At 39.1% G+C, this 144,179-nt stretch overlaps 2 protein-coding genes across 8 annotated transcripts in view; one reads left to right on the forward strand and one right to left on the reverse strand.

Annotated features, from left to right (window-relative positions):
- Nucleotides 1-32,392: 32,392 nt before the first annotated feature.
- Nucleotides 32,393-105,412, reverse strand: col11a1a (collagen, type XI, alpha 1a). 5 transcript variants are annotated; one of them, XM_030756262.1, is made up of 67 exons: nucleotides 105,040-105,412; nucleotides 100,165-100,329; nucleotides 99,521-99,734; nucleotides 95,910-96,072; nucleotides 85,736-85,861; nucleotides 82,586-82,753; nucleotides 82,268-82,366; nucleotides 80,551-80,835; nucleotides 79,307-79,372; nucleotides 78,991-79,032; nucleotides 78,845-78,907; nucleotides 77,939-78,013; nucleotides 77,723-77,806; nucleotides 77,023-77,079; nucleotides 76,100-76,153; nucleotides 75,942-75,995; nucleotides 74,917-74,970; nucleotides 74,720-74,773; nucleotides 73,767-73,820; nucleotides 73,301-73,345; nucleotides 73,035-73,088; nucleotides 72,896-72,940; nucleotides 72,431-72,484; nucleotides 70,452-70,496; nucleotides 70,236-70,289; nucleotides 68,738-68,782; nucleotides 68,476-68,529; nucleotides 68,299-68,343; nucleotides 66,830-66,883; nucleotides 66,624-66,731; nucleotides 66,483-66,536; nucleotides 65,679-65,732; nucleotides 64,330-64,374; nucleotides 64,074-64,127; nucleotides 63,783-63,827; nucleotides 61,895-61,948; nucleotides 61,278-61,331; nucleotides 58,218-58,271; nucleotides 57,813-57,920; nucleotides 55,782-55,871; nucleotides 54,717-54,770; nucleotides 53,095-53,202; nucleotides 52,889-52,996; nucleotides 51,941-51,994; nucleotides 51,762-51,815; nucleotides 51,546-51,653; nucleotides 49,133-49,186; nucleotides 48,991-49,044; nucleotides 48,764-48,817; nucleotides 48,356-48,409; nucleotides 46,946-47,053; nucleotides 46,503-46,556; nucleotides 46,295-46,348; nucleotides 45,206-45,259; nucleotides 42,488-42,541; nucleotides 40,895-41,002; nucleotides 40,512-40,565; nucleotides 39,967-40,020; nucleotides 39,053-39,160; nucleotides 38,053-38,106; nucleotides 37,923-37,958; nucleotides 37,773-37,826; nucleotides 37,416-37,656; nucleotides 36,617-36,729; nucleotides 36,108-36,176; nucleotides 34,287-34,520; nucleotides 32,393-33,917 (listed from the first exon to the last, which is right to left on the reverse strand). In XM_030756262.1, exons 1-67 carry the CDS (start codon nucleotides 105,152-105,154, stop codon nucleotides 33,771-33,773), a joined length of 5,505 nt encoding a protein of 1,834 aa, XP_030612122.1. In that variant the 5' UTR covers nucleotides 105,155-105,412; the 3' UTR covers nucleotides 32,393-33,770. The 5 variants fall into 5 exon arrangements, with proteins under 5 accessions (XP_030612122.1, XP_030612118.1, XP_030612119.1 ...); XM_030756258.1 differs by lacking the exon at nucleotides 82,586-82,753 and adding an exon at nucleotides 83,447-83,539; XM_030756259.1 differs by lacking the exon at nucleotides 82,586-82,753 and adding an exon at nucleotides 83,447-83,539 and having other exon boundaries at nucleotides 33,771-33,917; nucleotides 100,165-100,326; nucleotides 105,040-105,154.
- A 29,121-nt stretch (nucleotides 105,413-134,533) lies between these two features.
- rnpc3 (RNA-binding region (RNP1, RRM) containing 3) overlaps nucleotides 134,534-144,179 on the forward strand; it is a 20,694-nt gene continuing 11,048 nt past the window's right edge. Inside the window, exons 1-10 of one of the 3 annotated variants that reach the window (XM_030756780.1) lie at nucleotides 134,534-134,650; nucleotides 135,349-135,499; nucleotides 135,598-135,645; nucleotides 135,732-135,841; nucleotides 135,992-136,081; nucleotides 139,483-139,594; nucleotides 140,240-140,308; nucleotides 142,416-142,558; nucleotides 143,632-143,757; nucleotides 144,144-144,179. The exon at nucleotides 144,144-144,179 is cut by the window's right edge and continues 110 nt beyond it. In XM_030756780.1, the coding sequence (XP_030612640.1) occupies nucleotides 135,353-135,499; nucleotides 135,598-135,645; nucleotides 135,732-135,841; nucleotides 135,992-136,081; nucleotides 139,483-139,594; nucleotides 140,240-140,308; nucleotides 142,416-142,558; nucleotides 143,632-143,757; nucleotides 144,144-144,179 (881 nt within the window). In that variant the 5' untranslated portion in view covers nucleotides 134,534-134,650; nucleotides 135,349-135,352. Of the gene's footprint in view, nucleotides 134,728-135,348; nucleotides 135,500-135,597; nucleotides 135,646-135,731; nucleotides 135,842-135,991; nucleotides 136,082-139,482; nucleotides 139,595-140,239; nucleotides 140,309-142,415; nucleotides 142,559-143,631; nucleotides 143,758-144,143 lie in introns of all 3 variants that reach the window. The other 2 variants (XM_030756781.1, XM_030756783.1) reach the window with 2 other exon arrangements.

Genomic DNA, 144,179 nt, shown 5'->3' on the forward strand with positions numbered 1-144,179 from the left:
ACTGACACTGAAAAGGAGAGGAGCTTGCATTTGGTGTTTGCATCTTAATTAATTGTGACCTCTAGTTTTTTTTTTTTCATGAAACAATTAAAAGAATTAAATCTATAGTGGAGTAGAAAGGAAATACTAGAAGTGATGCAACGCCTATTCCCACCAGGATAATGGAGTCTTAATGGAGCAAGAACAGAGCTGGTTCAGACGGATAAGTTAAAGTAATTAAAATTAAACAGACCTGCTGCTGTTAGGAGACCAATGGACTTATTTCTATATTCTTTAAGAAGATTGTGTTCAGGAACTCCAGGCTCTGCTGTTTGTCATGTGTAAAGCTGTTAACACATATCTATCCATAATACATTTGCATCATTCATCACTCCATTTCATGGATAGAGCTATTTGTTTTGCTAATTCAAAGCTTCCATCTCATCGCGGCTCTTTTTACATCTTAGAACAGTTCAGCCTCTTTCTCTCTTTGCTTCTCATCTCCCTGTTTTCTTCAGTCCTGTTTTGAACTTATCAAAGGTCATCAGTAAAATATAGAAGTACAGATGTCCATAATGTATCAGCTGGTGGAAGAGACACCATTAGTGTCATTTCACATTAGCTGAAATGTTTGCACATATGTCTGTGTACTTACCAGATGTAAGCTGAGGTTAAAGGTTAATGCATCAGTGAGGGATAAATGCTTGTGTATGTGTGTGCATGTTCATCTGCATTAGATTTCTCCATAGGGCATTTAATAAGCAGTCTGGGGAGAGGAATGTGTCATGAGTTGGCCAGTCAGAGTGGTAAACAGGATTCACCAACAGCCACAGTGTTGTCTTCCAGTGGTTTTGTTCCAAACTGAACTCTTCAGCTACAGCTCAGCATGGAGGGCTAACTTTTAAAACTTAGCTTATCATGTGGATGTAAGAACACACAGAGTCAAATGGAAGTGTGAGCAGTTTGCTCCTGGGGTAGTAGGTATCTGTAAAGCCTCCAGAGATTTTGAGGTAGCGGGATGGCTGATAAATACTGATGTGGACTGTGCTTTTAACAGTTTTTGTAAGTACTTGCCTTGTTCAACCTGAAACTACCAACCTCACTTTTACGTAGTAGACACGCCAAGGAGGGCACAGCAGTATGATCTGGAGCATCAATATAATGGTACACAAACAATAAGAGACTGATTTTAATATATTCTTTGTTTCTGATATTTCACAGCAAAACTGCAGCAGCACCAGACCCTCTAGTGACTGTTAAACACTGCAGTGGAAGTAATATCTGAGATATTTCTGAGATGGGTTAGCAGGTTTCATTACACGTTATACAGAAAGTCATAAAAAAGCACTAGGGGTGATGTGCACATTCAATGCGAATATAACCAACAGTTGAAACATTTAGCTGAAATCTACAGATTACATGAAGCTCATGGTGAAGCCAAAGAAAAAGTCAGCACATCAGTTAAGCATGTAAGATTCATCACCTGCAAACCATGAATGTTTGTACACGATTTCATGGAATTCAAAAGTCACCAAAGAGAGATTAAATTGAATTGTCATGCCTAAATATTTTTTCTCATGTGTCATTACAGAATAAATATGCATGTTTTACAGTTTCCAAATCCTGAACACAGAACACATACAAAAAATAAATAAAAAATAGAATCATGACTCATGGCATATTTAATTATTAGACTAAATGCTGTATAATACTATAAAGCCTAATAATGTGCTACATGCAAATGAGTTATAGAGTACTACTGTGCAATACAACATTTAACTTATTCTCAGCAAGAGTAAGAGCAATAGTATGGTAGCAGTGGAATAATATTTGAAAAATATGTATTGCATCCAACTTATAACATAAAAACAACTTGACTCCAGGGATTTCTCCAATCCAATTTAGCAATCATGGACAGTTTATTTATGACAGATGGCTGTCATAGACAGTCTGAAAACTGCCATAAGAACCCAAAGAAAAACTACCTTTGAGATACATTTTGACAGCCAAAAATTGTTAAATGAAGTATAATTAAAAAAGACTAGCAACAAACAGTGGTGTGCGCAGTGTATATAAGGGCTTGGGCAAAAATAGAAAAGGGGCCCCACATGTATTGGAATGGTATGAATATATGCAGGTATGCATACATAAAAAGAGAGAAATACACACTAGATATAGATGTGCATATCTTAATGTCAAAAATTCAAAAAGAATAAAAGAAAAAGCCTTTGTTCCCATGATATTAAGAAAACATAAAAATGTATTGAGATTTCTTGAAGAATGCTTTCTCATTAAGCAACTTGACACTGACCTATGAATCATTCAAGCATAAAAAAGGCACTTAACTCATAAACTAATGTTGTGTTTATATATAGCTGACAACTTAGCAAAGAACCTATTTTCAATTGTATCTTTAGTTATTTTGTTTCTAGTAGCCTGATGCAAAAACACACCATTTGTTCTCATTTCTTTAGTTGACTCTATAAAAAAATACCAGCGATAACAGAGTTTAACATAAAATAGTGTTTCTTCACCAGGAAGGTGATACCCAAAGAGCTATTAGCCAAAAACATTATTGAAGCAGTGTGGGATCATCTTAAAAGAGAACAGAACAAAAGGCAACAAACATTCAAAGAATGTCCTTCGGGAAGCCTGGAGAACTATTCCTGAAGACTCCTTAAAGAAATGACAAGAAACCTGCCAAAATACAATTCTGGCTGTGTTGAAGAATAAAGATGACTTTCAAGCTTGTTAGGATTGTACAAACTCTATAATAAAAGGAAAAGAGTGGTGGCTCAAGACCTTTGCACATTACTGTGTGTGTTGCAGTTGATACTTTATATCCTATTACTATTTGTAATATCTGAGAAAAGCATCATTAGTTAAAATGCTCCTTACATCCACTTCAGTTTCTCAAAACTCCCTTCTTCTTTTTTTTTTTTTTTTTTTTACCAAAACATCATGCTGGCAGAGTGTACCATCCATAGCTCAGAAAACTACAAACAGTGAGTGCGTATGTGAGCCATGTTTTTCATGCCAAAGCTTAATAGACCAATATCCAATTTTTATCAAAATTGTTATTTTACTCCTTCCTCTATTTCCCCTTTCTTCTATTCTCACCCTAGCTTTTTGCAGGAATTGCATTTCTGTCCTTTGCTGTGCTCATCTAAAAACCTTATATGCTATTGCTTTGCTATCCCTTTACTGTCATTCCCTCTGCTGTGTTATTCGTTTTTCATTCACTTGCTTCCTCTTTTCTGGCATTTGTTGCTCAGCAACATCAAGTGATATTTGTTGGTACAGAAAAAATAGTGAGGCAGAAACAGCAGATTCATTGTGAGGGGTCTTTTGTCATTCTGTAGAGCTGCAGGGTCTAAAAAGCAAAGAACTTTGACTGGAGCTATACTGAGGCTGTCATTCAGTGATTTTGCTAGTTATTATTTCAAAATTTTAAAAAAGAAACAAACAACTAATTAATGGGAACCTGTGGAGTTATGAACTATGTGTGGTGCACTGCAGCTCATATTTGATGGGCGGTTCAAAGCATAACCTTTATTCTAATGTTCAATGAGTGACAAGCACACTGAAATATAGGAGTGCATATTTTTACCAGTTTGTGGCACTAATCCACTGTACAAGTACAAGATTATACACCACCACTGACACTGGGATTTCTGGGATGAAGCCAAAAACAAATTTTTGGTGAGACAATAACTGTGCTGTTGATGTGATGTGTGCTGAATATGTGTATACATATACATATGCATATATAGCACATGCACTCCATGGTGCTGGGCAGTGAGCACAGGGCCCATTAGAGGATGTTGGGCCCTCAGGCCACACTCATGTCAGCTTCTGGTTGATTGCTCAGAGACATTCACACCGGTGGCCTGCTGGAAGTCATTTTGTAGCTCATCCTGTGCTCATCCTGTTCCTCCTTACAGCAAATACCGGTCCTGCTGATGGATTAAGGACCTGCCCAGCTCTCCTAGAGTAACTGCCTGTCTCCTGGAACCTTCTCCATGCATGTGAGAATGTGATGGGAGACACAGCAAACCTTCTAGCAGTAGCATGTAATGATGTGCCATCCTGGAGAAGTTGGACTACCTGTGCAGCCTCTGTAGGGTCCAGGTATCGCCTCATGCTACCAGCAGTGACACTGACCCTATGCAAATGCAAAACTAGCTAGAAAGCAGTCAGAAAAGATGAGGAGGGAGAATGTCAGTGGCCCCCACCTGTGAAACCATTCCTGTTTTGGGGGTTGTCTCATTGTTACCCCTCTAGTGCACCTGTTGTTAATTAACACCAAAGCAGATGAAACTGATTAACAACCCCCTCTGCTGCTTAACTGACCAGATAAATAACCCAGAAGTTTAACTGACTTGATGCTATACTCTGATTAAAAAGTGTCTTTTTCTTTTAGCAGTATACAGTACATACATTATGGTAGAGCTCATATGACTCTGCTCTGCTGTGGTGTTACATGAGTGTAGATGTGATTATTGTAATAAATAGAGCTGACACAATGTCTAAATTACCCCAAGGATATTTTCTGCATTGTGTTCCTATTGGTGCACATTAAAAACTTACATGATGATAATAGTGGTTGATCATGAAAGATTGTGAAGCATCATTAATGATGAGCAGAAAATGAAGGATATGAATAGGCTTTGTATAAATTGGTGTATGTAGCCACTGTGACATCCCAGAATGCTTTGTGGACTGCCATTTTAAAGCCTCAACTGCAGCCCTGGTGGGCAATCCACTGTTCCAACACATTAAAACGAAAAATAAACAAATATGTGAGAACAAACTGCAAATTCTGGCACTTGTACTCGATATACAACACCTGTTGCAGTATTTTAATCACTAAAAACAGCAACATCCCTGCCAGATTTCCACTTTGGCAATGTTTACACATGGCTTATCTTTTAGACCTAAAACATAAGCCAGGGGAGGGATTTTCTAAAATTTAGAGAATCCCTCCCCTCTGTCATCTAAGTGTGCAACAGTATAAACAGTTATATGTATTTTCCTTTGCAGTGCCTTAATAAAGCAATTGGGCAAAACAAAAACAAAATTGCCTTGTCTGTTACTTAATGTTTCTTGTATACAGTTGCCTTCATTTCGTTGAGTAGATATGCTGCATCTGTGTGTCAGTTATATTAAAAGCTGAAATGTGAAAGAGTGGAGACAGATTAAGTCATGATTCTGTGTTGATTGTGTTGATTTAATGCAGCGACCTGCAGGTGATGCCGGCAATCATCTACCAACAAACCCTGCAGTGACTGCAAACCAGACTGTTGGATTTTGGATTGGAATAAAGTAGTGTTTTAACTATTTTTCTTTTTATTGATATTATGCTCCGTTTTGTCAGGGAACATAACCAAAAATGTCTTCTCAGAGAGATAAGATGGTAGCATCTAAAGAGGGATTCAAACTAGCAACCTTTGGATTATTAGCCAGCTGCTCTAATCTCTGGGCTTCTTCCTGGTCTCATTGCCTTGGCAACATGCATTAACAGTTTGCTTATGATTCCATGTTGTCTTAGAATCATCAGTTTGCTTAAGATTCCATGTTGTCTTAGAATCCTCACTTTGCTTAAGATTCCATGTTACATAAAAAGAATTCTGTAAGATCAAAATAAAAAGATTCTGTAAGATCAAAGGATTTTGAGCAGACCCTATAAATAGACCCAAGAATCTGTGTATCTGCATTTAGCACTCAGCAATCAGTCAGCAGACAACAGCAGTGAAGCTAAAGTGACAACACAAATCTTTCTTTGTGGAGACAACTGGAAGAGCCTTCAAAAGAGTCAGTAACAGAGAAATAGGAATTGTTACCCTGACCAAGGATCATTCTGAAAAGAAAGACCTGAGAATGAAAGGCCAAAAGGAGGTCCAGAAAGCAGTTGAGTCCTGCAATGTGACACAGGACACAGGTGACGCAGTCACACTGGAAGTGGGTGAGATGATTTCCTTCACACTTCTGGATTCAGTCTTCCCTCCACTCCAGCAAGAGATGTTGGAAAACAAGAGTCAGAAGAAAGACATGACCCCTGGACCAAAGGTACCCTTAAAATCAAAAGACATGTCAGTCCACCACTTTGATTTTGGGGTACCTATGATGTTCTTCCAGCCAGCTGTGAATAACAGCTCCCAGCCTGCAGCAACTCCTGGGAAGCCTGTTACTGTGCTGAGACCACCAGGTGTGACGTCCAAGTTAAAAAAGGAGACTCAGAAGAAAGACATGACCCCTGGACCAAAGGTACCCATAAAATCAAAAGACAAGTCAGTCCACCACTTTGATTTTGGGGTACCTATGATGTTCTTCCAGCCGGCTGTGACTCCTGAGAAGCCTGTTACTGTGCCCAGACCACCAGTTGTAATGCCCAAGCTGAAAAGTCCTCCCAAAGTGAATCAACTCAAGGCTGCTGCAGGTCCCAGACCCCAGCCTGTCTTGACTACAAAACCACTGCCATCTGCATCCTCTGTTGCTGGGATGTCTGAGTTAGGGACAGAGTGCGCACAGCTAGAAGCACAGAAGGCTGTCTTGTTCCAAGAAAAAGAGAAGTTGAAAGTCATGCTTGAAACTGTGAACAACCAGGTGGAAGAGGCACTACTTTATAAAGTGGCTGACAAAAAAGAAAAGATCAACACAGCTGGTTCACTTAAAATTGAACAGCTAGAAGCAGCTGTCAACGAAGAAAAACAACAAAAAATTCAAACTGAGAAGCTCTTAGCAGAACAGGTTGCTGAAACTAAGAGACTTAAGGAAGAGCTGGCCCAGGCACAAAGGAAACTTGTGGAGGAAAAACTCCACAGGGAGGAGGAGATGTCACATCTTCAGAATGAGCACAGCAAAACAACATCAATAATGAAAGTGGCAGCAATGAAAGCCCAGGAAGACCTGGAAAATGAAAGATCCCAGTGGCTCCAGGAAAGGTCCTCCATCCAGGCAGCTCTAAAAACACTGAAGGAGTCCATTGATGAGACTGTGGAAGAAAGAGATAAATTTATATCTGACATAATGAGCCAAATCCATCATTTAGAGCAGGCTCAGAAAAAATCAAAGAAGAGATCTCTGTGGAAGAGATTTATTCAGCTGTTCAAAAGATCCTGAAGGATCCCTGCTGTAATCTCAGACCTCAATCCCAGAAATTTCTCTTCCACCAAAGAACAACAAGCCAACAACTAGCCCCAACCGGTCGCGGCAGATGACCGCCCCTCCCTGAGCCTGGTTCTGCCGGAGGTTTCTTCCTGTAAAAAGGAAGTTTTTCCTTCCCACAGTCGCCAAGTGCTTGCTCATAGGGGGTTGTTTTGACTGCTTGGCTTTCTGTGTAATTATTGTAGGGTCTCACAATATAAAGCACCTTGAGGCAACTCACCTCAAGGTGCTTTATATTGTAAGGTAAAGACCCTACAACAATTACACAGAAAACCAGCCAGCAGTCAAAACAATAATATTCACATCAATAACACATAATTCTTGATGTGATTTGGGGCTAAATAAATAAAATTGAATTGGACCAAGAAACAGCAATCAAAAAACAAAGACCAAGAAATTAGGCGCATAAGATTTTAAATTCAAACATTAATAAAGCAATTGGGCAAAACAAAAACAAAACTGCCTTGTCTTGTCTTGTTTTTTTTTATGTCCTGTTACATTTCCTGTTTGGGTGCAACGGCTGAATTATTTGTACCAACTGCTTCTTCGAGGGGGGTGTTTACTCACCGTCAGAGGCCACGAGAAGATCATTTGTGACCTTCACTAATGCTGTTTCTGAATTCTAAATCCTGACTGATCAGTTTCAGGGATTTGTGAGAGAAAAGCAAGGTTGAAGATTGGCCTATAATTAGCTAAGACAGCTGGGTCAAGTGATGACTTTTTAAGTAATGGTTTAATCACTGCCACCTTAAAAGCCTGTGGTACATAGCCAATAGACATGTTGATGGTTTGGAGAAAGTAACTCACTACTAAATATTCCACAGCAATTGGGAACGTCAGTGTCTCAGCCATGAAGCAGTTGGCCACATGAAATGACAGAGTGAGGTCAGTGGATGCTGAGGCGCATAGTACGCAGAGGTCACCAAATTTTTGCAGTCAATCACAACAGACCTCCAAACTTCCTGTGGGCTTTAGATTATATATATATATATATATATATTTATATTTATATACACACAAGTGCTGGTCATGAAATTAGAATAGCATGAAAAAGTTGATATATTGCAGTAATTCCATTCAAAAACTGAAACTTGTATTTTATTAATCTATTACACACAGACTGAAATATTTCTTTTAATGTTGATCATTATAACTGACAACTAATGAAAACCCCAAATTCAGTATCTCAGAAAATGAGAATATAGTGAAAAGGTTCAATACTGAAGACACCTGGTGATCGTAGTGCTAATGGCGGCGACTGCTAGCGAGCTGTGGTGATGGCGATTTTTAGCGATATTTAGAATTTATTGACCTAATTCTAATCAATAGACTTAGTAATGCAGAACATACTTAAATATATATCATTGACATAAAGAATGAAATGTTTTCTATAAGTACTATATACAAATTTATAGTTTCTATTTTTCATGTTGTGTTTCTCTTTGGGGTTTAATTAATTCCTTTTTGTTTTCTGTTCGAATCTGTTACTTAATGTTTCTATAAGTAATATGCTGCTTCTGTGTGTCAGTTATATTGAAAGCTGAAACGTGAAAGAGTGGAGACAGATTAAGTCATGATTCTGTGTTGATTGTGTTGATTTAAGGCGATGTAAAACCTACACAGGTTTTTATGTTTTTATTATCTGTGTTGAGCACATGGAGCTTACACATAATGAAATGTACTGTATAAATAAAATTCACTTTGCCCCTTTGATCAGGACGGGTCAGTAATGATGTTGTTTAGGAGGCTGAGGAAATTCTTCATAGTCAAAGCAAAGGTACCAAATAATTATCCAATTGGAGCTAATCAACAGTTCAAGATTATCACACACAATTCTGGGACAGCAGTGACAAAGCATTAATATTATGTAAAGCTGGTCAAAACATAAATGAATGATAAACTAAGATTTGGCCACAGCATTTGCACAACAGCATTAGAAGTGTGTTCACATCCACAGCCTTCCCCTATGCTTTCCTAGCAGTTGTGAAGAGACAGAGTGACTAGTTGTTAGTGCATCTGATTTAACAACTGTCCAACATTTTGGCTAAACAATGCTGATGGAAAAAAAAAAGCTGGCAAGCACAGAGGAGTCCTTGTTTTGCCTTCCAGCTGCATTCTCCTTTAATGATGTGAAGCCATATGAAAACTACAGTATGAATCCATTGCAGTCTTGGTTTATAGGAGCCAGAGGTGATGATACTTCGACAAGAGTGCTAAGTCATCAACAAATGCTGCCTAGATGGGATATGAAGGTGTATCCTGTAGGCTGTATGGACAGAAAACAGAGTCCGCTGTCTCTGTTAAAACTCTTTCTCTGGAAAGAGAACACTAAATGCAGTCAAACCGTGTGTGTGCATTCAGTCCTGAAATGAGGTCAGACAATACAATCAAGATGTGTGGCTTTGCTCTGGCTGTGCATGTCTGTTAATAGTAAATGCAGGTGGAGTTTTTAAATAAAACTTTGCTTTCAGTTTAATGTCGGGCTGGAAAAAAGTCAATTTGCAGAAATAACTGCTAATTACATTTAACTGCACAACATTTAAGGTTGTATTAATGTATCTTTTGACTGTGAGTCATTCATTTTACTTAGGATGATGTCATTAATGGGAAGTATTTGTCACAACCTTTTTTTTTTTACTGTGCAGATTTCTTCCCCCACCGTATGAGAATAAAGTTTACATGATACTTCTGGTGCATGTCTTATTTTACCTCTTCTCCATTCTGATTAGCAGGCTTGGCTTTAGAAAAGGAAGCTGTCACTTATTATCACTGTGAGAAATAAAATAGACTCCTTGAAATGGTATTTTCTCTTCAAACAAAGCTCGAGAACTTGCAATAACAATACACTGATCCTAGTGTGCATAGCTAATTACAATGTACAGAGTCCCAATTAGCTTATACTGATATAATTGGCTCTTGAATGCTGGAAGCTGAGTGGCCTCTAGAGCATGACTCCTCTTTTGTTTGAGACAAATATAGATCTCTTCATTACCCACCATAATAAAATAGGCTTTTGCTTATTAATCAGATTTGATGTTTAAGATCAGACTTAAGAGTGTAATGCATCCTGCCTTTGTATCTGGCATTAACAGGATTATGCTAATTTAGCCAAAGAATTAATGCAATTAACTGAAAACCAATTTAAAAGGAATTTATAGTTCTCCTTTCTACTTAAAGCTAAATTGACCAATAGCTGTGAAATGCACAATCCTCCCTTTGAATTTCCTACAAATAAAGATCTGTACTGTGAAATAATGTACATAAGCTGTTATCACATTATAGGGAGTGTGAAAAGGTATACGGTGTAGTAATTATACAGTAATAATGTACACTTAAAATTAGAGTTAGGACTTGTTATGAAAGCAAGAGTGAGTTATTCAGTTTTGCTTCGTGCTGTGAAAAACACAGGACTGTGCAAAAGCCTCTAGCCTCAGTTCTTTATATGTTGCTGGGACAACAGGAAATAGGTGCAGTGATTTGTTCAGATGGATGTGCAAACATAAAAGGCAAAAACATTGTCTTGCATTTCTAACAATCTTGAAAGTCAATATTTGGGATGACCACATGTTCCAGATGGTATTGCATGGTAGATCAAAATCGGATTTCTGGATTCACAATTCACGATTCGTGATCCCTCAGCCTTTTCTCTCCGTTCCCCTTCCTTATTGAAATTTATTTTAATTCCCACATAGATCAGATTGATCGGGCACCACTCACAACAAGGAACATGTTTTAGATCTTGTTTTTATCCTGAGCCTGAACATTGACTCATTTTACTTTGAGGCTATTTTTTTTTCTGACCACATGTGTAATCTTTTAAATTTACCTTTTGGTCATCATGTAATTACCTCTCACACTTTAAATCATTTTTCTGCAGATACATTTTCTGCTGTTCTTAACCTCAATTATGCTTTTGTCCCTGAACAATTATGTGAATTTCATGGTGCGGTCATTTAATGATTACTGTTTATCTCTTTTAGACAATGTGGCTCCTTTTAAAATGAGAAATGCCCCCTCTGCGAAATCCTTGCCCTGAATGAATGACAGTATTTGCTTTTCAAGCGTAGCTGTTGGAGGGTGGAGTGTTTGTGGAAATCCACCCCAGGTTCATCTTATCATCTAAGAGAGTGCTTACATTCTTTTAATAAAAGATTTAAGGGCTATGTATTTTTCAAACTTAATTCATAACAGAGGGAGTCCAAAAGTTTTATCTTACACTATCAGAAACATTGTTACACCTCTATCTCCTGTTCCAACTATTCCCTCAAATGAAGAATGTGAAAACCCTCTTTTCTGCTTTGTTAATAAAATGCAACATATTAGATCAAACACCATCCCTTCTCCTTTCTCTCCAACACCATCCCATAACCAGGCACCGGCCTTACAGAGCTTTGCTCTGATAGCTCTGAATGCTCTCATCAGTATGGTTGATGAAATGAAATCCTCTTCTTGCCCACTTGACATTTTACCAATCTCACCGCTCAAAAAGGTCATTCACACCACTGGGCCATGTGTTCTTTGGATAATTAACTACTCTTTAACTTCTGGCTGTTTTCCTTCATATTTTACACAGGCTGTTATTCATCCTGTTTTAAAAGATGCCAATTCTGACCCTTACCTCCCTCAGAATTTTAGACCAATTTCAAAATTGCCTTCTACCTCCAAAATTTTGAAAAGGTGGTGGCTAACAGTTTACAGAGGTTTTAATAACATTTTAGAAAAATTTGAATCTGGTTACCATCAGATGCACTCTACTGAAACAGCACTTCTTAGAGTTTCAAATTTTAAACCATAGAGATGAATATGCAGTTCTTTTACTGATCTTTCTGTTGCCTTTGACACAATTGATCGTGGTATCTTGATTGAGAGACTTAGAACTTGGTCGGGTATCTCTAGATCAGCTCTGGATTGGTTCTCTTACACTCTCTCTCTCTCACAGGAGCTTTTCAGTTGCTTCTGCTAATTTTGTGCCCTCTTCTACCACTTTATCTTGTGGTGCGCCCCAAGGTTTGGTCCTGAGACTTATCTTGTTTGCCTTGTGTATGCTTCCACTTGGACACATCCTGAAAGATTTTGAAGGCAGTCATTCAAACCCTAGAATGTAGCCAAATTGTCTGTCTTTCAGGACTACAGTAATGTTATACAGAACTGGTGTCACACAAAAAAGTTCTCATTTCTGCCCCTGACAACTTTTTTCCTGTGGTAATAGGGACTCTTGGACCCATTTCATCTTCAGTTCTTGCAACTGTAAGAAATCTGGGTGTTTTGATCAGGAATTCAGTTTTTGTAAGCACGTTTGCTGTCTTGTACAAACTTGTTTTCATGTTCTTGCCCATCTTGAATATATTGTGTTTCAATGTGAAATGGGAGTGATTAGACATGGTTTCATTTAATCATGCATTGATTATGGTAATTCATTATTCCTTTGGCTGAGGAAATCAACCCAAATGGTCCAGAATGTTGCCTCAAGTCGTCTCACCAGGTCCTCTGAAATGTTTGTCCTCTTGACACTGGCTCCCCATGAAGTTTATGGTTCAGTTTAAGATTTGGTGATCGCTTTCAGAGCTCTTCATGGCCAGATGCCTCCCTATATTAGTGAACTAATACATCTATACATAACTACTAGGTCTCTGAGGTCAGCTGATCAATGCTTGCTGTTGGTACCTATGTCCAGGGTAAGGGCAGAAGGAGGCTATGCTTTTGAGACTGGGTTTCTCAAGTTGTGGAACTCACCTCAGTTGGACTTGAGATCTGTGGACACTGTTGATACCTTTAGAAAGAAGTTCAAGACCCATCTGCACAGACTTGCTTTTATTTAGTTTTATCTTCATCTCTATCTGGTTCAATCTTATTATATATTTTAAAACACTTTGTGATTTTATGTACTTGAAATGCACTAAATAAACATGATTTATTTACTTACTTAAGAATGGCTTCTTGTCAGCCACCCCTCCACTGAGACTATTTCTGATCAGCCTTCAGCAAACAACAGAAGGATCAACTGTAGTTTCAGATGCATCTCCCAGGTTCTGTGTCAGGTATTTGCTGGATTGTTACCTATTTCTTAAGGACATCACTTTCAGATACTGTTCATCTGCCATAGATAGTTTTTTATGTCTGCCACTTCTTCTTTTGTCCTCCACTTCTCCTGTTTTCTCAAAATCTTTAAAGTTTTGCACAGTAATGAATTATTTGTATTGTTACTGGATCTTAGCTGCCCACTTATACCACCAAAATTCTTGTTATGTCTAATAATTCAAGCTCAGTGAATAAGCAGAGTCTACATATTGGAGCTCTGTTGATTTAACCTTATTCACAGTGACCACACAAAGAAATTCAGCATAATACACATTTGATTAACCAACCTGGGCTCACCTCACCAATATGAGACCCATTAAAATGTAGAAGGTTTGGGTGGGTGCACTGCATCAGGGAGATGTTAATACTGGCATCAGGTAAACATTAACAAAAAAAACCCTGCTAATACAAGGCAACCTCACATTTAAAATACCAGAGTTGGATCTATGCCCATTACTTTTTTAAGAGAGCTGCCTCTGTGTTTGGAACAGTGAACAAGCCCTGAGACTTTAGGGAGGAAATAGAGATCATAGAGTGCTGCTAACAAACACTAAAATCTGTAGAGTCTATGAAATATTGGTGAAGACTTATATCTGGATATAAGAATGTGCTGTCCAATTTTTCACGCCAACAAGACTCTTAAGATTAATACCACACTTACAAAAAAAACATCCTGACTGCATCTGATGACATGGGTGAATTGTTCCATTGATGTATTCCCACTGTTGCTCACCAGATTCTGAATGATTCATAATGGTCTGAATCCTTGCAGCAAATATAATTGGCTTGTCTTTCTGTATTCTCTCCCCTCTTCAGTCCATTTAGTAGATTTCTCAGTGTGTTTTTTTCTTCCTTCTGTTTTGACATGGAATGCTATATGCTACTGAGGTGTGTGTGGACAAAGAATATCACTACTCTTGTTGCATGACTGGCAACTCTTGGGGAAATGTCAGCTTGCTCATGCTGAAACACTGCTGAATCAGTGTTTGTGCATACTAAAATTCAGCAAAATGTAAAAATGCACTGAAGCTACGTTTGGCCTTCACACAGGGTACACTGGCAGCAGTTAATAGTCGAATTTTGATCCCATTTGTCAGCAATGTTGGGTGTGCTGTGTTCCAAAGTAACATGTTACAGTGGATGTTAATCACATTACATTTTTCAGTAACACAGTAATATAATGTGCTACTGTTCTAAATTCATTAATCACATTACAGTTACAATTATGTTGTTTCTTGCGTTACATTGCGTTCTTCAGTTATCTGCATGCCAGATGGATAGAAAGGGAGAAAAAAACATCAGACAAACATGCTTTTTTTCAACCTGCATACTTGATTTCAGTTGGTGTGCAGGGGGAGGAAAATGGTGGAGTGGTGTAGAGGTTTTCACGAGTAGAGATATGGACATTACTTCTATTTTTTAATCACACAAAAGGACAAGAGCACAATGGTGAGCTGCAAACTGCATCCAGGACAGAAACAACTGCATTGTAGTGATAACACAACTTCAGTTCTTTGCAAGCATCTGCACAGACAGCATGCTAAGGCAAAGCTGGCCAAGAATGCAGAGTGATGTTAAAACTCAATGTATGCTGACCCCAGCCCAGCAGCCAGATCCTGCCCTTCAGCAGGTAACAAAAATAGTGATGAGCAGTCAGGGTTGAAGAACTGTTGTCTTCATTTCTTTTTTTCTTTTCTTTTTTTTTTTTAAGCCTGTTATGTCCGGTAGTTTCCGCAATCAGAATCATGATCCAAATGCATTGTTTTACCAAACATAGTTGCTTTCTATAAATTCTCTACAGACTACTCTTGTTAATGTTTGTCTTTTTCTTTTATTTCTTTTCTTTTATTTCTTTTGATTATTTTTCACAAAATATGACAGCTAGGACTGACAGGCAGGAAGGAAAGAGTAAGAGAAGAAGAGAGAGGGGAGAAAACAGAAGAAAATAAGGGGGCACAGCTAGATACACACACATAAATATATTCACACACACATACACACACACACACACACACGCACACACACACGCTAAAACACATTGGCCACATACTCATAAACACAAACACACATATATGCCAGTCATGCACTCTCTCTCTCTCTCACACACACACACACACACACACACACACACACACACACACACACACACACACACACACACACACACACACACACACACACACACACACACAGAGACCTTACATGGACATGAGGTGTGAGCACGCGGGTACCAGCACAGAGCTAGCGACAGCCTGGGGAAGCAGCCGACCCAGCCCCGAACCACTAGCCAGTCCCCACCACAGGTAGGGTGCAGGACATTGGGGTGTGAGAAGACCTGCCCATCCCCTCCTCCCACTCATTGTTGTATGTGAGTTTATGTAGTGGGGAGTGTGTACTGTATGACTGTGCGAAAGCTACAGCGCTATTAAAATTGGTGGGACAGATGTAACATTAGCCCTGACCAACAGTGCTCATCCACACTGCCCCCCCACCCCCCCAAGGCCCTCATTGTCTAAGATGTAAGTAAAATTGAGGAGCAGGCAACAGTGAGGAGACAAATGGGGCCACTTCAGCAGCTCCAGCCACTAACCACTGTGTGACACACCTGCCCCCCAAGGCCCTCTGCGTACTGTGACGTGTTGTGAGCTGTAATGGCTATGATGTAATTAAAAAAAAAAAGGCTTTCATTTCTACCTGTTCATGTTTATGAAGTAGAATCACTGTATCAATCGCTTTGAAATCTCTTTGAGCTGGCTTTCAACTTTGCTTTTTGTTGCTGTTTGTGTTGCTTTGTAAACACTAAAAGAAAAATCATATGTGTGTCCTCATTAGCATTGGGATATTGTGTTATCTCTTATGCGAAATGTTTGAGAGGATTATCAGAAACACCTGAATCCAGTGTATGATGTTTAGAGCACGTTTTGCTGCCTCTCACCTACAAAAATTTACTTGTGTTACAACTCCTGCACACCTTTTTCTTTTGACCAAAAGTTGGATTCAACAAGTTTAGGGGATTGTTGAAAGTCCATCTGGGAAAACAGAAGAAGCCACGATGCTCAAAGGAATTAAAGGTACACTTAGAAAAGACATCCAATCGCAATGGGGGGGGGGATCATGCTGGATATCGATACTGATATGGACTGGGTAATGTGTTAGGAATGAAAGGATGCCACATTGTTTGATAGAAATGAAAATTATCAACCTATAGAGGGCTGAATTAAAAAATTATGCAGCAGGCTAGTCCATTTTGCTGAAATTTCTTTGCAGCAACTCAAAATGGTACTCAGTAGTTTGTATGGCTCCCACGTGCTTATGCATGCCTGCTGATGTCGAGGCATGCTCCTAATGAGATGATGGATGATATCCTACAGGATCTCCTCCCAGATTTGGACCAGGGCATCTCTAAGCTCCTGAAGGTGCAATCTGGTGGCATTGGATGGACCAAAACATAATGGTCTACTGAATTTAGGTGGCATGGGGGCCAGTCAATGGTATCAGTTCCTTCATCCTCCAAGAACTGCTTGCATACTTCTTGCCACATGAAGCCAGGCATTGTTATGAACCAGGAGGAACCCAGGACCCACTGCACCTGTGTAGGGTCTAACAGTGGGTCCAAGGATTTAATCCCACTATCTAATGGCAGTCAAGGTGCCGTTGCCTAGATAAAATCTAATCTAATCTAATCTAATCTAATCTAATCTAATCTAATCTAATCTAATCTAATCTAATCAAACTGGGCATGCTGAGCAACATTACAGGCAGCATAATTTTCTCCACGGCTTCTCCATACGCTTTCATGTCTGTCACACTTGCTCAGGATGAACCTGCTCCACCGGTGGTGGACCTTCCAATTCTGGTATTCTATGGCAAATCTCCACAGTGCTGGGCAATGAGCACAGAGCCCACTAGAGGACATTGGGGCCTCAGGCCACCCTCGTGAAGTCTGTTTCTGATTGTTTGGTCAGAGACATTCACACCAGTGGCTGCTGGAGGTCATTTTGTAGCTCTGGCAGTGCTCATCCTGTTCCACCTTGCACATAGAAGCAGATGCCAGTCCTGCTGATGGGTTGAGGACCTTCTACGGCCCTGTCCAGCTCTCCTAGAGTAACTGCCTGTCTCCTGGAATCTTTTCCATGCTCTTGAGATTACGCTGGGAGACACAGCATACCTTCTGGCAATGGCACACATTGATGTGCCATCTTGGAGGAGCAGTGAGGTGTGCTACCTCACACCTCACAATTAGTAAAGTAGTCAAGGCTTTCAGTCAAGACCCAAGCATTTTAGGCATGGTTTTGACATTTACAGATTAATTAGAAGCCCCTTAAACTTCATATAACATTAGAACTGAGTCGAGTCAACAAAGTAAAGATTTTTCAAATTGTTATTAGGAGCTATCCATTTTGTTAATAACAACTGTCATCTTTTGAATATTCTTAATAGCTGTGACATTTGTTGTATTGTGACTTGACAGAATAGAGAAATGCAGACTAAGTGTAATTTTGTCTAACCTTGCATTCACACCAGCAAGAAATTATGAATTGGCTACCAGCTTCTTACATTTCATAAACTGTTAATTGTTTAAATTCTGTAAATTCTTAATTGTTTCTCTAACTAACTGCTTAAATTACCAGTTAAGTATTTAGTTCTACACTACAGTACAAGAATGCTGTTTCTTATGGAAACAGTATTCATTTCAATGTCTTCTACAAGGATCAGAATAAAATGCTTCATAGATGAAATTTTCAGATAAAATTTCTGGCTCCGTGTCAGCATGCCATATCTCAAAGCTTCCAGCACACAATTTTCTTCTATGTGTAAGTGTTTGTGAGATTAAGGGGAGGATCAGTTCATTCTCTCTGGCCCCCTGAGGAGAAAAATGCAGTGACACTTTTTTTGACCAAGCAACACAGATATGAAATTACTTTGGAAACGCGTCATTAAAATGTCATGGCAGATGGATTGCGGTCAAACGCTCAACGATCTCTAATTTGCAGGTGAAGCTTTCAATTCACCACCATTTCTGAGTGTTTTCATTTCCAGTCTCCCAAGTTTTTCAAATTTAAATGCAGAAATATTCTTTACTCCTGTCTGTGGTCTTCATCTGCTTTAATTTATTGTCAATAAATACAGTCATAGTGAGAGGCTAAAGCCTCTGCCTCTCTTTACAACCACTTTTAATCAACATCCGCTGAGGTGATGAGGCTGTTAAATGAAATTCACAGTGTGTGAAGAAGGTTGATGTCTGTATTTTTGAACTCTGGATGGGCATAAAATGAAATTCTTTCAGCATTTGGATGCAAGAAAAAATCTTTTTATCCGAGAATATTAATGTCGTCTACACTCCGGAGTCTTTTTTTTTTTTTTTTTTTTTTCTCCTCACACAAACTGTGCTGTATGTTTGGGAAAAATTGTTGGGTATGTGAAGAGTGAATGATGACAATCACATTCCATCATGTCACTGTGAACCTTTTGAAAATCAGAAAAACCTCTGTTAGTGTATGTTCACAGTTTAATACCACATAAGGGATAACAGGAGGTGCCTAACATAAGGTAGCAAGAACACAGTCTACATTGTGCTGCCTTGGAGGGCTATCTCCACTCAAAGGTTCAGACTGTTGATGGCAAACATCATTGATTTGGCTCAATTAAGGGATTTAATTCAAATAAATTTTCCATTGTAGGTCAAACCCAAGTCAGCGTTCTTTTCTGTGGATTTATAACTGAATTTTACTGAGTCCGAAGATTGTAGGTTATTTCAGAAGCTGTACCATTGATAGTTCTATTCAGAATTTAATTTGAAGGTTACCACCATTCTGCATATCAATGCCATTTCAATAACAATAAAAAAAAAACATGCACTAACCATTTACCACCGTATTGAAAAATAAAAAGGAGCTGGCTCTGAAAGGACGACAGCACCTCAATGGTATATAGTTTATTTCCAGATGAAAATGTCAATCTTTCAGGTAGACTATTTTGTGCGTCAGGACTTCAAGTGAGTCGTGAAGTGAATGAGGCTGTAGAGGAGGTGTGCACTAAATATCAAATCCATCAGTAGTGTGTGGATATGTGTGACCTTGGATAGAACATTCTTACCTGTGAAAAGTGAGGAGAATCTTTTACAGGAAGAAAGAGTGAATGAAACTCCGCTTAGATTTTTTTTATGGCTTTCTCATTGTTGAGCCATCTTGTGACTGAAGAACTATTTAGACCTTTTGTCTTTAATAAAGATACACATGTGACTTACAAACATAAAGATGTTTTATAGAAATATATAAATAATTATTCAAGTAGAAAGACAAGGATTGTCAGGAAAAATACTTTAAGTATACAAATTAAATTATGCATATGAAGTTACCCCTGATGTTTGATAAGCAGTTAAAGAAATGGATGGCTAGATGGAAACTAAAAATCATACATCAGTGAAAAACAGGCATTTTAATGCGGAATTTACTTTATACACTGTAGTGCAGTATTTTCTTCCCTATGGGTTAGCCTACTCCAGAGTGCCACTAGTTGAATATGAAGGGGAATGAAATGATTAGTTGGAAAGGAAACCAAAAAAATTAGCATTCTGGACCACAAATTTTAATGAGCTCTGTAAAGAGGACCCAATTGCAAAATGGTAAATGGACTAGTTCTTATATAGCACTTTTCTACTCATTCTGAGCACTCAAAGATGTGTGGCAGCCAGCAAGGTAGAATAAACAAAAAGTACTTGAATAAAGCTTGTTGGAGAAGGCAACAAAGGCTGGCAGTGAACTAACAAAAGGTGGCTGATGAATTCCTTAGAAACTCAGGCAAAAGTCCAGCTAAGGCAAAAATACAATGAGAAAGTCCAAAAAGCAACTGAATACAGAAAAGCCTCAGGGGACAATATGAAGACACAAAGAGACACTCAAAAAGGATACAGGATGCACAGGCAGGTAAGCAGAAGGATGCTTTTCATTAGGCTGACATGTCTCCACAATCCCTCCGCTCGACTCTTATCTCCACATTTTTAGCTCCTTTAGGCAAGGATGTGAGTGAGCGTTGCAAGGAAGGCATGAAAAGCCAAAGCTGCCAAATGAGAACACATTGGGCAAGATCTGCCAGTGCTCATGAGAAGCGGAGGTGCAGCATTTATACATCACATGGCACACCACTTGATAAGAAATCTCTGTTGTGTCCCCCATTCGCTAAGCTCCTCCAGAAGCTGCCTCTTTACTCGTCACCTTGAGCTGCAATTAACGCACTGAAAGTTTATTCATGATGACGGTGGAGGAAGGTGGAAGGTGGGAATGATTTCTAGGTCACAGTAGGAGAGAAGATGTGTAAGTTAGCATAATGAAAATCACCTGAACTGACAATAAAAACTCACATACACTAGGTAGGAAATCTGGAAGCAGGTGGAAACAACCGGGGATAGCAGGATGAAAAAAAGAATAATAAAAGCACAAAGAAAGGAAGCAAAAACACCAGAGACTTGCAAAGTAAGTAACTTCAAAATAAAACCCGTGACTGAAGGGAGGGAGATACAGATGGGACTAATGTAGTATGGCTTTAAACAGCCACAGTAAGTAAACTGGTCAAAATGTAAAGGCCCCTACACACACACACACATACACACAGCTTTTTCAGAAAATTAATAATTAATGTAGTCAATGGAGCACACAGAGACAGGCCATAGCCTTCACCTGAGATGCTTATAATACACTCACATTATGCAGGTGTTCGTTTATCAAATGACTATTATGAAATTCCCTCTCTGTCTTGCCCCTTCATCCTGCTCTACTTTTGTATTCTTACCCTTCCAAGTAAAGAAATTACTTTTGAAAAGTCTACCTGTTAAATGTTTTAACAGGTGCTGCCAAGATCCATTCTGCCTGCCCTGTCTTCCCCGCCCTGGGAGATTTGCTTCCCATGTCCTTGGCTGGTAAACACAATCTTCACGCTTGTCCCTTACCTGCTATTTAAGAGCGCATCGGCTCACTACTTCCCAGGAGATGTACTAAAATTTATTGGTAGGGAGGTCAGAGAGCCTGCTGTCCTGTTCGAGATTCATGGCCATGCACTGGCTGCAGTACTCTGTGCATAGGATGAGAGGGTGCAATGCAGAACTCATCTAAACTTATTCAAATGAGAGTGTGTCTTTGAAGCATTGCATGGGGTGAGCTTTGTTATGGTTCCCAGTGGATCTGCCGTTGACAGTCTCTCAGGTTTTCTAACGAGGGGAGCCTTGGCATTTGCCTTAGGGCTTATTCACAATCACTTCGTGTGCTTCTCTGATCACTCCCTCTGCTTCTTTATACCCTTCTTTTTAATTGTGACCTTGACGTCCACTAGAGGATTTTAAAAGGCAAACGTAGAACAAGAACAAATACACCAGCTACCGATTCAGGTCCTTTTATTCAATGAATCATTGATAACAGTGCAAGGTTTTTCTCCACGGATGTTCTGAGAGTGACTGATACCAGTCTGTCCACTCTGACTTCTACAGTTGATTCAGAAAATTCCTAAATGCCTCTCTCTCTGCAGTCATTATCTATTATATGATTAACACTGCAAACCTTGAGGCATTACTACCTGATGATGTTCAGCAGGAAGAAGTAATTCCACTGATTAACAATCAAGGAGCCAAAATGTTTACACGCAATAGGTGTGTCTGTGCTTTTCTTCTTAAAGAAATAGTTCAACATTTGGGACTTGTCAGCAGTCAAATAAAGAGACGAGTGGGTTTTTCCATCAGTCAAATCTGAAAAAAATAAAAATAAAATTCTGCTTGAGCCCTTCATAATCAGCTGATTTTTATTTGTATCATAATGTTAGCATATTTAGTGAATACATAAAAAGGTTTACCGTTACAATCCGTCCTACAATGGAGTGGATTGAAAATCAGCACTTTTTTAAAAGTCACTTAATTTTTTCCCAACATATTTGAGCCCTCATAACTTCAAAGCACACAAGATAGCCACATGAAATTTTTAGCAATCACAGTAGGTTTTCTGGCAACGAAAATACAACCATTGCCTAGATTGGCAATATTTATTCAATGGCACCAACATTGTTACAAGTTAACACTGATTAATATGTGGCCACCTTGCAATAGTTCTAGATTTTGAAAACATCTAGACTTTGTGAAGCTGAAAGGTCCTGCATGATCTGTCTTGAAGCATTCTCAGCAGTCCATGTAAGGAAATCCCAGAAAGTTAATTCAGATATATTTTCAGTTACAGAAATTGCTCATACTGTACAAGTGTTTTCTTCAGTCTTCACTGACTGCAGGTTTCCTCAGCCTTATAAACAATACAGCTGCCTAACAATCAAAACACTGTGCCGATCCCCTATGTGTTGTTGGAATAAGTTAAAAAGAATAAGTTAAAAAGAAAAAAGAAAGAAAAGAAAAAAAAAAAAAAAGCATCTTGAGGCTTCCAAACCCCAAAACACTCTAACCCAGAAATTGTTCCACCCTAAGGATCGGGTCCCCAGGGCAAACAGAGCAGTGTAGCATATGTGGTTAGAGGGTTTGCATGAAATATATGCTGGGGAATTCAAACAACCTTTGGTTAAGCGGATGGCACAACACAGAAAAGCTACGTCATCAGGCCATGACTCTGCTATTTTTATCTACAGGCAGTGGCCACTCTTTCAGTGATGAGGATGTATTTTTCCTAATTTGAGCAGAGAGTTGAGGAGGCCATTTATGTAAAAAAATTAACCACCATGACCTAAGAGTACATTTTCACCATCTTATAGTTCTGTGATTGCAAGGACTCTCTAGTCCTCAGTGAATAGTACACATGGCCATTGGTCAGTGGTCATGAAACTGATCTTCTGGCTCATTGTCATGCAGTGGCGCTGGTTTTGATTGTTTCCAATAAGGCTGGGTATACCTGCAATCAGCTGAGACCAAAGAAGTCACTTGAATGAGTGATGAAGCGTTTTTCCCACTGAACATATTGCATCCAAATGAACTGATGAACAGACGTCTCCTGGCCACAAAACTGTCCGTGTTAACTCCTTTGAATCAAAGCTGAAAGTCTGCACTTCAGCCACATGTTGATTGTTTGATTTAAAATCCACTGTGGTGGTGTACAGAGGAAAAAAATTACCAAAAAAAAAATGGCAGTGTACAAATCCTTAAGGACATAAACGCAAAGTCTTTTAAAATTGGAAGTTATTAGGAAAATAAACATTTACTTACCAAAAAAAAAAAAAAGGATACTGGACTCCCCTGGGTATCTATCAGTCCAAGTAGACAAAAAACAAAACAAAACAAAGAAAATGCGTTACTTGTTGACTTAATGACAGTCATTGTATCACAACTGAATCCAAGCAGTGAGCATGCAACACGAGTTTACCAGTGAGTGACCCTGATTGCTTAGTCCAATCAACTTGTCAAGCCAGTCAAGCCCCCAAAGATGCCAATTTACTTAATCGTGGAATTCTTTCCGGATTGTCCAGCTGTGCACAATGGGGCATCAAAATAGGGATGGGAGTCTGCTGCCATTAAGATTAATTTTTATTTTGTTGTTCTTTGTGGTAGATGTTTCCACCCTACCAAATGTCATGCTAAAATGCAATCATGTCTTCTAGCTGTGTCTTCATATGTGTAACTCCAGAGCCCAGCAATGGAATTCTTATGCACTAGACAAGAAACCAAATGAGCCTATTTTCTATAATGTCAAACTATTTCTTAAATAGTACCGCTTTGTACACAAAGAATGCATGCCCAAAGTAAAGATAATTAAATCAGTTTATAAATAACATATGGTAAAAATTATCCCAATGTATCTTAAAATGATGCCAATCTACCTAAAAATGCAGTGAATAACAATTAATTGCATTGCATTCCAACTGTAGAGGTAAACAAATGGTAAAAATTTGTCAAGACTCTGGGTCATGCAGTATTTTACATACAGGGTTTCAGGAGGAGATTGTATTTCATGAATTATAGAATTACAAGGCTTCTAATTCCATTTGAAACAGCCAGAGTAGACACAATGGAAAAACTATAAAAACAATTGCTTTGGAATTGAGGTGACAAATGAAAACTGGCAGATGTACAGGAATCTGTCGAGCCAATTCCCACAAATGACAGTCAGCAATGACAGTCAGCAACAATGTTTGCTGCATGTACATACAAACACTGTTTGCAATGAACAAATTAAACAAAATAAATCAAACTGGTTCCGCTTCCTTTTAGCAGAGTTATCTTTGCACTTTCCCTGGGCATACAGGTTCATTTATGTTTTGCCAAAGCTTGATGGTGTTTAATAGATGACATTTTTTTCATTCCATATAAAACAAAAGTTGACCCTATTACATATCCGGTATCTGATACACCGAGCACTACACTGTTTCATCAAAAATATGTATCCTCTTAAATCCCTTGAAAGACCCAAATACCGTTGTTGATGACAAACCTTTATCCACTGTTTTGTTGCTGATATCTCCAGAATATCACAGGATTATTTAGATGACAGTGTAGCATTTTTTTTTTTTGTCATTTTATTTCACATTTCTTTTTTTTAACTGAACTGAATTTTTTAAAAAACTTGTATGGAATCTTTTGTATGGAAAGTTTTATAATAATAGTGAATAAAGAACAGCGAGCTTTTCAGCTGATTATAGACAAGCTTGTGCATAACTCCGAACCGAAGGTCTTGGCAGATTTTAAAAAGCTGAAATTCTCTAAAGTCTCACAGAAGATACGTGACTTATAAACACGCAACTGCCAGTTGTTATCAAAGTAATTTTAGTTCTCTGGCTCCCTGCAGCAGCTGATCAGCCCCTTCATCTTCTTTAGAGAAAACAGTAACATTAGAGAATAAGGCTCCTAATTAACTGAATCACAAAAATAGCTTAGAGCACATTACATCCACGCAAAGTTGTCCAGGTTTGGATATGATAGTGATAGGCTGGAGTCAAAAAGTGAGATTATTCCCTCGAGCTTCCCAGCCAGTGTATTGTGTAGATTTCCTTTTCTGAGGATTGCACTGAGCAGAGATCCAGGGTGGTGTATTAAAATGATTGCCACTCAGTTCCTGTTTGTGCTGACTGAGCACTCTGCCTGCATATTTAATGCACTGCTTTTGGTTGTGGAGTCATATCGGAAGAGTAGAAATGAAGTGTACATGTGGCGATAACCCATCTGTCATGTAGCAATGACAGTTTAGAATTAGACGAAATCTGAAAGGGAGATAAATACTCCCTTTGGTGTGTGTGTGTGCGCGCGTGTGTGTGTGTGTTTGAGAAAATCAGTTATAGTTTGAGGGTTAGCCAACTTTTTTAAAACAGTTGAAATCTTTCTTTGAGCAAAGGCATTTATTGTATTTTGTTCAAATTCATTTTTTTTCCAAGGCATTTTCAGGCTCAGGTCAGGTTTGAAGTGAATAACATTGGTCCTGATTGCCACTAGAAAATTCACTTTGCATTACAGCTCCAGAGTCTCCACTTAGCTGGTTTACCTCATTTGAACCATGAAGCTTCTGTTGCTTTTGGCCAATCAGAGCCCACAATTGTCACACAGACTGTGCCCTGTCTTCCAGTTGTATTCAGTTAAAGCCATTTTAAGTAAATTGCATTTATTTGTGAAACTTCATGAAGAAATTATTCTTATTATACTTGAAAATAAAATTATGATAATTAAGTAATACAAAACACAATGTGACTCAGTAAGCCATCAGCTCCCAAGATTAAGCCTTTCAGGCTATGTATTTGCTGCTGACATTTAGGGTCTTTTCAGCTTCTCTTTATCGCTAATTGCAAAATGACAAAATTACCTCTTGCAAAGGTGACACTGAAATACCAAAATGGTAATAACATCTTTAAAAAATGCTGTTTTAGTTAGCAGGATGCAGTAGATGGGTGATTTTTAAGCAATCAGACAGTGATCTCACTCCAGCACAAGGCACAGTGGCATCAAAAATTTAAGTACAAGTACCTGGCAGAAGAATGTGAATTGGTGAGCCAATTTCACAGTCAAAAGCAGCCAAACCTGCTCAACAAAGAGCTCTGTAATAATGCCTAAAAAGCAAGATGCAGCGAGGTAAACACACTGCTAAACATTACCAGACTGACTTAAAACTGAATATCTGTGTGGCAAGATCTTGTGGCAGCTGCAAGAAAAAAAGGAGAACGAAATCAGTCTTTTATACCCTCACTGGTCCCATCATTGCATTAGACTTTTACTAAGAGGACAAATCAGTGCAAGGCAGGACTAATGGGTAAAGCGCCAGAGGGAGCAAAAATTTATTTGCGTGATCTACTGACAGTGTTCAAAGTTATGAGAACAGACTCACCTTGTTCATTTCAGTAACTGCCAGATATGTGTTTTGGAATCAAACTGGCCTTATGATGATGTGAGTGATCAACAAAAAAAAAAGGAAGTGATTTATGCATGTGTTCATCTTACAGACCAAGGACAAGAAGCAAAGGAAATGTTCTGTGTGGTAGAATAGGAGACGCTAGTGGAGGAATTTAACACATTCATTGAAAAAATGGCAATAATTAACACCATTGCAGAAAAAATACATAGAGCAGAGGAAAAGATTTATTCCACTGAGGAAATTTCCCCAAAGCTCATGTTATCTAGTTTAAACAGCTTCTATAGCAGTAACCAACAGCCTGTATTTATACTATCTCTATTTTCTGTAAACTTTAGTTTGTTTTTTTTTAGTCCAACATCATCCACCAACATCCAGAGGAAAACATTGTTTGCTGTCTGTGATCCTAAAACATGGAAAACAATGGGAAATTTCTGGGTTATCAAACTGAAGATTTGATGTGTACCTTAGGATGACATAAAGCCTTAACACACAGAGTTATTAGAGCCGTGCTTGACCTCTAGAAAAGGAGAGGCAAAAAAAAAAAAGGAGTTTTAAGAAGTTTGGGGGCAGATGGTATTACATAATTTTTTTTTTTTTTTTTTTTCAGTTTGGAGGTTCTGCATAATCTTCGATGTCCTCCAGAAAATTAAGAAAAATCTTTCTTGGCAACTGATAAGTGCTGGTAACCTAGCGTTAGATTTTTTCTACCGCCTACTCTCTGTCTCTCTCTGTCTCTCTCTCTCTCTCTCTCTCCATCCACATCAAGTAAAAATGGGTTGATATGCTGTTTTTAAGTGTACAATAATGTTATGATTAGCAGGAAATTGACTAAAGCAAACTTTAGTAAAACCTGTATGATTAATCTAAATACCTAAATTCAGCTGTCTGAAAGGGAAACTCCTAAAAGCACATGCAGTGAGCCCACGTCTTTCCAACACACACTTTTAATGACTTTGGTAAATCCTGAGAGTAGTTTTGTAATCCCCAGAGAAGGTTTGTTCTGGGGAAAACCTTCAGAGAATGTGGCTTTCAATCTTATTTCCACTTTTTTTACATATATCCTTTTGTTGTCAGTTGTATATGTTTTCTATTTTTAAGGCATGAGGCTCCTTTGTCCTATGAGAAACTGTCAGAATATGGACGCTAAATCTGCAGAGAATTAACTGATTTTGATCTGCATTCTCATGCTACAGTGTCTGGCACGTTTCAATCTGTATATTAGTTTGTTAAATCGACCCTGACCTGAGATGTTCATGATTAAAAAGGAGCTGCAGTTCAAGGTGATTTTCATTAAGAATCGCTGCTTTCTTGTCTCAGATGAGTATCTTAGCTACACTTAGAACTTGCTGTGACTGTGAAGTCCCAGTGTGATCCTTAGGGTGCTGTGTAATCTTTTCATATCCACTGATGCAGAGGAATAGAGCAGTCATTTGGATGGCCAAATGCTTTTTCTCCCTCTCTGCTGAAGCAACTGAAGACTTAATGTTCCCTGTGAATGGTGTCCTTGTAATTATTTACCCTCTGTATAATCTCAGCCCAAACAAACATTTGGTGTAATATAACTGGACTTGATTAGGCTTGATTAGGCTAGTTCAAGAGTTTGGGAACAAACCAGGCCTATCAACTGCATATAAAAGTACTGCAGTTTTGGGTTTTGGATGTCTTATTCCAAAGTGGCCGCTATGATCTGTACAGTATCCATTTAGGGATATGAAACAGATTTTTGGAAAGAAATTTTATGCTATTAAAAAGCTACTGGAAACACTAGATTGTGTTGGGGACAAACAAAATACTGAGTTTCTGTTCAAATCTTTGGGTTTTACCCACTTTCCCCACTTGACATTTGGCTTCTTTTTTTTTTTTTTTTTTTTTTAAATGTGCACACCTTAGTATATCTTTGTTTTGCTGCCAACAGGCTTTTGTTGTATTGTTTTTGAACCACTGATCTTACTAATCATCAATCACTCGTGCAGCGCAATTGTAGCTTGTTTTGCCCATTGATCTCCTGTTAATAAAGAATGATGTTCTGTCAGCGGGACTCTGAGATTTTGTTCCGTGAACAACTTACCCCACAGTGTACAACAGCAAAGGCAGCAAAAGTGACATTTATATGGTAATGTAGGAGATTATTATTACGACGATCTTTCATAACAACTCAAGGAAGTTTGATTGCTTCATTTGAATAAACTATGTGAATTGAATATTTAAAAAGACCTATTAAGCGTTCGAGTAATCTCCGGAGACAAACACGGTATTTGCTAAAGGACTATAAAGAAGGTTGAAAGTAGCATGGGTTGTGGAGCTGAATTCACTTCTGAACCCATGGGGAGCATTTCTTGATTGTTTTCCTTGTCTGCAGTTCCACATGAGTATTCTCTTTGGTTGCTTCTCTACAAAGGCCCACACTCCAAAGAAAAAAAAAGATAAAAGAAAATACAAAGTCCATTTCTTTTGCTGCTCAGCACAGACATGTCAGTTGTTATTATGTGGATTTCTTCTGCACCTTTCAAGGAGAAAATAAAAGGTTTAGCGGCGGTCAATCCTTTGAAGTGACACAGGCCATTGCTAACATTTGTTTCAAGAAGGCACAAGAGGACTGAATACTAATTAGGCCTGTTTTGCCCCTCGTAATTTCCAGGAGAGAAGACGAGCTGCAGGATTGCAGTGATTTGGCTGGAACAACCTACACAACTGTGATGGAATTACAATCAGAAAGACAATGCGCTTCCAGGACGAATTACGATAGATGCAATTAGTTTTACTTTTGAAATACATTTATTTGCTTTCTCAGCCATTAGATGAGGATATTTACCCAAGCAAAGATGCATACGAGTTCTAGTTCATTCTGTGTTTAAATCCACAGAGCACTGTTACAGTAAGAAACAAATCTACAGCCCATCACTTTTTGCAAAAGGAAAAAAAAAAAGACTTGTTTGGATCTTACAGCTTGGTCAGTATAATGAACTTCAGATGGCTCTGCACTGATGATCATTTGAGACTTTTATGTTGTTGTCAGACAAGCAGCACCAGAAACGGTCTTCAGCCTTTTGAGGTTTTTCATGAAGAGCCCCTGCCAAGTGCCTTCAACTGTAGCACAGATCTGTGGAGATCAGCTATATTCTAATGACTTAAAAGCTCAATTTAAACTCCTGCCTCCATTAAATGATACAACTATCCAAAGAAAAACTTTTCTTTTGTCAGTGGAACAAAAATGTCCTCACTTTAGGTAAACTTCATAAAATTTAATATTTACTGTTTTGTTTTGTTTTTTTATTGTACTTTAGATATGCTTATGATTTGATTTTGTTACCTGTGGACAGAGGCAGACCAGAGTAGCGATTCGTTAAGTTAACTGGTCATTACACTAACCAACAAAATATTTCTATCATTCTCTGACAACTCTGTTTCAGATCCTGCAACATCTCTTCTCCTCTTTGAATATAAAGAAAAAAATAATGATTATCCCTCCTGTGCCTCCATTAAAGCCCACTTCATACTCACCAAAACAAAAAGTGAAATGTAGCCATCAAGCAAAAACCTTAGTGTGCATTTGTGAGCTTTGTTATTTGTTTTTGTTCATTTTATTACTTGTTGACAAAGCCATTACAGTTGATTATGATTACATATTTTCAGTTTTTCTGCTAAGCAAAGCTAGCTAGCCTGCAGGCTCATATTAATTACACTAGAGAGTGGTATTGTATCTTTATGTTCTAAACACATTACAGACTGTAGCTCTCCAATTCTGTGCTTGGTGGAAGTCATGTTTTTGAAACATTTTTATTTATGAACTATTTCAGGAACCACAGAAAAGCCTATTAATTCATCCTATTTTATTATTTATTTCCCACTTTTAATTTTAAGTTCATAGAACAATTATGAATTTCAGTTAAACACTTTGGGACCTTAGACTTACCCATTGCATTCAAAATTTTCAATTCATTTAAAAACTGAATTAGAAATTTAATTGCAAAATATTGTCAGTCTAATCAAATATAGCAATACAAAAGGCTAAATACATACACTATATTGCCAAAAATATTCACTTGTCTGTCTTCACACACATATGAACTTGAGTGACATCCCATTCTTAATCCATAGGTTTAATAGAATGTCAGCTCGCCTTTTGCAGCTGTAACAGCTTCAACTCTTCTGGGAAGGATTTCCACAAGGTTTAGGAGTGTTTATGGGAATGTTTGACCATTCTTCCAGAAACTGATGTTGGACGAGAAGGCCTGGCTCAGAGTCTCCATGCTAATTCATCCGACAGATGTTCTGTCAGGTTGAGGTCAGGACTCTGTGCAGGTCAGTCAAGTGAAATTTACCTCAAGGTCAGATCCTGCAATGCTCAGAAAAAAGGCAAAAAATCCAAGAACTACATCTCAGACTCTGCAGGCCTCAGTTAGCATCATCTATGTTAAAGTTCATGATAGTACAATTAGAAAAAGACTGAACGAGTTTGGTTGCCGAGGGAAAGCCTCTTCTCTCTAAAAAGACCATGGCAGCACAGCTTAGCTTTGGGAAGCAATCACAAGACTCCTGGAACAATGTCCTTTGGACAGATGAAACCAAATGAAGATGTTTGTCACAGCACCACATGTGGCGAAAACCAACCACAGTGCATCAGCACAAAAACCTAATACCACCAGTTAAGCAAGGTGGGTGAGGGGTGATGATTTGGGCTTGTTTAGCAGCCATAGGACCTTGCAGTCAGAGTCGATCACAAACTCCAACGTATACCAAAGTGTGAGGCCATCTGCCTGACAGCTGAAGCCTGGCTAAAATTGGGTAATGAAACAGGACAATGACCCCAAACAAACCAGTAAATCTACAACAAGATTGCTGAAAAAGAGGAAAATCAATCAATGTTGCAATAGCCCAAAGTTCAGACCTCAACCAGACTGAAATGCTGTGGCAGGACCTTAAAAGAGCTTTGCATAAATAAATGTCTGTGAACCTTAATGAACTGATCTGTATGAACTGTATGACTGACAAAGTCATACAGACAATGAGCACTGAAAATTACTGTTGCTGAAGGTAGTTCTACTAGCTACTGTTTTTCACAGGATTGCACAAAGTGCTGTGAAATCTTTTTTTTTCACATCACTGTGTTCTTACTCATCAGATAAGAAAAACAAGAGAAAATGCTTTGATGGTGAAACGAGATTGTAACCTCATTCTCAGCAGTAATGTACAGTACCAGTCAAAAGTTTGGACACTCTCACCCATTCATATGAATGGGTGAGTGTCCAAAATAGGATGATCTACTGCTCTAAATCCTTTTCATTTAGCTAGCTGTAGTTTTCACTGAAATAATACATTTGGCAGGATACTGAAAAACCATGCATGGATATGGGTAGATTATGAAATATTTAGGCATATCTATTGTTAAAATGCCATTAATCACTTTGGGGAGGGGATAAATTCTTTCCCCTCCAGGGCTGCAAATAATTCAGGAGAGGCATGGATACATAGACCAGTGGGAGAGAATCCCCCCAAGCAAATTGCACTCAGCATCTATATGCAAAGAATAATAGTCTAAAATTCAGCCCCACTCACTGCAGTCTTTACATCAGTTTTTGTATAATAAGCCCAGATTTCTTTTCCCTCCAACTGAATGAAATAAAGTGCATTTCCCGGACTTAAAAGTGTTACTGTGTGTGTGTGTGTGTGTATGTGCTTCTCAAAGGCATTATTGTGAAATATAGCTTAAATTTCACACCCTGATCATAACCAGGGGTAAATAAGCAGCAGAGATTGACATATTTAAATATGAAGGCAGGTAAGTCTTTCTTTCATCCATCTTGTGGCAAATAAAAGACATTTTCGGTTTCCATTCAGATACTCCAAATGAAAGGAAATTACTGTAAGATGGTACTTTATTGGGTTCAAGAGATGGAATTGCACCAGCCCAGAGTCTTAGTTGAATGAACATATCCTTGATTTAAAGCATTTCACATATACAGTAGGTAGATCTTCTCCAAAATCATCTTACACAAACTATTGAGACATTCAGTTCACTGTTGTTTAGAATCCGGTTTTTAATATTTAAATGAACTATAAAAAGCACATTAAAACATTTTCTCATCTTAGTTACAAAAATGGGTGACTGAAAGGGATTCTCATTGCATTCACAGAAGGATTTGAACAGTGGATCTCTAACAGTTAATGTATTTCTCTCTTTAAAAAAAATCCCCACCCAAATATATATAAACTTAATTGCTTAACCAAGGTATATACAGGGCATAGCAACCTTGCATCTTAAAGGTTATCAAGAAAGTTTGAGGTATACAACCAAAATGAAAGCCTGTCAGAAAATTAAAAAAACAAAAAAAAAACAACTAACAGAAAAATAGAATTAAATAAAAGAAAATGAATGGCATGATTGCTTCCTACTAGCACAGGATCACAACATTAGTGGGAGATGTTGTCATATGAGTGCTGGTGCAATACTTCCAGTTGTTTCACCTATGGTCACAAGGGCAAAACAGTAAGTAACCTCAAGCTTTGGACTGTCAATATATACAAAGGGCATACAGTCTAATTTAGCAATAGAGAACTGTTTGAATGCTCACTTTTATTTTCTTCATGACATGTACACAGTATGTGTTGAACAAAAAAAAGACAGAATTATAAATTTACTTGATTTCATGATGTCTTTAACTTACTGTATGTCTTTAAACCAACATTGAAATTAAAGAGCCAAAAGCAAAAAATCTGATACACATGCAAGTTTTGAAAGTGGATTTAGAAATAAAAGTTTTGTACAAAATAATAATTACAGTATTTTATAATTAGCAAAATACACCTTCTTTCTTAGCACCTCTTTATACTTTTTTTTTTTGTGTGTGTGTTTTGAACAAGCACCATTGTTATTGTTGTTTTCATACAGCACCTGGAGAATCCAGAGAGGAGATGTGTGTCCCCTTATGTCGCCCGACCTCCTCCCTTGGTTACTCCGATTCACCCTCCTCTGCCACACCTTCGAATGTCCTTCACCTTTGCTCCGTAACGTGGTTAAGTCGTGTGGTTCAAGCCCCACAAGGGCAACAAGTATTTTCCTGGGTTACACATACATACGTGGAAAGACATGTTTGCTACACCATCTCTTATTCAAAACTTGCATGTGGCATGGAAAAGGGTGGGGGGCTAAAAATGGGGTTTGGTAGTACCCAGAATGTCTCAACGTGACTTTCTTTGCAGGCCCCATCAAGTCCTATTTTACTTTTTCATTTCTATTTAGCCAAGGAAGCAGACAGGCCCAACTTCAAACCCAAACTTCTGGTTAGGGTCCCCAAAGTCAGTCAACATGACATCAATAATTGGAACCTGATCAATTTTGGGAGTATTAATCTCCATCACAGTCTTTCCGTAGCCCTTCCTTGTCTGCAAGAAGAGAGAGAGGAACACGAGGAAGTGATCAGATGAGAAAAATATGAGAAAAATAAAGGGTGAATGACCTTCTCATGTGTGTTCATATTGTAAGCTGATTATAAAGCCATTTCATTTACATCTTACAGAACTGAGCTACTGGGAAAACTCTGCTAGTAGGAGGAATATTTTACCAGATTGCAATAGTAATAGTTCTGGTCAACAAGTGCAATTAGATAAAAAACAGATTATAGTAAGTCAAAGCAGGAATGTTCATTATCTTTCATTTAAAACATGAAAATCCTCAGTGTTCACCAGAAATGAACCTCAATCATTTTTTGACCTTATTTTTTACCTGGTTAGGTTAAAACTGACAGGGCTTACCTCGCATCCATCTGAGATGGCCTTGATGAAAGGGTTATTGTCGTAGGACATCTCCTCATCGTTGGCGCCCAAGAAACGCAGCGCCTTATCGTAGCTGTCGCTAGAGGCGTCATACCACGCCACAGACTGGTGGCAGCTGTAGGTGAAGTTTTGCCTGGCTGAGGCTGTCAGTAGTCTGAGGAAGGTCATTTGTACCATGTTTATTGAGTTCCCATCTGCATCGACATAGGAAAACTGTCGGGGAAAGAGAGAGAGAGAGCAGCAATTATGAGTATTTATTTCTAAAAAATAAAAAAAAAATCCATTCAAACTACTGTATGCAATAATTCCAAATCTTACTGGGGAATCTTTACCTAAATGCTTAGTTTAAAGAATTATGATTCATATGGAAGAAGTTTCTAATGTATTATTTCTATGAGAAGAGAGTATCTGTACACATGTACAAAATATATGCGTAAGTGAAGTATGATCTTTTGCTGAATTCATTTTGTTATCAAATCTAATCGATTAGAATATAACAAACTGGCTGCTCTAAAAGTTTTCCAGCAGCATACAGTCAGGGCATTTTGTATCAATGAAAAAATACTAGAAAATGGTTTTACAGTAGACACTTTATTGTCGTTTTGGAAAGCTTGTAGAGACACAAGGACTTTAGAAACGACACAGTTCTGACAGATACTTTGCGTAAATCTTGTCTGAACATGTGCATTAAAAGCACTCTCTGTCCGGTTCCAGGAGATTCACTGCACTTTTGATGCCTTGATGCTGTATTATGTTCTGTCACAGTCAGACTTTGAAATGTGCTGTTGTGGAACAAACAATGATGCCAGTTTGATGGAGCAGGGCAAACTTGTTTCTTTCATTTCTGAATACAATAAATAGCTGAAGTTTACAAAGAGATTTTAACTGTCCAAGGGCAGAGTGAAGATTGTTGGAATGCTATTATTCCAAAGAATTCTCCTTGGCTTCACGCTCATGTTTTAGTGATACTTTGTTGTGCATATGGCACGGTCTAGCTATAGAAATGTTTCAACAGTAACAATTTTATGGGTGGTGTTACTGTCTGAACAAGTGCTTACGAAAACTTCAATATCTGCACCCATAAAAAGCAGATCTGTGCCTGATCTAAATGTGGCTGCTATCGCTGTCAAGGTCCTCTTGTAAAGCCGTGCACTGCTTCCAGCACTTCTGTTACATTTACATTACTCCCCAAAAGTCCCATTCTGACTTCTTGGCTTCTTGCAGAGATCTGCAAATTTGGCAGAGATCAAACAACTTGTGTGTCAAACTGACCGAGACTTCATGTTGTTGTTCAGGCCTCCAAATCAGAAAGCGTTTCACGTTAGAAGCTTGACCAGTTTTTTTTTTTTTTTTTAATAATCACAAGGTTGTACACTGTAAATTTTTTCCTAAAGGGTCAAACTGGCAGCATGTTTTTGCATTTTTTTTGGTAAAATGTTTGCTAAACCAACACAATAATGCCTCTCCACCTGGAGTACTTGGCAGATTGTTTCACAGCCCTTGTTCTGACATACTGCAGGAGATCCAGCAAGCGTGATAAATGCACACTTGCAAGTGAAAATGGGCCTTTGATGGGGTGACAGAAACATAGCAGGAATGCTAGAGGCAGTATATCGCTGCCTAAAGAGACTACTTTGTAGTTTGTAGCCAAATTCAAACTAAGCACATTTTTTTGCTTTTTATAAGTCCAAAATCATGTTGCATAGGAGGGAAAATTAAGAAGAGAAAAACAACTGACTGAATAAGTTTCAGTTTCAGTTAGAGCTCGAGGAGATAGATGAAAGAAGACAAAGAACTTACTATTTTACCACGCTTAAATTCACTAAACCATGAACCTGGGACTTCTTTGGGCCATGAAGATATTCTGACCTTTGGAAAATAAAAATACAGAGTTTGTTAACATTCTACATTTCTACATTATCACAGGCATAATATTTTGTTTTGAATCATGCAGAGAGTGTGTCTGTTGTACACAGCAGAGCTTAAAGGGTAAGAATCAAAGGTTATGATCAAGGAGCAGAAGATAAAACTGGTATTTTTATATCTTTGAAAAAACATTTTCACAAACTCTGTAGAGTTGAATATTCGGTAGTATTTTGCCTTTCAGTGGTGTTTGGGTTGTTTGCACAAAATCAGATGTGTACAAGTTTATTCCTGCAGCAAATCGAATGGGTTGTTGTAAGAATGACAGCCTTGTGCTGTGCCTTCTGTTCCTGTCTTGGGTTAGCATGATGGCTTAATAGTCATTTCTAGTCAATCATGACTAGAAATGCTCGGTTAAAATAATAAATAAAGCCAAAGTTACTTACTCCATTGGACTTCTTATCTGGATAGATGCAGGTTTCACCTCCGGCAGTGAAGTTACAGTAGACTTTGAAGGAATCCCCTGAGCAGCCTTGGTTCGGGTCAATCCAGTACTCACCTGAAGAGAAACAAGAACAGTCAAATATCCTCTTCAACTGACATCCGCAGAAAATTGCATAAAGCTCCATTTCACAATTTAGCGTGCTTGATTTCTTTATTTAAGTAAATTTTGCTGCTTTTTTTTATGGCTTCCACACAGCTAGATATCCATACTTTTTATGCCTGAACCAGGGTACATTTTGCACCTCAAAGAAAGTAACACAGTAATAATAAACCTAAACCAGTGCTTCCTGCAATGACAGCTATGTCTATCAGCTTAAGTGGTCTACTTTACAAGCTGACAATCCCAAAATGTACTGAGAGAACTGAGAGCCCATAATTCATGCATTAATTATAAGGCAAAGAGAAGTACGACATTCCAAGAAAAAGAGGCATAAAAAAAAAATACCAAACATTAAAGTTTACTGATGAATTCAAATCTTTCTGGGCAGATCTGTTTTCAACAAGAATGTTAGTTTTACTTTTTCAATTCAGAGTCAGTTTGTTAAAATAATCCATGTTAGGACCAACATCAACTACTGAAAACATAAGGAGAGTCTCTGTGTCTGTTGCCTCCTCTGTGCTGATACATGGGCTGATGAAACACACCAATAACACAGGTGTGTTTTTATAGTAAACAGAAAGTTCTTGTAGCTTTTTTTTTTTTTTTTTTTAATGCTGAACTCTTGCTGGTCATAAACTTACCATCAGGAAATTCTGGGTGGCAGAGCTGGAGATCTTTACATGTCCTGGCGGGGTTGTTTTGTGTGCCCATGGGGTATTTCATTCGCTCAATGTCCTGCTTGAGGTTGTTGAGGGAGCCAAAAATGTCCTCCATACCCTCACCATAATCCATGGTGATACCATCTGACTGTATGTCACTGGAGCGCTTGGTCCTCTTTGGTGACTGAATTGGCAGGGGCTGGATAACTTCCCCTGGTGGGCCCTGTAAGGTGTTTTAGATTTCATGCAATATGTCTGACCTTAGATTTTGCACAATGCTAGTGTAACAATTTGAAGGTAGTGGAAACAAAGACAACAGCAGGGGTTTAAAATACTCACAGGAGGACCAGGAGGACCAATTGCACCAGTGTCTCCTTTTGGACCAGCGGGCCCCTTTAAGAAATACAAACATGTTATCCAAGCTGCTTTTCAAGTAGTCAGTTATTGTTGCAGTGCCAATGCATCTTTAGAAACATGGCTTTTACTCACAGATGAACCCTTGGCTCCTTTGGGACCTTGAGGACCCTGCATGACACAGTAAACAGTACAGCAAATTGGCAAAATTGTGCGATTATGAAAGTAAAAACTAAATCAGTGACTGAATAAGTAAAAGACATACAGGCAAACCAGGGGGGCCTGGGGGACCAAGAGGACCAGAAGCTCCAGCGATCCCCTGTTATGAGATGAAATCAAAGTATTAGTTATACATACATGAAAAAACAATGCAGGCAACACAATTACTGTGAACCTGGAATAATTAGTGACATTAAAAAAAAATAATATGACAGGTGAACCAGGGACCTTCAAAGAACTCCCTCAAAAGTGGGCAAACACTGCTTTCCAGGCCTTAAAGAAAAAATAGTAATCTGAGTAAAAACATTTAAATTCTTCAGCTCTGAAAAAAGGAGACATTATATTTTTATAAGGATAAATTTCTATCCAGTGCACCACCTTAAATCACTAAATGAGGGCAGGCTGAAGACTACAACAGTAAAGAGCAGCACATTCAGTGATCCTGCAGTTTATTTTTTTATTTTTAAACAGATGAAGGCTGTCATGTGCTCCTTTCAGTACTGCTTCTTATTTAAATGGAGAAACCAGAAACTAGTTTTAATGATGTGGCTCAGAATAAAACCAATTCCTGACAACACACAGTGTGATATTATTACAGTAGCTGTCACACATACAGAAACTGACCACAATGCTAATGAGTGGTCAAAGAAAAACTGGACTAGCATTGATGTTCATAAATAATAAGAAAAAAAAAAGGCAAAAAATGATGTAACTTCAAAATAGATAGTTGTTCGTTTCAACAATTTTGATATTCTAGATGCTAAAGAGTTGATTTGATTTAAACACCTCAGAGACATGATTATACAAGTTTCTGTACACATTTTAAGCAATTTGCATCACTAATCCAATGAGATATGTTAGGATATTAAGGGTAAAGAGATGTGCATTGCACTGCTCAGCTGCAATGCAGCTGAGTTTAAGTCCAAAGCAAGTGACTGTGGCAAGATCTGTGGTCAAAGTAGAAGGGCAAATGGGCTAAAAATGGCAAGAGGTGGAGGCCAAGTGGCCTGTGGGCCAGTGTGGGAATAGAGTCATCAATCACTTACACCGTCGCCCTTGCCACCAGGAGAACCCTGGGGCCCGGGCAAACCTCGGTCTCCCTTCTCTCCTTGCTCTCCAGGGGGTCCAATCAGACCAATCAAACCTGGGTGACCCTGCAGGATGAAAACAAATGCACACACACAAGTCACAGCTAGTGATTACAGTAATGACCTTTCGTGAAATCTACCTTTAAAATGATGCCTGACAAAAGCAACCTTATTTTCATCCACAAAACTGAAAGGCACGTGGCAGGCTGTGAAGGGTGAAGTTTCATTACAGTACAAATCCTCAGGGATTATAACTGAAACGTCTCTCTTACAACACATACTGCTCTGGAAATGCAAACGCGAGCAAGGCCAGTTCACAAGACAGATACATGATTAATTTGAAACAGGTGAGTTCTAACCAGGCCCACTAATTTGACAGCATTAAAAATACACAACATGCAACATGGTGCCTAAACTGTGTGCTTTTAAACTCTTCCCTCCCAAGCCACCCTGTCAGTGTGTGGGAGGCAATTTAGATAGAGCAATGTGTGCTGTCTGAATATCCTCTGCAGTTATATTTCACAAGCAAATTTGACAGTTGCAGCAAAGAAAATACTAAGATTAGACAGATTAGAGTGATACATCACATTCAACCACATATTCAATCACTTTAAGGCATGTTCTCGTACAGAAGCTATGACATAAACTTTGTACCTTTGGTATCTAAATGTTAATACTATAAGTGTATAGTGCGGTTCTAAGATGTGTTGCTTTGGATCATTTGCGAAGGCATGGAAGCTGGGTAGAAGTAGAAGTATGCCCCAAATCACTGTTCAAAGGTTCGTCTCTCCAGTTACAGGGTTATCTTCAATTTTGAAGACGAGAAATTAAACCAGTTTACAGTGAGACAAAGGACAAAGTGCTACACTCACCTTTTCACCTTTTGAACCCGGGTCACCTTTCAGGCCAGGAAGACCAGGAGGCCCCTGAACAACAAAAGCTGAAGTTAAAAATCAATTTTCACAGAGATGAACAAAAAAAAAAAAAAAAAGAACTCATGGCAGTGCAAGTAAAACTATAAAGATATAAGACATGAAACAAAAAATGAGGCAATAAAGACAAAGAAAAGGAAGAGAAAACTTCAAGTGTTGAAATGAGAGGGAACAAAAGAACCGACTTGAAAATTACACATTTTATGGAGAAGAAAAAAGAGAGATGAAAACCATTCATTTCAGACATTATTTAAGGGGATAGTGTAGATCTTTGTGAAACAGCCAAATCCAGAAACAAATGAGATCTTCAGTGGAAAGTTTGGCTCTCCATGTTTACCACTTTTAGTCTTGACTAAGTTTAGCGTGACTTAACTTCTGCAAGACAGTCTGGAAGCAAGGAAAAAAATGCCAACACCAACTCTAGATAGGCAGATAAATGCCAATAGTAGGACAGCTAGAGAGAGTGGGGGACTATGCATACTAACCATAGGACCTGGTGGGCCATCTTGTCCTGGGGAGCCGGGCAGTCCTTGTTCACCCTGTGAAAAGCCATTCAATTGTAGTGAGCATTATAGGCTGCTGTATTTTCTCTGGTCTGCCATTGATTTTCTGTGCCCAGCATGATGATTAATAGCCCAAACAGGGAAGAAAAGTGTGCTGGAATAAACAAGCGAAACTAAAGTATAAGCCAAATGGGAGTATTGATTATTCCATGAAGTCTATCATCATGCTTTAGTGGTAGGTTTTTTTTTTTTTTTAATGTTTGTCCACTGTGGGTGTGAGTCTTAGTTTGAGCATGCATGCATGCTCTTCGGAGTGGAGTATATTGTACGAACAGGGAGGCATGATTGCTAAAGCTTTAACTTACTACAGCGCCGGGGATTCCACGCAGACCCTCTGGACCAGGCTTTCCTGGAGGTCCCTGGGGGCCAACTGGTCCTGTTTTACCTGCTGGGCCCTCGACACCTGACTCACCCTGTATGTGAATATACAAGAGTTCATACATTGTTCATACTTCATACTTTGGAAAATTAAGTACAATTTTATTTTATCTGAAACTGACCAAATACAGGTTTATAAAATAGTCAAATCTGTTCAGTAATTGAGGACGTTTACAGAAATACGAACATCAGCTTCAGAAGTCTATTATACACAGTTTTTAGGTAAGCACAACCTGGAAGCAGTCACTACGAATTAATGACAATACCAGTGGCATAGTTGCTTATTTACAAAAGTCCTAATGTGTAATAGCAGCATGTAATATAGCAGTATAGATTTAAAAAAATGTGTGCCAGCATCAAGGATCTGTAGCACATAAACAACCTTTGATAGCTTGTTTTTTTTTTTTTTCTGAAGCTACTCAGCACTTCAGAGTGTTTTTATCAGAAATCAGCTGCAGGCTGTTTTGAGCTGTAAATTATGCTGAGACTGTATGCCATCTTTAGACTGGGTAAATGAGGGCCAGTAAAAATAAATAAATAAATAAATAACATAAAATAAAAAAAAGAGTCTGGGTTATCAAAGTTTTGCTCCTGTTCCTTTAGATAAGGTTCAGAACAGGCCCAATAGATGGTAGTAACTCTGGCAATGTTTGCATCTGAAGTTGGTGAGAACATAAAGTCATCATGTTCCACAGCTGAATACTGACAAGCTGTAATCGGAAACACATCATTATGCAAACAGACCACACAGAGCACATGGAAATAAGCTATCATGTCTGAGCTGTAAGGCACTCACAGATTAAAGGCTTATTGCAATGCTGTCAGAAGTACTTTACTGAATTTATCATGACCACTGTGTATTACAGCTGCTTGAGATTCATGATTCCGATAATTAAGGCCAAATCTCTGTTTTAAGAACATCTTAGAGTGTAATTCATTAACAGTGACTGTCAAACAGGAATTACTGAACAGCAGTGTATAGGAAGTCTGCACTAGTGGCATACATAAAAATATTCTTTTGTCAAAGTTTGCATCCATACTTGTCCATAAACAATGGGTGGAACAGCAAAGAGAAAGGCATTTTGTTACAAGCACCAGCTGGTGTTAAATGATTCTGCCTATGCACAAAGCAGCAGAGTATATGTGTACATTTAGACAATGATGAAACAAAGGAATTAGAGTACAAGTGCGAACTCAAGAAAAATTTCAGTGAGCTCTGATTCACTCTAAAAAGAGGAACACATGATAACTCAAGAATACCTGAGGGCTATACATAAATAGCCTTGACTTCCTTTGTAGGCCTTGAAATTAAGCCACAGAACAATGGAGGAAACAAGTGAATTTTAGTTTTACTCAAATAGGCCGTGTCCATAAATTTCCATCTAATCTGTGATGGAAATTAAATTACTCCTGCGTTTTTGTGATTTAAATTCCACAATGTGGGGGCAGTGAGGGAGGAGGACAGCCGAGGGACTTGCTGAGATGGCTCTACTGTGCAAAGGATGAATTGATTTTGTTACCTTAGCGCCCTTCTCTCCTTGCCTGCCCTCTGCACCGTGAGCCCCCGGAGGTCCCTGAGGAGGATGATAGTACACTGCTTCAGCATTGCAACAGAACATCAGCACAAGCCAACTGTACAACAAGACTGCACAGACAAGTAAATGAATATCATAGTTATTCACAGACTAACTTGTTATTCTGTTCATTTTTTTCAAGTTGTGTATAACAGTGCGTCATGCATACTTGAGTCTCAATAGAGACATGACTGGAAACATCACTGGAGATATTTTTTTCAGATTGTCTCCCAACATCAAACAACTGTCTTTCTTAATACATTTTTAGCGGATTTTTTTTTTCTTCAAACAGGGAGGATGTTCCTTTGTCATCCAGTGTTCACTGGGTCTGTTGTGTCACAACACTCGCCTTTATCTGCCCACAAAAACTTGCCATGTAAAAATTCACATTTAAAAGACACAGGCTTCTTCAATCACAGCAACAGCTGTTGGGTCATCTTATCTTCCTGGTCAGGCTCTTCAAGGCCCACGACCATTTCTTTCAACTCCACGTCCAGTCTCCCTCTTCAAATCCACTCTCCATCCAAATTCCACTCTGATCTGGCCGACTGCAGCCTGAGTGCTATTGACTGAGAGCCTATAATGTGAGCTTGCCTCCTGTCTTGGCGCTTTTATCTTCTCCTGATGTGTACCTCTTACTGGTGATGAAGAGGCAGGCTCCTGATCAGCACAAAGAGCCATTTAAACAGTGGCACAATATAGAGCGGCCAGAGTCAATATGTAGGTGTGTGTCAAGGTTGCCAAAGCACTTTTTTGTGCATTGGCAACCTTGTCATGTGTCACGTGTTTAGCATGCAGATTATTGTTGTTTCTAATTAGATAAAATTGGTTCCATTTACTGAGTTAAAAAAAGCTGTGACCTGAACCCAAATAAAAAGGATTAAAGCCAAATGGGGTTAATAAGTTTTACCATCTTTCTTTTGTCAAGAAGCATAGGAGAATAAATTTCCAGCATTAAGGCATCAGCAGGATAAATTAAGCTAAATTTGTGGAGAGGCTCAATTGACTAATTATGAATCACAGGCTGAGACGGAAAATGATTTAAGGATGGTTGCAGATTTTTAAAGGCCAAATGTAGAGAAAACACAAAAAGGGTGGAATTATGTATGCGCGACCTGTCATGGATTACCAAGGACCTGTGTGGGGAAAAAAAAAATGGCCCTTATCCAAACTATAATCCCTTGGCCATTAAGGTGCAGCATATGCTGATACCGTGCTAAATACTCAGAATATAAATTTCACTGGACATATTTGAAAAGCAATCAACCCTGGTTTATAAATGCGTGACATGTTTTTTCATCCCGTGGGATTGAGCGCCGGGTGCTTTTCTTTGAAATGCGGCGAGTCACCTGAGATTGTGACTTTTCTTTCAAACTGAGGAGAATAGCTGCTCATTTTCATGTGGACTTGGGAGTTTCACTTCGCATTGAAAATATGTTAATGCTCAATCTTTGATGTGCGCATTCCATTCAGCCGTTTACCGGCTTTGATATTTCTCACCGACGTCTCAGCCTCGTAAACTACATAAAGGACATCTGCTTACTCACATTAGCATTTAATGTGGCTAAATGTTTTTTAAATCTTAAAACAGACTTGTAACCTTGAGAAGTTTCCCCCTAAGTAGAGACCCCATATTGCCACAGGCAAAATCTCAGTGGTGATAAATCTCAGTTGTGGTGTATAGTTTTATATTGTTGGGCTTGGAGTTAGTCTATATGTATTGGTTCAGAACAAAGTAAGAAAATTGCACCAACAGGCAAATATCTACTCATTAATATTTCTCTTGATTTTATTTCTCTCCTGATCAATCAGCACTGTCAAATGCAGCTAATGAAAAATGAAATGAATTCAAAGGATAATTCCATCATGATAATTCCATCATGTTACAATCAAACGATTAAAACTTTATTTCATTTTTGTTGATGGGCACTCCTAAAGCCAATCCTAGTCTTCTAATAACCTCTTAACAACTTTACCGTGTCCATGTTATGTTTTTGTTTTGCTCTGCCTGTCAGTCCAGCACTCATGGATCAATAGTCTGTCAGACTTGCTATATGTCTCTCGCCTTCGCTCTTTCTGCCACAAGGACATAAAGGAGTTTGGAACCCACAGCTTCTTCTTTTTTTTTTTTTTCCCCCAGCAATTTTTTTTCAGTAAGCCTTTTCAATTTCTTGCTAAGAAAAAAAAAATTGATTCATGATTTTCACATCCTGACGTTCATTTCTCGACAGGCTTTGGGGTGGCTTTTCTTCGCAGACAGCGTAACGCCTTGACCCCTTAAATCTCCCACTTTGTTTTCCCCACTCTACTTTTAATGAAAATGAGTCTCTCTAGCTTAACTGCCAAAATTGAGCTGGTGAGGAGGAGTTGTTGCGAGGCAAGGCAGAATACTGGCCCACTGGCTACAGAGCCATTGCACGATGCCAACAATCTATTTTAAAACCAGGGTAATACACGGTAATACATGGGCTTGTTGGGCTTGTTGAGTTAAGATGTTATTGCTGACAAACGCTTTGGTCAGCAAGAAATTTCACACCGTAACAACTTAAAATGATGAAATGCTAACAATGGGACCATCAGACTGGTCGATCTTAGATCGTTGCTGGAACCACACCAGTGATGCAAACACTTAAGTCAAATTAGTTTTAACTGCATTGGGCTTACTCTCTTGCCAGGAGGTCCAGGTGGGCCAGCTTCTCCTGATGGACCTGGAGGTCCCTGAAAAACAAGCAAGCCAACAAGAAACACAGGAAAGCTATTAATACACAATATAAGAGTCTGCATTAACAAGTAAGTCTGTTCTGGTTATGAATTTTGATGAGAGCGCAGCATGCGTCACTAAATATCTACCAAGTCCATCTGCCAGAAGGATAATAACACAGATCGTGCATTGACAGTCTGGGAATACTCAAACCCCTAGATAGTTATAAGAGTTGTGCCATAACCCAAAGTTGAGAGAGGCACAGCACTGCTTGAAATAATACACACTGTGTTCTCTGAGACACTTTCATCCAATTATCTCTGAGTTAATTGCAGGCAATCAGAGTATTTTTTTTTTTTAAACATTTGCACTGGTAAATATTCACAGTCCTAAGAACTTAATCAGCTCATTTTTCAGACGACTGCACAGTCACATATAAATACAAATGTTGTGTACATTTTGTCTCAAAGAAGGGTGAACTGTCACACCAAGCTCACATTATATATAAACACATCTTCTAACCAACATTTTTCTCACTGTGGCATTCAAAGATGCAAACTGGCTTCATAAACAAACAAGCAAACAAAAAAAAAATGTAACATTGGTTGAGTTTTTCTCTGGCAGTGATAAAGGTTCATTTACATCCATAAATATTCAGAGTTGTGAGTTGTTGCACTTTACACGGGGCTGGCAAATTAGTATTTGGCTTTTATTTCTAATTATACTTAATGAATATACAAAGCAGATAAGTCCATTCACCCCACACCCAAGTGTATGAGGTAACTAGCAGGAATTAAAATGCTGGAGTGTAAATTATTTACTCACTAAACATAATTAGAGCTTTTACTGGAGGCAAACTTGTGGTGGAGTACTACAGTATAATCTAAAACCCCCAAAAATACTAATAGCACTCTGACAACGTAGCTGACTATTAACAGGATTTCCTTATATGATGTGCTTGTAAAGTGTACCACAGTGATATTCATACATGATATATATCCATGCAGTCATTTGTTCATTCCAAATTGTAAAAAAAAAATATGTCAACTTACGGGTTGACCAGCCTCTCCATCTTCTCCCTTCTCTCCTGGTTCTCCATCAGTGCCCTGCAGAAAAGACATGAGCAGGTTACATATGTTTGACAATGGAACTATCTATAAGGACCATATTCTTTAATTCTTGTATTAAATATGAGCCACTTGGAACAGAGTTATATACTCAGGGGTCTATATAGGGTTAACATGAAGATTTCATACTTACAGCCACACCTGGCTCACCAGGAGGGCCAGGGTCTCCAGGGAATCCAACAGGACCCTTTACAAGAAAGAAATGAGATGCATCATTGTTTAAAAAAAAAAAAAAGACATAATTTCCCTGGATTCACGCATTAAAGACATGGTTAGTAATTTAGACAGTGATTTAGAAATGGTGTACCTGGTTACAGCCTCTGAAGGAAATATGATGGACTTAATGATGATGTTGCAAATCTTTGAGAAAAGGCTTCACTGCATCCCATTACTATGCAGGCATAAAATATAATCTCCATCAATAAAAAGGCTTTTTAGCTCTTGAACATGTTCTAGGCTAAAATTGCCTGCCTTATGGCTGTAGGAGATATTTCCTTTAGAGCAGTACATTTCTGCTTGTGTGATTCAGCCCTGAAAAACTCTTTTAAAGATGTCAAGAGTATTTGTCAGACTTACAGGGTTGCCCTTTGCGCCATCGTCTCCAGGGGGTCCTTTGGCTCCAGCAGGTCCAGCAGCTCCAGGGGGGCCAGCTTCTCCTTTCTCTCCTCTTTCACCTTTAGGTCCCTATAGTGATGGAGGGCAAGGGAGGGCATTCATTACATCAATTCCACAAGAGGCAGCTCACACTGAATGGGATGGGGGCGATAAAAACAGACAAGCAGTCAGATGTCGCCGAGAGAAATTGGATCCAAAGATCATGTCGCCGTGGGTAACAGGGGGACAGGGATCGGACAGGGACCCTGCATGGTCAACATATGTTTTAAGCAACATGAGCTCTTATATAGATAGATATGATGTTACTGTTACGTATGTGTTACATTTTTAAAAACCTCCCTGATGAAAATTATGTATAAAATAAGTATATGAAAGCATACAGGATGAAAGTTAGATCTTAGATTTAGAGTTATTTTAAAGTCACTAATACATACAGTACAAACACTACTGCTTATCATGGAAACAAGAACTGCACCCTAACTTTGGAATTGTCACCTACACCAGCAATTCAGCGGGGAACTAGTAGAGGACATTGTCGACGCTCGCAATCACACTCTTTTACCCCTCCCACTGAAAACAGGCCATCTTTTCAATCTGCTGTTGTACCTCAATAACAATCCATTAAGCAGCAGAGCTAAAAAGCTATCATCAGTGTGTTTTTCTCTGGCAACAACAAGGGCAAGCGTATGAATATGGTATGCTGATGATCTTAAAGCTTTTAAAAGTAACCCCAAACAAAATAAAGTATGGCATTGGAGAGCACTCACATTTTCCTGTGCAACAGCCCCAGTGTAACTATCAACAAGAACAAATCATAACTTAAGTTGCATTAACATGGATGTCTGATGTTTTGAAGGCAACTTGCTTCAGAGTAGCTGCGATCATTGTTCATAAGGTCAGAACCAGCAGGCACAGCCTCCTGGTGATTAGCCTATGTCTTAAGAGTCTGGGAAGAGACTCAGCTTGGCAGGTTGTGTGGATACAGGGCGCAAAGCAGAAGAGCCATGCTGAGATGAACCGCCAGCTCAAATGTGAAGAACGATTACTTTCACTGTGATGAATACACGGTGTCACTAACAAAAAAAACCAAACTAAAACATAAATAGGCAAACAAAAACACGTCCTCATTATGCTGGAGTTTGTTGAAAACATACCTAAAGGTATCAAGGCTTGTTCCTTGTCAGCATTCAAGCGCAATGGTTCGTACATCAAGGGTGAAGTGAGGTTAGACAATATAACGTTTTTGTTTTTATTTTTTAAAGAAGAGCCCTACAGATGCTCTACAATCACTAAGGTTGAGTAGCACGTTAAAGATAGATAATCTACAGTGAAATATTGAATGTGTGTTGATAAGTACGGTGGCTCATTTACCTTAGTTCCAGGCTCTCCAGGTGGTCCCGGGTTTCCAGCCTCACCTTGCTCACCCTGTGGTTAGACAAATGTCAGTGTCAAAACAAATAAATCTTCAACCTAATACATTTTTTTTCAAATTCAGACACATTTGAATTTAAACCACAACTACAGTACCTAGTTCTTAAATAACAATCAGTATCAATAGCGCAGCCATGTGCCAAATGACAGCAAAATACACACATTTAATTGGAAGTGCTGTAAAAAAGAGATTGTGTCAAAGCACTAACTCAAAAAAAAATACTGAAATGAAAATGGGGGCGAGTGGGTTGTCTGAGGTTGTCTGGAAAGTCTGAGAGATTCAGTCTCAGTGCCCAACATCCTTCAGTGCAGGCAGAACACACTGGGGTGCCATGTTTTGACTCTTACCTTCTCACCTACAGATCCCATGGGGCCCACACCACCTGGAGGACCTTGTGGACCCTGCAGCAGGACATAAAAGAGATAAATCATCATCTATCACCTTAGGAGAGGACAAGTAACGATATACCGGCCTTACAAAGTAAGTGAAACAGCGAAGTGAAACCTAAAGAAAAACTAGTCTATGTCACAGTCTAGCATGCATATGGCACAGCATGAAAGTTATTTGTACATACATCAGCTCCACTAGGACCCTGAGGACCTCTGGGACCAGGTGGACCAGGAGGGCCCTGCAGGAAAGAGTTGCAGAGTTGTTACAGTGTATTAAATAATAATAACCTATGAACACTTACAAATAATGAGTGCTGTTTCTCTTACCATGGCTCCAACATCACCATTCTCCCCCTTTTCACCAGGAGGTCCTGGAAGACCCTGTGGACAAACAAAAAGAAAAAAAGGACAATATTATTAGAAAAGAGAACAATCAAGAGCTGTTAACTGTAGTCACAACAGCTGATGCTGCTTAAGATTTGCTTTGACTGTGAGAATAAGTTGCAGTGATGTACTATTAAATGTATCTGTGAGCCAAATGTGCAAAAGGTAATGACTAGAATTCCTTTTTAACTGCTGTTTAGCCCTATTGTCTGTTCAATGAAATATTCAATGAGTATATGCAGGGCAAGGTCAAGAAAAACTGCTGCATTAAAAGGCTTGATTTGGTTAGACTCTATGTTACACACTTGCTGTCTGAGCAAAAAGATGGGTTGAGCCCCTTTATGGATTCTTCAGTCAAGGTGCCATGTTTTTATTCTACAATTCTGCTCGCAGCTTTGCAGACATGTAAGACAATACTGATCTATTATTTCCCATTCCTTTTTGCAGTCAGTGACTTGTCTGTCTTTACTGAAAGGTGCAGGCATAAATCTGGCTCACTCACGCATGTAAAATGAGAAGCATGGTCAAGACCTCAGATGTGTGTTTGATCTGTGACATTTCTACCGGTAATTGCCATGATATCGCAGCTGAAACTTGCTTTGCTTCTGTGTGGTTTAGAAGGTGCGGATTCTGAGTGAATGCTGTAGCTTTGCTGGGGGGAGGATCAAAGAATTAATTCCTCTACACATTATGTTAAATACAGACGGCAACTCTTTGCTGACTGTTTTAAGTTTGTGCATGCACACATCTAAGCATGTGTGTGTTCACTGGGTGCCAAAAAAACTGTCTGCAGAGGCATGCTAATGGCTCCTGTGCTGAGTAATATAATCCATGTAAAGGTCTCCTCTAGTCTAAGATCATTAACAGTGCTATTCATTATGTAGAATAGTGAATATACTCAATAAGGACCAGCCTGTTGGAGCAGGTCGGTCCACGCAATTAATGGAATCGTGATGGGAAGTGAATTACTCCCAATTAAAAGTCCATTGAAAACAATCCTGCAGAGATAGGATAGCACCTTGGATTGATGAACAGTAGTCTATGTAATTTCATCAAGACAATGACCCCAATCTCTGCAGTGAACACCTAACATGTTTAGCTTAAGATGCTGATTACTAATAAACAGATAATTATAAAGAAATGGTCTATGTCTGTGGGAAAGGTCCCACCTCGTTAGGATATTATCATAGTGCAGCAAAACATCATTAAGGCTAGTTTGGTTTATGTGCACCTTTTTGTGTCAAAGTGTTTTGTTTTTCAAAGGCCCCAGATAATTTCAGTCTGTCCTAAACTATGTCCTTGGATGAATACCGCTCACCAATGAATAACATACAAAAGAAAAGTATGGCACTGATAATAATGATTTTGCATTATACACACTGGCAGGCCTCACTGACACCGCACAGAGAAGCCAGGCTGTGATGAATAAAAAAAGGATGTTGCCAGCGAATGGAGGTGAAAGGCGCAATCGTTGCAGGTTAAAGCAAGGTCGCTATACGGTACACTCCAGATCCAATTAAACTGCATAAGCCATGGTGTAAAGACGGATTTGTATGTGTCTACTTTTTTTTTTTCCCACTGTAGCATTATTGTGTGACATGAAGGTCACAGTGTAGTTAAGGGAGGCAAATGAGTCTGACTATTACATCTGTCATCATTAGACATATATATATATATATATATATATATATATTCTGCAGTCACCTTCTTCTATTCTTCTATTAATCTTTGTTTCATCCTGTGCTACAGTGGTATTGGAAACCAGTTAGTATCTCTAATGATTCTAATTATGCCATTAACCCGTTACTAAAGACTTCAACACAGGATTCCTGTAGCTTTGTTGCATATTCTATCATGCATAATATGTGAGTTTCTCCACATTCAGTGTCACAGCTACAAGACTGTGGACAAAGAATTGCTATCCCTTGATGAGTTAAACAAAGTCTAGTTGCAGCAGAGTAGGAAGTAAGTCTATAAAAATCTGACATTCCTTAAAACAAGCTGCAAAAATAGGATGGCAGCATATCTGGTCACAAAGGTGCAATGTTGTGCCAATGTCTTTACTGTAGCATACTTCCCAAAAATGGCATTGAGAGATTATTGCATGTCATATAAAAACATGCTTTCACTCTACACAACAAAATGCTGTATTTATTATCTAATCTCATTGCCTCATGTTGTTTTGTTTCATATCACTGACATTAATTGTAGAAAAAAAATGGCATTAACATGCCATGGCAGCACAACTTTGCCAATGTTGTACTGCAACAATGAAAACAAAAAACCTGTATAAAATGTATAAAAGATCATCTCTATATTAGCGCTTATAATGTGTATTCACAGTTACAGTACAAACCTGCAGACCAATAGGACCAGGAGGTCCAGGGAAACCTCTGGAACCTTCATCTCCCTTCTGTCCAAACATGCCCTGTTGACCCCTGGGACCAGGCTCTCCATCACCCCCCTTATTAACAAAACACAAAAACAAGCATGTAATTATTTTTGCTGTGACCTCCGGTTTAGGTTTAATGCCTTAACTGAATGCAACTTCATGTTCTGGTTTAGTACTTACAGCAGGACCAGGAGCACCTATAGGACCTTGGAGACCAGCTGGACCAGGAGGACCCTGAAATACACAGCAAAAATATTGTCACCAAAATCCACATCCTCAAAATGTCAAAGAAAAATCTAAGTACCCATGAATCACATACTTCTTATTTTGAAGAAATGCATATGTTCAGTATCACCCACCTGTTCTCCCTTGTCAGCTTTGCTGCCTTTCTGACCTGGTTCTCCAACTTCTCCCTGGGAACGAAACACGCAAACAGTCAGTTTTTCATGTCATCTTTGCTTTGTCTCTAAATGCCTGCAAAATTTTACTTTTAACCAAAACACATCCCACAGCCAACAATAAGCAACAATAAAAAATACTTATCAGTGAATGCTGGTACTTTCTTTATTTGCATATTTTCAAATTCAAGCCCAAACACCCCGGGCTGGAGCTTATCCCAGCTGTCACAGGGCGAGAGGCAGGCTACACCCTGAACAGGCTGCAAGGCTGTTGCAGGGCATGCTACTTTCAACTGTAGCAAAATCATTGAAAGCTTTACAGAAACAGACATTATCTGTAGCAGTAATCATGGGAGAGTGTATTCTCATGACAAGTTAAGGGCTTGAGGGTTGAAGCAGCTTGTTGTTAACTTTGACCTTTATCATATAAGATAATGACAGAAACAGTTTGTGGGAAACCCCTGGGACTGCTAACTATGTGCACCTTTTGAGTAGTGTGTGCTCTAGATATTAAAGTGGTATATCAGACCATGGTTCTGCCAAATACAAAAACTAAAAATAATAATTAGATTGAATATCAAAACCCTCTTAAAATAATGGCCCAAGTCATTTTTTTTTAGTTTCTTTTTAAAAACACAAAAAAATGAACCAAATTTTGAAAATATGATTTCAGCAAAAAAAACAAACAAAAAACAAACAAACAAACAAACAAATGAACAAACAAACAAACAAAAAATGTCTTGTAAAATGGCAGAATGGAGTTTACGTAAGAATAGAAAACAAGCACTTCCTGTCAAGGTACAATTAGGTACTTTATGAAGATGGATAGGTAACAAATGCAGATATAACTGTTATAACTGGTAAAACAGAATGAAATGGGTGGTGCTGAGTGTAGGTACTGTAACTGACCTTGTCACCATCCTCACCGGGTGGGCCCTGAGGTCCAGCAGGTCCAGGCAGACCTACAGGACCCTGGACACCATCACGACCAGCTGGACCTTGAGGCCCTTTCTCACCCTAGAGGAAAATAGCAATATCTTTTAATTATATTCAGAAAATTGCATATGAAAGAAAGGACAAGAAACATGAAGCTTCAGGAGAGAAATAATACTTACGGGTGCTCCCTTTTCTCCAGCGGGACCTGGGGGGCCCTGAGGGCCAGGTCTACCAGATAGGCCAATTGGACCACCTGGGCCAGCAGCACCTCTCTCACCAGGAGAACCCTGGAGGCACGAGCACAATACAGACAAGATTAAAGAAAAATAAGGGCAGAAGGATTTTTTTTTTAAGATTGCATTTTCTTTTGGCCTGCCTGTAAATATAAAGTGAACAACAAGAACATTAAGAAACTGACAAAAAAAAGCCCCAACTAAGTCTTTCTGCTGATGAATCAATACATACACAGCTGCACATAAAAGCCTCTTTTTAAGAGGAAACGCATGAAAACAGCAGAAGAATCACACAGTATCAGGTGGCTTTCAAGTTCTAAAAGAGAGCAGTGCTCATTGAAAGTAGTCAGCATTATCTCCTGTCAGTGAGCTGATGTCTTGGTGGTTCTCTAAGCCCTGAGCAGCTCTCACCTGCTGCTGAAAGTGCATTTCTAAATGAAACAGGCTTCTGTTGTATACAGTATACACTGGAATTCAGTGTGTTCAGGTAAATCCATAAAACATGATTATGAATGACACTCAGCATTCTTTGTTTTAAATCACTGCTGCAGTGAACCAGCCTGCATGCACATTCATTTTGTCTATGGGAATACAGCAGAAACACTTTAAGCATAAAACCCAAGCAGATTATTTAGAATTTTTATTTCCCTGAGTTTTATTAAACAAATTCAAAATGTAAAGACTGGGATGCATCTTCATTTTTAATGATGTGAATGCTACGGCTATTAATCTTACTGCAAATAAAACCATTGATTTTGTGGTTTCTACTCTAGTCAAGCTTAAAACAATAATAATAAATTCTGATGGAATCTGATTGATATTCTATTTATCTGCTACTGTGTTAAGCAAGTGTCTACACAATAATTTCTATTACCTGTATAATGATATTTAATAAAGACATGGATGCAGTTAGTTTTAGTTATCAAAATATGCTCTTGAAGAGTGGGCAAAAAATATCAATAATAATAATAAGTTTTCTTAGATCAAGATAGATTTGTAGCCTTGAAAGGGAAAATATGAACTTACTGTATTAATTTACATGAACTCAAATTACTGTGGTTTGCTGCTACACTATTTAGCATGTTCCGTCTCAACATGTACAAAATATATGGCAACCTGAATTTGAACTACAATTAGTAACAGATTAGTAACAGTATCTACAATTCCAACAGTCTGGCCAATGTACTATGTCTCTAAAGACAATAATAAAGACCTCTTAAATGTTTCATATAAGAATCATTTTAGCAGGTTTTTGTAGTTTTAATATCTTTAATAGCTTATAAAATACACATGAAAAAACAACAGCTTGGGAAATAAAAGTTCAAACAAACAAATAAGTAAATTCAAGTAACATTCAAATTTGAGAGAGCTGCCTACAACAGACAAAAGCCTCCCTGTGGCAGTCCAGAGGCAGCTTTTGCCCTCTGGTATTCAATCTTAATAAAACTTAAAATATGGCATATGAGTATCTAGAATAATCTACAACACAAGTGACCTGTAAAATAACCTAATACAGAGAGTATAAAAACAATTCTCTTTACATTGCTCTCAGGTAACGGTGTACTTACAACAGGACCAGGTGGACCCTGGGGCCCCTCTCCTCCCTTCAGACCTGCTGGGCCCTGAGGCAAAGAGGGAAAGCACATGAATAGCTGCTGAACTCTTTGGAACTTTTTACATGTATAATAACTTAAAAATTAAAAAAAAAACAAAAAAAAAAAACAACAAATTTCTTCCATAAATGTGTACTTGTGAGTACTGCAAGGAGAGAGTAGTGTGATTCTCTTGCACATACAGTACTATATGGCTGCATATGTCAGAAGCACATGTGCTATCCACCTGTGGGTGTATACAATTTTCCCATCTTGTTCTGCATATGCAAGCTTGTAAATTCAGTTTTGCTCATGCAAGGGTGTGCATAATAAGAAAAACGCATGTGTGCTTTTTTATATATATTTGTCAGTTCCCATCGTTGTGTGCAGCTCCCCAGTGGGCCACAAAAGCACACATAGCAGTATGGGTAATGAGTTTTTGCTGGCTCTGGCTGTGTGCTGGAGTAAATTACAATGGCAGAAAACAATCAGTGGTGCTGCTGTCCTGCAGAGCCCGACTGACCTTGAGGATGGAGGAAGCACAGCACTTCCTTTCCCTGCAGTATATCCATTCCCAGATAGCCAGTATAATTGCCAACATTTCTCACTTAATAATTTATCAAGTAAATAATGCATAGAGAAACAACAAATAAGTTTTCTGCCCCCCCCCCCAAAAAAAAAAAAAAAAAAATGTTTGCATTAAACTGGGGAAAGATTTTACAAATGAATCCCTAATCAACAATTCCCAATTCTGTAATAGACGCCCATGATCCATTGCGGCTGTTAAAACAGCGCTGTCGGTGGCAGCAGAGCAATGCAGAGGCACGCCTGTTCATTTGTAAAATGTCGCTTTGGATTTCCTCTGTGTCGGATTGATCACTTGGTGTGAATTCCAGGGCTGGTGTCTGTAATGAAGGGACTTGCTCTAGATAGATGCTGGCTCATTTATTATGTCGCTATGTTCTGTCACTTTCTACTAGCAAACATGTGTAAAGGAAAACTGATGATGATGAATAGATGCAGGTGAAATGGAGCACTTACCGGGGCACCGGGTAGACCTCTCTCTCCAGGGAAGCCACGAAGTCCAGGGGGGCCGTCTTTACCAGGGGATCCCTGTGGTCCAGGATCTCCCTATACAAGCAATAAAACAGTTTTACCTGTAATTACTATAATTAATGCAAATTTTCAATTATAAACCACTAAAGTTGTACTTTACTATTTTTTACATTTTCATTTAAGACTGTTATAAGTATTTCACAGTTTTACTCTTCATACAGTCTCAGTCTGAAAAGAGGTCTTCATTGTTTACTGCAGGAGTCTGACCTTGTAATGGAAAAGACAGCCTATCAATACGATCCATTATCGGCAAATGACAGGAAAACCTTGTAAATCAGAAACCTATGAAGTGACCAACCTACTTAACGATGCTCAACAACTGCCCCTCTTAGCCCACTGGTGAAATGTGTAAATGTAGGTACTACAATGCAGAATTATGTATTAAAGAAGGACTACATTACAGTGCTGCCTGCTGAGTAGCAGAGGGCTCTCAATTACTAAAAGAGAGTAAGAGAGAGCTACATAGTGGCGGAGAAAAAAGAGAATACATCTGTTACAAGCAAATTTATGAACTAACAGTTTTGAACTTCCCACCAGGAACAGAAGTGGACTTATTTCAAAACTGACAACCATTATAGGCTATTAGGTATTAGTTTGATGCACATATGTTTCCTGTGGGTTCATTAATACTGTCATCGCACAGCCAATAAATAAACCTCAAGTCTAATACAAACTCATGCTATATTGCTTTTGAATCATCAGGCACGATATGAAAGATAAAGACTTCAGACAGATTTTTTTTTTTAAATCAAAAATTAGGAGCATTCCACATAGCACCAAAATACTTGTAGCCAGTTGCTTGCTACAATGAAACAAAATAAAAAACAAATAAAAAAAAGTTCCCTTCTTTCTGCTGCCATATGCACACTCTCAACCCTTCTCCAACATAAGACACCTTATCACCTTGAGAAGTTCTTTTGTGTTTTGCCTACAAGAAATAAACTTTGTAGGGCAACCTCACTGACTACTGTTGTTTTGTTGTATGGTGCAATTCTAAAACAAGGACATTTGACTTCAGAAAAAAAAAGTAACTTCTGGCTTCGTTTTCTTTTCCTTTGTGCTGGCAGGCTGACTTTATCTGCAAACAGGGAGGCAGAGAAGAGTGGGCTTGAGAGGTATAAGAGGATTTGGGCTCTGCTGCCAAGACCTCTTCAAAGTGTCCCTGGCATACTGATGCGCAGGTCTGAACGGAGTGGGAAGGAAAGAGGGCCTGTGAGTGGCACAGGGTTTGGAGTTAGCCGACAGACTTGATTAAACTGTCTGCTTGGGGGAGACAGCGAGAAAATGAAAGAAGAAGACATGAGGATTTGAGGGTTGTGGGGGTTGGTGAGCATCGTATACGGAGTGGCCCTGGGAATCAGGGGGCTGGTTTGAAGCAGCCCATACTTCTACAAAATGGCTGCTGTCTGCTCCTAATGGGCACTCAGTTCCCAGGCAGGGAGGGCCAGTGAGAGAATGTAGCTAGACACTTCCCAAATCTCAGCTACTGTATCGTCAGCAGTCAGTTCCTGCAATTTTGCACTGTCTAGTATAAAGAGTAATGGTGATAGCTGGGTGATTGCCAGAATGTGTTTCCAGGTGAATGTGTTTCTGCTTTCTCACAGTGTTATCGAAGAAATACGGTAGTCTATTAAGCATTGTATGCCCTCAAGAAATATAACTGTTTACGAGCACAGCTGGCTCAATCTGCAATCATGTACAATAATATCTAGGTTTAATTTGCAGTTTGTGTATATGTCTCTGGCATCCTGTCTTCAGTCTAACAGCTGATCCAGAGCATGAAAAAAGCCTAGGCTGCTTTTTTTTTTTGTTTTTTAAATGGGTTGGTGTGCAAAAATGTTAGCTGCTAGAAAGGCATGGTTTTCTATTTTACTAAATCTAAAATCAATTTGAAAAAATAATTAAAGGGAATATGTTTGGTACAAGTAAATCTGGTATGGCACACTGCAAACATACCTTAGCTCCCTCCTTGCCAGCAGAACCTGGAAGACCCTGCTCTCCAGGTGGCCCAGGAGGTCCAGGGTGGCCTCTCTCACCGACGGGGCCAGTTTCTCCAGTGGGTCCCTAAGATGTCATCACACATTTGGATATACAGTTAATGTAGGAAAAATACCAATGAGCAATTAGTCTACATCTACAAAATATATAAGTAATTTTGTGATTTGTTTTATTGGGTTATTGAAATTGAAACAGGTTTTCTTTTAGTTGCCTACAGAAATTCTTATTTGAATAAAATAGTAATATAGAGGAATTTGATCCACAGCACTATTAATCTGCTATGCTGTTTCTTTACTAATGTACAGTACTAGTGAAAAGTTTGGACACTGTATTTATTCCTCCTTCCTATATATTTTCTCTTACCTGGGGACCAACAACACCTCCCGGTCCTGGAGGACCAGTTTTTCCTTGGAAACCCTGAAAAAAAAAAAGAAAAAAAAAAGAAGTATATGAAGCCTTATTTACACAACAGCTACAACAGCATTGAAAAACATGAAGCTTATCTATTCAAGCCCAAGTAAAGAAATTATTGTGATTTTACTTGACCTGATAAGAAGGAATTTAGGTTTTGGTTTGCCATTTCCTTGTTACTGGAACAAGGTTTTTTTTTAAGTTATATCCACAGTCAAGGACATATTATATCACAATACATTACTGGGTAGAAAATTACTGAAGGCAAATGTACAACTGTTTAATATACAGTATTGCATAGTCTTAATGTCTACTCAATTTATTCATTAATTAGACTATGCAATAGTCATACAGCAAAGGTTTCTAGTTTGAAACAGACCAGTATATAAGGACACTCTGATAATGAAGTGGAGTACATTGCAGTAATTGACTACAATATATCTGGAAAATATTACAATAAACACTTACAATGAGCCTTTCATTTATTTTAATAATAAACATACATCCCAAGAAAGTCTTGATCCACTTATCTGGTACCAATGAAAGATCAAATGATGTCAGAGGCTAGCTGCTGTAATTAAGATGTAAACAGCACAGAGGCAAAACATTTAATATATTACTGACAATGACAAGAATTACTCATTACTGAGTATACCTGGTAGCAGAGAGATGCACCGACATGCTAAAGATGAATAACTCAAACAAGCTTAACCACAAGTGAATTACATGGAGAATCAAGGGCATTTTTGCTGAATTTGAAGGCCCTGAAAACATCATTGCTTCATTTATTTCTTTTGAGAGTGACGGATTCCTCCATGAACAAGAAAAAAATGCAAACTTGTTAACATTTTTGGTCATTTTATCATTACAGTTCACATCCTTGTTCTTCTTACTGGGTTTTAGTTGCTTTCAAAGCAGAACTGAACCTGCTGAATCCCAACTTTTGAGCTTTGAAATCTTATAACAACACACTGAGGTGATATAAAACTCTGGACCTGCTGAATGTGTAACTAGCCAACTTCAAAGCCAGCAGTGTTATAGTATAGCTGCTCCACTAGTACTGCATACTGCTTTAAGTACAGCTTTAAGTCACCACTAAGTTATATGTTCTCTGAGGGAATAGACACCAGTTTGTTGTAGTTAACTTTTGAGTTTACATTCACAGCATGCGGCTGATTTGCATTCAAGTACTCCCTATGGATATGCTTAAGCAGATTTAAACAGCAGAACCGCCAAAAAATAAATAAATAAACAAATCCAATTTTAAAATTCCTGAGCATTGACTTCAACAGTGCAGTAAAATCAGATGAACTTCTGTCTTCAGGGAGAGGAACAATCCAATCTGCATTGACCTGAGTCCAAGCGCACAGCAGTATATTCCTGAAATACTAATCCAAGAAGATTCATAAGACTCACTGTTAAGTGAACTAATGCAGCAAAATAAAGAATGATTGGTACCTTCTATCTGTATCATAGTGTAAAAAATCTGCATTCTTTTAGACAGTGAACACTGCACAATTCAATTAAGCTTACTGAGCGTTACTGAAAAGCAAACATGTACAGCTCCAGGAACAGCACAACAGGAGTGTTAGGTGAACAACGGTTTTTGAATTCAGCTTTTTCATTCCCAGATTTTTGAATCTCTCATTCTCCCATAACCTATATACACAGAGGAATTACAATAACAGCTCATTTGATGTGCAACTTATTATCCTATAACTAAACAAAGTTTCAAATGCAAACTTCGTACAAAACTGATCCTGGAAGACTTCTGACTCCAGGCCTATTGATCGCTATGTGTTGTGATTTATGATGATGTATTATTCAAAGGAACCCCTCAAGCCATACTGTTGCAACATTGGCCCTGACATGGAGACAATAGTTCAAATCTTTATTTGCACTTCCTTAAATGCAACTTGTGTTTCTGAGGAAACGTATCTATTGAGCATCTTTACTGCTGTGGTCTATTCTCATATGGATGCTTGTGGAGCCTGCTCATCAGCACATGAACACCTTAATGAAGACTCTGTCATTGTGGCTTGAGTTGCAGAAGAGGCAGGGAAGCACTCTTGTGAGTGGTGTATAATATTATCTATGGAAAGTGAAGGAAAGGGAAGCTTTGATAGAGGCGATGATGTGTCGAGCTTTTAGCAGAATTTATTGTCCTCTGAGACTCATCAAACCAAGGTGCACTGATGCATACCAAGTAGTGAGAAATCGAAGAGCAGCGGATCCCAGCTTGGTTTGATCAAATCTTACTTTGATTTGTTTTTTGCTGTTGTGAAGTTAATCTTGTATCATGTGGGATTTTCTATCCATGCATCAGTTCAGATTCACAGTAGTACAGCCATTTGTCATCTAGCTCATGCACATTTTGAAACAACAAACAAACAAACAAAACATATGCCGCAACAAATATTATGCTGGCTGGTTCTCTATCTCTAAGGTATTATTGTTATACAGTAGGCAGTGCTACATAAGTACACCTTAGTGGAACTGGACAGTCTAGGCTTAGGTTCCTTTTTTTGGATATTTGCAAACACGCCAAAGTAACAATAAGACAGACGCTCCATCAGAAATAGATGGTTACCCAGCCCGGAGTGTGAGCCCTGTGGATTTACCCAGACAGAGTGCAGTGTGTGTATTCTGTCTGTATGAATGAAGACCAGAGGCGCAGCAGACTCAGGCAATATTCACTTTAACACTTTTAGAGTTTGCTTTACAAGTTGTGTTTGTACCTCTGGCATCCCACTGAGATGTTATCGATTGTTATCCCCTGCATATGAGACTACTAGATATGTTTTAACTTTTGGCTACATGAGTATAAAGCCACAAGAGTATAGAGCCACGAGAATATATAATTCTCATCTTAAGACGGTTTAAAGTGAGAATGCTGAAAAAGTCCAAATGTATAACTCTTAGGTCATGTTGGGGTTCAGACTCCTGTGTGGCTCAGTATAAGTGGCGCTACACGCGTGACTTACTCAAACAGAACAGGACATTTCAACTCACCGTTTCTCCCCGCTGGCCAGGGTGTCCGGGCAACCCATCCTTACCAGGTGGTCCCTGTCAGGTAGAAAAAAAAGACATACACTCACTGGGTAACCAGGTACATTCATTATTATTACACTTGTTTGAGTAAAAGTTATTTTTTTTAAGCAATAAAGTTTATTATTCCAGTTTCAAGCAAATGGTTTATAGGAAATGTAAACACAAGACTGAAAAAAAGAAAAATCCTAGAGTATTGGAATTGGTATTTTTGGTGGAAGGAGGTAAGAGCCAGCTATGAATCTAACCGGAATCAATAGGTGGAAATTACCACTTGTCTCCTGCCTAGACTGGGTAGTGAGAAAATGAGTTCTGCTTCAATAACAGTTAGAGTAATGACCTCTGAACAGAATTAGGGATATTGCTATGTATTACTGCACCCCATTGAATTCATCAAATTGCATCAATTGTGACTTATAATGCTTGCAAACTAGGCTAATTTGCTATTGCAACACTAACAAAGGGTAAATAAGGTAAGAGTTTAGACACAGAGCGCTGCAAAACCACACAGCCTTAGTGCAGATGCTTGTAGTCGCAGCTGCCAACTGGTTATTGTGCTCTTAGGATGGAGAAATACTTACAGGGGGGCCCTTTGGTCCAGGGAAACCTACTGGTCCCTGTGGTCCTTGAGGTCCCTGCAAACAACAGACAGTCAGAGTAAAACTACATGAAGAATAAAGTTATAATAAGAGTTACGTCATTATGCAAAAAAGGAAAACAAACGTCATTATGCAAAAAAGGAAAACAAACCAAAACAAAGCCTAAAAGTAAAAATGAAATGAAAATGAATGAAAAATGACAGCACGTCAGGTGAGTAACTGTTATATATGAATATTGATACAACTCCTCCACTTTCCAACCACACAGAAAAGTAGTGAGCATAAAAGTTTGCAAGGAATTTTTCTTCGGAATGATCTCTTTGTCCAACTAACCTTAAAGTTTCAGCATCATCCGCTTCTTGAGTGCATTTTTTGAAATGCAATATTATATTGTTAGAAAGATAACAACCTCAAAAGATTTTCTATCTGATCCTGCTAAATTAAGTAGACAAGATCACAGGAAAAACTGCAATAAAATTAATAATTGTAATAAAATTAATAATCATAACAGTGATATTAAGCCAGATGATCCTTTTTGTATTTCCCTAGTGCTTAACATTAAAATAATGACCAAAAACTGTTCTACAAATAGTAATCATAATAGAGCCTGAATTAATGAAAAAATAAGTCACTTTGTCACCCATAATGTTATTAATAGAGATATTCATATTATGGAGTAAAATATGCTGAAGAAGTATAAAATTATTCTGGCTACGGTATATTATTGAGGGAACAAGCATTTTGCATTTAAGGAGACTAAACATAAATCATTAAAATATCTAAGACGAGTTTAATCTTCTGCAGTCTAATAAAAACTTCAAAGCTGACATGCTAATTTAAAGTTATCTTTAAATCATCCTTATTCATCAGATTAAAATTTATTTCACCTCACTTGTCCTCGGCATGTTCGTAGGATTTTAAAAACAAGGCTGTCCACACTGTGAGAGAGTTCACGACACTTTGGCCGGCTGAAATATCACAAGTTTAAAATGTAGAAGTGCTTGATAGCAGTCAGTAAACATCTGTTTCAATCAGCGTGCCATTTTTTAAAAAAAAATTTAAGATCAGAAAGACTGTTTTAATGAGGAATGATCAGTAAGTCGCTGTACTTGGCTGAGCATAAGTAGGAGAAACATGTGGCTTTATTGCTTTCAACTTTTAAAACAGAGGCTCAGTGTTCTAATCAGCTAATATTCATCATACTCTGTCAGTGCAAATACAGGCTGGTTCTCCCCATGCAGTGTCAGAGAAATGCTAATGCAAACAGAGCATTTGTTGCAGGTGCCTTCCATGTTTTGTGGCTTATTTGGACGTCACTAAATCAAGCTGATGCTTCTCATTTCTTTGATACAGAGCAACATCAAATTCCACTAAAATGGCACTAGAAAGCTAACAAAATCTAATGAAAGTTATTAAATAAGGTGTCACTGCTGGGAACCTCTTACTCTGCAGCAACTGCACACTGTTTAGTTTTTTGCTGAGTAAGCCACCTCGCACTAAACATCTAGATTTGAAGCATTTTCTTTTTTTTCTTTCCCCCTTCTTTCCTTTTGGAGTGTCAGTTTGAAATGCTGAGCAATTTAAATGCTGGGAGCCAAAGGACAGAGTGAAAAAAAAACAACAAAAATGCTGTTGTCTGTAGGAACAGTGACATAGCATTAAGGCAAAATCCCAAATGACAGCAATATGTAGTTATAAATCCAGTGGGAAGAGCATAGTGTGTACACCCTACTAGTTAAGCATTTTTTTTAGTATTTATCTACCATCTACTATTTGTCTAGCTTCAATCTAACAGCTAAAAGTACATATCTAATGCAAGGACAACCGATCATGCACAACAGTCACCCCAGGTTCAGTGTGTTGGACTTACTCTCTCACCAGGTGGCCCAGGAGGACCGTCATTGCCTGCTGTGCCCTTCAATACACAAAAACAAATCATCATCAGTTCAAATTTAGTTGTTTTGACAGTATGCAGACTGCATTTAGCACCTAGCCAGGCTGAAAGCAGAAGGTAGCCTCATTTTGAAACCTGCTAAAATTTTATTGGTCAACTTGAATTTTATTGTAAACGCAACGTTCAGAATGATAAAGTAACAATTTAATGAAAAAGACTGAACTCCCTGTGAGTGGTGTTTTATTGTTATGGCTATGGTACGAGTACCTTCGGGCCGGGTTTTCCTGTTGGACCCCTGCCTCCTCGAGCACCCCTGGGACCCTGAAGAGAGAGAGAGAAAGAGAGAGGGAGAAAATCATGTCAAACACACAGCCTTATGGTATTACCATATCTGAAACTCACAAGAGTGTAATTCAGCAGCTATAATGTATGCACATAATTTGTCTGGAAGAATGATTTAAATGATTCAATGTGATTTAAATAGTCCATTAATCACAGAAATTATGGAGTGAACGGTACATACCGTCGGACCTCTCTGTCCTCTTGGACCGGGTTTGCCAGCAATGCCCTGTTAGGTAACAGAAAACAAAAAGGTTTAAGAACACATTCTGCTCGTCTGTCCTCATCCAGCATCCACTTAAATTATGAAACCAGTTTAACATGTGTCCCGCACAAAACATCTCTGCCACATCGAGGAACGACCAGAGAACAGTTTGTTCCCCATTCAAGCAGGGGACAAACTGTGATGGCTGATTATTTCATTTTAACAGATAAATAAACAACAATTTGTAATTACAGGACGTGGTGCAACATATTGGACCGGAAGGCATTTGCTTGCATGAATGGTAAATGGACTAGTTCTTATATAGCGCTTTTCTACTCAGTATGAGCACTCAAAGCGCTTATACAACCTGTTTTTGCATTCACCCATGCACTCCCATTCATACAAGCACTTCCGTTTTTACAAAGCTAAGTGCTTTTTAATTAACTAACATTCACACGCATACATACTCCGACAGAATGGTCGGAGAGCAACTTGGGGTTAAGTATCTTGCCCAAGGATACATTGGCATGTAGCCTGGAGTAGCCAGGATTCGAACCGCTGACCTTCCGATCAGTGGGTGACCTGCTCTACCTACTGAGCTACAGCCACCCAGAATCTACTAAGAAAAGCTTGAGATTTAAATTATGATCACATTATTTTTTTTGCACTTTTGCAGTACAAAAAAAAAAAGAATTTGTTAATTAACTAGTTGGCTGACAACATCAGAAGAAAAAGTGTGCCACAAGAAATCTACAATGGCTGTTTTTTTTGTTTTGTTTTGTTTTTTTTTGCTGGATTATTTTATTTTACAAAATGACTTCTGAATGCTAAATTAGTTAAAACTGCCAGATGGACCCGGCTTCAGTCAAATAATATAGATCAAAGTATCCACTTAATGATTCTGATCTATTTAATAAAGGATTTTTAAGCCAATTTATTTCAAACTCTTTATACATCAAAGTGGATTTCAAACTTAAACTTTCTCCCATTACTTCCACCTTTAGTAAAAATGAATAATTGTGAGCTGGGAATATTTTCATTACTGCACACTTAAACGGTGAAAGTGAAAATATGAAGCTTGAACTGCATCTCATCAAACTCAAAACTTTTTTCAAGCCTAGAAATGAGGCCATGAGCTCAGTGAAAGTACAATTCTTTCCGCATCTTTTGTTCTCTCCCCAACATTGATTTTACTGCTGTTATTTTTTATTTTTTTTGTGCCAAGTCACCATGCAGATGCTTTAAAAAAGAATCAATTTTCTTTTGTGCTGAGGCGTGATGGCGTGGTGATTTTCATGCACAAAAGGTAAATGTGTGTGTTTTCTTACCCTGGCTCCTTTCTCGCCATTGGCTCCAGGGAACCCAGGGAAACCGCTTGAGCCCTGTCAACAGGAGAGGCAGATATCATGGAGGGCAAATACAGAAACACAAGAGAAGCTGTGTGACTCAGCGCATACATAATAATCAAAGCTCATCCTGTATTTATCAGCACTGATGCTGAATGTCATCTTTGGTTAGTTTTGCACTGCTAGCACCATGCCCCTTATGTAAAATACCATGAATTCAGCATGAGTTTGAAGCATAAAACTGTCCATGACCTTAACATTTTGTTCTCTCCTGATTTGTTCACGCTGCTTTTCCAACAAAAAATTAAAAACCCTCTCAACTCCAGCTGGACAGAACAACACTTTTTAACAGTGTTGCCAATTTTCCTTAAACCGAAGTTAAGCCTTCAGTTAAGTTTCTCAGTCCCTAAAAAATAATTGGGGAGCACACATTCACACACTGAAACAAGAGGAGGGTGATTTTACAACAAAAACAGCTTACCTATTCCTGCAGAACCTCACATGTTGCATTGGACACATTCAACAAAAATTAAATCCATGGCAAAACTTCTTAAAATGTAAAAAAATATTTTAAAGAATTTATATTTTGTGAGGATATTATTTAACAAAATAACATGCAAGCGTGCTGAATTTCCTTAATTTCCATAAAATTAGTATGGACTGTCTCTCCATTACGCTATTTCTGTGATGACTTCACAGTTCTCCGACCATCACAGCAAACTGCCACATAATATGTATTATTACTGAAGAAAAACAACTTTACTGTGTTGAGTGACACAAACATACCTTAGGTCCTTGTCTTCCAGGATAACCTGGCAATCCCGGGACACCCAGTTTACCCTGAGAGACATTACCGGCACATGTAAGCTCAGGAACACAATTTTAACACAAATGGAGTCGGGGCCAAAAAAAAAAGAGTCCTATTACCTTTTCTCCAGCAAGACCAATAGGACCTGATTCACCGGGAGGGCCAGCTCTGCCTTTAGGACCTTCAGGACCATCCTCTCCACGGGGCCCAATTATACCAAATTCACCCTATGACCCACAAATATATGACAATATCTGCTGTAATCCTCCATATAAAGAAGAAAGATTGGACTAAAAATTGTGTGACGTTCAGTCAACCTCCTCACCCGGTCTCCTTTAATTCCCATGTCCCCCTTGAAACCTGGGAAACCGTCCTCGCCCTGAAAGGAAAGAAGTTAATGAATTAATGAATTTGCCAGCATTTTTTTTTGGGGGGGGGGGGGGGGGGGGGGGGGGGGGGGGGGTTAATTTGTTACTTTGTTACTAAAATCATTGTTTAATTTTCCCAACGAAAGATCTAAAATAGACTCATTTCTTTTTTCTTTTTTTAAACTCATTAAACTTCCTGACAAAGTTATTTTTTGAAAATCTGTAAAAAAATTCAGCCTTCTTAGGTTCAGTCTGTAAATCACAGGATTGGTAGTGCCATCTGCTGGTCAGATGGTGGAATAGCACTTGCACGGAAATGGCAAGTTTTTGATATTTTCATCCTCTACATTTAGCAACAGCACCAGTTTGTGAATAATTTGTTTATATATTGATGTAATAAATTAGACAACTTTATATGGTATACTTTATTTTTGAAGACACACGACATTCAGTATATCTACAACACACTAAATGAAGACTGCAAACAATTAAAGCAATTACTGACTTTATGAAATTTGTAAATGGATACCGAAGGACACTATTCCCTTCATCCAAACTTCTTTCTCTTTGCTTTGAAACTTTTGCTTGTCCGTGTTTTCAAGCCTCTCTGATGCATAATGCAGTGTTGAGCATGTCTGTTGCCACCAACTCACGAAGACCACACGCACACACTTCAAGAAAGGCACATCCTTTATTCATAACAAACTCTTTCTCCTCGAGGTTTTGGCTTTTGGATCTCTTGCTATAAATAATTCAATGAAAAATGATATGAATACCTGTCAATGTAGTAAGAACAACATCCCTCAGTCAGATAATAGATTTTTTTTTTTTACAGTGACACAACTGTATTGATCTTGAATAAAAGTTATGCATATATTTTTTAAAAAAAAGCTTAGTTTAAATTCTACATGGCTGCACACATAGTTTAACACTTCAAAGGTGCTTGAGATTGATTGTAGTGTTCTTTGAAACCAAAATCCTAGAGCATGGCAGCTTTACATTCAAGAGATGCTTGAGGGTCACTTTAAGAAAGTCTCCATCTTTACTGAAGATGGCCATCGACTGATCTCTGCACGACGCATTCAGGCTGGAGCAGCTGTCCACTCCAGCTCAAGGGGCTCAACAAAGTTAGGAGTGCAGGTAAACAGCCACTGTTAGAGATGTCATACCCGTGACCTAAATATATCTGCATTTCCAAACTTTATTTTCACCTTCATCACAAGGTGAAGTTTAGACTGGAATTCAGCATGCCAACTCGCTAAACAGAAACCAACGGGCTTATGTCAGCATATTTACTTGGAATAGTCTTTGTAGACACAAAGACCTTAGCAACATGTTATGCATAATTATTAAGCTATTTTAGCTCCTTAGACACTATATCCTTTATAACATGGATATAATTTTATTTTTTTAAAGATTTGTATACCTTCTCTCCCTTTGATCCCTTGAGACCACGGACACCATCTGCACCCTACAGGACATGAGCCAGAGGTTAGAATACAACGCAGTAATGTTTAACAGCACAAAAGGAGAGTTTTCTTAACTGTGGAAGAATAATAAAGCACTTTGGTCAATCAAATGCATACATCATCAAACATCTTACCTTTACACCACGAGGGCCAGGATAACCAATGGGACCCTGTGGGCCTAGTGGACCCTGGATCAAAGGAAAAAAATGTATGATTACTGGTATAAATGCTTAGCAGATAAACACAGATGGCATTACCCAAACATGCAAAGTAATTAAACTTTTATGAATGAATGAACTAATAACACCTGATACTACATAAATATTCTAACCCCCAGGACACATGCATACAAATGAATGTCTTGGCCAAATTATTCAGTGACTTAACAACACCTACTTGGGTTCCTTTCTCTCCAGGTGGGCCCTCCTTACCAGGATGACCCTGTAAAAAAAGACATCACAAAGTGGTTAAATGCTAGTGCAAAACTACCCAACATGGTGAATGTTGTGACCTAATGCATGTCATTGTCATAATTTCTAGCCTTCTCTTTTAAACACATAAAAATCCTACAAGCAAATCAAATGAAATCTGCCAATGACGGCAAAGGGGCAACCTAACTGTTTAAGATTAGGGTCACCATTTCAGAGCAAGGCTGGACTGCAGTATATTCACATTATGCCACATTAATTATCAGGGTAAACTTTTTCTTATGCATAAATTATAACACAAATACACTAGTATTAATATTACTAGGGATAATATTCATAAAACTAGACATTTGTGTGATGGCCACTGATAAAGTAAGGGTCATAGTACAAACAGACAGGCCTGGTTTAAACTGCCCACAAACATATGAAATCCTTTAGCTGTGAACACCTGGCACTCCCAATTTGAGGTGTGAGATTAAGGTAGAGGGCTGTAAATCACTAGGCTCCGGGGCCTGAGGGCAGCTAAGGCTGACTGCCTGTTGAACTTACACACCTGTCCTAGTAAGGGCAGGGAAGGAAGTATGACATGAACAACTACCAGTCTGAAATAACAAATCCCATAGGCTAGTTATTCTATTTCTGGTGATGGAAAATGTCTTGTCTGACGTACAGTTCTGTCATGTTACACAAGAAGGGCTGAATCAAAACCAAAATATAACCTATGCACATTTTTTAAGTGCATAGCTTGCACAACAATTTCATTTATAGCCTAAAAAGTGACCTTAAGTAGCATTTTATACAAAGGCCTTGTTACTCATGCTGCAGTTTTATATCCAGCAACCTAGATGTTGAAAAATTGTTTAATTTCCTTATATATTGTGGAAATGGCTGAATGTGGACATTACAGATGAGCCTTGTACTGCGAACAAACCGACTGAAGGTATCCCACAAGTACATCTGTCTGCGTGCTGTCTGTTTTTCTCAGGAGTTCAGTCAATCCACTTCCCACTTGGTGGGTCTGCTGCTAAGGACTCAATGAAGAATACTTTTGATTGATTCTCATTTTACTATATAAGCTTTTTTGTTTGTTGTTTTTTTTTTTTTCCGCTGAGTTTTCACAACTTCTGATTACCTATTCTGTAAACCCCACCACCCCCAGATGGAAATTTTCAACCTGTGGCAAATACTGCAGTGAATTGTGTTCACCACAGTCTTAACCTGGCGGTTATGTTGAACCGTGTGACTAATTTGAGAGGAGTTTCTGTTTATTTGTTAATGGCTGCACTGGTTACTGTTAGTTCTGCATTTGCTGTTTGTTTGCATACCTGAGTTTCAGCAACAACAGTGCCCAAAGTTTTAGTTAATATTGTATGTGTAAAGTGGTGTTAGATTTTCTTGTTTATGGGTGTGCATGTGTGTAATACTGATATACAGTATGAATATATATAGGTGACAAGAGCACGCACAGGAGGCCCATCAGCTCCGGGTAATCCAGGCAACCCCGACCTGCCCTGAGGTCCCTGTAAGAGGAAAAGAAAAAGACCAACAAGGTCAAAGGTCATAGGTTTCAAAAAGTTTCAGAATTCTTACAAAGATCATACGCAGGTTACCATAAATCAAGGAACAAATATTAATAATAATCTTTCAAATAATAAAGAAAATGAAAAAAAAAAAAAACATACTTTTTCTCCAGGTGGTCCAATGGGGCCTTGAGGACCAGGAAGACCCTACAAAACCAGAGACGGATAGAGATGAGAGTCGCTATAGCAACAACAGGCATGCTCAAACACACGTGCAAGCTGGATAAACTCAAGAGTTTGTTGGAGCTGTAAATAATTTAGCTGGTAAAGAAATGCTAAGCTTGTGTGTTGAAGTGTGTTTGTTCTAAATGGGGTATATTAGCATTTGACATGCTTGTGAACCCTTAAATATTTGTTTATGTGCTCCCATATATGCATCTCTGAGTGCCATTGCCCTTTATATTTGTTGGTTTTTGTTGTTCTCCTTTGTGTTTCTGGCTTCCTTGTGTCATTCTGTGTTTACCATACCTCTGTCTACATGGCTTTCATTATTAGTTATTTATCTTTGGGTTACTTTCTGTTTTACTTTGAAGGTTGGTCTTCCTGCCTTTGCTTCTTTTCCTTCTATGTCTGATAGTCGACCCGTCAGTGCTCAGTGTACACAATGGCTATGATCAAACTGTCAAATCTGCTAAGGAATAGTTGTAACTGAGTGAAGTGGCAGCTATAATAACCCACAATAAAAACTGGATGAATTCTCTAATTACTTAGGAAAGGTGCTTCAGTGATTCTTTTATTACCTACTTTAGCAGAAGACACACTAGACCATCCTTTATGAAAGGAAAGGACATAATGTCCCCCACATAATTCATAGCGACGTACTACCTGAACATCATTAACTCCAATAAACATAACTGAGATGTGACATTCATTAATAGTGCATTTTCTATTTGATGCCATAGCCTGCTGATATGTTTTGAAACTTCAATGGCAGGTGAACTCTGAACGTGACGCTTAACGCTGATAAAATCTGTTGAACTGCTTGATGACCTTTTTTATGCATATATATATATATATATATATATATATATATATATATATATATATATATATATATATATATATATATATATATATATATATAGGAAAAGAAAGATTATTTGCTACATTATAATGATCAAAGTGAATTTATTGTTTATTTCAGTTTCAGTACATTCAGTTTACATTAGTTATGTCCTCAGTTTAAGCTTATCATTAAGAATTATTATAAATTACCTTTACTTTGGTCTCTGGATGACAAACATTTCATTTGACTATACAGTTGATTTATTTGTATCTAATGCCTGGTTGCTCTCTTTAATAAGACCTGCATGAAACAACACAGTGAGAATACATGGAATGAATCTCAGATACACTTTGTGTACTCCATCTTAGAGACATTGTAGTTTCACCACAGCAGACCCACATCAACAATGTCCCCTCTAACATTACTAAGCTGTCTGGGATTCTCTGACCACTGTGCTTCTCTTTTCCTAAGTCCTTATAAATTCTCCCTCGTACCTTTCTTTGACCTCATGACATTTCCACTGAAGTCAAGGTAAAGTGACCAGGGAAGGAGGTAGGAGGTAATCTTTTTGCCTGTTCAACCAAAGCCCTAGTCTTGTATTTCCCTGTCTTTGTTAGAGAATCTGTTCAGTCACCTGTATAATACTGTCTGCTATCCCATGTGTCCCTGTTATTCTTAGTATTCCCAGTGCTTCTTGGTGTTTTTTTGTTGTTGTTGTTTTTTTCCTCCACTCTTCGGGAAAAATCCTGGCTGTGTGTGCAGCCATTTTATTTATCTGCAGTCGCTTTTAAATCAATCTTTTGTTTTTCTGTATTCAGGTCCTCAGTTTTGAACAGCAAAACATAACACTACCTGATGTGCGCTTGCATGTGCAGTGTGTGCGTGTGAGGACTAAAGCTTGCTCCAACAGGTGTGGAAGCTTTGCAGGAATTCCACCAACATGAAGATGATGCTTTTAAAGAAAAGCCCAAATAGTCCCTCTCCTAAGATAAATCCATGAAAAATATGCCTACACTGCACTTTGACTTTGCTTATGGCATGTGTAGTGATGACACCTAATGATTGATTCGTTCACCTGTGTTCCAGGTATTCCCTGCTGCCCGGGTGGGCCTGGCTCTCCTTGTGGTCCCTGAAAAAGAAGGAGCAAAACTAGTTAGTAAAAATTAAACATTATCACAAATGCAGGTGTTGGAATTACACACAGCAGTGTCACTGTTAACAATCAGGTATGCTTTGTCACCAGGACTATTTACTGTGGCCTTAATGTAACTCTTCATTAGCGGTTCCAGCCCGGATAACAAATTAAAAAAAAAAAAAAATCCCATTTTCAAGAGACAATTTACAGACAGATTTAATTAACTAATTGAAATAACCTCGCTAAGAAGTGAGGTTGACCTTTGACCTCACAGAAGTGCATCCTAAAACCCAAACGCTAACTTGAACAGTGCACACTGAATGAAAGCATTCTGTAGAGTTTAGCCCGGGGCCTTAAGAGCTGATACAGTCACATTTTAGTGAGTTCACTGAGCTGTGTTTGTACCATGTTTCCTTTTGGACCTGGAGGACCATCAACTCCAGCAACACCCTGCAGAGGACAGATCAAATAAGACTCATGATAAATCATATTAATTACATGCAGTGATTTTACATTTGGAGATGGTAAAAGTCAAGGTGCGTACAGGTGATCCAGGAGGTCCCGGAGGACCACGAGGTCCCAGCAAACCTCTTGGACCCTATTAAAAACAAACAAGACAGATTGAAGAGCTGAAGTAAAATGGGATTTGTTTTATGGTCATTATACTCAGATCATTTTCAGAAGGGAAATCCTGTCCCCTGGTGGATGCTTGTGTTAGCTTAGCTAAATAACTTAAAGAAGATCCTGTTGCAGCTTGTTGTAATTCCATATATCTGGAATGGCATGATACAATAAAACCGACAGCCTTACGCTCTCTCCAGCTAATCCTCTAGGCCCAATCTCGCCATCCTCGCCCTAAGGGGAAAAAAAGACAGAAAATTAGAAGATAAAGAGAAAATTAAACATACTGATGTTTATTGAAGAATTAGTGTTTATCATATTAATTCAAACAAGCAAAAGAAGGTGGCATCTTGCATTATATATCAATAATCACCACCTATAATCTTAGGTACTCAAAAGCTTGTGTCAGTCAGGGCTCATATTTAACAACTGCAAACATTTCTGAATTCAGCGACAGCCAGGAGGTGGTTAAGGTAGTTTCATGAAGAGGAAAGGTTAGACACAACCTCTCCTCATTCCCAGTTCATAATCTCAACCCAGCTGCTGCTGCCTGAGGGCTGAGCTGGTCAAGCACATCTGATCTAGTGCATGTTGTGATGCATCTCAGTTGCGTGCAGGTATTTAAGAGTGCTAAGATAAAAGAGGAAGTATTTACTCTCTGTCCATCCTCTCCAGGGGCACCCAGGGGTCCCATTGGTCCTGGTTCTCCCTGAGAAAGAGAAGAAAATGAAGACAGGGAACAGTGAAGCAGACAGATTTAGGTTAAGTCCTCATTTTATTCTCCTTTCATTCATTGGTTACCTTTTGTTTCTTCATCCTTGTAAGCTGAGTAAATTGTTTTACTGGCTGCCACATCTCACTATACTATAAAACCCCTTTAAACCTACATTTTTCTGCCACAAACTGTGGACCTACAGAATGGCAAATTAATTTAGGAAGGAAACAAATACGACATCATAACACAGATTTGGAACAACCTGGTGACATGCATCGGGATGGCGTATTCCACAGCGAATTCATTTCTTAATTTTTCACTGTACAAACCAATTACCTAGCTCCAGTGCACCACTGTCATGAAAATTTTCTATGTAGCCTGATTAATGCAGGTACATTAGTGGAAGCCATTTAGCAAATTACAAATTGTAAATCCATTTTCCCCTCACGGCATAGCAGTTACTCACTCAGCACACTGGAATTTAAGGATGTAACTCAACGTGATCTTAGAAAGATACTGAAATTGTACCAATGTACCAGTGACTACAGGCAACTAAAATACATCCAAGATACCCAAACCTTTGGTCAATACTGTAATCCAAGAAGACTAATCCTGTATAACTAGGAGATTTTGTTTTAATGCCAGTTTTGTGACTTATCACACGGGGAAAGCAGTGTTTTTGCACATAAGCTCAAAAACAACTAGAGAAGTTGTTTCTCAGGCAAACAATACCCTGCTTCATTTATACTCTTAATGGATAAATCTCACTGCTAATCTAATTCAGAGGGATCTGGAAAGGAACAGACTAAAAAGCTGCTGTTTGAAAACAAACTGTGCATTTCCCTCACATGATTGAACAAAAAAGTGCCAACACGCATCATATGGTTGCTCACCCTGTGTCCTTTTTCACCAGGCAGCCCAGGAAGTCCATCGAATCCTCGATCACCCTGTAAGGAAACAGCTCAGCAGATGCCGTCAAACCGTGGGATATTACAAAAGCAATCATTACGGCTTATAAGCAACAACATTTCCACTAATTGCTCATTTTTGGTGAAATAAACTTTAAAGGTTGTGTAGCAGCATTTCATACCTTTGCACCTGGTTCTCCGGGCATCCCACGGGCACCATCAGCTCCAGCACGACCCTTAAAGCAGAAGCGAGATTAAACATATGTACGCATACGCATATTTACATACCGAGGAGTTCTGTATGTAAGTGTGAGACTGTAGAAAACACCTGCACGATAAGATACTTTTTTTCTGCTTTCAAAAAATCTGCTTCTCTGTTGTGTATATTTAAATGTCTTTGTTTCTTTATGTAAAAAACTTCCAAGTAATTCAGTTCTGTTTATTTTGGATGTGATTATCAGAGTGACATTTTAAAGCAACCACTGTGCTTATTGGGTTTATTTGTTTTTTTCATTTAAATTTTCATTTAGATCTACGCTTCCTGTGACCCAATCGGCTTGTTGGATTGTAGAAAGTCGCACCAATAATTGAAGAAAAGTCTTTGTTTGATTATTACAATCAGTAAATAATGCAGTATTCTGTCTGAAATCATAAAGACGAATATCAAATGCAAAAAATGCAGAAAAATATATTTGTCATTTCCCTTTGTTTAACTATTATCTCTTCTCCACCTTGCCTTACTGACTCATACATTGCAGAAGTACATAACTAGCTTACATACAATGTATTTAATTAAGCATCTTTAATCACATTTTGTGACATTAAAATCACCAAAGGTCTTGCATTTTAATTAAGCTTGTATCACTAACTCGCCAATGACTGGTTTATGTTTATTAGTATCCAATTAGGTCAAGATGTTTGGCCTCGTGGAGGGACTAAACTGTGACACTAATTGCGCCCTACATCCATAGTCAGTGTTAATGTTTTGGCATTTTCAGACAGATTAACTGCCCAGCCATTGATCCGAGGATTGGAGGGACCACGGGCCTTTAAGCACATATGAAGCAATTGTTTGCTAGAGTGGAAATAAGCTTCTCAGCCTTTGAGGAGAGATCACAAGAATAAACAACCACACAACAAACACAGAGGCACGCAAACACACACACACTCTGCAGCGTGAGTGTTGGAGGTGAGTGAGTTCACTCACCCTCTTGCCTGGTTTGCCAGATTGCCCTGGGGGACCCTGGATGCCACGGGGACCCTGTGCAGGCACACGAGGACCAGTAAGTGATCAGCAGGTTTATTTGGTTCTTAGCTTGTGAGAAATATTTTCACCCAATTATTGGGACATAATGTATCTCTCACCTGAGGGCCAGGGTCTCCACTTTCACCTTTCAATCCAGAAGTGCCAGGTGGACCCTAAAGTAAGAGAACACAAACCAAGCAAGCTACATATACATTTTTTCAAGCTATTTTACACACAGTTTCCTGTAGGACAGACTGTTGAAAAAAATTCTGTAAAGAAAACAGCAGATGGCGATGTTTAGCCTAATGTGTACTGCACACAATGTGTATACACAGTCATCAAAAGAAAAATCACTGCACATATTTTTATATTGAGACACAGACACATACAGTATTCTAAATTCAAGACACTCTTATCACTTCTTAAATCAGATTAGATTAGATTACATGCGCCTGTCATAAAAACTGATCTTTATTTGCCGCAAAAGATGCGTTTTTAGCATCTAAATCATTTGTGTCAATTAAAACTTATTTGCAAGACTACCCCGATAGCTCAAAACTGACATCTGAAGCCTAAGATTACACAGACATACGCATTAATGGAACTAGGTTTCATCTGGCATCAATCTTTGGGCAAATCTTTCTGCCTTTTGTAGGGTTGTTTCCTGGAGATAAGATGTGGATCTTGTATCAACAAGCCCAGGAAAAAAAAAAGAAAAGTGTTTGCCAGGTTGTAACAACAGAATCAAATATTTAAAGCAGCTGTTAATACACAGGTAGTTTTTCCACTGAGCCACTAAGCAACATTTTAAAACAGCTACTCTGGATTCTGTTGTATCTTCTTGAAGTACCAAAAGTATAAAGAAAAATACACAAACAACAAAAGACGATATTTTAACGGTGCAAATTCACTGATTATCATTTTATGCACTGAATTTTTAAAAACATGCATTTTCTGAAGTTGGTTATAAGCATGTGGTAACAAGCTAAAAGCTATGTTGCCTATAAACTGCATAAATTACAAAGAATAAATATTTACTCACCACTGGCCCTGATCTTCCTGTCAAACCCATCGGCCCAGGGGATCCCCTCATAGCCAGCTGCAGGCAAAGGCACAGACAAGACCAAGGTCAAATTCCAAAAAAAAAAATCCAAATAGTACTATCATAATATTTTTTTGCAAACTGCATAAGCAGCACATAATACATGTGTTTATGCATGTTTGTGCATTTTTCACATATCGCATCTGAGATGCTTCTCGTCAGGTCTGCTGTATACAGCTGTTATCATCCTCCTATCGCTATCTCACTGTGATAGTGAGATATATTTTAACATTTGATAATCAGGTTTACTAATTATTCAGTAAACCTGCTCAGTTATTAAGTCTAACTTTTCTCTTTTCTTCTAACTGCCCATCTTCCTACACAGATACAAAGACTACACCTGTTGGCATAGCCCACCCGCAGATTCTGAGCCTCTAAGTATTTTTAACAATCTCTCCTGCCTGCCCACCTGTTCAAAGTGGCCTTTTCATGCTGTTGCTCTTTAGCCTGCTCGGCATGTCTCTTTTTAGCTTCACAAGGCCAACAAAATGCAGCGCAACCCCTCCTCACCAAAATACTGTCTCTGTCTTCGTTCCCCTCCTTTCCCCCTACAGCTGTGTGTAGAGAGCAGGACAGGGGTGGGGGTTTGTCCACAGCCTTTTGGTTTCCCTGTGGCTTTTAAAATGTTGTTTCTACTTACTCTGGCCTGTGAAAGGATGGCCTGCGCTTGAGCTTCTTGGGCCGACACCACTGGACCCTTCTCACCATCCCCACCAAAACGGAACTGTGTGACACGCACAGACAGCACATTCTGTTCAGCTCACTCTGTCACCACTATTCAATACTCTAGAAATGATCCTGGTTATGGATTATGATAAGTTTGGATGGAATGCACTTCTGTTGTATGAGCACTTACTGGCAGCATCAGCATGGTACCAGGGGGCCCAGGCAAACCATCAGCACCAGGCAAACCAGCTCGTCCAGGAGGACCCTGCAACACGGAAGAGGCAAAACCAGATTATTAAAATCAGCAGCATTATAAGAATAACTATGGCAGGAGCAGATTCTCTTCAGTGATTGTAAAAAAATATAAAAAATGTCCATAACTGGTTGTTATGTTGTTGTGTCTAACCATCAGCTGATTACTTGTAGTAAAAAGTTGTCTGGCTATTTTCTGTGGGCTTTTTCACATGCATTTACATTTGGGTTGAATTTCAAGACTCATGTAATTGAATACCGGTGGGCTGTAAAGCAAATGTAGATAAAATGTAGTATTTCGCCAGTCTGTCTGTCTACCAGATTAAAATTAAGGCTGAGGTTAAAATTAAGGCTCTGTTCAAAGGTGGGCGTATACTGACACATACTGAGTACTTACTGTATACCCTTTTCCCACTTCACATTCTTTTAAATTATTCTGTCTATCTGTAATTACATAATAAGTATCTTTATCTGGTCTACAAACTTCCAATATCTACCCGACTCACTAATGTCGCTGGTATTGCTGTAATCACGTGTCTGTAGATGTCTGTGTTTGTCATCATGGCAAAAACACAGGCCTGAAGACACCTGCTATACCAGGAATCATAGCAGTTTACTAGGTGCTCATATGTTCATAGGTCTGTGGACAGACTGCATCATAACAGCATCAAAGGTGTGTGACTGCACTACATAACCGTGGAACAGAGAGATATTTCAGAGAACAGCCTAATGGAGGAAGGTAGGGAAAGTCAAAGGTTTTTTGTAACAGGAATGAACACAGCTAAATTCAGAGTAAACATACACAAAAAATCGACTAGTTTGGGGACATAAATGATAAACTCACCCTGTCACCAGGATCTCCAGCAGCACCTGGGGGTCCTTGTAGGCCTGAAGGTCCTGGAAGACCCTGAAAAGGCAAAGCTAAGTAAGCAGACCACCAGCATACCAATTCAGGAAATTCTGATTTGAGTGGTTTATAATTATACTCACAGCTGGGCCAGGGGGTCCTGGTGGGCCTTCAATTAACATGCCCTTAAAAAACAAAGAAAGTGTTTCACATCACAAATAGTGCCATGTACAGAAGCAGTATTATAGACAAGTTCAGGATGAGTCAACAAAAAATAGGAAAAAAATTCCTGTTTTGGTCATTGCATTTAAATAGCACTAATAAAAATTCAGGGGTTGACACTATTTCTCTTGGGTTTAGATGATTTAAAATTCTAATAACAGTGAGACAGCTCACTCTGAAAATATCTTAAAATGATAAAAGTGATGTTAACAAAATTTTGGACATTTTGAACCTTACAGGTTCAATCACAGCTGGCTCGCCCTTCTCTCCCTTCTGGCCAAAGGCTGCTCCAGTACCAGCGACCTGCAGTTACAAACCAAGAAAAGCAGTGGTGTTTTTAATAACAAGTAAAAACAGCACTAGACTGTGAAAACCATGGATAACACAAAGCGAGATTACACTAACAAAGAAAAATGTTAATCCTAATGAGCAACGATGGACCTCTGCATGCTTGAAATGGAGTCATGCTGTCATTGCATTGTTACAGAGCAGTGTGGTTAATTAATAGTAACCCAATATAACATACAATCACCAGAATGTTATTAATGTAAAGTTTCACAATTAAGTTTAGTGTATTTTTTTTTTCCATTATCATATATACATGAAAAGCTGAACACAAAACATTATTAGCAGTAGTGAGTTAGTTCCTCATTATGGAGGAGGAGAAGGTGTTGTGACATTAGAAGGTACTAGCCTGGGTGGGCTGTGTCTGAGAGGGGTAGTAAAAATGCATATAATGCCAATAAAGACCTTTTCCTCAGATTCTACTGATAACCAAAGGCACACAGACACATAATGGAGTTTGAGGATGTCTGGTTGTTGGTACATTGAAAACTGTTGGCCAAATTTTCTAACATGCACACAAAAGGTGGAGCTGAGTTAATCGATATGTTTGTTATACTCACTAAATAACATACTGTTACAAACTGACTTATGATTAGGAAAGGCGGCGTTCAAAAGTCTGCATGTTCTTTACAGTTGTGTGTGTGTGCACTATGCAGACAGCTGCCTATGATTTATGAGCTAATTGCAGTCCACACTGAGATGAGGAGAGGGAGGGATCACAACCAGCTGCTGAGAGATGAATGGGTAGGGAGGTGCAATAGGCCTTCTTTGGTATGAATGGGTGTGGGCTGGGTCAGCATACACTGATAACAGGATATGTATGGAAAAAAAGTGCAAATATCTTCTCTGCTATGCCAACCAGAAATCTACTTAACTAATAAGAAATTGTTTTAAACCCTTTATAGCAAATTACATGCATAGTCCCTATGATGGCACGAATCACCAGACACACACTGTTGAAACAGCAGCAGATCTCCCGAGTCCACACTTAACATGTCAATGACGCATTTCTCTTACCAAGCAACAAAGAAGACATGCACTGAAAGACTGAGTAAAACCATAACACACACAGAGTCTCTAATGCATGCTGTTCATGCACACACCCATCAGTCACCAGGTGTGGGTGTGATACTTACAGTACTCTCCGAAACATCGGTTTCAGCAGCGACCCCGGGCCCCACCTCATCATCGTAGGTTGCCTCAGGTTTAGGCAGGGCCGTGCCAAACTCATCATATGCCCCATAATCATACAACCTGTTGTCAACCTCGCCCAAGTCATACTCATTGAGGTCATACTCCTTAAAGTCATATGTCTCCGCACCAGAATCCAAGGTGTCCAGTGTTTCTGAAACAACGGTGGGCTCTGGAGCAATGGGAGTGGCCTCGGTGATATACGCACCGACAGCATCCTCCTCCACAGCCTTTCGTGTGTTAGCCAAGCGAAGAGAAGGGAAGTAATAGTGAGCAACCAAAGAAATGAGAATGTTAGTTAAGCAACTGAGGTAATGTAATCTATTTTAAGATGTTATTAAAGCAAACTGCAAGTGGATTCAACAGGAAATGCCGAAAACAAAAAAAAAAAAAGCAATGGTAACACTTTACTTATTATGAATATCATATTGTCTACCAAGCTTAGATTATTTTGGATGTGAGAGAAAAACAGGCACTACAGTCTTTCAAAATGAAAATATCACTCTATTACAGCCAAGTGCTGTGACAACAGAAAATAACAAAAAGGAATAAACAAAGTGTTACCAAGATGACATTTTATCATTATCAGTTTGGTAATCATACATCTAAAGACAGACTTGATGTTATCTGAGCCTTCTTTTCTCTCTCATCATATAACCATAAATGGCACAGTGATACAAAAAGCAAAGAAAGGCTCAAACAGATGTCAGAAAAGACATCTAGCAGCAACCTGCATAAACATCAAATTAATCAGATCGAAGCAACTGTGCATTAAGACAAATGCAAATAAATTCAAAACTTGCGAGTCAGCAAATCAGTTTTGATGAATATGTTTTAGCCACCAGCGATTTTCACCACACTGCTTTGCATTTGGCACAAGCACTAAAACCATAATCGCTTGGCGCAGTTTTGTTTTTCATTCCTGGTGGTGATCACTGTGGATTTAGTTTTGGAGTGAGACAAAGTGGATGCAATTACACTTAGAGTGGGCAGTACTCCTTCATGTCAAATTTCATATTCAAAATAGGCTGTCTAATCACATCTACTTTGTCAAACGCTGCAGACAATGCACAGTCATAGCTGGCTGTGAGAGTTAAGCCTTTTCGATCATAGATCTATTCAAGGTAATAAGAAGAGCTAGTGATCAAAAGAAGGCTTATGATGTGATGAACAACAGGGAATCTTGTATTTTGTTTAGCAGATAATTTACTGCATTATTTACTGTCAATAGCTTTGGATGAGACATTCTGTGTCATTAATGTTTAGTTTTTATCTTGTGTTAAGTCTTTATTTCAACACTCCACTCTGTGTGTTGGTGGTTCTGACAGAGTGGTGTTCTGAGTCCCCAAACATGAGAAAACTCTCTTTAAAAAGGTGCATCTTACATGTTTTGTCCATCAGGAGGGTGAAAGTCACTGTCAAAGACACGTGCTTTCAGAAAAATAAAATAAATAATGAATGCTATTTAAAAACATCTTTTGTCCATCAGTTCTTTCACACACCAAAAACTGAGCAAGTCAAAAGACACACTGATTCGCTGACTTGAATGGCTGTGTCTTTGTCATATCATACCAGGCACTTCCTTGGGTAAAATCCTGGCTCACACTCCCCAAATCAACTAACACTTTTTCTTTTAAGCGTAACAAAGGAGTTGAAATTTACCTCATGGGGTCCACTCGTGGCAAAGGGGGACTGAGTTTGAGTACCATCTACAGTTCCGTAGTCAATGTCTGTATTGTAATCTCCTTCTACATTGTTTATCTGAGTCATGTTGAAAAAAGGAAAGAAGAATAAAGGTTAGCATGAAAGCTCAGATAAGAGGTTATTTGGTAGGGATTCCCCTCAAGCTGACTAAAGTCTCTGCTACTTCTACAACCAGAAGGTTAGGGAGGTTGAAATCTGCCATCACAGATTTTCCCTTCAGAATTCTGGGCAGGAAGATCTTGATGGGATGTGATCTATTCTCTAAATTAATTTTACCCTAAAATTGCCTTCGGGTCGCATCGGTGCTGTGGCCTGGTAGCCAGGCATCTGTCGTTTCTTCTTAGTGGAAAACTTTTTAGCTGGTGATTTTAAGGGCTTGGGTTTAGTTTTACTGGGGGACTTTCTGGTCATCTTCTTTTTCATGGAGACACTACGTTTCTTTCTCTGGAAGAGGTGATGGTGACAAATAATACCACACATGGAACATCAAAAAAAATGGAAATGATTTGAAGCGACACTCCTTGACTGGTATACAGAGGTTTTCCAATACAAATTGCCAATGTTTCCAGTAGTAGCCTATGCTCAGCACTTGGTCTGCATGGCGTCACTTTACATATTGTTCATGCACATCAACTATAAGGGCTGCAACTGGAATGCTGATCATGTTAACACTATAATATGACTGTTGGGTAGAATAGGGTGCTGTACAACAATCAAGGACTGGGCTGTTCATGCGACACACAGGAAAGCTTTTAAGAAAGAAAACCAAAACAAGTTTTGCCTTTCAGCACTCTTTGCAGCTATTGCAGTAATTAAATAGGCACAAATTCCCCAAACAAGTACAGAGTTGCTGAAATTCCACAATATAGAAATACTTTAAAGCTGGAAACACACATAAAGCAGACGGCAGTCCCACAAAAGGCTGTAGGCAGAAGACAGGACTAACACACTGAGTATGTTTACATGCACATTCAAATTTACACCTGCCCTACTGTAAAGTATATTTTATTGTAGTAGGACAAATCTAACTTGTGAGCACCAATATGAATGTAAACATAACACTGGGACACAAAATTAAACAAAATCATAATTAGACAAAGAAAAAAAAACATCTTTCCCTTCACTTTTTCCATTTACCTGTGGTTCAGAATACTCATAGATCGGACTGGTTTCTGTTGCTCCCTCAGAATTGTCATAGTACTGAGCGTAATCTAAATCATCAGTAGTGTACTGGAGAGGATGAGAGAGAAAGCGAGAGAAGGAGGAGGAGAGGTTTTAGTGTTAGCAATAGCATCAAGGATGCATCTTCTTCCAACAAGAAAAAAATTAAAGGAACACTTTCAAAACAGATCAGATCTCAATTGGGGGGGGATCGTCCCAGATATCTATATTGATATGGATTATCAGTGACCTCCACCTGTAAAGCCATTTCTGTTTTGGGGGTTGTCTCATTGTTGCCCCTCTAGTGTACCTGTTATTAATTTCATTAACCTCAAAGCAGCTGAAACTGATTAACAACCCCCTCTGCGACTTAACTGACCAGATCAATATCCCAGAAGTTCAATTTACTTGATGGAATATGCTGATTAAAAAGTGTTCCTTTAATTTTTTTGAGCAGTGTATCATCTTCAGCATGCTATGTATTTAGTCAGTTAAAAACACATAGGTTTATAATATAATGCTGACAGTTCAACTACACCATTAAAACTGTTAAAGATGAAATACTGAGGATGTTGTATATGATATACTTAGCAGTATGTGAAATGATACAAGACACAAAATGTAATGCTATATTGCATTACAGTGTATAAATTAGAATTATATGTATATCATACAGTTGGTAACAAAAAAGTTATTTTCAAAGAAACAATATAATATTCTGGGAAACAAATCAGTAAAAAAATACTGAATCTAGCCTTGTGGGTCATAAAAAAAAAACAGACAAAATTACCAGCTGCATTTCAGGAATATCGTAATGGAACTTTCTCACTGAAAGTATGTAAATTATATACTGCACGACTTCTAAGTTCATCTGGGTTATCTGGTCTGATTAAAAATAAAAGCACAGCTACTCAGTCATGTAATTATATAGCAGTTCCTTATTTAGGAGTCAAACAGTTATTAATTATAATAACTTCCAGAATGGTCATGGAAAAAACCCGGATTTCCAGTCATGAGAGTTTCATGTCATGCTGCAACTTGCACTTGGAATTGTAGTCTCAACATGACATCTTCATGCCTGTGTGATTAAAATATTAAGGTAGGTAGTCAGTAGAATATGTTTTACCAGTTACTAATTAATCAAATATAGGCGGATCACACTTACATTGGCACTTACATGTAAGGTCTGACATCACACGTTTAGAAAGGAACAATTTCACAGTTGGTCCACAAATATTTGATTTGCCCCTTGTAATCATCTTTAGGACCATTTGTGGGCAAATACAAAAAAAAAGTTAATTTGTTGCAAAAATGTTTAAATGCGTGAAGAGTTCAAATGGGTAATTTGCATGTTCATATTTACTCACATAAATATGAACTGCAAGTAGACACTTGGGGTTAACAGATACCGGATACTTAAATTTGAAAAAGATCACGAGGATAGTTGTGCTGCTCTACCCACACTACTCCCACTGGCATCATACACTATGAATGCTGATAAAACACACAATATATAGCATCTTTCTGAGTACATGACAAAAATAAAATACTGGTTCTGGGCAGTTCCAGATAACTGAGGTTTCTTGGTGTTAGTAATGGCTAAATACATCTTTATTTTGCTGAATGCAGATGGAAAATGTGTAAGTGGATTAAATAAATGCACTCAAAGAGAAAGTGCAAATGTCTTGACAGTACTAGTGTAGAAAATCTGATCAATCAGTACTCTACTGATTTACTCTTTATAGTCTGCAACAACAATGCAAGATATCAATTGTAGAGAAGTTTTAGTACTAACAACTTTGCATGTCAGTTTAAGAGCTTCAGTGTGAGCCACTCTTGTGCAAAACATGTACTGATTCATCAGGATTATAAACCTTTGGGTTGTGAAACACAGAAAATATAAGAGCCTTGCCTAAGTGGAAATAAATACACAGGCACTCATCAAAGCACCACACTTAACCCTGGAGACTATTTCCAAACATCAAATTTATCTTAATACACTAAATTGTAAAATAAAAAAATAAAAAGATGGGTAATTAAGGCTTCCAAACATCTAAGTCCTAATTAAGAACAAATAGGAGGACACGCAGTTTTATGTGTGCAGCTGGTGCTCTCTGCATGCCAAATGGTTGTAAGCTTTAAGCAATAAACAGGTTAAGTTCCTCATCTGTTATCATTTAATTTAGATTCTAATCTACAGCATATTAGTTATGATAGTTAATTACGACTTTGTGGAATCTCCCCCACCCTCCCTCGTTGTCTGACCTCTTTCTCTGGTTCCTGGGCCTGCAAAGAATCGCTTAAGGGAGTCTCACAGTCTGGGCTGTAATGTTCACAGTAGTCATATGCTGCTTTGGGATCAGGCACAATCAGAAGCTGCTGGATGTCACCCTGCAGAAAACAGAAAAACATGTCATGACTATGATCATATAAGAAGCAAATTTCTGTGACCTTCTTTGTGGGTTTAAAAATATAAAGTGAATATCAGAAATAATTATTTTAGGATGCATTTATTTGCATGCACATTACTACTACCGACAACTCCCTTAAAGGCTGATGAAACCAGGTCATTATCAACTGACGCGGCAATGCTGCAAACAGATGAAAATCTTAAATTACAGATGTGATCTCTTAGGTCCCATACACTTATAGAGTCTGGCAGAGTAGACAGCTTGAAGCACAAACCACAGAGTCCGCACTCAAACAGTGCGGGGAGGAAACTAAGTTCAGACACTGGGAAATTATTGTTATCAGTGTGGGTTTTACCGCAGGAAATAAAATAAACATGTATCATTAAGACACAAGAAACACCTGGTGCAGTCATGCGTTTCCCCATAAATGTAAAAGACACTTAATACAACACCTATAGCCAACAAAGGATAAGGAGATAAAATGCAAACAATGTTGGCAATCCAGTATCTTTGTTTTTTTTATCCCATATAAGTGTATGTGGCAAATATACAAATTAAATTGCAGCATGCAAATTATTTTAAAATCATTTGATCCTCCCACAAGTACACAGCAAAAAACAAACATACTGGGCACAAATCAGCCAAAATCTGACTCAAACTCAACAGCTTTTAATTCGAGAACTAAAGCCATGGAGCCAAGCACAATAAGTGTAATAAGGTAATTGTGCTACAACTCAAGGGATCACTAAAGAGATCACTTGGAAAGAAATACAACAAATTGAGCACAGTTTGTATTACACAATGGCTTTGCCTGAAAATCATTAAAAATACTAGCACACAAGTAAGGGTAGATTTCACACAGTCTGGGGAATGTTTACTGTATGACTGTAAAGCCATTAGTCTTATAGCATAACAAGTACTAACTAGAGTTTTTCTTAGTTTAAGCAGTCTATAACTGCTTAAAATAAGTTTTTGCAGACTTGTTTTGTTCCTTTAAACACACTGCACAGACAGCGGGGGGGTCTTCTAGGGTGGCAAAGTGAGGGGGAAGTGTCTTTGGATTTGGTGGGCACACAGAGAAATCTGAGCTCACAGGTCAAATCCCAACATGTCAGCAGGGACTCTATAGGTTGAAGAGCAGAACAGAGCATTGGCAGTGAAACACAGGAGAAATCAAGCAAGCTGAAACTTGCCAGGAGAATGTGTTTGTGTCTGTGTGTGGTTGTGTGTGCACGTGAGCGTGTGCATGCAAACTCTTCATCTGTTAAAAAAAAAAAAAAAAAAAAAGGATCTATGGATCCTTAACATGTACCTCAGTATAAACATCAGTGTGTTAAGGCTTGTTCCATACGTAACAATCCATCAGCATCTTGTTTGACTGCTTCAGTTTGGCAGTCCAGAGATTCCTGCCTGTGTCCCTTTATGGACAAATGCATTTGTAACAATTAAAGCTCATACTGCCAGTCAATTTAAAGTTAAACACACTGCATCTGCAGACAAGTGTATATACTGTACAGCAGAAAGCACCTTCTATGCCTGCCCCATTCCTAAGACTGCCAAACATCTGATCTTATCTGCCATGCCTAATTTGAACCTTGTGTTTTGGTGGGCCAGTCACAACATTTCTGCTCATACCAAGTCATTACACTACACATATTACATTTCAGTAGCTACACTCTTGGACAACACAATGGGACAATAGTTGTACTTACAATTTCTGAAACACACCACACAACTAAGCTCGAAGTGACCACTCAGTATGTTAATGTTGGGTTTTCTACTGAAATGCACAGCGCTGGTGCTAAACAGGTCTAAAAGTCCAAATTCAAAGCCTGAAAACATTTTTGATGATAGGGAGAGACTGTCGTCATACACACTGTTCCCAAATTGCTCAGGAGGGAGTATATGATTCACAACATTTAAACACCATCAGAACATTCATTTAATAGAATTAAATTGTGCCCTATACAAATGTCATTGTGCCCTGACAATGGGTATATATTTGTAGTGATTTGGGGGTCTCTCTTCTCTCTAAGGAAACAAATGGAGACAAACAGTGCCAGCAAAAAGCCAGCCACAGAACACAAACACAGCTACTGGTCAAGGGTGATGTATTTTCTTTAATTTAATTTAACATACCTGTCTATATATACATAATACAAATTAACATGCCCTATCAGTTGAAAACATTTGCCATATTGATCATTAAATGTCAAAATTTACCTGTGAAATGATCACTGGAAAGCTATAAACCAAGTCCAGAAAGAGAAGTGTGCAGCTCTGACCAAGTGTTTTGGAGTGGTGGGAGGGGGAGGCTCAACAAAAAAAAGGAGAGATCAAGCTTTGTCCTGAGCCAAGCTGACATGTATTACCTCACATGTGTCACTATTAGACCAACAGTGAATGCTTGAACCCTGCTTCGAGTCAGCTGTAATTAGTCCTTGTCTGAGAGCCACCCGTCTGCACATAAATAGGCTGTGGAGACATGGTGTTCTCACTAAAAACCAGATCACCACAATTAGTAAACTTATGACTGTTTCATGGGAGAACATTATCAATATTACCAACGCATTCAAGAATAATTGCAATTAGAAATAATTTTTAAAAAATCAATGATAGGCATTCATGATGAAAACACCAATAAAGTCAATAGTTTAACAGAAACAAAAATTTTTAAATTGAATTTTTAACTCTTGGGGGCTGACAGGTTGATAAACATTAAAAGCACATCTATATGAATCCTCTAATCTTCAATATATTTGCCAAGCTGTCTTCTTTCATCTTTCAGATATAAATCGAAATCCCACAGACAGCTTCTTCCTTTAACGCTTCATTAAAATGTCTTCCCAGTAAATAATAAGGCTGCTGCTGAGCTGCCTTACAAACAAGAGCCAAACCACAAACCCAAGGCAAGGCAAGAGAGACACTAATATTAACCCAGGAAAGTAACACCATAAGGGCTCCAGAGACAGACAGGGATTTAGAGAGAGCAGATGGGATGGTAAAAGATGTTTTGTACTGGGAAGCACCTGGGAAGAGTTACACCAAAGCTCTGGGCCTGTCTTCTATTGTGGACTGCTGAGAAGAAAAAAAAGCTCAAAGTAACTTGGAGAAAAGCCAGAACTCCAAAATATGCCACTTTAGCTCAGTGCAGCATAGAAGAAGGCCCATGAGGTTACACATTAATGACTGTTAGAGGTCAATAAGGAAAGAGAGGGTCTGAAAAAGAGTAGTGGGGTTAAGATCAACAGCTGACACTTGTCAATCCCTGTAGAATTAATTTAGCTGCTGTATCCACTGTTGTGATGTATTTCATGCTACCACAATAATATCGCACCTTTAAAAAAGAAAAAAAAAGTCTTTTACAAGGTGCTTTAACAAACAAGTTAAAGCAAAAATACTCAGAATATAAGTTTACATAGAAACAGAGATGCACCAGTCAACCGGCCAGGGACCAGAATCAGACGATTTCCAGTGCGTTCGGCCCGGCCAGTGAGCCTCATGTGTGTCCAATTACGAGCACACAGCAGCACAGAGAAATAGTTGCGTGCACATTCACAGCCACGTGTTAACGTGTCATTAGCGTGGAAGCTCTTCACTGTGAGTGAAGACACAAGGTTTGCCAAAGTAAACCACAACAAACCTAACAAGACACTTAAATCACCCTCAGCAAGCTAAACATGAATATTTTAAAGAAGCTAACAAAGGATCAAAGCAGATACGAGAAGAATTATAGGGATGAGTGAAAAAGAGAAAAAGACTGATGTCCTGTTATCTGGTGGATTTATGAACATACTGGAGAAATGATAGAAGTTTTATAAATTTTTCACACTTGTTTGGTAAGGTAAGATATGTCAGGTAAAAAACTAATTTACAGTTCATGGTTTGTACCTCTTTCCAGTAGCAGAATACTTTATTTTCAGTTGTTTCGGTGAGAGAAGAATCTGTAACTTACTGCAGTTTGCGGAAAATTGTGAAGTTTAATCATATATTTTATTATGAAACAAAATTATGCATTAAAGAGAAGTTTTTCTGCGTGTTTGATTTTGTTTTGGGTTTTTTTTATTGTAGTTTTTAGGAAGAAAATTGAAATCAACAAAAATCTGTGTCGGCAGGTGATATTTAGAGAAAAATTAGAATTGCCCAAGAAAACCGCAATCAGAGCATCTCTACATAGGAAGTCAAACATTAGGGCCAAACATGATAGATACAATTAAGTCTAAGGTGAGACAGAGGTAAAACAAAAAGAAAAAAATGCCATAAATAGCTATAAACATCAAATGGTTCTTCTGAACATGTAAAAGCATATCAGTATCAGATATCAGACAACAATCTACAGTGCTACTATAAAAGAAAGCAAGCCATAGTCCTTCTGATAGCTGGAGGTGAGACACTAAATGATGTTATTTTCAATGAGATATTCATTGAAATATTTATTTCCTCATTCCATGAATCATTAAAATGAATGTACTAGTTAAACAATGGAGTTGTTAATAAAAACTGAGCCGGGAAGATTGCATTTGCCTTATACTTAATGTTATACAGTGAAAAAGTGATAGAAATAAAACCAGAAAATAATGGTAAAGCATCTTTATTTGCATTCTACTATGACCTCATCCTGACCGCAAGGCAAAATGGGATATAAATAAACATGGAAGAGGTCAAGGGTTACAGCCATGCACAGTAAAAGTGTTGGAATTGTGTAGCTACATGAAATAACATCTATTTTGATTCATTAGTATGCAGCAATGTCAGGTTTTGTTATGGATTGCTATTTTGTCTTTTCTCAATTAAAATTCTACTACAAGTTGTATTTACAGAGGCAAGTTATCACTGGCCAGATCAAAAGCATGTCATCAGCATGCATCTTTTGACATACCTTTGTCAAAGGCATACCTTCAAGTCTAACACAGTCAGCTGTAATTAGACAGCCTCATACAGTAATTACAACAATATGTGATTTATAATACTAGTAAACTCTAGAAGTGGAGATGAACTCACAGGCAGCAGAACTATAGAGGCAGGATTTTGTTAAGATGAAGAGAGTGCTGACAATCAGCTTGTCATCACTGGAGGCAATCTCTCTATATATCTCTATATATCAGGAAGATGGCCACAAATGATCACATGCTTAATGAATACCTCAGGCATCAGAAACCCAAGAAATAACAGGAATCATCATGGAAGGACAGGCCCCTGTGCGGCATGCACCACCGGCAGATAGAAGAAAGGGCTGATATAGAAAAATCCTACCAATGGCTGGACAAAGCTGGACTGGCAGACAGCACAGAGGCACTAATCATGGCAGCACAGGAACAAGCTCTAAGCACAAGATCGATAGAGGCTGGGGTCTACCACACAAGGCAAGACCCCAGGTGCAGGCTGTGCAGAGATGCAACTAAGACAATCCAGCACATAACAACAGGGCACAAGATGCTAGCAGGCAGGGCATATATGGAACCCCATAACCAAGTGGCTGGTATAGTATACAGGAAGTGCCGAGGTCAAAATGCAATATGCCCCCACGGGTGGCCGAGAATGACCAAGCTAAGATCCTGTGGGACTTCCAGATAGACATAGTAGTGGTGGACAAGAAGAGGAAGAAAGCCGTAGTGTTAGATGTAGCAGTACCAAACGATGGTAACATGCAGAAGAAAGCACACGAGAAGCTTGAGAAATATGAAGGGCTCAGAGAAGAGCTAGAGAGGATGTGGAAAGGGAAGGTAACAGTGGTACCCGTGGTAATCGGGCCACACTCGGTAGGTCCCTCAGATTCCAGGAACGACATCCGAGATCTCTGTCCAGAAGAGTGCAGTCCTGGGAACAGTTAAGATACTGCGCAGACCCTCAAACTCCCAGGCCTCTGATACAGGAACCAAGCTTAGAGGACAAAGACTGCCCCCAGGGCCAGTGTGGAAAGTGTTCCAAACTTTTGACTGGAACTGTATATAAATATATTAAACATCCACCAGGCATGAATGGACAGTCTTAGCACAGTCGGTGGGCCTCAAGGTGGGGAGGATGCAGTGGGAGGAGGAGGTGAGCAGGGGTGAGTTTGCAGGGAGGGGAGAAGATGAGGAACTAAGGAAGGCCTGAACTGAAAGCGCAATGAAAGACTCCCATTCATCTAAGCCAGATCCCTTTGCGATGGCGGTGGCCTCAAACTTGAGGCAGGTACTGCATGAATAGACATTTATAAAAAATGCAGGTCAGGTTGGGAAAATAAATTCCAGAGTTTGAAATAAAGAAACAAATAATAGTAATGTGTTCTAACCATGTAAATAAATACATTTTTAAAAAGCCATTGATTTAAAGGGGACAGAAAACTTCCATTTTTAAATTTTCTTATATCTAGTAATATTTTAATTAGATAAAACCTCATAAAAACTTATGACCAATTTAACAAAAAAAAACAAAAAAAACAAAGGGTGGTCTTACATCATCTCTCATTATAACCACCTAGCATAAATACACAAGGTCAAGGTATTTCCTTCCCCTCTACTGCATATCCCAGCATGCAATTGGGCACTGTGGAGAGCAAGGACAGAGAACAGACAGGAAAACTGTTCCAAAAACTACACAGAGAAGACCCTGTTAGGTGACTTATGGCTCATATTTTCAGCCCTTCCACTGGCCAACCTCTGACTAGACACACTGTTTCATACAACTAGGGGCTTCAGTGGCCCCTCATAAATCTAATCAAAACTAACAGGATATGTGAAAACAGATCTGTTTATAAATGTACAAAAAAGAATAAAAATAGTACAACATAGGAATAACTTTATACGTGCGCACGTGCACACACACACACGCACACACACACACACACACACACACACACACACACACACACACACACACACACACACACACACACACACATATGTTCACTGATTAAAAAATTGACACTTTAATAAAAATTAATCTCATGAGATGAACAATCTCAGTTTAAGGGACTCTCACAAAAATAATCAACACTACATACAATCAAACATGTTGTCATAATCTGATGTAGTATCACTGTATGTCAGTATTGTTACTGTCTATGTCATTGTAATTGTGTTCATTTGTGTTTGTGTCTGTATCTGAGGTTTTAAAAGTGGTCTTTAATGTTTGATTAATGTTTTATACACTGACTATGCTTTAATGTGTTTGTACTCTTGGTATTCTTTCACTGTCTATAAATGCCAACCTACCAAATTGTAAATGAAAATTAGCCTGTATGGATAAATTGGGCATATTTACATGATGGGCCTAAGTGGTTGTTAACTATCGTGCACTGTCCCTTTTAAATAAATGAAACTAAACATATCAAAATACATAAGTAAATGTCAACATACACATACAAAGCTAAAAATCCATGCTTTAAAATACGCTTGCAATGGTTAGGGGCAAAGGCAAGTTTTTTGGAAGAAAAGTAAAAGGAGGTGCCTTACAGCAATGAAAGGAGGCAATATATCTAAGGAAAGTCTGTTCAAAACAGACTGCTTTTTTTTTTCAAATTCTAGAAATAAATACATTTATTCTTATTATAAACTAAAATAGAAAATGACACCTTTAAGTAAAGAGTTGGGCCAACTGGGCTGAGATCTGACTGCTTTGGGCAATAACATATACAACATATAATATTTTTACACCCATCAAAGCGCTCACTAATTTCTCATTCCCAATGAACAGAGATTATGCTCATCATGATAGAAATGTGCTATCATAGGATAGAGGTGATTATATTGATTAGCAGCATCATTCCCTCTAAGTAGACAAGTGTACACAAACCACGCTAGCAAAATGCCTTTAGTAGCATAACTAGATTCCTCACTGCAGGGTCAAGGGTTCTTTCAAGTTTGTCCTTGAAATTTCAGTTTCACCTGTGTATGTGAGGTTAAAATTGCAGTAAATAAGAAGAATGTTTAATATGTTTAAAAATAAAATGATGGGTGCCAGGGTGGCTCAGTTGGTGAGAATGCGACCAAGTATGCCGCATTTGATGCAGGTGGACCAGGTTTACATCCAACCGTGGCCCTTTCCTGCATGTCTCCCCCTATCCCTCTCACTCCTCACTTTCCTGTCTATCTTCACTGTTCACTATCCAATAAAGGCAAAAAGGCCCAGAAAATATCTTAAAATAGATAAATAAATTGATACTCGTAAAAAAATGTCCTCTAAATTAGGCTGTTAACTAATATAGAGACATGAGCAAAATGGTGATGGCTTCAATAAGGTACATCACAAATCAAATCTTGACAGACATGATAAAGTTCTGTGTTCTGAATTAGATAGATTATAACAATATAATCTAGTCTGAATAATCTCAACTCTGACATTCCTCTTTTCCTAATGAATATTATATTATTTTTAAGATGCAAGAATTCCTTCCATTTTTTGAGTGGCACCCAATCTAAGAAATAAAGCAACCAATTACTGGCTAATGCAAAACATCAATTGAATTTAGTATTTAATGGAATACACACACACACACACAAACATATATATATACACACACACACACACACATATACACACACACACACAGTACCAGGACACACTCATCCATTCATATGAATGGGTTTTGACTGGTACTGTATATAATTTAAAACATCTATCAGAACAGATTTGTGGTATATCTTAATTAAAGATGGAAAACAGCAGTGGCCCTAGAGATGTACCTTGTGGTATGCCTTTTTGACTACTTTGAAAAGGAAGACACTGGCATCTGTGGTAAAAAACATGAATCGTTTTGAGAGACCAAGATCATAAAGATTGGCAATCATATCAAAAGCTTTAATAAGATCTATACATACTGTAATCATATTACTGGATAATGTCAGTGTAGCACAAAGAGTAATTCAAGGCAAAATAAGATGAAAACCTTGTGCACACTCATAGTATGTGCTTCAGGGCACCCTGTGTCCCTGTGGCGATGTCAAGGAATACCAACAAATACTTCTTTAGAACAAGAATAGAAGGATCCTTTAAACATGTACCACTTAGACAAACCTCAATATCAAATAGTTCTCATGCAGCCTTCCAGTGGCCTTTACTTCCCACCAGAAAAAACAAACAAAAAAACCCCATAAATATCATGACAATTCAGCCATTGTTTGTCATTATTTATGTCTGCCTGACCCATTGCCACCATCAACCTCTGGATGAACTGTGCCTCAAAGCAGAACAAACATCAAACTGAAAGAACAAATGGTAACACACCAGAACTCCCAGACAGTTACTCATACATTTACAATTTGAAGCAGAACAAAGCAGATTTCTATCATTTATATTCAATATCCCTTAGTTTGGGCAACTCCTTCTGTGGAAATATCCAGTAAAACAGGAAATGTTACACATTCCACAAAGCAGCTACATTAAACCATAAAACAAACAATAAACCATCACAACATCTGAGGAAACTGGGAAATTTGAAACATGAGAACTGATAAAGCTCAAAAAAGCTGGCCCATTACTGGTATGACTAATTTAAATTTCCAATTACTGGACTTCCAACAACACATGTAACCACTAACTTGTCCTTTTTTGAGCTACAAACAGCTACTACATATAGAGGACATTTTAGTCTTGAGTACATCTTAAACAATGGTAAATATATATATATATATATATATATATATATATATATATATATATATATATATATATATATATATATATATATATATATATATATATATATAGTGTATGTGTCAAACACATAATAATTGCATGTTTCACAATAACAACAACAGCTTAAATGTTTACCACCAATTACATGGATGAGAATGTTACCCCTGTTAAACAAGATCTCTTATAGCCATGTATACCCATTAATGGACATGGAGAGACAGTAAATACTATTTCAAATTAATTAAGGAAATACTCTATTTTAATGAGCACAGCAATAGATTAAACTTTTTTCAGTCACAGGTGCATAATTTCTAAACTATGTGCCAAGATACAAATTACACTGATATGCAGATTAAACAACTCAGTCACAATGGACATGTGTACACAATCCACCGCATTGAATACCTTACCTGGAAAACTTCCTCATCCAGAATCCTGGTGCCGAACACTGTAATGCCATTGGTGCTGATGAAGGCATGGTCACTCCTGAGGAGAGGTTTGGTGAGCTTCTTCTTACAGTCTACAATAATAGTAACTTCCTTCTTCTCCACACTGATGGCTACACGGTGCCACCTGGTCAAGAACACAAAAAAGAGAATAGTAATAACAGAAAGAAAAGACAAGATGTATAAAGTTCAATTTGTTAATTGAAATGTTGTTACTATGGGGAATCTCACATAATACTTTAAGACCTTGACATAGCTGCTCAAAAATTATTCAAAGCATCAAGTGAAAATGAGGATAACTAATACAGTGTGGGGCATTTGTTTAGTCAATGACATGAAATTTGACTGTGAGCAATTTAGTTCTGTTTAATTGCATTCTAAAAAAAACATCAGCACTTTAATCAGATTATAATCCACGTTAAATACCTCACAATCCGCCTCAAGGAGAAAGAAACTCACAATACTCTGATATCTGATGCAATTCATTACAAAACATCCTGCAAATAACATAAACAACAGAGCTGTTTATGGTATATTTTGATCGACAACTACTATAGATGCAATGGGTTGACTGGGGCCACACGTGAGTCTGACACCTTCCTTGCCTCTGCACCATTTGCACTGCACTTGAAGGCTATTGCATACCAGGCAGCAGTGGACCACATTCTTGCCCCCACACTTTGGCCCTGTTTAACACAGGATTACACTCATTAAACTCCAAACTTAATCCTCCTTCTGGGTTACTTAGCATGACAGACGTGGTGAACATTGTGGAAAGTGCGTGTCGAGATCCAGGAAGGCTTGCTTTGCCAGAGCAGGAGACACACAGTCAAAACATTGTTGTGAGGTAGAAGATGAGACCTAGCATCATTTTAACTAAAGAGAGCAATCTAAGCTCTTTTAATCACAGTTATAGTTATTTCTGATAATTCATTTATCTGTGTGGTAAAGCATAATACCAGAAGTCAAAAATGTGTTCAAATGTCATCTAGATCATACACACACATTCCAGGGCAGGCAATGGAGCTTAGAGAAAAATAAATGTGCAACACTCTCTGGGCTTAGCAATACAGCACAAGGATTACTTGTCACCTAATATGGCAGAAAAGTAAATGTTGATTTCAGTGAGTTTTCCCAGACTTGAAGTACATAATGATTGGAGGGGTAACATTACAGCAAATGAATGCTGTAAAAGCATATTTTAAAAAGCTTAATTAACATAAAACTGAGGGTATACAATTTAACAGTGTAGCACATCATACCTTTCCTCGTGTTCCCTTTTTTAAATAAAAACAAGACCCATCACGATAGGGATATCCTCCCGCAATTAACGAAAATATAAAATAAACGTAACAGGATAACATTGCAGCCCCATTTCAGAATAGAAAACCCTTCAGCTGACATCTTATTACCATCTGCAAAACTATTTTCCCCTAAACTTTTATCCAAATACTTTTAGTCACCCCTGGGTTACTAACGACATCATACATGTTTCAGCAAAAATATGTTTTCAATATTAACAATACTCATTAAAACAATTTTAAGCATGCTGTAAGAGATTGATATGCTGTGATTATCTTTAACATTTCTACAGGTACTTTTTGGTATCCACATCCTAGAACAGACAAAAAATTTCCATGTAAACAAATTAGAGAAATTACATACTGTAGTCTTGTACAAGCGTGTATACTACATAATGCATTTGTATTTATATAATCTATAACAATAAGTCAGACATAATGCATACTTACAAGGTATTCACATCATACTATACTCTAGCATCACAGGCTAATCAATAAGGCTGTAGCCTAGAACTGATATTACTATATATGTTACTGGCTCTTTACTAAGAAGACTGGGATTCCCCAGAATCCTGACCTCAATCCGATAGAAACCTTTGGGATGAATTAGAGCGGAGACAGCGAACTGGGCCTTCTTGTCCAACACCAGTGTCTGACCTCACAAATGCACTTCTAGAAGAATGGCGAAAAAATTCCCATAAACACTCCTAAACCTTGTGGAACGCCTTCCCAGAAGAGTTGAAGCTGCTATAGCTGCAAAGGGTGGACCAACATCATATTAAACCCTATGGACTAAGACTGGGATTTCACTCAAGTTCATATGTGCGTGAAGGCAGACAAGCAAATACTTTTGGCAATCTAGTGTATTATAGTATCAACCCGAAATCTCCCATGTGGTTTACTCTTCACTTCAGATAAATATAGTTAAAGGCACACAGGGTCTACAGACGCCTGGATGGATGGATGGACAGACGGACGGACAGTGTGACGACAATATCAAAAGTTGCATTGGAAGATCAAAAAGGTTAATGCTCCTTTTCACCTTATTAATATCATCATTGGATGTCTATTCAACTAGAGTGTATGCTTCTTAGTAGCAATGAATCCATCCATGCATGCAGCCACTGAAGATTTAAACAAGGCCTTGAGCTGGAATGCCACTAGAGCAGAAAGTCCTCTGCAAAGAACACTGTTCCTAAGACAGTGCCCTCTCTAACAAAACAAGTAGTACATAATGGACAAAACAGCCTACAAGACTAACACAAAGCTGGCTGGGGGAGTCTGTCATTTGCTGAAAGATGCTCATAAAGCAGCATTATTGCTGACATGATACTTTTGAAGGATTTCCTTCAAAAGTATACACATTATAACTCATCTTAAGCCCATTTATATCACATAAATATTGTGACTGGGCTTGACTTCCTTTTAAAAAGTTCAGCATGGTCAGCAATTGTAAAATCTTTTAACACTGGAAGAAACTGTAAAACACAGCAGCCTTTCTGATTATTTATTCCCATCTTGCCCTTGTACATGGGCTCTTGACAGTGACCTAAAAGCTCACAGTGAGACTTTTGTGATTTCAGAACCTGGAAGCAGATAATCAGGTTTATGCTAAAACATTAAGCTCCCCATTTCTGGTTGGATGAGGTAAGGGAGTAAAAAGGGAAGTTTGGTGCTGCCCCCCACCCACCCTCTCTAAAATAACAGAGGCAGTGAGTTCATGGATGAGGTCAGGTTGTCCATAGCTGCCCTGCTGTGCCCCAATAATCCAGTGTCTCTCTGTCTCTGACCTGTCTCTGTGCCCACAGACCCCTGATGAGATGGATAATCCGGTGATGAGCACCTGCAGTGCAATAAGGGGAAGATCTGGGTTGTTTTCTCGCTTTTATTAAGAAGAACAAGTCAGTGGGAATCAGAAAATATTTTAGTTGTATTTGGTCATTTCACTATTTATAAATTGATTAAAATGCCATGATATTCATTCCATCTATTATGGAATTTTTTTCAAAAAAATTAGGAAACCATAGTCCATCTGCAGCAAATTTGGCACCAATAAATGAATGCTACGTGATTTTGTTTAAAAATTTTCAGTGCTACAAAATACTGTAACATTGGCATGTTTCCTTTGCGCCATGTTGCATTTTGAACCCAGGACTTGAATCCTTTAACTCTCTACGCCCATTCCTTCTGAATCAGCTTCAACTGTGGGACTGAGGGTGCATGGGTGTGTTTGAGTATGTGATTACAGGAGTAAATGGTTGAGATATGACATACTTTCCATCAGCAAGGTTGAGAGTACGGAACAGGGGGTAGTCCTCTGGGGTTGGCTTGCCAGTATGATCCTCATACAGGAAGACAGGTGAACGTCCAACTTCCACACCCAGCTGCTGGACTCCCTGATCATTGTAAATGGACAGTAAGAAGGACTGGAGGCCAGATTTGGGACGCACTGTGGTCAGGATGGAGAAATCCTCAGGAAAAACACCACCTGCATGGCCAAAACAGAAAAGTTAATGTGACTGAGAAAAATTCCCACATGACTAATTAAAGACATATTTAAAGATGATTGATCTATTAAATAATATTTAATTTAGCTACAAACTCTCAGCATCACTTCAAAAGTAATAAATAATTTCTTAGTAATGTAAGCAGTTGTTTTATCACAGTGAATTACTATAATAATAACAACACTATAATGATGCAACCTCACTCACTTCTAGACTTTCATATTTCTTCATTTTAACTTTGGTAAAATGGTAAGATGCATGGAAATCTACACAACATTGCATGGTGCATTTTTCTCATGCCTGCCTAAAGTCCAATAAAAGCAGTCACTCAGAGCTAAGACAAAAGGAACAAAATCCATTATCAAAATCCAAGTTTGCACATAGCAGTTGAATGTTAGAGGTTTATCTTACCAGGGAATAGCTGCGTGGTGGGGGCACTGGCCTGGATGTTCTTGGCAACCCTGTAAGCTGTGTCTGGTGTTGATGCTCTTCGGTTTGCACAAAATCCTGCTGTTTTTGTCACTCCTTCGGGGTAATTTTGAAATGCTAGTACTTTTAGGACATCCACTGGCTCTGCTGTTCAGAGGGCAAAGAAAAATAGTTACGTTATTGAACAGTTTTCTGTGGGTAACATGAAGGTGCACGTCCTCTTCATTACCACCTCATGAACTATATAGACTGGAAACATAAAACACAGTCTACTGAAATAGTACATTAAAGTGAAGACACATTCTCAACATAGTCCAAAGATATTAAGGGAACAATAATGAGTTTTGGGGTTTTCAACACTTTGAATAAATTAATGTGTTCTTGTGCTTGTAAATAAACACAGGGCACTGACAAGGCCTCTACTTAATGTTACACTAAATTTCATAAATTATGTGGGTTTTTTTGTTTTTTTTTTAAATACATGTGTTGTGTTGGTTAAGTGTGGGGTTCAATTTCTTACAAGTATATAAATAGTTAAATTGGGAAATGTAGCCTTGCCTAGGCTCTACAATCTCGTCTGACAGGAAGTGTTGAAGCCAAGGCATACCAATGAACAATGCACCAACAGAGTTCTAGTTCTATAACACCTGGATAGGTTTACCTTGATAAGACTCTTCAATCTGATGCGCTTTACATAAAGGAGCCTATGTGGGTGCAAATGGACTCCCATGGGAAAGCATTATAATTATGCTTTCTATTCAGATCACTGTCTCACCACATTAGGGTGGGAAGACACCAAACCGCAGCCATATACTGATCATCTGTCACGTAGACCATGGAAGATGTTTTGCTGTCCAAGATCGAATAAAATAAAAAAATATATATATATATTTGATGCATAAATTCAACACTTTCATACTCAATAAAAAAAAAAAAACAGGGACTCACTCACTCCATGAAGCAGATAGCAATATCTCAGTAAAACTAGCAATACAACTGTAAACTGTTAGATGTAATGACATATGTGCGTTTTTGTGGAGCCGAGCATGCCAAGGTGCCTGAAAGCACCAGCAAGCCTCTTCTGATGGATCTAAAGCCACTGCTTTGGTTGGCATGTAGAGGTCAATAACTTCTCTTTCTCTAACTTCTTGACACAGATGTTAAAAAAAAAATCTGTGATGTTGAACATTTTCTGGTCAACAATCCACCAATGGCAAGGAAAAGAAAATGAAGAGCCCATTTCATTTAATATGAAATGCATGTGGTCTGGGAACAAGCTCTTGTCTTAACATCCTCTACTGAATACTGAAGGTGCCACTAGCACTTCTCATACAGAAGGTAAGATCATTAGATAGTCATACAGTAGCAGATCAAAATGCTAGTTTGTTAATTAAGTAAATTATTTAGACCTAAAAGATAAAGAACACCTCTGTGGTTGTGAGTCAGTGCATGTCAAGGTTTTCATTAAGGAAGCATAAACACACTGAATTAATATTTTTGATGTCACTATATGCATAGACAGCCATCGTGCACAAGACATTTGGCGGGCCAGGTATTCTTCATAGTGCAAGCAAAGACAGCTCATCTGCTTAAACTTGTGTGCAAAAACATACACGTCAAACTATAGAGGTAATCTGAAGAAGTCACAAGCCCTTTCACAAACATCGTCCACAAATAGCTCTCTCTAAGGAATATCTGTGACTCTTCCTTTGTGTCACACAAAAGACACAAAGGAAGATAAGGAAAGTTATCTAAAAACAGAAAAAAAAAGAGATGCTGGGAGCTGTATCAGCTGTAACTGTGGGAATACCCTCGCTAGGGACAATATGGCCATTTATATAGCTTGTGAGGATGAAGCAGCTACTTATTTTGGAGAGTGAACTGAGGAACTTATTGTGAATTCCTGCAGAGTTGCTTTCAGTCCAAACTCCAGGACTCATATGTTCCAGATGTGGCAATTTGGCCAGGCTACGACCCTCACACAGTGGTGTTGTGAAAATGTCAATACTGGCCAATCCATCAAGGTGGCCAAATGAGTGTGCACAGATTTTTAAAAGAGTGCATCTGACGAGCTGGTGCGTTTGCCCTCAGGGCTAAGTAAACAAGCCACATAGCTGTGAGCAGAACTCAGGTGGTACGGAAAGATGGACCTTCCTTAGTCTGGAGGGGAAACTAATAACTGAGCTGCTAATGCTCTGTTGTTTTGTTGCTCCTTGTATGGATCATAACACAACCCAAGGAAGAAAAGAATGGGAGGAGCGCTATGATGCATTATTGCTGTAAGACATAAAAGAGATTTGATATGTCTGTCGTGTTCACATGTGTACATAATTTTAAACTGTATGTTCCAAGAGATAACATAACACCATTCACAACTGAGGCCAAAATGTTGCCTCAGCTCATCCCTAATTACACTGTACATAACACTTAGGCATCCTATCATAAATCCCACACACCCCTTCTTCTTTTCAGCATTTTTGTCTTTAAGGTAAAGAAATGCCAAATTGGCTGGTAAGTGGAGGAGGACCTTTTCACCTGCAGCTCCCTGAGACTCTAATAACATCATCAGAATGTCTGTCCCTAATTATATATATATATATATATATATATATATATATATATATATATACACACACACACACTCACCTCTCTCCCCCACTCTCCCTCTCTGCTTCCTTTAACTTGCAACACGCTGCCGGCTAAAACAAGACAGCTTTATGCTGTTGTCATACCAATGACTTCTCTTCCTTCAGTTTACTTTTCCTCCCTTTTTACTGCATGCCTTCATGTGAAAATCTGGGTTTACACCTTTTTCTAATTCCAAAAAGGCCACATCTCTTAAAAACCACTGTGATTATCATATTTTAATGTGTGTTTCAATTTGGACAAGGAAGTAAGATTGCCTCTAAATGAGCTGGCAATATCTATAAATGTGTGACAGCAGACAGTAGTCCAGCAAGGAGCTGATTAGCTCTTGTTCCCAGTTGGGCATATTAAGGAGAAGACTCTGGAAATGCTAGCTTTGTCTGCTGGAATGCACATCTGAGCCTGTGCCCCAGGGGCTGAGAAAACGTGTCTGTACACTGCTAGATGAAGAGGGCACCCTGCAGGAACAGCTCTGACTGCCATAAAGAGCTCAGAAGAAACTAAGTCCCTGGAACACAGAGCCTGCAGCAGGACACTTAAATTGTACAAAGATGCCTCTAGTTGTTAGTTCAGTTATGAAATGATACATTTTCAATTTAACCCACAAATTCAGTTCATTATCATCTAAATTTGCAGGCTCTGTAGTACTTTAAAACAAAATATGACAACAAAATACACAATGTGAAATAAATAAATACACAAAATCATGAATCATTTAATTTGTACAATACCAACTGAAACAATTAAACTGCATTAATTCAAACGTTTAGTAATGTCTTGCTTTGCAAGCGCAAATTTTCTGACTACCACTAAAAACCCACAGCATAAATTGCAGTTATTAGATAAATACCACAATGAAGATCATGTTTATCTCTATCAGTATTTTTATGAAACAATGAGTCCTAACAGAGTTGTAGGCCAAGATGTGAGACCTATGCAATCCTGAACCATCTCACTTGTGGCCATAATAGTAGGCTAGGTCCATATGCAGGCCTGCTCTTTGAAGGCTCTTAAATCATAGGGAAGTTCAACAAGGACCATCATCAAATAACTGCTCAATACTTAGAGGGGAAGCATTCCCACCATGGACACAGCACAGCCTTGTCCTGCAGCAGACCAAACCTCTAAGTGCAAAGCTGGTGGGTGGCAGGGGGAGGGGGTTGCACAGGCCAGCTTTTTGGGCTTTGGTGTGGACCAGGGCAGTGTGGAGATAGGGTGAGCCTGCCTGACCACTTTTAGCCCCCAGACAGCCAGAAGCTTTACACTCTGCTCTGACAGGTCTGAGGTCCACTGAGACCTCTGTAAAAGTGGACTTCATGAAAACATACTCGCTGTGTCCCCAGACCAAAACTGTCATGTCAGAATGTTGGTGCCTAAGAACCTTCAATTAATTATCTATCTATTCACATGTTAGAATTACACCCACTTATTTTATCCACTCATTTAATATGAGACTAGCAATCAGATCGAGACCAAATATATAACAACACCAATCCACAGTTCTGTCTTCTAATATCAGTGACATTGATGTTTTCAGTGCAATTCAACAGTTGTAAGAAACTTGTCAGCAAAGTCCGACAAATGTTCAGTGCCATCTGGCTGGAAAAGTTCACCCTGCTAACCGTGTTCCAATTCACCTAGCGGACCACAATTCAGACAAAGAGGGTTCTTTTTGTCCAAGTGAATCTTACAAAAAGCCGGGAATGCTGCTCTGTTTCCTGATCTTTATAAGCACATACCAGCGGCTTAGGATGAATTTAATTAGGCCATGTGTTTCATCTTCGCCGCAGACGCTTTTCATTCATGCGTAAAAGTAGCACGAGGTAAAATGTGCTTTAATTAGCAGGATTTTGGTCAACAAATACGCGCACTTCAGTCCATGACTCATGAGCACTACCTGCGTTGCTTTTATGAAAATATTTAACGGCTCTCTTTACAGTGCAAAAAAATAGGACGCACTTTTGCTGTGCCTTTTGTTCGGTGTTCATCAGCTTATCAATATAGGGTAATCTTACCTTATTGTAACTAGTCTGTTTATTAAAGGGAGAAATACGTCTAAGTGTGATCCAAACATAACGCTGCCTTCTCCAGGTAAGTAAGTGACACCCCAGTCTCCATCATCAGTTACCCAGTTTTGCCATCCGGTCGGCGTTCCGCTCCTTTTTGGCCATTAAAAGTTCATTTGAGATTTTTTGGCCATAGTAATCTTACCTGCTGTGACTTTAGCAGCCTGTAGAACCAAGGTTATAGTGATGACTGCGGTTACAGTGGAATCCATAAGCCACCTTTTCGTTTTCCACCTTGTGGACCACCTTTGCATCTCCATGGTCGCGCGCCCACAAGTGTATAAAACTTCTGGGCGACTTAGGTGATTTTTACTGACGTCCCTTCCACAATCCCAAATGATGATGGAAACTGTCCTACAAAAAAGCCATATGTGACGAATTTAAGCCTCTTCTCTCAGCCACAACGAGGCCCTGCTCCTCCTTTAGCGTGCCCAGCCTTCACAGTGAAGGTAGTCGGGCTTTATCCAAAACGCAAAAAGTGCAATCGGTACACTTGGTGCGTCCGCGGACAGGAGGGCTGGGCAAGCTCCACAAACCAGAGCAGCGATTACAGGGAAATGACAAGTGAACCAGCCCCCGATTAGCAAATCACGGGGCTGGAAATTCTCCTTCGGGTCCACCCATTGGCTTTGTTGTGCGCCCCCCGAAGTCTCTTCAGAGCGCTTTTGATGAAAGAAAACTTACACAGCTGATAATGACCTAGGAAAGACGAAATAATAGGACTGTGCATGCAGGATGTTCTATCATTGATAATATCTTCAATCCACTAGAGACTACATCATTTGTCATCCATAATATTTTTCATAAAGTATTCTAATCTTATGCACCATTCAAAGTAATAGTCGTCAGTTATTTGGCACCAAATAATCAAACAAATTAGCTACTGGCACCAGGCGCTGCTTGAGAATCACTGATACATCTTTCATCATTACAAACACTAATCCACATGGTTTTCCATGTTTACACTGGAGAGAAACATGAAAGAACAGAGAAAGAAATAAAAGCAGATCTTGCAAGGTCTTGTGGAATTAAAGAAAACACTTGAATAAATCAGTGGAATGCAGATACCTTGCTTTGGGGTATGAGAGATCAATAAATGTTATGAGTTATGAACTTGATGCAAGTCATAGCTCAACCATCTCTTTAACTTTAGCTACAGAATAGTTTTGACCCATTCACTGGATCCTCTTCCATTTTTAGCAACTTGAGGGAGTATTTTTTTGTTTTGGTCAATCCACTGAGTGATGTAACAAATAAAATATATATGCAACATTTTGGTCCTGTCACATAATAATATATCATCCTAATAAGTCCTTAATAATCATGTGAAATTATTAAAAAAAAAAACTGCAGTAAGATTTCATTTTATTTGCTAATTTTATCACTATTTTTATACATAGACTATGCTGTGAGTCAGTTTCTCATTCAAATGCCAATAAATAGTATGTTAGACTTTCCGCATCTGTGAATAGGTCACTATTCTTTTAAAGCTTTTTAAAGCTTTAAATAGGAGTCAGATCTGTGTGTCTTTTGGCTCACTCCAGTGAAGGCATGGGCACCAGGCTGTGTCTTTCTGCCAGCTCATCCTCCCAGGGCAACCTAACTCAGCCAGCTCCCAGCCAAATAGTATCAGATGCTGCTCCCAGTGCCCAGTGGCTGAATTCAGAGCTATTTTCCTGGGAAGAACAGCTGTCTGGTCTGAAATGGTTTCATGCTACATCTCATCCTAGCATGGTTCACAAAGCAGGGGCAGTCATTCAAAAAAAAGTGGGCTCCAGCGATATCCATGGGTTCTTTTGGAGGTCCATGTAATCTCATGTATGATGTTTATGTTTTGGTTCATAAGAAATTGTTCCAGTTAAAAATTTAAGACACACTTGGTGTTAATTTGGCATATCTAGCTCTAGGAGCTCATCTGTTTTTATTGTTAGCTTCCTTGTACTGGTTCATAAAATTATTTTTTATTTCTTTTTCTTGCTTTAGACACTCAGAAGTGCACTTCAAAGGAGATGAAGTTGGGTTGAGTGAATCAGCTATGAGCACAGCTCAAATATGCTTGCTAGGGTGACAGCAGCAGATGGAAGCCCCAGGGACAGTAAAGCACACTTAAGACTGAAAGTTTGGTGGTTTGATTTCCTGTTGGATGAAGAAAATTTGGACAATAAGCAAGGCAGATTCTCCCCTCTCTTTTAGAAATATTGCCAAACCAAATAATATTATCTAGTTATTATTTATGTTGTTATAAATAGTAGATAACTAAAAAAAAAAAAAATTGTAGTGTCAGGAAGCTTTGTGTGTGTGATCTGTTGGGTGTAATATGCCAAACTAATTCTACTGTTAGCTGAGAAGATGATGTAACTGCAGTACTTTTAGTAGCAGGAAGTAGCAGCAGTTTCTGCTTCAGTATTGGTTTGCAAAATGATAGCATGATAAAGAAATGATACAATTCTTTAAAGTTATTTTTGAGTATAATTAAAATGACACATTAGAGATGTTGACGCTCATTAAACTGTATTCTATTCATTTTATAAGTTACATTTTAACATATAGCCACTATTTAAAAGATATGAACTCTTTCACTGTAATATATAGTCTGTCTCAGATATACTCTCATAATTACTGCCAGCATGTGTATGTAGTTGTTATCAGCTGTGAATATTAGGACAATCATCCTTTGTTCAAAATTATTACTGTCTCCACTAATGAGATGGCCCTAAAACCAAAAGAACCAAAGCCAACTAACTGCTGCCAGAGAAATGATGAATGACCTCTCTGACTATCTGATCTACTGTCTTACTAGTTTAGCAGTTATGATTAGTGATTCTATATGGTAACTTGTAAATAATTGTTTGTCCTACAGACAAATTTAGTATAAGTAGTTGTATGAACACTAATTGTGTTTGGGTATTGTTCTGGCACAACTTTAGGGCTAAATAATGATATAATCAAATTTTACATGTACAATTCAAAGTTTACATGTATACACACAAATTTTTAACAATGTTTTTGTTAGTTCTCTTTAAGCTTATCAGTGCAGGTGGAATTAATATTGGCTCACTTCCAGCAAGCCAGTCACAAGAGAGTTAAAATGGCATGGTACCCTCTTTGCAGCTAGGAAAAATTGGTGATTTCCCAATGACTGCATTGATTTTTTCTTTGCATTTGGCAACCAATTTCAACTAGTTGTGGTGACCAGTTGGTCATACAGAGGTTGAACATGCAACACCCTCAGCCTCGGGGCAACGGCTTTCAGTTGCAAGGTGATTCCACAGTTCACCTGTTGGGCTGTGAGGTTCTGGCTGGACTCCAAATGTAAGTAGCTAATATGAATTTCTGTTTAATCTGAATTTCTACGTATTCAAATTTAACAGAATTTGAATACACACAGAAATACAGATACATGTAATCTGTTTATTATTACAAACAGTATTTGTCAGCTTGACCTCATTCAATTGCAAACTGATAGCAGCCTGACTCTGCCTTATTGGTGTTTTATCACTAACCAAAATCACTCTGAAGAGAACAACTGACCGCAAGTGGTTACAGACCCGGTATCCTTATTTGAGGTAACCATTTCAACAGCAGTAATTTAGCAATGAGATTCCCACCACTGTTTACCCTAGTGTGACTGTAACGTTAATGAATCTAGATGCATAAATGCAGGACCTCCCCCAAATGGCATGCAGCCAACATGAATATGTGCTTTTCCTACTGTGACATGTAAAAACATCTTTTGGAAAAATACTTATTATTATTGTCACTGCTCCTCTAAATTATATTAATACTTAAATGAACAACTGAAGTAGTGGTAGCCATTAAAACAAGCAAGCAAACAAACAAAAAAAACGATATCTGTACAGAGAGTTAATAAAGATGAAGGAAACGTACAGTGTGATATTGATACACTCAAGATTAGGAGAAAAAAAAAATCTCTTTGCATGAAAGACAATATGAGTAGAACAAACTTCCGGCCAGGAAACAGGTCCTAACTGTTGTTTGCACTTATGCACTGAACAACAGTTCAAAGGACCCAGCCTTCTTAGACTCACTGGACAGGGTGCTCAAGGGTGCTCCATCCAGTGACTCTGTTGCTACTTTCCCACCGCCGAGGAGCCGGTGCTCGTGCCAGTGCTGGTGCTGGTTTCAATGAACCGGCGAAACGCTTTTTTTTTTCCACCACATTTCTGTGAACTGCTCCTTTACGTATGAGCGTGGGCGGGTCCTCGTCTGGACATGGAAGCCGAAGCGAACAAACGTGGGAGAACACGCTCCCCTTTCTTGGGCTGCAAACACATTTTATGGTCCAAACCAAACTACTACAGCATCTGTGTGCAGCACAGAGGTAAACACAGACAGTGATTAGAGCAAGACGACAAGTACGCACTTTGTGTCCTTTTATCTGTGATATGAACTGATACAAAGCAGCAAGTTCAGCCTTAGCGCCCAACCTAATTCACAGCCGTGAAAATCGCTTCGCTTTTCTCATGTAATACACATGTAATATGGTAGAAAACTTGATGTTGAGACAGCAGAGTCACGCCATTCTGCCACTTTCGTCACGTGTTCTTGGTTTGAGATGAGCTAGTTTGCGGGACCGAACTTGAACCCATTTTTTTGGCCGAGCACCGAGTGCTTCCGCAGTGGAAAACCCACCTAACGGTTCAAATAAAGGCACCGGCTCCGAAACCCTGTTGGTGAGAAAGATGCTTGTTTGGTTAATCCCCAAACCAGATGGTGGACACCGCAAAGTGAGCCATCAAGCTGAAGGAGGAGTCCTCTTGGCCTTGGTTTGTCTGTGGGACTTTGGAGGCAGCTGATGGGTACCGGCAGGCCAAGCGGAACGCAACTCGGCCAGCGGTTGAAGCAAAAACTCAGGTGTGGGAGAAGTTTGGTACCGCCATGGAAAAAGACTTTCAGACTGCCTCAAAGTGTTTCTGGCAAACTATTAGGCAACTCAGGAGGGAAACGTGGTGCTCACACAGCGTATTGTGCAGGTGGGGCACTGCTGACTTCAAATGAGGATATAGTTGGGCAGTGGGAGGAATACTTTGAGGACCTCCTTAATCCCACTGACATGCCTTCTATAGAGGAAGCAGAGTCTGGGGATTAGGTGGAAGACTCCCCTATCATTGGGGGAGAGTAAACAACTCCTTAGTGGCAGGGCCTCTGGGGTGAATGAGATTTCTTGAAGGCTGTGGATGTTGTAGGACTGTCTTGGGTGACACAGCTCTGCAACATTGTGTGGAGATCTGGGATGGTGCCTCTGACTCTGGCCTCTGGCAGACTGGGGTGGTGGTTCCCATGTTTAAGAAGGGTAACTGGAGGGTGCGCTCCAACTATAGGGGGATCAGGTGTTTGAAAGGAGAGTTTGTCCATTAGTTGAACCTCAGATTCAAGAACCTCAGATTCAAGAGAAATAATGCAGTTTTCATCCTGGTTACGGAATGCTGGACCAGCTGTTTATCTCTCAAGGATATTCGAGTGTGCGTGGGGGTTTGCCCATCCAGTCTACATGTGTTTTATGGACTTGGAGAAGGCAATTGACCATGTCCCTCGGGGGGTCCTGCAGGGGGTGTTGTGAGAGTATGGAGTGTTATTCAGTCCCTGTACAACTGCAGCGAGAGCCTGGTCTGGATTGCTAGCAATAAGTTCAGTTTTATGATATTCCCACCATTTCCGGTGGGTGTTGGACTCCACCAGGGCCGCCCTTTGTTACGAGTTGTGTTTGTAATTTTTATGGGTGAAATTTCTAGACATGGCCAAGTGGCAGGAAGGCTTCCGCCTTGGTGGCCTCATAATCTCATCTCTGCTTTTTGTGGATGATGTGGTCCTGTTGGCTCCATAAGGTGGTGGGTTCCAGCTTGCACTGGAGCAGTTCACAGCTGAGTGTGAAGCAGTGGTTATGAGAATTAGCACCTCTAAGTTCTCAGGCAGAACAGGAGGAGTGTTCACTCTGGGTTATTAGGAAGTTGGTGGCCCAAGTGGAGGAGTTTGGCTGCGGCTGCAGCAATGTGGACGCTGTAACAGTCCTTTGTGGTGAAGAGAGAGCTGAGTGTAAAAGCAAAGCTGTCAATTTACCAGATGATCTATGTCCGCACCCTCACCTATGGTAACAAGCTTTGGGTAGTGACCAAAAGAACAAGACTGCGGATACAAGAGGCGGAAATGAGCTTGAGGTGGTTTGGGCATTTGACTGGGATGCTTCCTGGGCTCCTCCTGCATGAGGTGTTCCAGGCATGCCCTACCCAGAGGAGGCCCCAGGGTAGACCCAGGACATGCTGGAGAGGTTATAGCTCTCAGCTGGTCTGGGAACGCCTCCGTGCTTGCCTGGATAAGCTGGAGGAGTTGGCAAGGAGAGGTAAGACTGGGTTTCTCTGCTTATGCTGCTGCATCCACAATCCGGTGGAAGAAAATGGATGGATGTTGAGATGTTGATCCCAGACTACTTTTGGACTACTTTTGTCAAAATAAATTCCCATTTGTCAAAACCTGAGTTTATAGAACAGAGGTCAGTGACATTTTAAGCACAAAACACAGAACCCTTGTGCCACAAAAAGCAAGTTCTTTGGTTTGTTTGTTTGTCTGGTGCTATATACATAGAAATGTAAAAGGAAGAGAGTTCTTTAACTTGCTATGCATTTTACCTGACATAGTATTGAAACACAAGCACTTTTCACAGGCAATCTTGAACCAACCTCCAGCCACTGTTTTTCACTGTTTGCACATTGCACAGAGTAGAGTATAAAGAGCTCTTTCTCCACACACTCTAGTCCTCTGTCTAAAACAAGTAAGAAAAAGTTCCCTCACTTCAGTAATATTATTTTTGGCTGCTACTGTATTTCAAAAGAATTTATATAGTACTGTGCAAAAATCTTGAGTCACCCTTTATTTCTTTATATTTTGTTAGAAAAATGAGAAACAGGTTGATTTATTGAAACGTGTGCAAACATATGTAGCCAGGTGAAATTGGAAGCGATTAAATAGAGGGTTAAACAGCCCCACCTGGTGGAGCATTGTTGTCATTCTCACTGAAGCTGGTTAGTCTCGCGAGAATGCGGAAATCCCGCGAGATTTCAGATCGAGGCTAGAGGCCAGACTAATGTCCCGTACGCCATCAGATCGCCGCAAAGCTGCTTGAGAAACCGATTGTTTGCCGCATGGTGTGGAAAAGCCAGAGCAGTGGAGCAGCGTAAGTGACTAAAGGCACAACATATACGTGTGATCCAGCGTGCATGGTGTGTGCGCTATTTTCAGAGACTGAGCTTATGTTTGCTCTTGCTGGTTTCAGAGGGGAGAAATCCAGTGATAGGCTGAGGTGGTGTGTTATAGCACAGGCTGACCACTGGAGTCAGAAAAAGTGAGGCCACTGCTGTTGTCTGTATAGGGAATCTGATTTGTACACAGTAGGAAAGCTTAGGCCTCCATTTTGTTTTCAATCTACAGCCGTTGATCAGTTCTGTGTCCATGAGCGGTGTTGAGACTGGAGGAGGCAGGGGCACAGTGTATTGTTAAAGTTGAGACATTTGTTAATTAACCTCAAAACAAAGAATTAACGCTGTTCTTATTCTTTATTATGAGTTCAGTCGGGGAATAAAGACCCATTTTAAATTTTATTTGGTGTCAGTCCTGTCCTTTGCTGACCGGGCCACACTAATTTTGGTGTCAGAAGTGGGATTCCTCTTTAAGTTTTGAGGTCATTGTACTGAGAGTGAGCACGAACATATTGTACAGAGACAACAGTAGTGGCCAGAGGAGGTCCAGCTCCAGAGAGCCAGAGAGGGTGACGGCTGTGGCGCGGTGTCTTGGAGGCAACTGTGCGTGTTGCTGGTGTTCTGGAGGAGAGCCGACTTCGTCATCAGAGGCTGCTGGAGAGGACTAATTTCGACTGGTTTGGGACTGTTCGGTGGAGATACATAACGGCTAGAACTGTGATAATTGACTTCACTAAGGACATAGAAACAGAGACTCCTGAGAATGTCCGAAGAGGAAGTGGGGGCAGCTGCTCCCACGGCAGGAACCAGCCATGGAGATGATGCAGGTTTTCTGTTCAGTGATGGAGGTAACCCAGTTGCACAGCTACAGTCACAGGTCCTAGAGCTGGGCAGGAAGCATGATGAGATAATGTCAAGTATTGCTAATCTAGGTAATGTTCAAACACGGTCTGTTGTTTACATCCCAAGAGAAAAACATGTTGTACCTTTCTGTGGTGAGGTTGGAAAAGATGTGTACACTGTAGATGAGTTCATAGAAGAAATGCAGCGAATAATGAGGGTGAGGGGCCTACAGAGAGAGGAACAGGTAGACTTTATCTTGTCACATCTAAAGGGTCCAGCACTAGAGGAGGTCAAATTACGGATGGGAGGGCAGCCTAAGCATCCTAGTGACCTATTTTCATATTTGACTGAAGCCTTCAGAGAGAAGCGCACCACACCACAGCTATTACATGCTTTCTATTCTCGCAGACAAGTGGATGGGGAAGACTTTCGTGAGTATTCACATGCCCTCTCTCAGCTGCTAAATCTAGCTCTCCAACAATCCCCTAATGCTGTAGCTGACGCACAACTGGCTTTGAGAGACCAGTTCATTGAGGGGGTTCGGGACTCAGCCCTGAGACGCGGATTGCGTAAACTAGTTAGAGAGAAACCCGACTCTAACCTATTTGATGTCAGAGATGAAGCAATAATGTGGTCACTTGAAGACAGGCCCCGTAACATTAATGTAGCACGAAACCGAAACTTGGCCACCAGGTGGGGCTGTTTAACCCTCTATTTAATCGCTTCCAATTTCACCTGGCTACACATACATGGAAATACAGTATATAAGGCAAAACAGTTTGCACAATGCTAGTGAGCTTGAAAGTCAATATTTGGTATGACCACCTTTATTCTTCAACACAACCTGAACTCTCTTAGGCAGCTTTCTTGTAATTTCTTTAAGTAGTCTTCTGGAATAGTTCTCCAGGCTTCTTTGAGTCTTGGCTGCCTTTTGTTCAATTCTCTGTTAAGAAGATCCATTTGTGAGGTCAGACACTGATGTTGGATGGGAAGGCCTTCATGGACTTTGCTTTGTGCCCTGGTGAACTGTCATGTTGGAACATGAAGCAGCCATCCCCAAACTGTTCCCACAAAGTTGGGAGCATGAAATTGTCCAAAATGCCTTGGTATGCTGAAGCATTAAGAGTTCCTTTTACTGGAAATAAGGGGTTGAACAAAAAACAACCCCACACCATAATCCCCTCTCCACCAAAGTTTACACTTGGCACAATGCAGTTAGACAAGTACCATTCTCCTGGCAGCCACCAAACAAAGACTTGTCCATTGGACTGCCAGATGGAGAAGTGTAATTCATCACTCTAGAGAGCACATCTCCACTGCTCTAGAGTCCAGTAGCGGCGCACTTTACACCACTGCATCCAACACTTTGCATTGCACTCAGTGATGTGAGGCTTGGATGCAGCTGTTTGGCTATGGAAACCCATTCCATGAAGCTTTATGCTCTGTTCTTGAGTTAATCTGAAGGCCACTTGAAGTTTGGAGGTCTGTAGCAATCCATTCAGCAGAAAGTTGGTGACCTGTGTGGACTGTGTGCCTCAGCATCTGCTGACCGCACTGTTATTTTACATGACCCACAACTTCGTGGCTGAGTTGCTGTCTTTCCCAATTGCTTCCACTAACAGTAGGCTGTTGAATATTTAGTAGGGAGGAAATTTCAACACTGGACTTGTTCCAAGTGCCACGCTGGAATTCACTGAGCTCCTGAAAGCGACCTATTGTTTCACAAACAGAAGCAGTCTACATACCTGGATGCTTGATTTTATATACCTGTGACCATGGAAGTGATAGGGACACCTGAATTCAATGATTTAAATGGATCAGTGAATGCTTTTGGTAATATAGTGTAGTGTAGTGTAGTTCTTCAGAACTTTTGTCTGCTACCTCAGTTTTTGGCTAATAGCACTTTGGGAGTCCCATTTTCTGTGCTATTTTATGCCTGTCAAACTGTGCTATCTTTGGCATTTACACAGATTCAACTAAAGAAATGGGAACAAGCAATGTGCTTTTACAACCAACTACTAGTAACAAGCACTTTGCGAAGTTCAGCGCAGTCGCATGGTAGTGCAGTGGTTAGCACTGTTGCCTCACAGCAAGAAGGTTTTGGGTTCCAATATACAATCTTGCTGGAGCCTTTCTATGTGGAATTTCCATTTTCTCCCCATGTCTGTCTGGGTACTCCAGCTTCCTCCCACAGTCCAAAGACACGCAATTAGTAGGGTTAGGTTAATTAGTGATTCTAAATTGGCCATAGGTGTGAATGTGAGTGCTCTCTGTGTTGTCCCTGCAACAGGCAGGCGACCTGTCTAGGGTGTGCCCTGCCTCTCACTGTATATCACATTGGATAGGCTCCAGCTGGCCACCGCCTCATGACCCTGAAAAGGATAAGCAGAAGAATATAGTTGCCAAGTTTAATTTACATGGCTCTAACGCTATGCATTATAAAGGTTTTTGGAAAAGTGGGTTGGGGTGTGTATTGTTGCCTTCATTGAAATGAAGAGATGAATCATCTTTTACTTCCAGTTAAATAATGCACACACACGCACACACACACACACACACACACACACACACACACACACACACACACACACACACACACACACACACACGCACGCACGCACACACACACACACACACACACACACACACACACACACACACACACAAATAATAAAAAAATAAACCATCTGGCTAAATGATGCCCCAAGATATGTACAAGCCCAAAGCAACTATTTATATGGGATTTGTTGTCAGTGTGGTCTCTGTTGCTTATTATATTTAAAATTCTGTTTTAAGCATTCAGGTCTAAGATGAAAAGGTACTTCAAACATGCATCTATTGTTCACACAGATTAAAAAACACAGATCTGTCTCAACCATTCAGGGCTAAGAAGAAAAATAAATGAAGCCATGAACTACAATCAGTCTGGCCTGGTCTACAGGTGCTCCTAATGGGAAGCAGCTCAATGCTATGGCACATAGAAAGCAGCAATTTTGCAGCCAGACATGCAACAAGCCATTTATGTGTCTCAGAAAGTCAGGAATGTCCTTCTGTCTGAGCATGCTGTAGCTGAGAGGCATCTAAAATGATGGCTTCACTTGATAAAAGTATAATTTCAAGGGTGCCCTGATATTCATATCTGAGTTGGCTTAATAATTACCATTTTATGTATGCTGTGTGAGGCGCAGCTGATAATAGTTCAGATCCATATCTGACAGGGCAAAAATTTGTCAGCATTCCTGGTGTGCTTGCCCTGTGCTTTTCTCCTTCTGGTTTAATTCATTGAAGTTATCCTTTTTTCACATAAAGCTCAGGCAGACACAGTAAAAAATTCCTACATCGCAAATTTCAGCCATGGCATAAAACGTCAGCTGGTGGTGCTTCTGAAAATTTGCTAATTGCTGTGTAGCACAGCAGAATAACTTTATGTGATAGGTTCATGGACAGTTTGAGTACGACACCAATTTCCCTCACTTACACGGTTTATCACCTACTATGAAGCACTGCATTCAGCCAATCATAAAAGAGCTGAAGATTTTTCCACCACCTGGTCAGAGCAGTGCCAAAGAGAGCCCTCAGGACAATGCAGAATTGGGACAGTTTTGTGAACTTGGTATGCAACCTGAGGCGGTGAAAAAAAAAAGAAAAAGTGATGGCAGACATATTCTGTGGAAAATATACTGCATGCTATTCCTTACAGGTGTTAAGGCAACGAGGATTATACTAGGAGTAAAGTTTGTTGTAACCCTGATGTGAAACATTTGGTAAAAAAGAACATTTTACTATAGGTCATCATAAACCTGGGCTGATTGTGGTAGCGGAGAGGAAAGCAGCTAATCACTGTAGCTAAAAGGGAAGCTAGAGACCCAACTGTAAAGGAATGGGGGATGGTCCACAACTAACTATAGGTGTTAGTGTGTGTGAGGAACAAATAGGTCTTAATAGGTCACTGAGAGAGCTAGTATATATCACTATGCAACAATATGTGCAGATTATAATTTTTCTATTTAGTTCAGTTTTATTTATATAGCACCAAATCACAACAGTCACCTCAAGGTGCTTTATATTATAAGGTAAAGACCCTGCAATAATACAGAGAAAATCCTATCAAATGACCCCCTATGAGCAAGCTCTTGGCCACAGTGGGGAGGAAAACTCCCTTTTAACAGGACGAAACCTCCGGCAGAACCAGGCTAAGGGAGGGGCAGCCATCTGCTGTGACCGGTTGGGAGTGAGGGGAGGGAGACAGGACAAAAGAAACACTGTGGAAGAGAGCCAGAGATGAATGATAACTAATGATTAAATGCAGAGTGGTGTATAAACAGAGTGTGAAAAGAGGTGAGTGAAGAAGAAGAAATGCAAAGATCCACAGCTCAGGTGGGGGAATCTGTCCACAGGACAACTATTAGTCGTGCACTGCACAAATGTGGTCTTTATGGAAGAGTGGCAAGAAGAAAGCCAATGTTAAAAGAAAACCATTAAACAGTCCCGTTTGCAGTTTGCCAGAAGCCATGTTGGGGACACAGCAAACATGTAGAATAAGGTGCTTTGGTCAGATGAGAACAAAATTGAACTTTTTGACCAAAATGCAAAACTCTATGTGTGGCAGAGAATTAACACTGCACATCACTCTGAACACACCATCCCCACTGTCAAATATGGTGGTGCCAGCATCACGCTCTGGGGCTGCTTCTCTTCAGCAGGGACAGGGAAGTTGGTCAGAGTTGATGGGAAGATGGATGGAGCCAAATACAGGGCAATCTTGGAAGAAAACCTGCTGGAGTCTGCAAAAGACTTGAGACTGGGGCAGAGGTTCACCTTCCAGCAGATCAACAACCCTAAACATAAAGCCAGGGCTACAATGGAATGGTTTAAAACAAAACATATTCATGTGTTAGAATGGCCCAGTCAAAGTCCAGACCTAAACCCAAGATCTCAAAACTGCTGTTCACAAACGCTCTCCATCTACTCTGACTGAGCTTGAGCTGTTTTGCAAAGAAGAATGGGCAAAAATTTCAGTCACTAGATGTGCAAAGCTGTTGGAGACATACCCTAAAAGACTTGCAGCTGGAATTGCAGCAAAAGGTGGTTCCACAACGTGTTGATTCAGGGGGGCTGAATACTTTTGCACACCGCACTTCTCAGTTTTTTTATTTGTAAAACCACTTTGTGTTGGTCTTTCACATTAAATTCCAGTGAAATACATTTATGTTTGTGGTTGTAATGTGACAAAATATGGAAAAGTTCAAGGGGTATGAATACTTTTGCAAGCCACTGTATAATTATTTTATCTGAACTAAGCACTAAATCAGATAGAAATTCTGAGAACAATAATAATAATAAACAGGATAATGAGAAAAAGGATTTCAATGTAGACTTAGGAGAGAGTTATCTGATCAGTATTAGAACAGTCCTGTAATAATGAAGTTATAAGATGCTAATCAAGTACCTTAGCTGCACACGTGTTACCAATATAGAGCAGAGGTTTGCTTTTCTTAGCAGGCACAAACTAAAATATTTTTGCTCATATTTCCTGGTTTGCTCTGTGGGCGGCTGGAGTCAGGCTTCATTCATAGAGCTCCTTTTCATACAGTATGTCTCTCCTCCCACTGAGTGCACCCACAGGGGTGGCACTGAAATACTGTAGCCTCTAAATGGAAGCCCATGAGAAAGACTGGCTGAGTGATGAATTGTAGGAGGTAAACTATATTTTACTATTCATGTTACAAAATGACAGGGTGTGTACATTACTGTACGCATTTGATGTGGTGGAGTTTGGATACATGTTTGATCCAAGTCTGCCTGTGTTCACTACATAAAGAAGCCTGTGAGCATTAACATTTGTTTTTATCAGGTCCTTGCTCATATAGACATGACCTCTCCAGTTATGCCTGTATATGTACAGTATGCTACATGGTTATCCATTTAAAATACTGAGTCATATTTCCCACAAGGCACTCAAGACCTTCTTAAAGAGTCATTCCAAACCAAAAAAAGCCCAAAGTGTAGTTTACACAAGTTCATTTTTACCAGTACTGTTAGAAAATTTAAAAGAATGTGTTGGGCTGCTTACCATCACAAATGTTTATACAGGCAGATATCCAGTATACTCTTTTTATTTTTGGGTGGTATAAAACATTGCAAATGACCACACTCTCTTTACTTTGATACATACATATTAAGTGAGAAGAGCAGAATTTCGCATACTTGTATGATAGAAAACAGCAGTAACTCACTTTTTTAGTCAAGCGCAAAGACAAGGTGCATAATGTTGACGTGATGAACCAAAAATAACCAAGCTGATGAATGACTCACTTTGAATTACTCTACTCTTTTTTTAGAGAGTAAAAAAGAACTCTTTAATTGCATACTACTTCCACATCTTTCCAATGTTTTGGGGGAATAAAGTGAGAGACTGTGCAACTATACTTAAAATAAATGGTTGCCATTTAGAAACTGACATAGTCAGGAGTCATTTTAGGCATCAAAATTTCAATTCAGTGATAACCCCCCAAAAAAGTAAAGTAAAATTGAGCATTCACTGTATTTCACTGTGATGAATTACTTGTCAAGAAGCTTACAAGTTTCTGCAAGCTGGTGCTCATACCACTCAGTCATGACTTGTGACCAGCTGCTGCCTAAAATATAGGAATCACAGCAAATCCAAAGCACACCCTAGAAAGAAGTGTAGCTTTTCTAAACTTAAACTAAATTTAAAATAAATACAATTAAATATGCTGTCAAATGCTGTAAATAGCAAATGAATATACTTTGCATATGCTCAGAAGCTAATTGGGTGTCCATGAGTCAAAGTTATCATCCTCGTAATCAGCTGTGGTTTTGGCCAACAAATTTATTAGCTCATTGTCATGAACTGAATAAAAAAAAGGATTACATACTATGCTGCTTTTGTGTTCAGCCTTGTTTAACCTTTGACCCCTCAAAGCAGGTCATGAAGCGCAGAGCTCCAACCAGAGCTGCCTGTTTTGTGCCTCTCTTGCATTCTGAGCTCTTGCAAGTTATCCAACACAGGCCCTCCAGGTATGCTTCCACAGACCCTTGGTGTTCAGGTATTTTGCAGAGGTTTCAGAAGAATTAAAAAGGAGTGAGAGTTCAGTGCAACCCCTCCTTAGAGTGAGTTTAGCTTTGCTATTGTAGAAAATATGCAGGTGTGCAACAAAATCATTTGAATAACTGCTATGTTGCATTGAAATATGTTAGTTAACCATAATTAAGCAAATCTGCACAATATCAGGTCCTTGAACCTAAAACATATAAACAGACTATACACATTGTTAAAGGGACAGTTCAGCTCAGCTCACACATGCACTCTCCTGAGCGTAATAGAAGTAAATGCACATTCAAAAAGCAGCAGTGTCTGTTCAGACATGATGACCTGGTTACTCAAGAAAAACATTCCAAAACTGTTGTAGGAACTGTAGTTTGGTAAATTTCAGTTTACATGTCACACCACAGAAGAATGTGTCCTGCTAATCATGAGATCCACCACTCCCTCCTAAGCTGTAATGTTAGCTGACTGCACAGTTTGTTTGTTTGGTGAATGTAGAAAGAATGTAGAAAGAAAAGACTTCCTACTTACAACTCACATGGAAATGTCTAAAGCTAATGGCGCCTAAAGTGGGCAACTCACACAAAATAAATCACCACCCAAACTGATTGTTCCTTGTAGATATGTTGACTAATTTGCATACATTACATTGATCTCTTACTGGAGAATTCTACTGTGATGAGTGTGTAACCTAGCAGAAAATGCTGAGTCAAATTTACAACCTGAATTTAAAGCAGGAGATGATACTAGTGTTGTGGAAAACATCCTGTCTGGTTCCTGTACCAATGAAGTCAACACCATCAGTCTGTTGATAGCTTAATGACTATTGACCGGTTGCCATCATGAAGGTGCTGGAGAGATTAGTCCTGAGTCTGCAAAACATCTTTCGAACCTCTGCAGTTTGCATAGAGACCAAATCTGGGAGGGGATGATGAAGTCATCAACATGCTGCAGAGAGCTTGCTTCCATTTACATAGTAACGGAGCACAGTTGCACTGTTGACTTTCAGTACAACTCCAGGTCATACTACCTACAGAAATATGCAGATGGTTCTGCAGTGGTTGGATGTGTTAGTGATGCACAACAAGAGGAGACAGACTAGTGGGTGATTTTGTGGATTGGTCTGAGAGAAATCCTCTGTGAATTAGACCAGAGAGATGTAATCAAACTCAGAAGGAAGAGGGGGGCTTCACAGCCCGTCTCTGTCCTGGGGCAGGATGTTGATGTGGTGGAGGCTCAGTTCAGCCTGTTGCCAGGTTGGGATGAGCAGGTTCTTTTTCCTAAGGAACTGAAATCCTTCAAATATGTGCAGCAAGCAGCTGTGGTGAGTGCAGTGTACTTTGCTGTGGTTTTCTGGGGGAGCAGCATTGGAGCTGGTGACACTGGTGAAGGCTGGCTCTGTGATTGGCTGCAAACTGGACACTTTTGAAGTTGTGGTGGAGAGGAAGTCACTAGCAATTATTACAATTATTATTTTAATCATTATTTTTCTTATTTATCATTGTGAAATTTAGCTTTACAGCAGCTGGAAGTCAAGCTAACTCCCCAGCCACATCTTTTTTTTTTCTTTCTTTTTTTTTAGCCACCACTTAACACAGCTGCACTTAATGGATGTTTAATTATAAATGAAATGTGATTGGCCAGCTCTAATGACTTTGCTGTGAATCATAAACAGCTGGTGCCAAGGCCTTGACTTGTTATTTGCTATGTACTTGAAAAATGCCTCAAGAAAACTAAAAATTAAAGGTCGAATTCAAACATCAGCTTTGATGAGTCATTACAAACTATTTCGAGGATTATCAGTATTTAATGGATTTCTTTTGAGTTGACTGACACTCTTTTCACAGTACCCACTCCAACCCGTGATCAAATATCAACAGATACAAGTGGCTGAAATTTTTTCACATCTAATTTGACGACACCCCGTCCATCCTCTGTGCCAGACCTTTTATAATAAACAAACTGCAGCCAGACAAGAAAGGTGGTGGAGACCAGCAGGCGAGACACGTAAAGAGGTGGAAATCTTAATGGTAGATTTCTACATCCTCCCCACATTATGACTGTCCTTAAATAGCTTTGTGACTTTAACTGCATGGGAAATCTCTTCCACATTACTTCAATACTTTATGGATTGTGGATCCACGAAGGGGGTACAGCATGAAAAGAGCTAATGCATAAGACCATTTGAAGCTTAACAATGAGTCTAAAAGCCCAAAGCAAGAAATGTTATGAGAAGAAAGATGTGTGTGTGCACTACCATTAAATCGATGCCTGTTTTATGCTAGCAGTGGTTTTGAGCACAGCTGTGAGATCATATCTGGAATCTATTAGACTTGTGAACAGTCTCCGCATGAGTCTTTTGTTACGAATACCACTGCAGTCTCACTTGGTATTTTGTGAGGTGCATAAATTATGTCAGATCAATGTGGATTTTTTTTAAAATATTACAATAACATGAAAATGATACAGCTTAAATACTGACTTTGAAAAAACAATTTTGACAGGATTGAAATTGATGTTTAAAAGGAAGAATTTTGGCCTGTTTTATAGTGTTGACATCTTAATTTTTAGGGAAAGCTTTTGAGGTAATGTCAGAAAGAGCTAAAGATAAAAACATACCCAATTATTGTATTACATAAAAAGAAACAGTTGCGGCTTTCAAGCTGCGGCTGAAAAGCCCTCTCTCAGTAAAACAACCCTGTTAGTAAAACAACCTTCAAAGGACCCAAAATGTCTGCAGAAAGTGGAAGATGCCTGCTGCAATCCAGCTGTGTGCCTTCATTTACCATGTGGTCCAGTCAAGCTCTGGGAGGTGCCCTTGCATTAGGGAGATAATTAGCAGTGTGGGGAGGGCAGTCAGGCTGAACTAGCAGATTGGGATGATGTGGACTGACAAAATATCAAACAAGACGGCAAAGCAAAGTACAGAGTAAAAGACTTTTTACTAAAATTGTGACTAAATGACCTTTGAGCTGAACAAAGTGCACTGTATACACTTTGGTTTCTATTCAGAAAGTGCTACTTCTGCTTGCAAACTTTATACATTGGACATTTTAAGGATTATTTTCTTTGGTTCCTATTTGACAGAAACCAAAAATATAGTGGGTATGCACTCACCAGACACTTTATTAGGTACATCTTGGTAGAACTGGGTCGGACTCCCTTTTCCCTTCAGAACTGCCTTAAATCTTCATGACAGAGTCAGCAAAGTGCTGGAAACATTCCTTAGCGATTTAGGTCTGTAGTGTAGTGATAGCATCAATGCAGTGACTGCAGGTTTGTTGGCTGCACATGATGCAAATCTCCTGTTCCACCACCGGAGCTGCTTTACTGGATTGAGATGTGGTGACTGTGGAGGGCATTTGAGTACAGTGAACTAATCGTCATGTTCAAGAAACTAGTTTGAGATGATTTGAGGTTTGTGACATCAGCAGCAGAAGATGGTGCACTGTGGTCATAAAGGGATGGAGACATGATCAGCCAAATACTTAGGTGCACTGTGGCATTTAATTGATATCCATTTGGTCCAAAGCATGCCAAGAAAATATCCCTAATGCCATTACACCACCACCATCAGCCTGAGACATTGATACACACATGTAAGTGAACATAATACAACCTACAAGTAATTATGTTTCTGATTGACATGTAGTATGCAGTATGGATCTAGGCGTGGCTAGGCTGGTCTTTCAACCACTTTTGTTCAGTACAATGTTCACCGTACCCATTTGGTGAATAAAGAAAAATAAATAAATTGGATTTCAATTGAATTCAGTGTATTTTCAATTAATTCAGGTAAAAGCACAAGTCATATTGGGGTACTTTGCACAGTAAGGGTGAGACTTTACAGTATCATGAAGAGAAACCAGCTATTTGTATCTCGGTCTGCAGCTGGATGACAAAACGGACTGTTCGGTGTGCACAGACACACTGTACAGGAAGGGGCAGCTTTATTATTTAAGGAGGCTGGGATCTGTCAACATCTGCAGAAAACTCATGCAAATCTTCTACCAATCTATAGCTGCCAGCATTCTCTTCCATGCAGTGGAGTGCTGGGGTGGCAGCATCAAGAAGAGAGAGACACGTTGTGGCTGGATAAGTTGGTCAGGCGGGCCGGGTCAGTGGTCAGCATGTTGCTGGAGTCTCTGACTACAGTGGCAGAGAGAAGGACATTGGACAAACAGCTCTCTATTATGAACAGTGATAATCACCCATTACACACTGTTATAATGAAACAGAGGAATATGTTCAGTGGAAGGTTGCTCTCACAGAACTGCTCAACTGACAAATTTAGGAGATCATTTGCTCTAAGAGCTATCAGACTTTTGAATGCTTCCCTTGGGGGATGTTAATTACTTACCTTGTACTCTGCAAATCATACACTTAATCACTTTATTACTGTATATTACTATATATTGTTGCACATCCGTCTCTGCACTGATAGTTATCCATTTGTATATCTGTACTGCACCACTGGACTCATGCACATTACTGTATTCCTGTTTTGTTTTTCTTTGTTCTCAGAGCACTAAACCCTTGTACAACTTAGTATAATTTGTATATAGTATAGTTAGTATAGTTTATATAATTTATACAGCTACATCTATCTATCTATCTATCTATCTATCTATCTATCTATCTATCTATCTATCTATCTATCTATCTATCTATCTATCTATCTATCTATCTATCTATCTATCTATCTATCTATCTATCTATCTATCTATCTATCTATCTATCTATCTATCTATCTATCTATCTATCCTTTGAATAAGCACTCAGTGACAGTGGTGAGGAAAGTTTATCCTCTGACAGAACCAGACTCAGCATGCATCAGTGGCATTTGATATATTTCCATTAATAATGTTTAGTACATGCAATTCAAATTAATATTTAAATAACCGTTAAACTAATGGCATGCTATTCAACCTCAGCTGTATGTGTTTGACACTAATCAGTGAATGCAAACATGTTAACACAAACAATCAAAGTATGGTGAACATAGTAAACATCTGCTAAACATCACTGTTACTATTTACCGCTGTGTCTAAGTACTTCCTCGCAGAGGCATTAATAAACTCTCAATCCTGTTAAAACAAAGGATGCAACAATAATGTCGAGTTTAAGAAGAACTTTAATCTTTAGTGCAGCTGTTCCTCTTGAAATCTTTTGACTTCTTAGTTATATTGTGAATCAGTCACATTAACAACTGACTAGTGCTAGTATAAACCCACAGCTTAACATCCTTATGCCAGAGCCCAGTGTGCTGTCCTCAAACCTCAGCATACATGTAATGGTGTCAAAGCATGATGTTAGGAGGAAGAAACTGTTTAAAGTGACATGTGTTTTGAGTTACATGCTGTAATGTGGAATAACAATTTGCTAAGTGGTAGTTATGGGTGACCTGGATATGAAAACCATGTGTCAGATTGAACAGCTTGTTCATGTGAAGCCATGTGAAGGCCCTTCTTTCACATGGCTTCGTACATTAATTTAGCTTTGGACAGGACTCTCACTAATATAGCTCATCCTGTAACCCTGACCCCTTTGCTGCTACTTTGCAACTCCTTAGATAGGATCTCTCTATGGTCACTGGTTTCCAGTGTTTAGGTCTGGGGGGGACATTCCTCACATTCTACCTCAACCCTGGATTCCTGACCTCCTTTCACCCCTTGCAGTCTCCGTCCAGAGTGGGTAATGCAGTGTTTGATCCCCCGCTCACTTCTTACCTTCTTTCATTAAGCTTTTTTCCTGCATGGTCGGGAAGACAAACGTAAACTTGTGAGCTGGTTTAAGCCTATCCAATGAGAGTGCAGCTCGTATTAAGAGAAGACTCTCATTATAATTAATCACAGAGAACAACTAAGGGCTGAAGTGTGTGCACTGCTCAGACAGAAATGATCTCTCAAGCTGATGTTTGTTTACACGGATTCTAAAACGGAGGAATTTGCTCTTAAGCATTTGGACAGAAGACTGTTATGAAAGAATGATTTTAATACTGCAGCTTTACTTTTTACTTATCACGTAAAACCTAACAGGCTGAACTTCGCCATTTCCTGTACATCACCATCTATCAAATGCTTCCTGGGAAATGCTGATTAAACAGCAGCTTCCCAGTTCATGTTATTTCTGTCTTTGCCTGCACTCTGATCAGCCGCAGGGATTCCTGAGAATAAGAGGTTAGATCAGTATCCGAGAACCACTCTGTGCCGTGATTACCAACCTGCGCTATCCCGAATGTGCAGCTTTAAATATCATATGCCACATCTCCATTTTCTAAGGATTGTTTAGGCTTGAGGGGGAAAACAGAAATTATGGTTTATTATTTCTAAAGAGTTTTTTTTTTTTATCTAACAAAGAATGACTCCACTGATGTAAAGAGGATATGCAGAACATCAGCACTCTTCCCCCCCCCTCTTACAAAGAGACTCAAACAATAGTAACTATTGCATAACTTATAACGGCATTCAAATCCTAACTTTACAGTACCTCTCTCAGCACAATGGCTTTGTTACCCAATCTGAAACAAATTAAACACAACACAAACAGCATGTGGTGCCTGTTGTGACTGGCTGAAGCAAAATTTTATATGCAGAGTCAGCTTGGAACACTCACTTTATCATTCATACATCTGTGGGACATTTTTATGGAGTCTCTAAAGACACACTGGCTTGTTAAATGATTTGAACGCAAGGCAGTTGAATCTAGTAGAACCATGCACTGCCACCATTACTGGCTTGCAGCAAGCAACCGCTATTGCTTAGCAGTTGCTTTTAAATGATACTTTGGGATCCTTCTGTTGGCAGTGTTGCTAATTTGTTCCGATTAAGTGAGCTGAATTGTGTTGTCTCTGTGATTTCAGTGACATTGTTGCGAATCCTGCTGATTTTCCTGTTTTTCCACCAGGATGAATTTCTGCAAAGTTTGCTGCAGATATTTAATAATCTTAACTAATCATATTACTAAATACTTGCAGAACACATGCCATTGGTTGTACTTTGTACTCATGTTTGTACTGCCAGACAAAATCTTACTAGAAGATAGTAAGATACAAGTATCTTGGTCTCTGCATTTGGTCTGCCTTCTGGAATTTAATCAGTCAGTTTTAAATCATTTCCAAATCTGGACTCTATTAGAGTAGTTTTGCATGATTTGCAGTTCAAAATGATCCTTATTTTCCTCATACTGAACCTTGGCACAGGCCTTCTGTTCATCCACTGTCTGAAACAAGCAGTTTTAGCTCAACAGATTTGCCTCCTTTTGGAAATAAAAGAACAGCAGGTAGCACAAACACCTCATACTCGCTGACATGCACGGTGTTGCAGGGGTGATGATTTGGACTTGTTTTGCAGCCACAGGACCTGGGCACCTTGCAATTGTTGAGCTGACCATAAACTATTCTAGCGTCAAATCCGAGGCCATCTGTCTGACTGCCGAAATTGGCTCTTGCAACAGGTCAGTGATCCCAAGCACAGCAGCAAATCTACAACAGAATGACTGAAAAAGCCAAGAATCAAAGTGCTGCAATGACCCAGTCAAAATCCAGACCTCAACCTGATTAAAATGCTGTGGTGGGACTTTAAGAGAGCTGTGCATAAATGAATGCCTGCAAACCTCGATGAACTGAAGCAACGTTGTAAAGAAGAGTGGAGCGACGATGTGAGAGATCGATAAGATCATACAGAAACTGACCTGAAGTTATTGCACTTAAACGTGGTTCAATAAGCTATTGAATCATGGGGTGTGGTCTTTGGTGTATATTTATTTAGAGGCAATTACTGATTATGACCCGGAACACACTATTTAAATTCCATTAACAACCAGTCTGAGTTACTGGGAGGGTCTTTGTGAATGTCACGACTTACAGTGGACACACACAAACACACACACACATATAAAAATTTAGTGTTTGTTGTTCAAAGAATGACTGTGGCTTATGTGGCTCCATAATCATGAATGACCAGAGTGAAAGATTGCTTCTCTGAGAGAGAGGAGAGCGAAGACTCGAATCCTGAGTCACTATGCACTTGCATTCCACACCAATCCGAGAGATGGCCTTTGTCAAACAAACACATGCAAAGTTTCAAACAGACAGACAGGAAGAGGGAGGGATTCAGCTGCCTCCTCTGCATAAAACAAGCAAAATGAAAGCTAGGTGCAGTCACTGTGAAAGGAATAGTTTGACTTTTGGGGAGACTAGTCTGTTTTCTGTCATATCTTCATTGTGAAGCTGGAGCGGGCAGTCAGATAGAATACCTTAACACAGGGATGGAAACAGGTAGGGTAAGTGATAACTGGCTCTGTCCACTGACACATTAAATCCTGTCCCTGAGTCTTAATATAAAGTTGACAGAAACTTGGTGGGTTTAATATTGATCTTACATTGCAAACCAACAATCAACATTCTTCTAAACTCATGCAGTTGTTTAGAAAATGAATGAATGAAAAACAAACATATTAGATAAAATTTAAAACCCACACATCTCAGTCAGCCCCAACCAGATCTCCAGCCAGCTAAACCAAATCATGTCCATCTGACATATTTGTATAAGCACAATAGAGGCATGTTATAGAGTTCTTCAATGCTGTTTCCATGCAGGCTTCTGGAAATACACACTAGCCCACCACAGAGATCCCTTCTGCCCCATTCATTGCCCCCAACCATGAAAGAGTCCATTTAAAGCTTCAGAGGCTGGACATGACCTGAGTTTACTGTATGTGGGGTATTAGCCTAAATCCTTCTGCGTCCAGTCAGGGAAAACTCGTCATGGGGAGTTGGTGAGGACTGTAGGACCCTGTTGAAGGTGCAGAGCCTGTGGAGATTATTTTATTCCCAAATAAGCCTTAATCTGCGGGCAAAAACAGTCATCGTGTATGGGGCATGTGTATTGTCTTTTTTCTAATAGGTTCATTACAGTTCAAATGCTGTAATTTGCCTTTAGGTTTGTGTCTTTTATTTTTTTCCCTTTTAAAAAAAAATATTATATATCCCTCAAACTAACACACAGGAGTCGATGTGCGTAGTTTCCAGTATTTTTCTTGTGTGGGTAGAACCAAGCAGGAAAGTATTTTGGTGAGCAAACTCAGAAAAACATGAAATGCTAAAGAGACGAGTAAAATCCAAAGCATTGACCTTATTCCCTATTCCTAAGGCTTCCATTTTCAATAGCCAGGAGACAAACTGTGTCTGGTTGATTACTGTCAAATAGCACCAATACAACACACACCTAAGCAAGGTCACATCATAACAGATTATACAAATGTACGGCTACAAATGTATATAATGTTTTGATATCTGTATATAGTGGTTTGATGTGTGTGTGTATATGTATATGTGTATTTTATGTATATAATGCTTATGTATATGTGTATAGTTTTTCTATTCTATTCTATTTTAGTTCATTTGTTTTTCTTCATTCTGTCATTTCTTTTCTGTACTGAGCTGCTGTAATGCGCAAATTTTCCCGTTGTGGGATCATTAAAGTTTTATCTTATCTTATTATGTTTTTTTCCAACTGCTCCAATTTTGAATAACCAGTTCCCCACATGACATACTTCTGTTTCATCGCACTCTCTCTGTTGGCTTAGAATTTTTATTTATTTATGTATGTATGTAATAGTGGAAGAGTTTTATGTATCCTACTTGTCAAGCATTAAATGAGACAAATTAAAAGTTAATATCCAGCTGGAGAACATACTGTACAATATAAAGTGCCATGAGGTGACTGTTGCTGTGATTTGATGCTATATAAATAGATGTAATATTTAGGAGGTTGCACTAATGGTGGTATTACACTCATGTAAGCAAGTGCTAATGTATTTGGTCAAATTCCACTATTTAATGCTTCACAGAGAGTTAGGTAATGTCACTGTATTTTTGGTTATCGTGCATTATATTCACATTTAACTAAGTAAAGCAGAAATTTAGTAAAATTTCCAAAATTTCATAGTAAACTACTTTGATAGCCAGAATGCATTTCAGAAGAAAAAACCCTTTGCAGCTATAACAGCTTCAACTCTTCTAGGAAGGCTTTCCACAAGGTTTAGGAGTGTTTATGGGAATTTTTGACCATTCCTCCAGAAGTACATTTGTGAGGTCAGACACTGATGTTGGATGAGAAGGCCTGGCTCACAGTCTCCGCTCTAATTCATCCCAGAGGTGTTCTATCAGGTTGAGGTCAGGACTCTGTGCAGGCCAGTCAAGTTCTTCCACAAGAAAACTCGCTCATCCATGTCTTTATGGAGCTGCGTTGTGCACTGGTGCGCAGCCATGTTGGAACAGGAAGGAATCATCCCCAAACTGCTCCCACAAAGTTGGGAGCATGAAATTGTCCAAAATGTCTTGGTATGCTGAAGCGTTAAAGAGTTCCTTTCACTGGAACTAAGAAGTGGAACACAACTCCTGAAAAACAACCCCACACCATAATCCCCCCTCCACCAAACTTTACACGATTCTCTCTCTTTGTGGTGAACTCCGCTGTCACCCTCTTTCCTTCCAAGCCAACATTTCAACCTGTCAGCATTCGACCTAGGCTCAGGGTCATGATCCTTACACCTGTTTGGGGATCCTGGTCATGATCCTTACACCTGACCCCAACCCTGTTTTTTGGAGGACTGCACACAAGCGTGTCTGTGTAAGTTGCTCTGCCAAATACCTACAAAAAAAAGGACACATACACAGTATCATAAATCCTGCATTAGCCTCTTTTGGCCTCAGCTGACTACCCAAATCAGGATATTTTATCAGGATTTAATGCCAGTGATTACAAATAGAAATCCTGGTCTTGTTCATGTGCAGCTTGGATGCTCTAATCACATGCAGACAGCTCAAAGTATGTCAAGCAGCATTTCCACAAGACCATCATCAGCGTTTGTTGCTGTACTTTAATACCACGCTGATGGTGCAGAAAGTACTTAATTCCACTTCCACAGAGGATGTTAGTTGAATAGGTGGACACATTCATGTACACAGTGCTAAAAAAAAAAGCTTAGAAACACAAATGACATATGCTACCCAGGTCAACTCAGAATGTGGTCTGAGGAGGTGGATTTCAGTGTGTCCTCAGTGCCTCTTAGGTGAATTCATGCCTGTGCTCAGAGCTGTCCATTTGTGACCGTCCAGGTGTGAAGAGAACCCGTGTCTCCAAGGGCACCTATCAAAATTCAAAGTCAGTCTGGACTCATAATGCCATTCTCTGCTGTGATTGTTACTGCTTTCTTGCTCCTACTCGCTGCGTCCAGGTTCATCGCTCACCAACCAGTTTCCTGGCTGTAGTAAATGTCGAGGTAGTAGGCCCTAAAAACTATGAAAACAATCTTTAGAAACCAACAAATACACACACACAAATAACAATGTCCAGTGTTTTCTGAGAGAGAGAGAAAAGACAGCGCACCAATGATGGAAATAAAAAACAAAAACTGGATGTCACAGCTCCACTTGAAAGCAGTGTGTTGCTTTTACATTGTGTGTTGACGTCTCTCTAATGACCCGGTTTGATATTCCAATGAATCATCAAAAAGCTGCGGAGGTGTTTTTTTTGGCTGGATGAGGAAAAACGGTGTCTGGATGAGAGCTTCAACTAAATGGCAAATACGAACATCAGCTTCCCTGCTTTGCTCCCTGGGGACTGCTTCGCACTAAAATGTCTTGCTGAGAAAGACAGGGGCCTTTTTCTGATTCTGTCATTACCTCAAATTTCCTACAGAGGCAGCAACAGCCTTTCATCCTCACCACCTGAAACTCTTTTACACGTTTAAAAGTTCATGCCCCCTTTTTTCAGCTCTTTCCTTAAAACCATATGTAGGCTGGAATTAGAGCCACATCCAATATATAACACGTCGTGAGTTTATTAGAACAAAATATTACCGATCTGCATCTTTATTCCTCAAAATAATGCTCTCAGCACAGTCAACAGAAACTTGAGTCACTAGTCCACACTCATCTAATTTTTCCTCTTTCTCTATGTAGCAACCACATTCCCGGTCAGCATGTGCCCCCCCCCCCCCCCCTCTTTCCGCTCCCTCGGCCTGATGTGTTACGCTGGAGAGGGGAGCGAGGATCGAGTGTCTACCGTTCCTCCCATCACCTGTGAAATTTCAGAGCCCGGCCACGGTGAAAGGGGGTATTGTGTCCCCCCGATGAGGAATGCCCTCGTGTCGCTCGTCAAAGAAAAGGCCTCATTTGGCCAGGAATTTGGAGGGATCTCGAGAAGTGTAGGGAGATTTTCTCAGAGGTGGGGATAGGAACCTGGAGGCATTCATGAGGCTGGACAGGAGAAGAACAAATCTTAACTTCAGTCTCTGTGACAGTAACAGATTAGAATTCATACAAAATTAACACCACTGATCTTGAACAACCTAATGTTTAGCAACATAGTGAGTTACACTGGACATTTTTAATTAGTTTCAAAACACGGTTTGTTAATATAATATAATATAATATAATATAATATAATATAATATAATATAATATAATATTAGTTTCAAGGGGAATCTGTAAATTACTGCTGAGCCTGCTTTGAGTCAGACTGATCACTCTTAATTGATGTAGTGAGGCTGCCACCTGCTGGTGAAAACAACCACCGACACGTTGGTTTGTAGGAACACGTTACACAGTGTAGAGCTGCCAGTTTCTTCTATGATACCATTGGCAGTTTGCTTTTAACATTACTATTGTGACCCTTAATAGCTCTGAAAAACTTTAATACTTTCTATATTATTTTTCTACTAAATCATAGAGTCTATGACCAGGAAACAGGAATTGACATAATAACCACATTGGCTATGTCCCTAAGTTAGCTATATAAACAAAAATATATGTATTATGATTCATATCAAAAATAAAAATGCAAGACGCAAGATTTTTGGTACCAGAAACTTTCTGGTTTCCGTTTGTAGTCCGAGTTATGGTTGCATTCATGCTCTCGATGGAGAGCAGATGCAAACCCTTAGCTATTGACTAGCGACGATTTAGCTTTTATTAACTTTTAAAAAATTGTTATTTTTCAGCTGATATCTGTGGCTACACGTATTTGTTCGTTAGTGCCTCGGTTTTATATTTTGGAGGTCCCCGGCGGAGCTGCGTGTGCTCTCACCTGTGCGTCCCGCTGCTTTGACTGTTCAAACTGTTCCATTCATTCAGTCATTGTGACCACCAGAGGGCGCTGAAAACACACATTTTTACAGCGCCCCTCTACAAGTAGACAGTAGAACACCTGTGGGAAATACGGTAAACACGGGGTCAGTCAGCGGAAGTGGTGGGTCTTACTAGCTTGATAAAGGTTTCTTTAGTGTAACAGGTCATCTGCTTCCCGGAAAAAAACAATGGCTGTAAGATAATAAGCTTGTTAGTGCAGAGGTTACGATCAGGGTTGGCTCCCTCTGTCAGCTGGGTTTAAACATCAAACCTCAGGAACAAGAAAAATAGAGTAGAAATTCTAGTTATTCATCACAGAACAACATCACTGCTGACCTGGGTGACCTTGCCGTGCAGCGCGACCCTCTGGGTACAGGGAATCACTTCTCTATCCCAGAAGTGCACCTCACTTAGGGTGGACTTCATGATTCCATGTGTCTTTCCTCAAGTGCCTTTTTTATTACTATTCCAGAAATTGTCTCTGGAGGTTATTGGAAGGATCTGCAAAAGTAACATGGAGGTCCTCTAAAGGTTGCTTTTGTAGAACCTTCAGAAAACCTCCAGGGAATGTTCACTGAAAGTTTTCTGAAGGTCACACTTCTAATGTTCTAGGAATGTTCTACAAACCTTCAGGAGAACTCCAGGAAATGTTCCCTGATGGTCCTCTAAGGGTTCTACAAAAGCAGCCTTCAATGTTCTACAAAATATGACCTTCGAGGAACCTTTAGAGAACCCTCTGTAAAGGTTACTATTTGCTGGGTTTGTCGCTGAACATGGTTTTAGTAGATATTTTTTAATTGATTTGAATTTTAAAAAGTTTCTTTTTTACATATTTGTTGACTATAATTTTTATTTTTGTTTGTTGTATGTTTGCATTCATTGACAGCATTGCAGCTTCTGTTTATGACCACTAACTATGACTATGACTCAGTTTTTTAACTCCTGATCAACAAATATATTACATAAAATAAAAACCTCAATTGCGTCTAATACCAGACAGAAAATAACTGTAAAGGAACAGAGTAAATTAGTTTATTTAATTGTAAATATGCAAGCTACAGTTTCATTTAATCTTTGCTGCGATATCAAAAGTAACCATTCATTGTTACCGTGTATGCCCTCTAGCGGTCAAACTGATTGACTACAGCAACGTAATAACACAAAAGTACTTCCGGTGTTTCCTTCATAATAAACATTGGCGCTTAGCTTTCAAATTACTGGCGACAGACGCCTCAGTGAGTTACATATTACAGCAAGTACCTTTTATTATATTTACATCTATCGCTTGTTCTGTACACGAAGAGTCTATAAGGAAGAATTATACAGCAAACAGAAGTCCCAATTTCACGCTCGTAACTAAGCTGTACTCCAGTCCACAAGGTGGCGATAATGCGCATTATTGATGCTGCCGATTGCCGTAAGAAGAAGAGAATACAGGAAGGGGTTTGTTTACTGGCTTCTGTTGGAGGCAGGTTTGGGATCCGAGACGTTCACTGAGGTTCGGCTCAGCGCTGTTTTGTGTTTTAATACCTTTATCACGCTTCAGATAGGCGCTGGCAAGATATAATGGGTGAGGTAAATTTACTTAACTTTAGCTCCGTGCAGCCCCAGCATTAGTAGTTACTGTAAGGACTCCGTCATTGTGGGACACCTATTGAAAGAAAGGGGTATTTAACTCTGCTTCACTATCAAAAAGGCAGCACGTCCTATATCATATCGCTGCGGCTGATTTAGAAACGACTACAACTCATTCATTAGTTCGGCAGCCTTTGTTTTATAAATATATAGAAAATACCAACTTTTTTACTATAAATCACTCCGAATTAACGTTGCAGCTCAGCCTGTAGTAAAATAGTTCTCTCGTGTTTTTTAACGCTTGTTTGAGGTCAGTAGATGAGTGTTAGTATCACGGTGATCTGCGCCAGCTTGTTTAGCTTTAATCTTCACCTTTCCCACAGTCACACGGGGTTTGGATGCAGGACTGTTGGATAGGATCGTATGCGGAGACTGGCGCCAAATTACATGATTTAGATATTGATTAATGGGGCCGCAGGTATCAAGAGGCATTAGATCTTTTAGGTGAAGGGTTGCTTATTGAGTGGTGGGTAACACTGGTGACAAGATTTGAATTTTGCTCACTGGTTGAGGTTTCTGTGATGTGAATTTGCTGCCATTTCTCTGCCTGCTGTCCTGCAGCAAAATGACTGAAGACGTGGTCCAAACAAATGGCAGTAAAACACTGCTTGTCCGCCACTTACCAGCGGAGCTCAGCAAGGAAGAGAAGGAGGACCTCCTGAAGTATTTCGGAGCCGAGTCAGTCAGGGTCTTCTCAAACAGGGGCCGGTTGGTAAGTGGCTCCTCACTGATGTTCTGTGAGCCATAGTTCACATCCTGACATTCATCTGAGTTGCGAGCCGGTCTGAACATGTTTGTCCATCTCCACAGAAACATGCAGCCTTTGCAGCATTTAGAAGTGAGAAGTCAGCAGCAAAGGTAGTAGGTTTATTTGAGACATCCTCTGATTTTTCTCTCACTTTGTCCTGTATGGTGCTCTTCAGTCCCCATAATGTCTCTTTTAGGCTCTTAGCAGGCTCCATCAGTTAGAGATTCTTGATCAGACACTCATTGTGGAGTTTGCAAAAGGCCAAGATCACATAACAGTATTAAGGGACCCACCAGTGTCTGAAAGGTAAGCTGTTTGAATAATCCTGGCCTGCACAGAATTTAAATATCAGGTCATTTTGTATTGAAAGGAATGGGCTGTTCACCTGTCTGTCAGATAGTTGCAGAGGATTGCATCCCTTGAAGTGGTCTGAACTTCCCCTCTGCTTTTCTACAGTGGTGAAAATGGCAAAGAAGAGAAGAAGAAGCAGGAGAGCAAACAGCCAAATATTCCCATCATAGAGACTGGTGTTTCGCCGAGTCTTGGGTAAGAATGAAAGCATGTCATCATGAAGCTGGTGTGACACGAGCAAAGGAAGCATTTTATTTTTATCGCTTGTTTTTTTTGTCTTTTTTTGGCTGATGTTATTCTCTAGTGCATTATTCATTAGATAAAATGTAGATTTCTAGTCTTGCCATTTTGTGAAGTTTAAAAAAAATCCCAAAACAACACTATATCACATTCTGCCTTTTGGTGACAGGCCCTGTCTCCCATTACCTGAAGTGTGTAAGTCATTACCTGCCCAAACTTTGCCTTATTCAATAAAATATGCATGTGTGACACATGTTCTCCAAACCCCGGTCAGAGTGTTGTCAGTTTGGCTATGCAGAAACTGCCTGGAGGCTGGCTGACAGTAAACCTGGATGAGAATCAGAGAGCTGTAGTTGGGAGCTGTCAAATGCCTTGTGTCCAATTAGATAGCCAGGCCGCCACTGAGCGCCTGACAGGCCGTCTGTCCTGCCAGTTGGTGGGACCAGGTGGTCTTTGATACCTTTCACTCCATTTCTGACAGTCTGTCTCGCTGCAGCTACAGCAACCAAGTCTCAGACTTAAGAGCTGCATATTCTAAGACTAGTCTGCACAAGAAATGTGCGGGAAAATGTTCTGTCTGGTCAGATGAGTTTTTTGCTTTAAGGTTTGGTCTGTTAGAGCTTGAAGAAAGGCTGGATTTGTAACAAACTGAGATGACCTGCACTTATTGGTTATATTCAGCATGAGTCAGCATTAAAGAGAGTATATTTCACATCTTTTGTATAGTAAAATTTGATTATTTTTTTAAAATTTTTATTATTTTCCCTTTATTTGCATCTTTTGAAGAGGAACTCTGATGTTCCTGTTTGCTGTTTTTCTCTGTTCTTTGGTTCATTTTATGGACTAAATAATGCATTCAGTGACAAATGTAAAAAAAAAAAAGGAAGTTAAAAAAGTTTAAAAAGGGGCTCTAAAATAATGAAGTGCTCTAATCATTTTGTTAATTCAACCTTTATGTCAGTAGAAAAGCTAGAACTCTATTTTGTACACATTGAAGTTTTGGAATTTGTTCTGTGGAATATTACATGCCAACAATTAAGAAAATGAGTACATTAATTTTGGTCTTTTTCTTTGTTATATCTCATTCTTTTTTATTATTTGGAAGCATAGTAATATAACAATAATAATGTCGTTAACATCATAATGCACATAATCATTACAGAGTTGAGACTAGAGGTACTTAAACTTTTTAATGGAAGGTCCAGAGTAGCGCCGTTATTTGAATTAACATTTACTGACTTGACTTTAAAGATTTTTAGCTTCTGTTTTCTTGCTGACTTTGACTTCACTGATACAGGACGTAATATAGATTTATTATGACAGCTGTGGCTGAAGACATTATGTGTTTGAGTTGTTTATTGTTCCTATTTTCTAACGCCTGGCCATTAATTAGTTAAGAGCAAAAAGGAACAGTTTGATCGTATTACACATTTCACATACATGCAAACTGCAACTTGGGTTGGCAGAGGCATTCTGTCCGTTGTTATTGGCGGACTGATGTTATCGGCTATTAGTTGTTTGCTAGTATCGGCCGGTGATATTACCAGCATTTCCAACAGCCGGTAAATGAAAATTTTAAAAAGTGAAGAAGAGATGGGAGGAAACACCCTTCAACTGTGTTATGAGTGTTGATGTTACATAGTTTGTCCACCAGAGGGCACTCTGCAACAACTAGCTGATCCAACTAAAGTCAAGTAAATAAATAACTACAAATGTCAGGGAAATCTTTTTGTGTTGAGTGTGTCTGAAAGAAAAAAATCATGGCCAATATATCAGAAAATCTAATTTTTAAATCACCAAATATCAGTATTGATCTTAAAAATCCTATATCGGTCGGGCTCTGCATTCAACCACAGGGCACTAATTCTGTTTACTGTCAATATTCTAATAACTGCAATTAAGAACCCTTCTTAACTTCTGGTAGCTTTTCAACTAAGTGGAGAAGTGGTGTTTAGGCTCAGTGCCGGAGACTTGCTGATGACAGATTTACAAAATCAAATCAAAATCAAATAATGAAGAAGGTGAATTAGATGGCTGTTAAGCTACCATTTCACACACCTCCTTAGCTCTAACTAAAAGATTGTTGTAGCCTAGCGGCAGAACACTCCCTACCTTCAGTCTTTGCTCATAAGGCTTGAGTATAGCTGAATTTGTTGACCCACGCTGTGTAGATTGGCACCTTAAGAAATTTATTTCCTCAGGACAAGCCTCGCTGTGCTGCCATGGCATGGCTTGTGCTTTTCATCTTAATGATAGGCTACCAAGCAAGAGGCAGCCCGCTGCCTGGGCCACATGCTGATGTGTCACAGTTGTTTTGACGTATAATCATGCGAAGAAGCTTATCCCATAGAAAGTGTTTAGTTTTTAGATATATTTGAGCAAGCAGACATTTGATTATCTTTGAACAGTGCACTAGCACATTCATGTGTGTTACATAATTGTCTGCTTGTCTCTGGCATCCTCTTGCTTTAACTTTTGACCACTTTTCTATGCAAAATTCATTCATTCTCAAGATGTTTGAGGTTTTACTTGCATGTACTGCCCGTTTCAAATCCCCTCACCACATTTCAGTGGGATTAAATCTGGGCTTTGACTAGACCATTCCACAACCTCCCCGTTTCTCCCGTCTAAACCATTTCTTGGTGGATTTGCTGGTGTTCTTAGGATCATCATCCAGTTCAAAGAGTCACTTCTGGTTCAGCTTTAACTCTTGGGGCAGATGGCCTAAAATTATCTTCAAGCATTTCTTGGTATGATGCAGAATTTCCAGTTGAATCAGTGACTGCAAGCTCCTCGCTCCAGAAGCAACCCCAAAAAACACGTTTTCTCCTCCATGATTCACAATTGGTATGAGGTTCTCCGCCTGAAAATGACTTTTCAGTACAAAGCACATTTTTCCAAAAGGTTGGGTCTTTTTTTTTCTGTTTGGTCATTGGCCAACCGCAGTTTAGCTGTTTCTGGGATTTCTTGGCTTGGGACCGGTTCCACCTGTCATTCCCTGAGCACACTCGGATCACTGGTGTCTAATCAGGATTCCAATTTTAGATTTGAAGGTGCGATAAATATAGACGTGCACATGCTTCTTTTCATTTGACTGCTCTGTGTATAGAAATTCTGAAAATGACTGAATTTGTTGCGTATATCACCTTTATCTCTATTCACTCATTTGAAATGGATGAAGTATTGCGTGTTCAAATCTATTCAGAAATTCAGTAGTTTCCACGCTAATTTCCATACATTCTTTTTTTCCTCGTGACTGCTTTCGATGCAGGGGTTATTGTATTTAAGGCAGAGAGTTGCAGCTTTAAAGTAACTCTTTTTCTCTCTTTCTCTCTCTCTCTCTCTCTCTCCTACAGGTTGACGTTTCAATCAAATCCCACTTTGAAATATTTATATCCACCACCCTCTAATGGCATTCTGACAAATATAACGCATGCCCTCATGAGTGTGCCAAAGTTTTATGTTCAAGTGAGTAAATACAGCTTCCTTTATTTCATTTCATTTTTTATTTTACCTTGATATGTAGATGCTGGCCGTAATAATGTCCCTTTAGTCACTTTAGGGAATCGGGAATTTGCACACACAAAAAAAACCAAAAAAAACATCAAATGTGACAGCGTTTCAAGTCCTTACATTTATATTGTAAAATAGGAATATGATTCTGGAATAAGTGTCCCAGAGGTTTTTGAACTGCATCCAGGCTCTTAAAGATCAAACAGCAAACATTTGCCTTTTAAATCTCAATTTGGGGAGCAAGTATTAATAATAAACCATAAGTGGGCGGCATGAGTTATGGGTTTAACATTTCCCTGGGAGCCGTGCTGCCTGGATTTTTAATTGCTGCTGTTTCCCGTGTTAACATCTTGGTGGTGCTAGTGTGTTTCAGAGAAGCTTGCCCAGTGCTCTGCTTCACCGTAGGTATCTCACTTGAGCCTCAATCTCACCTTGATCCTCGTATTTGTATGCAAAAGCCTGAAAATCTGTTTTACATATGGGGCCCGAGTTCCTGGCTGCCTGTTTGAGAGCGGCAATATATATTTATATTACCTGCCCCCTCCCCAGCTTGTGAGATGAATCTTTACTGTTCTCAAACTCCTATCTCCAACTATACAGGTACTCCATCTGATGAACAAGATGAATTTGCCATGTCCTTTTGGCCCAATCACAGCTAGACCACCCATGGTAAGCTTCTGTACACGATTACTGAATGCAAAATGTGGCTAAAGCTCTTTCCAGGTGGTTGAGATAGAAGTTAGTTGATAATAAAAGTGAAAACTTATGCTTTTGTAAAGAAGCAGGTGTTATGTTTTACAAAATATACTTGATGGATAAGGGGAAAACCTATAACCCCCCCCAAATACTAAGATCAAGATTGAAAGTTCGTCAGTGTAGAAACACCTGTTTTGTGTGGACCTTGTCAGCAAAATCTGATAAATGAATTAGGTGAAATGTATTCATTTAGGATTTCACATTTTCTTTGCAAAAATGCACATACAAATATATATAAATGTACTAATTAGTTTATTTATTCATTGTCACTTTTTGCACATGAAAACTTTCAGTATTTCATAACATGCTTTCAGATGCAAAAACTCTTTGGAATTACCAGCACTTCTTCACCGAGTACTCATAAAAGGTCTTCAGATCATGTTAGTCATAATTTCACACAGACACAGTCTGACTAAACTAATAACACACAAACATAAAAATAACACATTGAGTAATTATTTACATTCCAGGGTGGAAAAGATAAGTAAGCATGTGCTCTAACAACAGGAAGACAAAGTGGCTACAAATAGGACAAATTCAAGGCAGGTTGCTACTTTAGCTGAAGTGAAGTGGGCAAAGATCACACAAGAACACAGTGTGCGCAATTCTGTAAGAGGTTCTTTTTCACTCTGCAAGAGTGAAAAAGAACCCAAGGGTAACAGAAAAAACACCTGCAGAAGTCTCCTGGCAAACTTGTGAAATCCTTTTTCATGTGAGCACTTTAAAAAAACACCAAACAAACAAAAACCACACTGAAGAAGAATTGCATTAATGGAAGGACACCCCTAAGTGCAGTCTACAAAACACATTAATGCACCTTTTGAAGTTTGCAAAATAGGAAAATAAAAAATAATAAATCAACTGGCTGTTCCACAACAATTTGCAATCATTGAGGGAATAATAAATTTTACAGGAGAAATTTAAGCCAGATGTACCTGCCCTGAAGTTTAGGAGCGGCTCGGTGATGCAACAAGGCAGTGACAAAAAGGCACACAAGTAAATCAACAAAAGAATGAAAAAAGAAGAAAACTACCGAGCCAGATTTCTGACCTTTACTCGGTTTAGATTCCGTGGCATGACCCGAGGAATGGTGTTTAATTGAGACCTCCGAGAAATATTGATGGACTGAAAGAGTTTTATAAAGCAGAATGGTTTAAAAAGACTCCAAAAATCATTTGGAAGTGTCAGAAGCAGCTAAAGGAAAGGTCTGATGGAGGTTGTTGCTGCTAGAGGGTCTGTTAATTATTAAAGTCAGGAGTTCACTTGTCTTTTCCAGCCTGCACCGTCAGTGATTACACACACTGTGTTCAATAAAGGCATGAAAAGTAAAACAGTGTGTGTGTGTTTTATTAGTTTAGTTGGACTTTTTGTCTATACATGTTAGCTAAGATCACACTAGATATTAAGAGTAATCATTTCAAAGTCCTTATGGAAAGGTTCATAAACTGTATGCGTGGCATGTATTGGACGTCACAACATCTCACTTGTATGAGCCGTGAGAGAGGCAGGGGGAGACTTTTATTCACCCGAACAGCCACCACACATGCTAGTTTGTGCAAAAATAGCAGCGACAAAGAACCTCTTTAATGTATTTTTAAGTAAATAGAGAATTTACATTTAAGTGTATGTAACTGACATGCGTGTGATGGTTCAGATGTATAGTAGTGTTGTTCAATTTTCAAGAAAATGTCAGTGTTCAAAATGTCAAAACCATAAAGAAAAAGATATTAATAGGGTCTGGAGGGAGGGGTCAGCTCTGCTAATGGTTTCCTTTTTTTCCCTCTGATGTGTTGTATGAGCCATTTCTGCTGTGTGCCCATTTTCTTACATTTTATTAGGCTAAAAATGAGAAATTAATCACCAGGTTGATCAACTATAATAATAATTGTTAGTTTTATTATTGTAAAGTCTTCTCCTTTGACCTTGTAAAAGCCCAGAATATTGTGATTTAATTTAAAGTCACAATCAGCCATCACTCCTGCCATTTGTATGCTAAGCCATGTCATTTTGTTTCCTGCAGTTTGAACTCCTGCCTCCTGCTCCACCCATCCCCATGCCTCCTCCCTTCCCTCCCGATTACCCCCCTCTACCAGAGGAGGAGATGGAAATGAGCAGTGAGGAAGAATCGGAGTATGAGAGTGGAGATGACGAAGACAAAGAGAGGTGAGGAGAAGATAAAGAGTGTAACACAAACACTATTTTGAGACAATCAAACTGGCTTTCAAATAGTTTTGCACCTTATAATAGCTACCAGTCAAGCCAGTGTATCAGCTTATCATTCATCAGTAGTAACATTTTTAGAGATAGGAGCGACTTTTAGGGGAGCCTTTTGTAGCAGAATTAGTTGCAAGTGTGTGTGGAGACTTTTATATTTGTATCTCATTCCCTGTCATTTTTTTTAAGTATGCATGCGGAGATCCACAAATCTGTAAATGCATATGTCGATATTAATGCCTGAAGACAAAGTATTTTGGTCTAAGTGCTGAAAATACAGACAAGTCATTAGTTGAAACTCAGACAGATTGTATGCCCCTTTTTTTTTTTTTTTTTTTTTTGACATTCAAATTTGGCTCCACTTCAGATCTAGCGACAAGTGACAAAATAAAAGGCCAAACATGATTCTTTGAACCTCACATTGAGGGTATTCACCAGGTGCGGGTGGAATCATACTGGCATGGTTTGGGTCACTGCCAGTTGATATAAAGTTGGTCTGAGTGACCACCTTTATCCTGTGATGAAACATTTTGGTCCTGATGGGAGTGGTAGCTTACAGAATAGCAGTGTCCCTATTGTTAGGGTCTGAGGACTCACTGAATGGTCTGATGAGTGAAAAACTGATGTGAATCATATGTTGTGGCCTTTGCGGTCACCAGGTCTCCTCCCAGTTGACCACCTATGGGAGATTTTAGACTGATGTGTTAGAAGGCAATCTCCACCAAAGTGATGTCCCAACCCTGCAGCTGAGCTCCAGTCTTGGAAAAATCAATGAATGATCCAATGATCCTTCTACACATCTGCACACTTGCAAGTCTGAATATAGATTTGGAGATATTTTTTTTTAAACATTTCTTAATCTGATTACATATGCAGGTTCAGACACATTTGCAAACGTGTGATACATGTATTAGTTTCATAGGTCTGAAAGGAAATCTTTTAAATTCCAGTGTATGGATATATTTTTTTTTGACCGAGTTAAACAATTTTCCGTCTTATTCCCTATGCCTGGTTTATTTCAGGATTGTTCGTCTGATGGGCCTGGTCAACCAAGCATGCAAAAGACCCTTGAGACCAAAAACAGCTTCAAAAAGAAAGAAGCCCAAGATCAAGGATCTACTCTATGCTCCCAAACCAGACTCTCAGAGGTAGATCAAAGGCACTCATGCATGTCACAGTCCTCACGCATAGCTCATCTCAAGACAGTATTCATAAGCAGCTAAAAACAGAGGACAGAAACCTCCAGACAATAAGTCTTCCTCATAAACACAGCCTTGTGCGGCTTGGAGACTTATTGTTTCAGCATCACACACACACACGCACTCCCTTAATGATAGACCACACACTCTGTTACTAAACTATAAATACACACATACACACAGTCTCCTGGCCACACGGTTGTGGACTGGGAAATATCTCTGGTTGACCAGAACAAAATATGCTGAACCATAAGGAGCTCAGGAGCCAGTTTTATTGTAGGTTATTTTTAGAGATTGCTATTGAGGGCAGTGATGATTGTCTCTGTTGTCCTCAGTGCTCCAGCGCTGCAGCCCTCGGATGTGTTTGAGCA

The sequence above is a fragment of the Archocentrus centrarchus genome, chromosome 20 (assembly GCF_007364275.1).
Source record: "Archocentrus centrarchus isolate MPI-CPG fArcCen1 chromosome 20, fArcCen1, whole genome shotgun sequence".
NCBI lineage: Eukaryota > Metazoa > Chordata > Actinopteri > Cichliformes > Cichlidae > Archocentrus > Archocentrus centrarchus.

Coding starts and splice junctions, on each gene's coding strand:
- col11a1a (XM_030756262.1), bottom strand. CDS start 105,154: ATGGAGATGCAAAGGTGGTCCACAAGGTGGAAAACGAAAAGGTGGCTT. Junction 68,344..68,475: donor CTGGCCCTCGTGGTGTAAAG/GTAAGATGTTTG, acceptor CATGTCCTGTAG/GGTGCAGATGGTGTCCGTGG. Junction 36,177..36,616: donor CAGATAAGAAGTCCAATGGA/GTAAGTAACTTT, acceptor TATTTTCCAAAG/GTCAGAATATCTTCATGGCC.